This window comes from Sorex fumeus, unplaced genomic scaffold (genome assembly GCF_029834395.1).
Source record: "Sorex fumeus unplaced genomic scaffold, SorFum_2.1 ptg000109l, whole genome shotgun sequence".
In the NCBI taxonomy this organism is placed as follows: domain Eukaryota; kingdom Metazoa; phylum Chordata; class Mammalia; order Eulipotyphla; family Soricidae; genus Sorex; species Sorex fumeus.
The window spans coordinates 3696028-3840206 of record NW_026606166.1 but is presented as its reverse complement, the minus strand read 5'-3'; the positions used below and the strand labels follow the sequence as shown (position 1 = coordinate 3840206).

Sequence of the window (144179 nt, the reverse complement as noted above, 5' to 3'; positions counted from 1 at the left end):
CAAGGACATTTTTCTTTATCTTAGTTTGGGGGCTGCAGACAGCTGCTCTCAGGGATCACTCTGGCGGGGCTCATATGCAGTGCTGGGGATAGAACCCCAAATTGACTGTGTGCAAGGCAAATGTCCTACCCACTGTACTTTCGCTACAGCCCTCATCATGTTCATCATGGACATTTCTGGAGTGTCTAGCTTTCTCTTACAAACAAGGAAACAATGACTGTTGTTACAGTTGCCTCACACATTTCTCCAAACGAGTGGCTTAAAACTCTGTTAGATGGTCACTTTCACTCGGCATGGGCCAGCCAGAACTAGGGGGCTGGCTTAGCAGGGTCCCTCTGGCTCAGGTGTCTCACAAGCTTGTCTAGGGCTAAAGTCACTGAGGTTTGCCAAGCTCTGGAGAGTCGAGACATTCAGATGCTCTCCAAGTAGCTGCTGGTTGATGGAGAGGCCCCTCCTTCCTCCCCTGGGGGCCTCCCCTGGGCTGACAAGCATCTGGACATGGTGGTCGAGTCCTCCCTGCAGCAGCCACACCTTCCCCCACCCAGCCTCGGAAGCCACACACTGTTGCCTCTACATCCCAAGCGAGACTCAGCCGGGTACCAAAAATCCTTCAGGAGGGAGGAGTACCAACGAATGTGTGATTACGTCTATAAAATTGTGACATCCTACACATAATCTTTCTGTATTTGGTTTGGGGGCACACCCAGCAGTGCTCAAGGTTTACTCCTTCCTCTGTGCTCAGGATCACTCCTGGGAGGCTCAGGGGACCATAAGAGGTGCCAGGGATCAAACCCAGGTCAGTAGCATGCAATACCCACTGTGCTATCTCCAGCCCCCTCCTTTTGTACTTGCCTCAGTCTTTTCTTAGAATGGATAGAAACCATCAAGATGCCGCTCTGTCTAACGTTCATTGATTTAAAGAAGGCCTTTGATTCTTTTGAGACGGAAGCGGTCATTGAAACCCAAGTCAATCAGGGCATTCAAGTTCAATACATCAGGATCCTCCGTGAGCCGTATTGCGGATTCACTACCAGGATCTCACCATTCTACAAAGAAGTGATCGTTGATGTCAAGAGAGGGGTGCGGCAGGGTGATACCATTTCACCAAAACTCTTCAGTGCCACCCTCGAGAACATCATGCGACGACTGGAATGGGAAGGAATGGGAGTGAAGATAGATGGTCGGCAACTACACCACCTCCGCTTTGCTGATGACATTGTTTTAATAACACCAAACATCAGCCAAGTGGCACAAATGCTGGCCGACTTTGACCGTGAGTGTGGAAAGGTAGGACTACAGCTGAACCTTACGAAGACAATGTTTATGAGAAACAGCCTTGTTCCTGACGCCCCATTCGCTCTCAATGGAACGACCATCTCCGAATGCAACAGCTATGTGTACCTAGGTCGAGAGGTCAACATGACAAATGACCTGGCACCCGAGCTGCGCAGGAGGAAGAGAGCAGCTTGGAACGCCTTCAAGAGTGTCGAAGAAATAGCTAAGAGGACGAAGAACCTCCGACTCCGGGCACATCTCTTTGATTCCACTGTTCTTCCTCCATTAACATACACCTCAGAGACCTGGGCCCTACGCAAACAGAATGAGAATGCTATTTGGGTCTCCCAAAGAGGAATTGAAAGAGCTATGCTTGGAATATCACGTTTCACTCAAATAAGAGAAAGAATCCAGAGTTCCGACATCTGTCGACGATCAAGAATCAGGGACGCTGTCTCGTTTGCCAAGGTGTCAAAAATCAGATGAGCTGGTCACGTAATGAGATTTAAAGACGACCGCTGGACTAGAGCTGTTACTGACTGGATCCCACGGGATGTCAAAAGACCACGTGACCACCCACCTACCAGATGGTCAGACTTCTTCATCAAGATCATCGGTTTGAGGCTCTTCGTGTTCCTAGAGCGAACAGATGCCATTGGGCTACACTAGCACGCGACAGGGACGAATGGAGATGTTACTGGCGCCCGCTCGAGCAAATCGATGATTAACGCGAAGTCAAGTGATCAAGTGGATAGAAACCAGCCCCAAAGAAATGCAGCTTTGGATTCTAAAATTAAAAACCCAGTACAGTCTTTTGGACAAGGATGGTTGGGAATGAAAGCAGTATCTCCTTCCCTGGTCCTTCCCCAGCCTTGCCAAAACCTGTTATAAGAGAAATGACATGCAGGCTGACCCCTTCATGGGGAATCTTTGTCTCTATTTGCAGAAGCCTAAGAAGACCAGCTCACTGAGGGAAGTGTTGAGTGCCCTGGGGCACACTTGCTCTGCACTGTCCCTTTCTAAAACAGATTTTCCTGCTCTTTTCTGAGATAAATGCTTCTTGTGCTTGTACTGCAACACGTGAGTCCAGTGTTCACCCACCTGCAGCCTTGTTGCTGATAAAGCTCTTTCTTCCCCAGCTCCGGTCTCTGATGACTGCGTGCAGTGTCACTGGAACAGACCTCTGTGGCCACAGGGGCTCTAGAACTAGAATCGATCTATTCTAGATCCCAAGCGGGATCTGTGTCATGCTCACTGAGGCAGCACAGCTGCAACCCTCAGTACAGTACAGAGATGAGGATGGCCTCTGAAAAGAGGAGCCACAAAAGGTGTGCAGCATCCCATATATTAAAGGAAAGAGGTAGCTAGATTGGCATATTTCACTTGGTAATGGCACAGCGGGTAGGGCGTTCGCCTTACAAGCGGCCAACATGGCCGACCCGAGTTCGATTCCTCCGCCCCTCTCGGAGAGCCCGGCAAGCTACCGAGAGTATTCGATATGCCAGACACAGTAACAGCAAAGTCTCCAATGGAGACGTTACTGGGCCCGCTCGAGCAAATCGACGATCAACGGGAGGGCCTTTACTTTACTTTTAATGAAACGTTCAAGTCAACATTTCTACAGCGTCTCTTGTTCCTTCTAACACTGAATCTCCTTTCAGCTGTCAGTAGCTCCAGAAATGAGGATGTGCCTGCGTGGGTTGATGAGAAGCACTGCCTAAAACTACTGTGTGTCTGGGCAGGGAGGGTACTTGCCGTGCATGCAGCTGACTGGGTTCTATGCACAGCATCCCGTGTGGTACCCTGGGCACTTTCTGAGTGCAGAGTCAGGAGTAAGCCCTGAGCATCACCGGGCATGGACCAGAAACAACAAAGAATAGGGCCGGAGCGATAGAAAAGCGGGTAGGGTGTTTGCCTTGCACGCGGCCGGCCCGGGTTCGATCCCCGGCATCCCAGATGGTCCCCCAGGCACCGCCAGGAGTAATTCCTGAGTGCAGAACCAGGAGTCACCCCTGAGCATTGCTGGGTGTGACCCAAAAGGGCAAAAAAAAAAAAATAGACAAAACCTCTGATAACGAACTTGATCCTCTTCCTCTGAGGCCCTGATCAGTGGAGACAAAGCTCTCGAAGGGGGTGGGGTTGTTGTGCCGAGTTTCAGATCCCCAACTGTGGAGAGACCAAGCCCACACACGATAATGCAAAAGCAAAGGGACTTTATTTCTAGCCCGAGCCAGCACTAGCTCGAGCTAGGGTCCGAGTCTCATCTAACACAGTGGAGTCTTGACAAGGACCCCGACTCCAAATCACATGCAGTTTATATAGGGTTCAGAGATAAGAGGCAATTGTGTACTTATCTATTTTTAGCATTGGCCCTATTACAGTGGTGGTCAGCAATTAGGCAATGATTAGCAGCAGTTTCTAAGGAGGGGACAGTGAACCCTCATGAGCAGTCAGACCCAACTGCCCAATTCCTATCTTGGCAAATTACTCAACTGGGAGTTTACCAGAAACTGCAAGTCCTACTCTGGGGAAATGGAAACTGAAGCCTGCTTGAGACTTAATGTTAGCTGCAGCTTGTCATGGCATCAGTTTTGCCCTCACAGGGTGAAGCCTAGGAAAGACCTCGGTCCCCAGATACCCTTCAGGAGTTAAGTTGTCATGGTCCCATGTCATCCTCCCAGCTTAGAGTTTTGTGAGAGAGAAAAAAGTCAATATTATTCACGTTTCTTTGTTATTTTGTGAACCACACCTGGTGGTGCTCAGGGAGGACTCTGGGGACCATATGAGTTGCTGGGGGTCCAACCTGGGTTGGTCACAATCAAAGCAAACACCTTACCGGCTGGACTTTTGCGACAACCTGTTAATCACTTCTGATGTACGTTTTAAGAAAGTCCCTCCAACAATGTATGAATCTACATCCCCCCAAGCCCACCCTAGACACTGTTACTCTTTTTAATCCTACCAATTGACTCCCGGCACTGATAACTTTCTCATCTCCTCATGTACTATATCTCACACCAGCAGCAAGACACAGGTATTGAGATCCTGGGATGTGGCTCAGTGACAGACTTGACTTCACAGTTACAAGGCCTGGGGTCTGGTTTCTGGCATCACACACACACACACACACACACACACACACACACACAAACACATGTACGCACTATTGACAACAGATTCAAGGGAGGAAATGGCTACTGTCTGGGTTAATAGAAAACACCAAACTAAAATGCAGATGTTTTAGGAAAAGATGCTTCTCTAGCTCTGAAGATGACTAGTCCATGTCCAAAGAAGCCCTCGAAACAGGTACGGCAGTGCCCAGGGCAGCATCTTTTGTGCAGCCACCAGTGCAGTGAGGGACCCCTGCCTCCAACGATGTCCCACTCTCCAAAGGTTCTTGAAGACTCTGTGCTTCCCCCACCAGCTTGGTGGGGGGTGGGGTGGACACGCAGACAGCAGTGGCTAGTGATGCAGACAGAGTTGCTCTCTAGGGCTGTGCTGACACACCGTGTCCCTTCATGCCTTCTCTTTGTAGAATCTGGAGGGATGCCCAAATTTAGCTAGCTTCTGGCACCATTTTTTCCAGAAGAAAGGGGATAACTAAGAACCCCCTTGGGGAACCAGAATGATAGTACAGTAGGTAGGGCATTTGTCTTGCATGCGACTGACATGGGTTTGATCCCCGGCATCCCATCCTGAACACTGCCAGGGTAATTCCTGAGTGCAGAGTCAGGAATAACCCCTGAGCATAGTCAGTCCCCCAACAACAACAAAAAAAAAAACCCTTAGCTATCGACCTCCTTATAGCAAACAAATAGGAAGTGCTCCTCATTCTGCATTCAAGGCTATTTGTGCCCCCTGGGTCTTTCTGGCACCCCCATCTGGGACGAGTGTCACCCACTTTGGGAAAGTGACTCCTTAACACCAGACTCTGTTTGCAGTGCTGCGGCACTACTGGGAAACCCTCTGAGGGCGAGGGGACCCACCAGGCTGGGCTGCCATTTTCTGGCCTGGAAAAGTGGTGACAATCCCAGATGGGAAGACCCAGGGCTTCTGTGACAATTGCTGCTGGGCATGTCACACTGGACAGAGCAAGTCAAGGTTCAGGAGGCAGCTGTCACTATCGAGGCGGGCGGTGGGGGAGAGAGAGTATTATCCAGGCTCCCCAAGCTTCCTCTGTGTCCTCTGACCCCTCATCGATGATTTCCACACATTTTGCTTTGGTGTCCACACCCCAGAACCAAGTCTTGCTTGTAAATTCTTTCTCCCTGCAGGGAAGCTGACTGTTGTGGTTTTCTGAGCTATTTCTCCTGTTACATTTATACTTTGGCGTCGGGAATGAAAGTTCTAATGATGAAATTTCAGGCATCAGCAAAGTGAAATGAGGCCACTTTGGCACACTGAAGTGGCTTCACTGAAACAGTTGAAACATATTTGTAGGGAGCTGGGCCCACTTTCCTCCTCTTCTCCCCAACCTTCCTTCTCTCCATCTCTCCGCCTAAAAGGCCAGCTGAGTCCCTGATGAGTCAAAGTGAGGATGTTCCCATAGGCAGGTGTACGTCTTGTTTAGTCACATTAAAAATAAATCACTTGGCCACACACAGTCGATGCATCAATCTGTTACTTCCCCTGCTTTCCAGGAACAGATTGCTCAAAATCAAAAGACGTCTGGGTGAAATGCGAGTGGAGAGAGAGAGTGAGGCCAGGAATGAAGCTCTTCTGGGCTGGTCAGAGAAATCACTCAGACCAGCACTGCTCTAGCCTGGGTCAAGCTACTTACTCAGATCCATGCCAGCCCTGGGGAAGGGGACAGAGCTGTCTCTCTTCTGTCTCTTCTTCTCTCTAAGGGCATCAGATGCCTGCTAAAGCCCCTGACAATTCCACATTGCAGGTGACGCCTTATTTTAGACCTGAGTCACTATCTTATTCTCTCCTAGCTCCTTTTGGGGTGACAGGCAAGTCTTAGGGTAAGACTCACCTTAGGTCTACCATTGTGGGCAGATGACTTTATGTCTTTGTATCTCAGTTTCTTCATCTCTACGTTAGGCTGGAGATCAGGGTCAAGTGAGATCACCTATGCTAGACACTTTATGAAGGCAGAAAGCACTGATGGTATAGAATCTCTCCTTCAAAACATACACAGTGGACCAATAGCACAGTTTTCCTTGCTTGCAGCCATTCTGGGTTCTATCGCTGGTACCCCATAAGGTCCTCCAAGCCCACAAGGAGTGATTCCTGAGCACAAGACAGGAGGAAGCCCTGAGCACCACCAAGAATACCTTATTGGCCCCAAACCAAACCAAACCAAACCACAACAGCAACAACAAACATGCAATTTCAGCCTCTTAGAGATCTTAATAAAATAGCACAGTAGCACTGTCCTCCCATTGTTCATGGATTTGCTCGAGCAGGTACCATTAACGTCTCCATTGTGAGACTTGTTGTTACTGTTTTTGGCATCTTGAATACGCCACGAGGAACTTGCCAGGCTCTGCCATGTGGGCAGGATACTCTTGGTAGCTTGCTGGGATCTCCGAGAGGGACGGAGGAATCGAACCCAAGTCAATCGGGTACAAGGAAAACATCCTACCCACTTAAATAAATTGTGGGGGGGGGGGGGTGGGAAACTCCCCAGCAATGGTCAGACAGCAGGAGAAGGGGGAGGAGGGTTCTAGTGTCCCAAATGAGTCCAGGCTCTCAGCCCAAGAGAGCGAGTGACCTGTCCCTGCCTCTTCAGCCAGTCCAGCCCCATGATCAAGTTCCTGCTGCCCCAGTCATTTTCATGAATCCCAACCCACCTATGGATTCAACAGATAAACAACAGTTGCCCAATCTAAGCCATTAGCTTCAGAGCAGCCTGCCGCAGGTGAGTGAAACATGGCTCACTTTGAGTTTTGCAACCATGAGTCTACCAAACCATGAGTGCACACATGAGGGAACTGCCCTTGGGAGTTTAGTCTGCAACAGGAGCTGGAAGGTCACTGCTCTACAGATCTGAGACGTTGATTAACCTCCTCAAGTGTGAGCCATAAGAGGGAGCACAACACTGCTTAGTGACAGGATTGGGGGGGGGGGGGGGCGAGGCAGGAAATACTTTTGAGAGAAAAGGAGTCTGAAAGAAAGGGGAGAAGAATTTCAGAGAATAGGGTAGGGGGTGGGGACAGACATGAAATTTGGAGCATCGGGAGAAGGTGTTGAGAAACTTAAAAGTTTGTTTTAGTTGGGGTAGGAGAGATAGTACAGTGAGTGGCCAGCCTGGGTTTCCCCAGATCCCCATACGGTCCCCCAAATCTGCCAGGAGTGAGCACAGAGCCAAGAGTAAGCCCTGAGCACTGCTGGCTGTGGCCCAAAAACAAAACAAAAGTTTGATTTAGTGGGATATAAAAATTATGGAGCTCCCAGGGGTCTTCGCTCTGTAGAATCTAAACCTGCAGTTGGGGAGCTCGGAAGGTGAATTATTTCAAGATCTTAACTTTCTTTCTCCATATTCCTTGGTAGAAGTATGACTCACAGGTGCTAGATAGGTCAAGGAGGCAGAGAGGCAAGCCTTGTTTGAGCAGGGACCTGAATTTATCCTTAGCACTACCTGTTATCACCGCTGGCTCTGAGCAGCACTGCATCACCGGGCTGAGGATTAAACTGGGTTCAGCCAGTCCAGCCAGGCTGACCGAGTATCACTGAAAGTGACCGCCGACGCCCCCCGAACACTGCTTGGAAGCCCCCCCCCCCATACATATCCATGCATACACACATATGTAGCACTTGTCATGGGGCAACATTTCTATATGGAATTGTGGATGCTCCCGAGGACAGGAGGGGGTGCTGTTTGCAGCTTGGTCTCCCCTGAGAACAGCTTGTGTTGCTGGGGAAATGGAGTTGTGGGGTCCCTCTGCTGAGCTGAGGAGCAGAGACTTAGAAGAGGAAGCAGAGCCCGAGTAGAGCTAATTGGTTGGTAATTAGAAGGTCAATGGCCCCGGCACTGACAGGGTGAGGTGGGGCTGGAGCCATATGGCCTGACACGACTTTGAAGCCTCCCTGCTTGCCTCCCCTCCTGGCTAGGAGGGACTTTGAAACCTCCTCAGCTAGGGGAGGCCCTGGTGTGGTGCAATGAAATCTAAGTGCCCTCTGCTTCCCCGAGGAGCAGGGAGCGGGTCCCACTGCTGGAGGGAAAGAGGGGTGTTCATTCCCAGCGCAAGGGAGAGGCTCAGGACAGGACAGGGTGCTCTTCAGAGCGCCTCGTTGCAGATTTGAGGGTGACACCTGAGTTCGTGAGCCCACCTAGTTCGCTCTTTATAAAATTTTTTGTTTTGTTTTGTTTTGTTTTGGGAACACACTCAGCAGTGCTCAGAAATTACTTCTGGCAAGCTTGAAGGAACACACGGTATGCCGGGGATCAAAGCTGGGTCTCCACGTGAAAGGTAAGCACCCTGCCTACTGTGCTATCACTCCAGCCCCATCACTCTCTATAATCTTGGGTTTCACTGAGTAAATCAGTTGGGAATCATTGTAAGTGGGGCCTGAGAAATAGTACAGCGGGTGGGGTGATTGCCTTGCACATGGCTGACCCAGGTTCGATCGCTGATACAACATATGGTCCCCTGAGCCTGCCAGGAGTGATCTCTGAGTGCAGTAAGCCCTGAGTACTGCTGGGTGTGACAAGAAAGGAAGAAAGAAAGAAAGAAAGAAAGAAAGAAAGACAGGAGGGAGGGAGGGAGGGAGGGAGGGAGGGAGGGAGGAAGGAAGGAAGGAAAGAAAGAAAGAAAGAGAAAAGAAAGAAAGAGAGAGAGAAGAAAGAAAGAAAGAAAGAAAGAGGGAAGGAAGGAAGGAAGGAAGGAAGGAAGGAAGGAAGGAAGGAAGGAAGGAAGGAAGAAGGAGGAGGAGGAGGAGGAGGAGGGAGAGAGGGAGGGAGGGAGGGAGGAAATTGTAAGTAACCAACTCCCAACACAGTGGTCGAAGCAGAGACCCACTTCCTCCACAGACTGAGAAGGGGCCAGGGGCCAGGCCCAGTTCTAGGAGCTGGGACACAATTGAGAAAAGCAAACTGCCTGTCCTCCTAAACTTCCCAAATTCTAGTTCAGGTCTCACCGCCTTGTACAGAGTGTTTTCAGAAGCCAGTGGCCTGAGAGGACAGCAGCTCATGCACTCCCCAAGTCTCCCTCTCTGGCTGAGGGTAGGGGCTTGCTCTAGGCTGCCTGGGAAAGTGAGTGAGAGGGAAAGGAAGGTCTGGGCTGAGTACAGAGCTGCTGTCTGGTGCCACTGGGGCTGTGTCAGTGGTTATTGATCCTTGGAGGCTGCTGGTCGGGGCTATCCCTGGTGCGTGGTCCTTCTCCAGGCTTGGCACCACAAGCCTGAAGATCCTTCCAGGACAGCTGCAGATGACAGGCTGGAGATATAGTACAGAAGGCACTTGCCCTGCACGCAGCTGACCTGGGTTCAAACCCCGGCATCCAATATGGTCCCATGAGAGCCACCAGAAGGAATTCCTGAGTGCAGAACCCTGAGCGCCACTGGGTATGGCCCCGAAACAAACAGAACAGCTGTAGCAGAGCACTTGACTCTCCCCCAGGGGATCCAGGACCCTGACTGAGCCTCATAGACCCTCAGAGCTCTGGGTGCCCCAGACCCCACTGTCACTGGATCTGGCTCAACATCAAGCACACAGAGATGAGAACAATTTCTTAGGATGGAAGGAAAGAACAAAAAGACCAAAGAGGGGAGAGAAAGGATGAGAGTATGATGGCGTCTCTGGCAGTGTCAGGGCATTCTCCCGGCTCTACACTCTACTCTCCTGGCTCTACCCTGTAAAGGGTCACTCCTGCCTGGCCTTAGAGGGGCCACAGGTGGTGCCTGTGACCACGAGCCCTCCCGGCCGTGCTGTTGCTCCAGTCCCGAGATGGGGTCTCCAACACTCGCTTACCTACACTCCCAGAGCAGGAAGGTGGCCCACTCGAGGTACGGGCTTTCCACTGCTGGGGTAAAAGGAAGCTCCCTCCTTTCACCCCAAGGTTAGGCTTCTGCCTCACATTCACGGGATTGCTCTGAGTATGTGGGAATCTGGGGCAAGACAGGAAGAAGGAGAAGGGCGCCCCCAGACCTCCTATTTCCCTGTTCGGGAATCTTAAGCTTCCCAGAATCCCTGGCAAGTGCTCCCCCCCCACCTGGATCCCTGGGGAGAAGGGGCTTAGGCGACAACCAATCTCTTGTGAGCAGCCAACCTGGCCGCTGTTTCTCACTGCAGTGCCCAGAGCAAAGTGTGCAGACGGCAAAGACAAGCACCGGGATGCTGGGTCAGGTTGTCCGGCTCCTGCACTGTCCAGGGGTGAGGCCCAGGTGGGCAGGAGACTCTGTGGGCCCAGAGCATTAACAGTGGATTAGACAAGGACGTTAGGCGCACTCCAACATCAGTCAGGTGGGCCTGAGGGCCTGCTGCCCCTGAGCTCACTGTCAAGGGCTCTGTGGGAAGGGGCAGTGCCAGACTTGGGTGCCAGCTAACACAAGAAATAACCAAGAAAGGGAGCTGAGGGGCCGGGTCCAGCGATGGCTCAAGGGCTTTGGGAGTCCCAGGTGAGTCCCCAGCACTTTGGGGGCCCCCGAGCATTGTTGGATGTTGCTAAAAATCAGAAGAGAAGAGAGAAAAGGGAAGGAGGAAAGGAAAGAAGGGAAGAAAGGAGGGAAGGGATGAAGAAGAGAAGAGATGGAGAAGGGATGGTTCTTTTGAAGACCATCACGGCAGCTTACAGATGACTGGGTTGCAGCACTGACCTCTGCCACTGACACTGACCACTGTCCAACCACACCTCAGAGCAGTAGTGGGAGTGCACGGAGCCCTTTGACTCAGGGACCCCAGGTCATATGCTCCATTTGGCCCAGGGAGACATGCTGTGTGACCTGGACGGCCCCTCAGTCTTTGAGCACCTTGTAGCAACCTTGGCCATCCTCTCTCCTCTGCACGTTGTCCAGGTCTCCTAGGATGCAGATCCGGTGCAGAGGGAACCCACATTCCCTTCCTGCCCCGAGAAGACCCTAGTGCCATGAGCACAGCGCTTCATGCACCAAAACCAACCCATCAGCATGCACAAGGGAAGTCAACTACGGGACATCACTCCTGAGTGGGCTGTGAAGTGTGCTCCATGGCGCCCCCTTCTGGTGCGGTCTGAAGTGGCTTGGGAAGAGGGCTGAAGAAAGCAGGTCTGGCAACCCCCTCCATGCTCTGCCCCACTGTTTCTCTCCCTGGAGCCGGCCTTGCTCACGAGGAAACCTCCAGGGCTCAGCCTGTCAGAAAGGAGAGTCAGTGAGCCTTGTCCCGGGCCTTTACCTGTCCCCATCAAGGCCCCTGTGCCTCCCTCCAGGTGTCTGGCAGAGGCCCCACACAGTCACTTCTTGGCGCCTGTCGCCTACCCCCAAGCTCTGCAGGCTGATGGATGGTCTCGGGAGCGCTGATGAGTAATAACCTGACCAATTACTCTCCCCCCTTCACACACACCCAGTTCTGATTCATTTGCTCTTTCTCAGTCATTCATCTCTTTGGAGTGAGAGGAGTGAAGGGAACAGAACAGGAAGGAGGAGGAGAAGGTGTCACAGAGCCAAAGGGACCACATGGGGAGTGAACACAAGAGCACCCACTGCTCCATGAGGTGTGTGTGTGTGGAGGCAGGGGTGGGGCGGGGGAAGCAGAAGCAGATCTCCTTTTCAGGACCCCTGAATGCTCAGAGGCAGCTGCCTGCTCACCCTGTGTAAGTGGGTCCCTGTGCCTGCAGGTGCCTGGGGTTTTACCTGCCACCCCCTTCTCTCCCTCAGAAGACTCAGCAGTGGGTGTAAAAGGAGAGAGAGCTGTGGTCAAGTGAGCACATCATGCCTTCAATTGAACACCTACTATGTGCTGGACACGGGGGTGAAGACAAAGCTGAGCGGACAGTTTCTGCCTGGAGGAGTTGGGGTCAGGGAAGCTGGTAAGTTGGCCCCTAAGCAGCAGGGTGCTGCGGTCACTCAGAGGCAACCGTTCTGTGCAGAGAGGAAGGAAGTGGCCGATGGGGACCCAGTGCTCTGAACCTCAATCAGGGTGGGGACTGGTGCTCCAAAGCAGTGTGGAGAAAGTGTGGAGAAAGCAGAGAAAGCGTATCAGGGAAGCAGCTGCTGAAGGGGGGCGGCCTTGCGGAGTCCTGGGGGAACCCTGGGTATTTTTCACCAGATGGATTCTGGGGAGCAGCAGAGGGGATGGAACAGTGTGATGGCGGATATGGAGCCAGGTGGGGGAGGTGGTGAGCTTCCCAGCCATGAGGCTGGTTCCAGGACACTTACCCAGCAGGCAACAGGGGGGCAGGGGGACGGGAGAGGAAGGTGGGGGGAGGGGTGGCAGGCTCAGCTGAGGACCCTGCAGGATCAGAGTCCAGAGTCTGGGGAGAGGATGATTAGGCTGGAATTGCCTGAAGTTATTCCAGCCCACCTTGAGTTCAGGCGGAACCAGACTGGGCCAGAGCAGAAAGGCATGGACTGAGAACTGTGAGGAAAGTGGGCAGGGCGAGGGAGTGTGGGGGGAGCTGGCGGTCACCAGGACTGGACTGCCAGGAGGGAACCACCGAGCAGTGGAAACTCTGTGAGACATGGCGAGCACCTTGGGGGCGGCCGCTATTCCAGCCTACAAACACAGCAGCAGCGCACCGATACCCGCAGTCTCCAGGGCTGCGTTTCAGGCGAGACGGCTGAGGGTGGTAGCCTTGGTCCAGAGGTTTCTGGCAATTTGACTATAGGGGCCGCAGCGACAGGACAGTGAGTAGTAGCTTTGCATACAGCTGACTTGGGTTAGATCCCGAGCACCACATATCGTCCCCATGATGTCGGTGGGCCCCACGGGTGGCCCGTGTGAAGTGGGGAGGAGAAGATGGTCACTTTCTCCCAATCTACCTCTGCCACCCAGGACCCAGGGTTCTTGGGTTCTTCTAGTCACAGAAAGGAGTTTTGGAGTAGACAAGCAGTGAAGTAAATAAATTTTATTTGGAGGGTTTTTGAAGGTGTGGAGGGAGAGAGAAAGAGAGAGAGAGAGAGAGAGAGAGAGAGAGAGAGAGAGAGAGAGAGAGAGAGAGAAGCGCTCAAGAGAGAACGCGGGCTTCTCCAAGGGTGGAGAGAACCCCTACACACATCCCAGCGTTAGAAAGGAAAGCGTGAAAGTACACATCTCAAGAGGGGAGATGCAGGCGACACGTGTGCTCGGCCACCCACATGGGCGCAAGCAGCACATGGGCTCGGGCAGCATATACGCGCCATTTCTTTGTTCAAGGTGTCTTTTATAGGTTCTTCTGGGGTTGTCTTGGTCCAGAAGTTCTGGAGTCTTCTTGGGGCTGGATCACATTTTAATCAGATTAAGGGAGAGGTCCGAGGGTTTGAGGAACTTCATGGGGAGGGGTCTGATCTCCTCAGGGTCTGATGAAGGTCTTATCAGGCCTGTTTTCTGTATCCATAGAGTGGATCAGTCTTAGGATTTTCCTCCCAGAAGTTCTGTTAACCCTAGTTTTATTGCTGAGGACCTTTCCCTGTCTACCTGCCTACATCACCCACTGTACTGCCAGGAGTGGTCCCTGAGCACAGAACCAGAAGTTAGCCCTGAGCATCACTGGATGTGGTCTAACTCACCCCCATCTCCCCCCCAAAAGTCTAAAAATATTATGCAGGGGTGAAAAGATAGTGTGGAGGCTAAGGCACATGCTTCACACACGGCCCACTCAGCTGGGTCCCCAAGAAAATCATAGTGGTCAGGCGCAGCCCCCCTGAGCACAATGCCAGGAGGAAGTCCTAAGCACAACCGGGTGTGGCTGCAAAACTAAAACCAGCCAACAAACAAACTAAACCTATTCACGTGTATTAGAGCTTTGTAGAGGAATAGAAAACAAAAAAGCATAGCCACACCCAAACCCTTCCCCTTCTATCCTTATGTGCAAACAGACATATGTTTGCATATCGTCTTAGTGCTGAGTAAACACTCCTATGCTCAACCTTTGTTTCATGGCTAAGGACATGTGGGTCAGAGAGGTCCACAGGCACTGCAAGGTCACACCATCTAGGCACACAGAGGCACAGGGAGAGCCCAGTGGCCCGGAGTGCAAAGGCCTGTCAGCATAGAGCTCTGCCCCGTGCTGGCCCTGTGCTGGCCCCGTGCTGGCCCCATGCTGGCCCCGTGCTGGCCCCATGCTGGCCCCGTGCTGGCCCCATGCTGGCCCCGTGCCAGCCCTGCACATGCAGTGCTCTCTCAGTCCCCTGACACTTTGCAGCCAGTGGGCATCCCTCCTTCCAGGAGCACCGTCACCGTGCCCCAGACTGCCTGTGTGCTAGGCAACTCTGTCCATCTGTCTGTCTGCTGGGTTGTCTTACTGATGCTCACGTCTGCATCACTTCACTGCTGTGGGCAGAGGGTGGAACGGAGGAGTGTGGCAGAGTGAGCCACTGGGTGGGCCCCTTGTGTGAGCCTTTGTGTCCAGGTACCAAATGACAGTGACGTGCAGAGGGCTTTCCAGAGGGTCAGGCTACCGCAGTGACCTCATGCCTTGGTGTTCTGCCACCCACTGGGCCTTAGTGCCGTTCCATCTGCCTGATTCTGAGGCCACGGCTGGCTGTGAGGGACTCAGAGCTTGGAGGACAGTGCATGCCACATGGTCCACCCCAGTCTGCAGCTGGCCTGAGTGTCCACTCCGCACTCTCCAGCTGTGGTGGCTCTCACCATCGTGAGCCCAGCCGCGCCTACAGCAAAGCCAGCCTCTGGGTGAGCAGAGCCATCAGCTGCCATCCAGCTTTGCGTGCTCCTTGATGATGGCAGGGGAGCCCCATCTGGACATGTAGGGAGCACGCAGACACAGATTGAGGGGCCTGAGCACTCGCATGTCCTGCTCTGCCGCCTCCCGTGGTGTGAGGCACTGGAGCCTGGGCCCCTGGACACAGATGGTCTGGCCTGCTCTGACCTTGCCAAGAGAGACCCACAGCCTGAAGATGTATGTCGTGTGCATGAGTGCATATGTGTGCGCTTGTGTGCGACATGTGCATGTTCATGTGTATTTGTGTGCACACATCAAGTATGCCTGTGCATGTCTGTGTGTATGCATGTGTATGACCATGAATGTATGTGTGCATGTGTGTGCAGGCATGTGCATGTGTGTGAGCACGTGCGTGTGCACAAGTGCAAGTATGCCTGTGCATGTTTGTGTGTGTGCACGTTTGCATGTGTGTGCACAAGTGCAAGTGTGTGTGTGTATGTGTGTGTGTGTGTACACGTGCAAATGTGCCTGTGCTTGTGTGCTGGGGCAGGCAGCAGTGTGTGTGCTTGGGCTTGAGGAGAAGCACGAGTAGCTCCAGAGGCTCTGAGCTTGCAAATGGACGCGCTGGACCTCCCAGATCCAGCTTGAAGAACTTCGCAGCCTTTGCCTTGACAGGAAATGACCGGCGCTACCCAGCAAAGGACCCTCCGAGATCCTGGTACTGCAGCGCCCTCATGTGGCTAGACGGAGTGTGTGGGTCAGGAACGCCTTTCCATGCCAGGTCACCAGACAAACGCACCAGACTGAGTGGGACAAAGGGGAAATACGAGACGGCAAAGGACCCCGGCTGGGTCACCTCAGCTTTAGGGCGGCGTGGGCAGCTGGTGTGCGTGTGTGTATGCTATGTGTATGTGTACAACATACGTGCACAGCGTATGCACAGTGTGTACACGCCACCATGTGTGCATTTGTTTCATTTGTGCACGGCGTGCATGTGTGCGCTGTAAGCACATGTATGAAATCTGTGTGCATGTGAGTGTGATGTGTACACATGAGATATGTGTGCGCGTGCAACGTACATGCGTAGTTGTACACTGTGCTGCATGCATGTGTGTGCGTGTAGTGTGTGCGTTGTGCATGCCTGCATGTGTGTGCATGCAGTGTCCCTTTAGCTCCAGTGCTAACCAGACTGCTCTGTCTAATGGCCGTGGTGAGCCTCTCTATTTGGTAATCCAACCCCAAATTAGAACACCCTTTAGCTCCTCTGCTCCAGATCGGGATCCTGCTTCCCCAAGCCCCTCCCCAACTCTGATGTGGAGAGCAAGACACAGATCCCAGGGAAAGGCTGGGTTCAAGGCCGTGTGCCCTCAGTCCGGTTACTCCACATCACTGGGTTCAGGTCACTCTAGGCTGTGGTGCCAGCGCGGCTGGCCAGCAATGAAACACAGTCATGCCTGGGTCCCCCCACCCCCTAAGCCAAATCTTGTAAATGTGCTGCTTCCATCCCCAGAAGAGGCTGTGCAGGGCACCATCACCCTCTGTCCTCCCCACTGGCCTGCATGGGGCCAGCAAGACCACAGCTGGCCCCTTGGCCTCCTGCTCTTCCCGAATCTGGAAGCCAAGGCCCTGCCTCTGAGGGTGCTATGCAGTCCTGAGGTGAGATCTATATGTTGGGGTCAAGAGTCCCCTTACCCTGGGAGGCACGGAGAGACCAGACAGACAACGTTCCTGCAGGAATTCAAGCGGGGTTTTATTCAGACCAGCATGCTGGGGCTCTACAGCGTACCCAAGAACAGGCAGAGGCTGGGAGCCTCGAACTCAGAAACAGGTCATCTTTTATACAGTTTGAGAACAAAGACCACATATTTTGCACATATTTTGCCAGTACACGTTTTGCTGGGTTCTTTGCAGTTTTTCTTGGAGTATCTCGACCCAAACATCTTGACCTGGTAGTTTCAGTTTCCAGAATGGTCAAAACACTCTATCTATCTTTAAATAGTTATGTCTTATTCTAGCCCATACCTTACACATCTACTGGGTTCAATCCAATTTTGTAACCTCAAGGCTGCTGAACTGTTTACAGAAAGCAATTTCTGCCAGTTAATTAACTCCTTCCTAGCCTTCCTCGCTCCTTTCATTCCCCACTTCTTCTTTTGCCTGTCTCTAATCCTAGAGATATTCTTAGGTGGCACTTTCTTCCTCGTGGGGTAAAGTCTGACACTGCTGTCTCAGCACTAGCAATTGGATAGAATTCATTTGTTCCTTAACAAACGTAACTAATTTATTGAGGATACAGGGTCCCAAGGTAAACAGAGTTAGGAGTATCAAGAGTGGTCCAGCTAGGGTCGAAAGGAGAGTTGCTAACCAGGGTGACTGATTAAACCAGGATTCAAAGCACCCTTCTCGGGACTCCCTCTCTTTCCTTCGTTGTTCCAATCGTAACACTGCCCACCCAGCAGCCTTCTTCCCCAGGCAACTAAACAGAAAAAAGTTTGGTTTTGTTTACTGCGACACACACATGAAATCGAGTATACAGTCCATGCAGTAGCACAGCCATTGGAGAGGACATTCTGATGCTGGCGCCAGTGCAAAACAGACCCAGCAACGCCACCTGCTTGCCATTGCTGCCACTGCCACTGACACCTTCACTATAGAGTCTCTGACAACCTCAGGGTGGTCAGCGTAGAAACAGCATTCCTCCGCCAGAGCAGCGCAGAGCCCTTCGTTCTTGAGAACAACAGGTCTAAGGTCGAGTCCTCTCTGGTTTTGAAAGACTAGCTTGGACAGGGATGTTAATTAACTCCTTCCTAGCCTTCCTAGCTCCTTTCATATACTCTCGCGAGGGCACCTCAGCTTCCCCAGTCACCATCCCCTCTACTCACTGCTGGATTTGCAGGACAAGGCCCCATCAACTCTGGGCCCCAACACCCCAACTGCATGCTGGGCCTGGGGCTTGCCATGTACCTGCTTTAAAAATATCGCTTTCCTGACATCGGGTTCCCAGACCCCCAGAAGAACCTTTCCCACCCGGATCCTGCCCCTCGCCCCTCAGCAGCCCGCCCTGTTACGGAGCTTCTCGAGGGCATCAGTGCTTTGAGGGTGAGCAGCTCCAGGCCTGGACATGCGGCTTGACAGCCCAGCCCAGATTGGTGGGGAAGGAGAGATGTGTAAAGGTGGCCTCCAGCCGGACAGAGAGCAAACCGCCCCATCGGCACCTATAGCAGGGCGGGGAAGAACTTATTCTCCCCCAGAACCTCCAATTCACAGCGCTCTGGGCTGGGAAAGGCCTCGGGGCTTACGGAGCTAACTTCCTCCTTGAGCATGTGGGGAAACTGAGGCTGTGATACACAAAACCAGGCAGCAGCATGTCAGGTGCTTCAATGGTCACTGTACCCCCACATCCGGCATGGACTCAGGTGCTGCACTCCTGACCTCCCCGGCACCCTTTTAGGGCCCCAGGCTCATCCCCTGGCCGCTGCAGGCTGCAGGCTCCTGAGGACCTTATCCTGGTCCCTATCAGCTCCTGGGGCTGTGTGCGTGCCTGACCTCAGACAGACCTTCTCCTCCCTAGCCAGAGGGCAAGGGCCATCCTGCAGAAAGCATGTCCAGGTGCAGCTCAGGAAGTGGCCTGGGTGAGAGGTGCGGGGCTGGAGAGGGAGCAGGTGTGACAGGGCTGGTCTTGCACACAGCCAGCCTTGGCTCATCCCTGGTACCACATATGCCCCCTCCCCCAACCCCACCAGGAAAGAGCTCTGAGCACAGAGCGAGGAGTAGTCTGAGCACCTCTGGGTGTGACACAGACCCCTCCTCCCTCCAAAGGAGATTCAGACTAAACAAGGCTTAGTTTCAAACTATAAACCCCAAGTTGGAGCTGAGTTTGCGAGAACCCTGAGAGAGACTCGGGGCTCTGAGAATGCGAAGCACAGGCCTGGCTGTCACCCTTTCTTTACGAGGATTAACAAGAAGCAAATAGCAAACATCTCTGTCCTCGAAAATGTAAGTGAAATCTAAATTCTCCCCTCCTATATTTCTCATCATAAAACTGAATTTCTAAATGAATTCATAACACATAAAGTCACTCAACACAAAACCAATGTTCTATAAATAATTACTATTGTTGCTATTCACCAGAAAGGATGTGGGACCCTGCGGTAACATCCCCAGAGGTCAGGGCCTGAGAACGGGCAAAGCAACCCTCACTCCACGCTCTGCTTCCCCCAAAGAAAGCGAAATGAAAGTCTCAAAGAAATCGAAATGATTCCAGAGAATTTCACTGAACGCTCTAATGAAGTGCAGCATTCAAGGAAAGTCACTGAAATCCAGAACAGAAGAGCATGGATACGCCATGCCTAGCTTCCAGTAAGCAGTGACCAGGCAGGCCGAGAAGCCTGGCTCTGAGGGTCCTACCTGGGAGAAAGGCGTCACTAGATGCAGGTCCAGGAAGGCCAGAGAGGATGAACTTAGGTTTCAACAAGTGCCATAAATGTGCTTAGCAATGTGAAAACAAAAGGGGTATGATGAGAAGAAAAAGGGAAACCTAAACAACCAGAGGAGGAAAACACAGGCACAGTAATTCTACAATACACAGGACAAGGGTAACAACAATTCTGGGTCCTTCGATTTTCAATAGGTAAAGGTAAAGGTAAAGGCCCTCCCGTTGATCGTCGATTTGCTCGAGCGGGCCCAGTAACGTCTCCATTGGAGACTTTGTTGTTACTGTGTCTGGCATCGAATACTCTCGGCAGCCTGCCGGGCTCTCCGAGAGGGGCGGAGGAATCGAACTCGGGTCGGCCATGTTGGCCGCTTGTAAGGCGAACGCCCTACCGCTGTGCTATCGCTCCATTTCTTTTTTGCCGCTTGGACCACACCCAGTGGTACTGGGGGCTTACTCTTTGCTCTGCGTTTGGGCATCACTCCTGCGGGGCTCAGGGCCCTGGGGGGTGCTGAGGATGGAACCTTAGCTGCATGCAAGGCAAGTGCCCCACCTCTTTATCCACTTCGGTCCCACAATTTGAATTTTATGTTTTTTTCCCCTTTTTCTTACTTTTCTTTATTTCTCTTTTATTTTGTTTTGTTTTGTTTGTGGGCCACCCACATGCAGCAGTGCTCAGGGTTTGCTCAGGAATCAAACCAGGGTCAGCTGCATGCGAAGGAAGTACCTTAACCTCTGTCCTATCTCCCCAGTCCCTCAATATAAGTTTTAGAATCAGCTTCTCAATATTAAAACAACTGCTGGAATCTTGACTTAGATGATAATAATCCATCCCTACCACCCAAATCAGGAAACTTTAAAACACAGCAATTGAAGCTGTCAGCGTGGAAGCACAGATTCAGAGGGGAGAAAAAAGAACAAAGTCAGTGGCCTGTGAAATAATATCAAACCGCCATTTTCTGCGAAATTTAATTTCCAGGAAGAAAGAAAGAACTAGAAATAATGGCTGGGGCCAGAGCAAGAGTACAGTGGGTAGGGTGTTTGCTTTGCTCTCAGCTGACCCAGATTTGTTCCCCGGATATTCTATATGGTTCCCAGAGCACCACCAGGAGTGATCCCTGAACACAGAGTCAGGAGTAAGCCCCCAGCATCTCTGGGTGTGGCCCTGAACAAAACAGAGATGGTTGAAATTTGTCCATATTTGATTAAATCTTTAAGCCCATATACCCAAGAAATTCAATAAACTCCAAGTTAAAGAAACATAAGAGAACCATTTCTTAGAAATATTTCACAGTTTTCAGTGGCTAGAGCTTGTCTGAATTTCCCTAAACTTACTCTTAAGTACTTCAAGTTTCTTTAAATTTTGTTTAAATTCTTTACTCTTTATTTGTTGTTAGTCAATAGAATACAATTGATTTAAGCAGAGTGGTCTTATATCCTAAATACTGTTGAAGTCACAAAGAGCAGAATGAAGAACCAAAACCACGAAACTTAGAGATTACATAGGTGCATATGGACACAGAAAACCCCACAGAGGAAAAACCCCGTCCGAACTGAGCCAGACCCCTTCTCTAAGGGCCTGTGACAAGCCTTTCCAGATGACTGTCCCTCTAACTTTGGGCCTCTCGCTTCCTCTTCCATTCTGAGTGACAGCAGTGAGATCACAGGCTCTATGAGGGGAAAAGCTGGGTGCAGAGGGGCCAGTGAGTTAGTACAGGGGTAAGATGCTTGCTTTATAGGCAGAGAGAGAGAGAGAACAGAGGTCTGCTTGGGGCCCATCTGGGTTCTGTGCTTGCATGGCACATGATCCATTAAGCACTGCCAGGAATGATCCCTGAGCACTGCTGGCCATGGTCCAGAGTTTCTGTTTCGTGGCCCCCCCCACCCCAATGATAACAGTGAGTGGCAGCCTGGCCCCAGGTGTAGGGCAGAGGATACAGACTCACAGGGCTCCTCCAACCCCAGGGGCTAATAATAAGAGCTGCTGCGTTGATAGGAACGTTAGATACTGGAATATGTACCTGAGTATGCCAGGGTTTGTTATTGGGCGGAGCGGGGCAGGGCGAGAGGAACAGATAGGCTGCCAGGAAGTAACACAGGAACATCAGCAGAAGGTCTGACTGAGCACATGGGTGGTGCTAAGGAGGGAACAGTCTGCACCAAAATTATCAATCACCAGACAGCAGGGCAGGGGTGGGAGTGAAGGAGCATGGGCTGGAAGTGACACAGAGATGGCAGTTGGGGGCACTTCGGACAGGAGGAGGGGCAGTAACATGGTGCATCAATACCAGAAAGTTGAGCACTAATGCCACACATCACCTCAACTGAAAGAGGAAGAAAAAGTTAAACCATCAGAAAACAAAACAACTGCATTAGAGATGAAGCCTGGGGCTGGAGCCAAAATACAGTGGGTAAAGCTCTTACCTTGCCTGAGACAGACCCGGGTTTGATCCCTGGCACCCCATATGGTCCCCTAAGCAGTGTGAAGAGAAGCTGGCGCTGTTAGCATCAGGGTACAGGAGCCCAGAGCAAGAAGCCACAGAGAAATTAGCAGGAGGATCTCCAGGGCCAAACCCTGTCAGCTTTTCCTCTTGTCCTCAGTTTTTGTCTCAGCGCTGTCACAGTAAACACTTGTGACTCAGGGTCCTTGAGTGTTTTTGTTCATGGACTCATGCTGGGCAGATGCCTCCTGGGCTAGAGGTGCTGACCAGTTATCAGGAAAATCTCACAGGACGGGCTGGAGCGGGAGTTCAGCAGGGACGGCGCTTGCCTTGCATGCAGCTGACTCAGGTTCCATCCCTGCACCCCATATGGTCCCCGTAGCACTGCCAGGAGTGATTCCTGAGCAACGAACCAGGAGTAACCCCTGAACACTGCTGGGTGTGACCTGGGGAAGAAGGAAAGGAGGAGGGGAAGGAGGGAAGGAAGGAAGGAGGGAAGGAGGGAAGGAAGGAGGGAAAGAGGGAAGGAGGGAAGGAAGGGAGGGAAAGGAGGGAGGGAAGGGAAGGAAGGAAGGAAGGAAGGAAGGAAGGAAGGAAGGAAGGAAGGAAGGAAGGAAGGAAGGATACCCGGGTGTGGCCCCCAAACCAAACCAAAACAAAAAAAGAACGTGGATGTTAGGTATGCGGCTATCTTGAAATTTAGGGAAGTTGTTCTTTTGAGATCAGTCAAGGTCAAGATTAGAACATATCAGGGCTTGTAATTCGGAGTAGGGCTGAGTGATGGTTTGGAATTGCGTAGGTTTTAGGGTGCTGTGGTTAGGAGACAGACTCCACACCTAGCCCCTGTCCTAATCTGCCCTCGGCAGGAGCGGGCGACGCTGGGGAACGCCCGGACTGGGCCGGGGGCCAGACAGGGCCTTGGGTCTGGGCGGGACCGAGATTGCCTGGAGGGAGCCGAGCTGGGCAGAGTCGGGGGGGTGGGCACGGGGAGGCCCCGGACTGCGGTGACTGGGCGATTGGGCGGGGCCGGGTGGGGGCGGAGCCGACTCAGAGGCGGGGCCGGAGGAGACTGGGCGTGGCTACGTGTCGAGGGGCGGCGATAAGAGCGGCCCGAGGCCCAGACTCCGGGTGGCGCGGCTTCCAGGGCCGGGCTGAGATCGGGGGCGGGGCCAGTGGTCGGGGCGGGGCTAGCGCCCGGGGGCGGGGCTCTGGGGACTGGGCGGGGCTCTGGGGACTGGGCGGGGCCAGTGTCGGGGCGGGCTGGGGCGGGGCCATCCCGCGGGCTAGTCGCGAGCCTGCAGAGCTGAGACCTGGTGCCGAGCGCCGGGCTAGCGGTCCGGGACCCTGATGCTGTTGGTTCACATCCTGTCGGCGGGCCCCGAGGCCGCGGGGTCCAGGCAGAGTCCGGACAAAGGCCACCTGGTGAGCGGGGCGCGGGAGCCGCCGTGGGCCTGACCCCGGGTGCGGCGGGTCGGGGTCTCGGCTGGCCCCGCCTGCGATGCACTGAGGCGGGAGGGTCCGGGGGGAGGGGGGGCGCGGGCTGGGGGTCTCCGGACCGGCCTCACGCGCTCCCGCAGGTCTTCCGAGTGCAGGTGCGGTGCGGCGGGCGCAGACACACGCTGTCCAGGCGCTACAGCGATTTCCACGCGCTGCACCGGCGGGTGAGGTGCCCTGAGACCCCGACTGGCTCCAGTCCGAAGCCCGGGGACAGCCTGGCCCCCACCCTCCCGCGGTCCTGAGGCTTGGGGTGGGAGTGGGTGCGTCCCAGCCCGCCCTGTCCTTGGTCCCCGCTTCTGCCGCCTGTCCCCGCCCCACCCCCCTGCACCTGCAGGGGTGTCTGATGGGGACCTCCTGGCAGATCAAGAAACTGTACCAAGTGCCTGACTTTCCCTCCAAACGCCTGCCTGGCTGGAGAACCAGAGGGCTGGAGCAGCAGCGGCTGGGCCTGGAGGCCTATGTGCAGGTGCGGGGGTACCTGGGGGCCTACGTGCAAGAGTGGGGGTTACTTGGGGGACCTACGTGCAGGTGCGGGGGTACCTGGGGACCTACGTGCAGGTGTGGGGGGTACCTGGGGGCCTACATGAAGGTGCGGGGGTACCTGGGGGCCCACGTTCAGGTACTGTGGGGGATGTCACTGCAGGGGCGTGGGCAGGGTGTGGGGATGGGGGTGCAGCAAGTCACTCACTGCCCTCAGAGTCTTTGCTGGAGTGAAATGGGCCTGAAAATCCTGAGTTGCTGAGATTAAGGCACAGGGCAGGTGCGGGGGCAGGGGACGCTGCCCTTCTCTCCAGTCTGGGGGCTGCAGGCACTGCTTTGGCAGGACGGGATCGGCTAGTTGGCCTCATGTCAGTTAAGAGTCTCAGGGAGGAGGATGCGCAGAGTCCCTGAGCTGGATTCCGTGCTCTTGTCCTGGAGACCTCGGATCCTTGTAGGGTTTGGGGTCACAACCAGCTGTGCCCAGGGGCTACTCCTGGCCCTGTGCTGGGCACGGACCCGCCTCCTGCTTTGGCAGCATCTGCTCCCCCACCTGGCTTCTTTGCTGAGGAGCTCTGGAAGGCCCCTGGTGTGAAACGGCCCAGCTGACTGGTGACTCTGTCCTCCAGGGCATCCTGCACTTGAACCAGGAAGTACCCAAGGAGCTTCTGGAATTCCTGGGTCTTCTGCACTCCCCCGCAGACCTCAAGACCAGCAGCTGGGGGTGAGTGCCTTCTGGGACCATGACTTGGCAGAGGGGCCAAGTGTTGGGGGTGGCAGGCTAGGGTCTGTTACCTGCTTCCCAGACCTGGGCCTGTTCCTGATAAATCAGCAGCCCTTAGAGGTGGTTCCAGACCACTTAGTCTTGCCCCTTTCCTCACCGCCCACCCCCGGGAGCTTATTGCTTCTCTTTTTGGCTCTCTGGGGAAGTTTCTGCCTGGTGACAGCTGGCACTGTGACCTGCACCTGGCTGCTGCTGCTGCCCCCTGGTGGCCATCTAGGAAGGCTTGTCCTGCCGGTCACAATATTTTCCTGTCCCCCTTTCCTGGGTGGGTCCCTGGTCTGTTCATCCCAGAGTCCACCAAGAGGAGGCCTGACCCCACCCCCTGCTCCATGACTCATGGTCTCTTTCCTTCCTAGCGCACAGCCGTGCCGTCAGCCTGTACTAGGCTTTGGCCTGGATCCCTATGTCCGCACCCCCATTCCAGGTGAGTGGGTACCTGACCTAGGAGTCATATTTTAGGGCCCAGGTGCGTGGAGGAGGGGAGCCTTACACTTTGGAAGGGTTGGCACCACACTCAGCAGTGCCAGGAATCACTCCTGGCAGAGACTGGAGGGGCCATACATGGTGCAGGTCCACTGCATGCAAGGCGACTGCCCTCCCCACTGTCCTGTGGCTCTGGCTCGCCTTCCTGTCAGCTCCAGCTGCTCCCTTGGGTGTCAGGTCCCTGCTCCTGCTTCCCGAGCCCACTCAGGGTGCCCCAGAGAGCACGTGTGGGGAACAGGCACAGCTGCTCCGTCTCTGGGTTTCAGCAGCCCAGCAGATTGAGTCAAGCTGAGTGCCAGGCTTTGTCCCGGGTGGCCAGCTGCCCTCACCCCATGGGGCTCAGCCTCTGGGCCCCTCACGGTCATTCCCTCCACAGAGCCGCTGCCCAGCGTGGTGGTCCGAGGTGTTCTCCAGGGCCTCTACAGCAGCCTGCCCGACAGCCAGCCAGAGGCTTGCGGCCACTGACCCCCCGGAAACAGGCCACCTGTCAGCACCATCACATGCCCCTGTTCCAGCAGCCCAGACAAGGGGCATGGCCACTGTCCTCTAGGTCTGGGCCTGGGATTCAGCCCCCAAGCTCCAAGTTCAGCGGCAGCCCAGATCCCGGTACAGGACTGGGGACAGGGTGAGAGGACAAGGATGCTTTGAGGGGTCCGACTGCTTCGAGTGGGGGTTACTCCTTTACTCCTAGCAGCTGGGTGAGGTGCAGCTGGAGGCAGTTTAGACGTGAGGAGCCAACAGAGCTCCTGGTGGACATCCTGGGATGGTCGCTTGGGAGAGTGGAAGCTGAACCCCCAGTGGCAGGTAGGGTCGGAGTGCAGGGGCATGCAGGTCCAAGAACCCAGCCCCCAAACAGGCTTCCTTGTTTTTTTGGGGGGTGGGGGGTCACAGCCACGATGCACAGGGGTTACTCCTGGCTCTGCACTCCGGAATTACTCCTGGTGGTGCTCCGGGGACCATAAGGGATGCTAGGAATCAAACCCAGGTGGGCCGCGTGCAAGGCAGACGTCCTTCCCACTGGCTATCACTCCACCCCTCCCCCCCTTTTAACCCCCCCCCCCCTTTTATTTATATTGGACAGTGTTGCCCGGAGTTTGTTGTGAAACCGGGCCTGGTGGGTGGGTGGCTGGGAGAGTGGATGTGGGTGGGGTCCGCTTCCTGGACGCTAGCACCCCTGGTGAAACATGGCACTGAGGCAGTCTCTGCCTTCAGAAGACCCTGCTGGCTGCAGACACGTGCTCGCAGGAAGTGCTCCCTGCAGCTCTATTCCTTGGCGATGGCAAATGGGTTCTCCACCTCGATCTTGCCACAGTCTGCGATGGTCATGTCCTTCAGGGGCCGGTTCTGCCATCTGTCTTGGTGCTCTCCACCTTGCGCATGACCTCCTGGAAGGGAAGCAGAAGCTGAAGGAGAACTGGAGCACAGGGAGATGGAGGCCCCGGGGCCCAGCACCACCTCGGGCCTCAGCCTTCAGGGGGTCCCCTGAGGCACAGGCCAGGCTGGGCTGCGCAGGAATGGACACAGGCCCTGGGGGCACTCAGAAGTTAGGGTGCACCGGGACGCTAGCTCGTTCTTCCTGACCACTCAGGTTTGTGCCATGCGCTGGGTCTGAGTGCAGGGTTGCTTTGCGCGACCAACTCTGGTGTTGCCAGTGCCTGAGCGCGGCCACCTGAGCAGTCCCCTGCCAAGTGCCGCCCCCAGCCCAACTCACCATGCCCTCGATAACTTTCCGGTTATCGGAACACCACGTGCTTGCCATCGGGCCAGGTGTTCTTGACCGCCGTGATGAAGAACTGGGAGCTATTGGTGTCTGTGCCAGCGTTGGCCATGCTCACCCAACCCGGACCATAGTGCTTCAGCTTGAAGTTCTCATCAGGGGAGCGTTCGCCATAGATGCTCTTACCTGGGAGGAGAGATCGGGGGAGCTTCGTTCCCTGGACAGCAATAGCCGGGGCCTCTGTCTGCACTGGCCCTAGCAGCCAGGTGGGGTGTGAAGCCCACACACACCTCTGTCCCCTTCCCCTCTGGTCTGGACACCAGAGCACGGATGGACACGGCCTAGGGCAAGGGCTGCTTGAACTTCGCCTTGGCCACCCCTCTGCCCTGGAAGCTCTCACACAGCCCTGGTACGTAAGAACACAAAGCAAACACCTGCGGGACATGGGGACAATGGTGGAGGGAAGCGACACTCAGGGAGGGGGTGGTGTTGGGATGTTCATGAAGAATCCCCCAAGAGCTATACTGTAACTCATGGTGCCTAAAGTAACACTTAAAAAAAAAATGAAGTATCTCCTGACCGTAAACCACAAACTTATTTTTTATTTATTTATTTTTATGTAGGAGTATTGCTATCATAAACTTATTTTAGAAGCCAGAGTTTATGCACAGCTCCTCTGATGGCAGGACTGTGATGGCTTCTAAGGAAGGGTCACGTGGGTACTTGCACCTGCTGAGCCTGGTCTGCATCCTCAGCACCACATTCTGACCCTCCCCTGAGCAGAGAGAGAGCACTGATGGGGGGGGGCGGGGGGGTGGAAGGGGGCTATGATTTGGGTCCCAGACAGCCAAGCGTCTCTTACCTGAGAATGAATGAACAGAAAACGAAGGTGTAGGGCAGGAGACAGTCCAGCGGGGAAGGTGCTTGCCTTGCTGTTGGGGTCTCAGCAGTTGGCCTGAGACTTTGACCAAATCCCCTGGCTCCGGAAGCAAGAGCTGGCCCTGTTTACAAAGACCCAGGGGGCTTGCTCCAGCACTCCCCACACACAGACACTCTAGTTGAGAATGAGGGACATGACTGTGCCCACCTACCCATATTAATAACCTGACCCTAAGAACAGGATTTGTAAATCATTAACTGACATCGGTACAAGTCCTACAAGAGAAGCACGCTGTGCGGGAGAACTGTGCTGTACGTGGGATTGCCCCCCTCTCCCCTTCTGGGTAGGGGCCAGTAAACGAAGAACTGCTTGATCGCCAGACTCCCCCCCTCTATGGCTTTCTTTCTTGGTGCCAGGGCAGCTGCAGGAATCCCATGGTGCGCAGAGGGCCAGAACAGAGGCTTCTTTTCTACCCACTCCCTCCCCTTTAGGGAGTAAGTCCAGCAACTTCGGGGGTGGGGGGATCATACTCCAGTTTGCCGGGGTCGACTGGACCCCCACACCTTGCATGCAGCTGACCAGAGTTCGATCCCCAACACCCCATATGGTCCCCCAAACCCACCAGGAGTGATTCCTGAGTGCAGCGCCAGGAGTATGTCCTGAGTACTCACCGGTGAGCATGTCAGGAGGGCCTGGAGCACAGCACCTGTGCTATTCCCACTTTCCTCCCCACACCCTGGGGTGCGCATAGCGGGTGTCAGACAGACCAGAGAGTCTCAACCACACACTCACATTTCCAAGAGATGCTCTTTCTACAGAGGGGAAGCTGAGGCAGACGCAGGCCAGGCCCGCCCAGAGTACTGACTGGAAGCCCCCACTCAGAATGGTCATAACCAAGGAGGACTCCACTCTCAAGTTTCCTGAGTCAGCCCCCAACCTATGCCTGTGAGCAAGCCTTCCCCAGAGACAGGGTAAACACCTAAACAGGCTCAATCTTTGCTGGGCTCGGGGCTGCACACAGCTGCATGTCCTGTCCAGGGACACTCCCCAGCCGCTCATTCTTATTTTATTTTTATCTTTTGCTTTTTTGGGTCACACCCGGCGATGCTCAGGGGTTACTCCTGGCTCTGCACTCAGGAATAACTAATGGCGGTGCTCGGGGGACCATATGGGATACTGGGACTCGAACCGGGTCAGCCGCGTGCAAGGCAAACGCCCTACCTGCTGTCACTCTCTCTTTAGGAGGTTTCTGGAGTCATACCTCAGTGCTCAGAAGCTGCTGGAGAACAACACAGTCCCAGGACTCAAACTGGGGTTGGCTCCATGCAAGGAAAGAGCCTGCATACCCCACTAACTCTTGGGTCCGTGACTCCTCACCGTGACCTGCACGCACTCTGGTCTCTCTGTTGGGGCTGAGGCACTGCTCTTACTGGCACAGACAATAGGCTGAGGTCTGCAGCAAGTGTCACACACCCAACCCTGTGAGGCAGGAGTTTAACACCAGATTCCAAGCTGAGGCAGAGGCATCGAGCTGGGAAACGGCACAGCGGGGACTCCACACCCAGGAGCCCAGCTCTGGGATCTCTGATTCTCCCCCCACGAGACCCTCTCTGGGCTCCTCACAAACCTGTCCAGCCCTGCCATCACCCTGGACATCCCCAGGATTAGTAGAATGTTGCTCAGGAGGACAAGCCCCTGGTCCGGTTCCAGGGGCTCCATTTCCAGGCCCCCCTGAACCCCGCTCTTTCCTTAGGGGGTGGTGGGAACTCAGGGGATCAGGTGGTGGCGGGGTCAATCCCAGGGCCTCCCATGGGTGCCAGTTGGCTGTGCTCAGGGCTGACTGCCAGTGGGGCTTGGAAAACCATATGGGTTGCTGGGAATTGAACCAGGGTTGGCCACATACAAGGCAAGCATTCTGCCTGCTGTAATAACGAGCTACCCATCCACAGGCTCCAGCTCCTGTATTTTCATTTTGGTTTTGGGGCCATACCTGGCAGTTATCAGGGCTTACTCCTGGTTCTGTGCTCAGGGGTCACTCCTGATGGACTCTGAGGACCATATGGGATGCCAGAGATTGAGTCTGGGTTGGCTGCATGGAAGGCAAATGCCTCTCCACTCTGCTATAGCTCCAGCCCCAAGTGTTTTCTTTAAGGGAATGTTTATGGGGGACAGAGGACCTACATCTTTCAGTGCTCGAGGAACCCTGCAGTGATGTAATGTCCAGCACGGCTGCATGCCAGGCGAGCGAAGGAGCCCTGCACCATCTCTCAAGCCCTCCACAGATATGTTTCCTTTGGTCAGTAAATTCTCATAAAGGTAGAAGGTGGGAGCTGAAGAGATAGCACAGTGGTAGGAGCGTGACTTGCACTTGGCTCACCAGGGTTTCATGCTGGCATCCCATATGGTACACTGAGCACCAGCAGGAGTAATTTCAGAGCCAGGAGTAACCCCTGAGCACCACCAAGTGTGGCCCCAAACAGTGAGAGAGAGAGAGAGGGGAAGGAAGAAAGAAAAAGAGAGAGGACAGAAGGAAGGAAGGAAGGAAGGAAGGAAGGAAGGAAGGAAGGAAGGAAGGAAGGGAGAGAAAAGAAAGGAAAGAAAAGGCGTCCAGGGAAATTGCTCTGTGGGCTCCTCACACAGATGGTCCAGGCCTTGGTTCAATAGATTCCCTCGCTTGAGCTGATCGCCACTCATCTCTGATGGCCACTTACCTCTCCTGTGGCTAAAGCCAGGAAATTATCCACTATCTTGGGCACAGTCTTCCCGAGGAGACCGATGACCACCCGGCGGCCAATATCTTCATCGCCCACGTGCAGGTTGAAGTCCACCTGGGGGACAGGAGTGCCTGGTACTGAGGAGGGGTCTTGCTAGAAGGGACCTGAGAAAGGGGAGGGGCCAGGGATAAAATTGGCAGGTTTGGGCAGGGAGGGCTGGAGCGGTTGTGGGGAGGTCACACCAGCTCAGCCCTCCTGAACGGAAAAGTGGTGACACTCCTTACGGGCAGAGTGCACGACTTGCTCTAAAAACAAACCCAAAAACTAAACAAAAAAGCTAGCATTTTGTGTTGAACTAGCTAGTATTGAGCGACTCAAGGACAAATTACCACTGAAGTGGGCTTTGGGCGTTGCAGCTTCCAAAACGGGACATGTGTGTGTTATCCAAAACAGGACATTAGACAACTCCCGCAGGTCGTGCGAACTTACTGGAACCCACATCCTGACTCGGTCCCGGTCCCCACCCTGTGAGGCCAGTTCCTTAGACTTATTTTCCGCGGACCTTACTGTGATGTCTGCAGCTCGCTGCCATGTGTATGATGTATATAGGTGTTTGCAGGTTAAGTACATGCATTTTATAATATGTGCACCGAGAGTGGCTTGGGCCGTGTCCTGCAGTTTTCAGGGGCTGCCCTACCCTGCGTTGGGGTCGCTCCTACAGAAGCAGGGCTTGGGGTGCAGGATGGGCCAGCCCCAATTGCAGGCAGCTTTAGAGCTCACCCTGTTACCTCGTTTTTACAGAAACCCTCAGGAAGGTAGGGACTAGTTTTCTTATGTCACAGCACGATTTCACATGTTCACACCCTCAGCTGGTGGTGCTTTGTTGTAGGAGGCTACCCATGTCTTCCTACACTACAGAGCTATGGTATTATTAAACGACTTTACAACTTTCCCCCCCCTGGTTTTGGGCCACACCCATCAGTGCTCAGGGCTTACTCCTGACTCTGCATTCAGGGATCACTCCTGGCAGGGCTCAGGGGACAATATGGAATAGCTGGGATCCAAAGTGGGGTCAGCCACAGGTGAGTTATGTATTGTACACCGTGTCCTATTGCTCCAGTCCTACTTACTTATGATATTTTTGGCCAACTATATAAAAGTTTATAATAAATCTTGTAGATCAGACACAAATGACTGGGTGGGTACCCAAGCAGTCTGGAATTAAATCTGGACTCTGATAGACACAAACACTTGAAGTAATTATTTCCTCCCTGGTCTTTACAACAGACTGATGTCTCTCAATGTGTGGTGAAAACCGAGATGATGATTGAGGACAAGGGAACTTGAAATATGCTCTGAAGGAACATATTTTCCATATGAAAAAGATTCTGCACTTAGAAACCATGCCGCCATCACCCACTCCCACACCCCACCAACTCAGTGTAAGAAAATATTTGCTCTCTTATTGTATGAATCGCTGGAGCGATAGCACAGCGGGTAGGGCGTTCGCCTTACACGCGGCCAACATGGCCGACCCGAGTTCGATTCCTCCGCCCCTCTCGGAGAGCCCGGCAAGCTACCGAGAGTATTCGATATGCCAGACACAGTAACAACAAAGTCTCCAATGGAGACGTTACTGGGCCCGCTCGAGCAAATCGACGATCAACGGGAGGGCCTTTACCTTTACCTTTTATTGTATGAATCAATAATATTGGAGTTTTTAAAGAATTTGCAAAATATAGAGGCCAGAGTGATAGTACAGTGGGTAAGGCATTTGCTTGCATGTGGCCGACCCCAGTTTGGTTCCCTGCATCCCACGTGATCCCCGAGCCCACCAGGATTAATTCTTGAGAGCAGAGACAGGACTAAATCTTGAGCATGTTGTGTATTTCCCCCTCCCCCCAAAATTCCAAGGAATAAAAAAATTTAAAACAAAAAGAATTAGAAAGGAAAAGAATTTGCAAAAGTGAAAAAAAAAAACCCCAACTTGTAGAGCTAAATAGACACTTCCTCAAATGACATACAGGCGTTAGATGAGCGTTATATGCTCATTTCAGGCCAAGAGATGTCACCAAGGGTAAGGTGATAGTACCCTTGATTTGATCCCCTGAGCACAGAGCCAGGAGTAGACCCTGAGCATTGCCAAGTTTAGACAACTCCACACCCCCTCAAAGAGTTCTTCATGGGCTGGAGAGATAGCACAAGGATTGAGGCACTTACCTGGCATATGGCTAACCTTAATTTGCATCCTCAGGAAAACTTATGGTCCCCCAAGCACTGCCAGAAGTGGATCCTGACCACAGAGCCAGGAGTAGCACCCAAATCTTCTTTTTTAAAAAATTTTATTGAATCACTGTGAGATAGTTACAAGCTTTTTTGTTTGGGTTACTATCACACAATGATCAAACACCTATCCCTTCACGAGTTCACATTCCCTACCACCAATATCCCCAGTATACACTCCCTTTCCCATCCTCCCCCTGCCTCCATGGCAGACAATATTTCCCATACTCTCTCTCTCTCTCTCTCCCTCCTCTTGGGCATTATGGTTTGCAGTACAGATACTGAGAGGTTGTCACGTTTGGTCCATTATCTACTTTCAGCACACATCTCCCATCCAGACTGATTCTTCTGACCATCATTTTCTTAGTGAGCCCTTCTCTATTCCAGCTGCTTTCTCTCTTCTGCTAATGAGGCAGGTTTCCAGCTAAGGAGCAATTCTCCTGGCCATTTTATCTACTGTCTTTGGGTGTCAGTCTTATGTTATTTTATACTCCACAAATAAGTGCATTCCTTCTATGTCCATACCTCTCTTTCTGACTCATTTCACTTAGCATGATACTCTCCATGTCTATCCATTTGTAAGCAAATTTCATGACTTCACCTTTCCTAACAGCTGCATAGTATTACATTGTGTAGATGTACCAAAGTTTCTTCAACCAGACATCTGTTCTAGGGCACTTGGATTGTTTCCAGGTTTTGGCTATTGTGAATAGTGCTGCAAGGAACATATAGGTTCAACAGATGTCATTCCTAAGGTGCTTTTTTTTACATAGTCGGGATATATTCTCAGAAGTGATACTGCAGGGTCATATGGAAGCTCAATTTCTAGTTTTTGAAGGAATGTCCACAATGTTTTCCAGAAAGGCTGGACCAGTCGGCATTCTCATCAACAGTGAGAGTGTCCCTTTGTCCCCATATCCACGCCAGCACTGATAATGCTAATCCTCCCTATCCATGAGCAGGGGATGTGTTTCCATTTCCTAGTGACCTCTTTTATTTCTTGAAGTAGTGTTTCGAAATTTTCCTTGTATAGGTCCTTCACCCCTTTAGTTGAGCTGATTCCGAGGTACTTGATTTTCTGAGGTGCTATTGTGAACGAGATTGTTTATTTTTAATGTCTAATTTTTCTATTTTATTATTTGTGTACAGGAAAACCATGGACTTTTGGGTGATTTTGTAGGCTTCCACTTTACTATACAAATCTATTTCTTCTAGGGCTTTTCTGTAGAGTCTCTAGAGTTTTCTAAGTATAGTATCATATCGTCTGCAAATAGTGTTTGACCTCTTTCTTTCCTATCTGTGTGCCCTACATATATTTTTCCTGCCTAACTGCTATGGCCAGTACTTCCAGTACTATACTGAATAGTAGTGGTGAGAGCAGGCAACCATGTTTTGTGCCTGATCTTAGAGGGAAGGCTTTTAGTTTTTCCCCCATTGAGAATGATACTTGCCGTGGGTTTGTGGTAGATGGCTTTGACTATATTGAAGAAAGTTTCTTTGATGCCCATTTTACTGAGAGTTTTTATCATAAACAGGTACTAGATCTTGTTAAATGCTTTCTCTGTGTCTATTGATATGATCATATGGTTTTTATTATTTCTTTTATTGATATGATGAATTATGTTGATTGACTTGCAAATGTTAAACTATCCCTGAATCTCTGGAACTAATCCTACTTGGACATGGTGTATGATCTTTTTGATGAGTCGTTGGATTCTGTTTGCTAGGATTTTGTTGAGGATCTTTGCGTCTCTGTTCATCAGGGATATCGGCCTTCAATTCTTTTTCTTTGTGGCATCTCTGTCTGCTTTTGGTATCAGGGTGATATTTGCTTCATAGAAGTGTTTCTGATACTTCAATTTCCTGGAACGCTTAAAGAGGATTAGGAATAAGTCCTTCTTAAAGATTTGGAAGAATTCACTAGTGAATCCATCTGGGCCAGGACTTTTGTGCTTGTGGGGACTTTTTTTTTACCGTTTTAATTTCCTTGATGGTTATGGGTCTGTTCAGGTAATCCAGGTCTTCTTGGCTTAGCGTTGGAAAGCTATAGGAATCTAGGAATTTATCTATTTCCTCGATGTTTTTCTTGTTTCGTGGCATAAAGCTTCTCAAAGTAATCTCTGAGGATCCTTTGAATTTCTGTAGGTTCTATTGTAATGTCCCCCTTTTCATTTCTGACTTGGTTTATTAGGGTTTTCTCTCTCCCTTTCTTTGTGAGCCTTATTAGAAGTTTATCTCTCTTGTTTATTTTCTCAAAGAACCAGTTCTTGCTTTCATTTATCTTTTGGATTATTTTTTGGGTTTCCACCTCATTTATTTCTGCTCTGAGTTTTATTATTTCCTTCGTTCTGCCTGAGCCCCAATCTTAAAATGCAAATCCAAAGGAGAGCTGGTACCTCACACCAGTGAGAATGGGCACATCCAAGGTGGTGAGACAGGAACCCCCAGTCACTGTTGGTGGGGGCATCATCTGACTCAGCTCCCATGGAAACACTACAGCGGAGCCTCGCTCAAAAATTAAGAATTAGACTTTCAGGGCTAGACACATACCAAATTCCGCAGGATGGATATGTCATTCCCAATGTTCTCCCTTTTGAAATCTGACACGCCATTTCATCGGTAAAGAAGCGAACAGCACCTGGCCCAGATAAGGTCAGACCTGAACACCTGAAGAACCTGACGTTTGTACTCATCAATACACTGGCTTGGCTCTTCACATGCTACCTGTCTGAATGCAAAGTTCCGTCCCAATGGAAAACCAGCAGGACTGTACTACTGTACAAGAAGGGAGACATCCACGACATTGGCAACTATTGCCCAATCTGCCTGTTGTCTGTCATGTATAAGCTGTTCACTTGAGTCATCCTGAATAGGATTGACAGAACATGAGATGAAGGACAACCATGCGAGCAAGACGGTTTCCAAAAAGGATTCAGCACAATTGACCATATCCACATGATAACCAAGCTCGTTGAGGTTTCTCGGGTGTTCAAGATGCCGCTCTGTCTAACATTCATTGATTTAAAGAAGGTCTTTGATTCTGTTGAGACTGAAGCAATCATGAAGGTCCTAGCCAAACAGGGCATTCAAACTCAATACATCAGGATCCTCCATGAGCTGTATTGCGGATTCACTGCCAGGATATCACCATTCTACAGGGAGGTGATCATTTACGTCAAGAGAGGGGTTTGGCAGGGTGATACTATTTCACCGAAACTCTTCAGTGCCACCCTCAAGAATGTCATGCAACGACAGGAATGGGAAGGAATGGTAGTGAAGATAGACGGTTGGCAACTACACACCTCCACTTTGCTGATGACATCGTTCTAATAACACCAAACATTAGCCAAATGACACAAATGCTGGCCGACTTTGACCATGAGTGTGGAAAGGTCAGACTACAGCTAAATCTTACAAGGACAATGTTTATGAGAAACGGTCTCGTTCCTGACATTTCATTTGCTCTCAACGGGATGACGTCTCCGAATGCAGCAGTTATGTGTACCTAGGTCGAGAAGTCAACATGATGAATGACCTGGCACCTGAGTTACGCAGGAGGAAGAGAGTGGCTTGGAACACCTTCAAGAGCGTTGAAGAAATAGCTAAGAGGATGAAGAACCTCCGGCTCCGGGCACATCTCTTCGATTCCACTGTTCTTCCTGCATTAACATATGCATCAGAGACCTGAGCCCTACAAAAACAGGATGAGAATACTATTCAGGTCCCTCAAAGAGGTATCAAAAGAGCTATGCTTGGAGTATCACACTTCACTCAAATGAGAGAAAGAATCCAGTTATGACCTCCGTCGACAATCAAGAATCAGCGATGCTGTCTCGTTTGCCAAGGTGTCAAAAATCAGATGGGCTGGACAGGTAATGAGATTTGGAGATGACCACTGGACTAGAGCTATTACCGACTGGATTCCACAGGACATCAGAAGATTGTGTGGCCACCCACCTATGACATGGTCAGACTTCTTCATCAAGACCCTGAACAATCGGTTTGAGGCTGTTCATGTTCCTAGAACGAGCAGATGCCATTGGGTTACACTGGCGCACGACAGGGACGAATGGAGATGTTACTGGTGCCTGCTCGAGAAATCGATGAGTAACTTGATGTCAAGTGATCAAGTAATCAAGTGATATATATACACATAATGGAATTCTATTTGTTTATCTATAGAGCAAGATGAAATCTTGCACTTCACGGCAACTTGGATGGAATGGAGGTTATCATGGTAAGCAAAGTTACTCAAAGAAAGGACTAAGATGAATGATCTCTTCTGTGTGGAGAATAGGGCAACCAACCATAAGACTACTTACAGGACAGAGCAGTCTCACAGAACTGAGTTGACAAAGGGCAGTGGGAGGCAGGCAGGTGTGAGAGGGGAGCTGGAGACCTGGGTGGAGGGAGGCTGATACTCGGTAGTGGGTATGGGGTAGCAACTATATATCCCTGAAATAGTGATATCATAAGATTGTAAATCATGTTGCCAAGTTAAGAAAAAGGCCCCCCCTCCAATTTAAATCATTTTCTGTTTCAGCGTCTCCCCTGGCTCTGCCATCAGGGATCACTCCTGGCAGGGCTTTGGGGACTGATTTCAGGACTGAGCCTGGGTTGGCCATAAGCAAGGCAAGTGCTGCAACCTGTCTACATTTCTCTGGTCTCGCTTTCTAGTTGTTTATTAATTTTTGTGCCACTAGAAAAATAATAGAGTGATAGGCACAGAAGATGCCTAGGGTCCACTTAGGGGCTTAGAGGGGATGCCAGGATCTGGAGTAAATGCCCTTAGGATGGTTATTCTGTTTGTTTAGGGGTCACAACTGGCAATGCTCAGGGATTATTCCAGGCTCTGGACTCAGGAATCACTCCTGGCAATGCTCAGAATCATAAAGGATGCAAGGATCAAACCCAGGTGAGGCTGGTGCAAGGCAAGTGCGCTGCCTACTGTTCTGCCATCAGGACCTTTGTCACATTTTCTGAAGCAGGCCCTCATGCTCCAGGGTCTTGCTAAGGGTCCTTGCAGATGCAGGCAGATCTGGTATGGCAGCGTTTGGAGCTATGCCATTGTTAGAATCCATTGCTGAACTGTTTTTGGGTTCCTGGAAAATGGCAGGCAAAAACAGTCACATTTCTGGAGGAAAACATGCCAGAAGGAAATCTTACTGGCATGGTAACCAGGGAGGCTGTCTCCTTAAGACATCGCCCTAACAACGATATTCGTTTTGAGCCCTGGGGCTCTCCCATGTTATAAATAGCTGGACTGGGACAAAGTCTGCTCCAGGTCCACCTCAGCACCTCAGTGGGAACTATACTTGGGGACTCTAGGAATTAAGATCAATCTTAGGGCAACTGAAGCTGAAGTTTAGCCAACAAGAGGTATGTTCAGGGTCCAGAGCCATATTACAGTGGGTAAGTCACTTGCCTGCATGTATCCAACCCAGGTTCCATCCCTGCGTTCCATCCCTGAGCACTGCCATAGTCATTCCTGAGTGCAGGGCCAGGAGTGACCCCTGAGCATGTCAGGGTCTGCTCTCAAAACAAAAACAAAAACAAAAAAGATATGTCCATGGTTCCATAAGACTCACCAGGAGCATTTATATTTGGGGGGTTAGCACAGTCTAATTGAGGCTTCAAAAAATGAAAAATAAAAAACAACTGGCTACTTTGTTACCCTGTTTATAGAATAAAATGTTTTGCAAAGCTTTAGAAACATCTGCCATTTCTCTATGTATATTCAAGCCCCCCCCCCCCAAAAGTATTAAGCAAGTCAAAATGTTGTTGATTCAGAGTGCTAGTACAGAGGATTTAGTGCTTCACAATTCTGGCATCACACATTGACCCAAAGCTCTTCCAGGACGGATTTCTGGTTCAGAAGTAAGCCCTGAGCACTTCTGGGTGTAACCCCAAAACCAAAAGCTTTCAAGAAAGGCTAGCACTTCACTCACTATAAGATGCAGCTTACTCATTGGTTATGGGCCATAGATCAGGGGGATAATTATTAAAATCTGCAAAACATAACTGCAGTTCTAGCATTATAAACCTAATGCTTTATTAAATTTCACATAGGAAATGTCTTATTTTGTTTTGTTTTTGTGGGTGGGTGGCACATTCAGAAGTACTCAGGGTTACTATTGACTTTGTGTTCAGGAATAACTCCTGGAAAGTTGGGGATGCATATAGGATGCTAGGCCCTGTACAAGGGAAGCACTTCACCAGCTGTTTTATCTATCTGGCTCTGTCTATTCATATTGTGACCAATTTTTCTAAGAGAATGGCAATATGATTCCATGATGAGTTTATATGCTGAACTATCTAACAGCCTTTTTTCTTTTTTTTCCTTTTCTTTTTATTTTAGTATATGTGCTCCTGAAGCGAACACAGTAACAAAAAGTCTCAAAAAAAATGGAGACGTTACTGGGCCTGCTCGAGCAAATCAATGAACAACAGGAGGACAGTGTCTTTTTTTAAAATTTTAATTAGTGAGACACCATGAGGTACAGTTGTAGACTTACCAATTTTTGTGTTTGGGTTTCAATTATACGATGATCGAGGACCCATCCCTCCACCAGTGCCCAGTTTCCACCACCACAGATCCCAGTATTCCTCCCACTCCCCATCCCCCCCATCCCACCCTGCCTCTGTGGCAGGGCATTCTCTTTTGTTCTCTCTCTCCTTTTGGGTACTGTGGTTTTCAAAAGAGGCATTGAGTGGCAATCATGTTCAGTCTATAGTCTACTTTCAGCATGCATCTCCCATCCTGGGAGGATCTCCCAACACCCTTTATTTGGTGTTCCCTTCTAAGAGCCTTTTTTCATAGACTTATCGAAAAATTGTTAGAACAATTGCAGATGCAATTTAAAGATCTCCTTATAACAATCCTGTCTAACCATACAGTTTCTTTCCAAAAATACAATCCTCAAATCTTCTACACATTTCTTTACATGCACTGTGTCTTCAGTTTTCCTTCATTCTATGTCCATAGTTATTCTGAGAGTGTACAGATAAGAAAGTTTTATGAAATAGTAAGATAAATTTCTCTACTGATTTTCACTGATGTTACTGGATATACGGAAAATTTCTGAATACTATTCCTGAGTTATAATTAAAAAAGAAAAGGAAAATGACCTGTTACCTCTACAATGGAAATAAACTTAATTATATTTATGTTATATGTCCATGGGCTGGAGCGATAGCACAGCGGGTAGGGCCTTGCACGCGGCTAACCCGGGTTCGATTGTTCCTATCCTCTTGGAGAGCCGGGCAAGCTACCAAGAGTACCCCGCTTCAGAGCAGAGCCTGGCAAGCTCCCCATGGCATATTTGGTATGCCAAAAACAGTAACAACAATTCTCACAATGAAGGTGTTACTGGTGCCCGCTCAAGCAAATTGATGAGGGAGGACAGTGCTACAGTGCTATATGTCCATGATTAAATGCTTAGACATGACATACTTTAATTTATTTCCTAATGAGAATAGATCTTTTGTTGTTGTTGTCGCTCACACCTGGTGGTACTGAGGGGTTTTGCCTGGTTCTGTATTCAGGAATCAATCTTGGGTGGCTTGGGCACCACACGTGGTGCTACAGATCGAAACCAGGTCAGCCCCGTGGAAGGGCTGCATTGTACCCACTCTAACATCCCTGGCCCTATTTCCCTTTAAAGAGTCAGTGAGAGGATAGTTCTCATTCATAGGGTTTTTCTTTTGTGTGATTTCTCTCATGTTCATGAGGCCTGATTTCCATGAGAATATTTTCCTACATTCTTTACAGTCATAGGCTTTTCTATGTGAATTCTCATGTTGATTGAGGTTTGATTTCCATGCGAAAGTTTCCTTACATTCTTTACATTTATAGGGCTTCTCTCCTTGTGGATTCTCCTGGGCTGGGAGGCTTAGCTTCTCTGAGAATGTTTTGCTACAGTCCTAGGGCTTCTCTCTATGCATTCTCTCATGTTGGAAGAGAAGGGACTTCCAGGAGAAAGTTTTCTGCCATTTTTTACATTTATAGGGCTTCTCTCCAGTAGTCAAAAACAAGTTCTTACAAACACCATACTTACCAAACATGATAAGAGAACAGTTTTCTTCAATATGAAACTTCATTTCTGAAACCTGGATAGAGTTCACACATTTCTTTTCTTTTCTTTTTTATTAGTGAAACACCATGAGGTACAGTTATAGACTTACAAATTTTTGTGCTTGGGTTTCAGTTATACAATGATCAACTACCCATCCCTCCACAGGTGCCCATTTTCCACCACCACAGGTCCTAGTATCCCTCCCACCCCCCAACCCCCCGCCCCAACCCCCCCATTCCATTCTGCCTCTGTGGCAGGGCATTCCCTTTTGTTCTCTCTCTCTCCTTTTCGGTGCTGGAGTTTACACATTTAAAGTAATTTTGAAACATGTCTCTCTTTGTTGCTCTCAACTTCTTGAAATCGTCTTTAGGGATTTCTCTCTTTTTTCTTGTCTTTTCCCTTTTGGGGCCATACCCAGCAGTATTCAGGGCTTACTTCTGGCTCTGTACTCAGGAGTCACCCCTGGTGTGCAGGGAACCATATGGGATGCTGGGGATTGGACCTGGGTCAGCCATGTGCAAGAGAAGCACATTACCTGCTGTACTATATCACTCCGTTTCCTGTCTACAGGGATATCTCCGGATATGTTTAATCAAGTTATACTAAGGCTGAATATGTAAAATTAGAAAAAATACGTAAAGATAAAAAGTAAAATGAGATAGATCTATTCGCAATGAGAAGCCTATCTAAGCATGTTTGTGGGATTATATATTATAAAGAAGGTCCTTTCAAACAGAAAGGGACCATGAATTTCATTAAAGATGTATATACTTAGTTTTGCTTTTTGTACCACACTAGGTGGTGCTCAGGATTACATCTGACTTTGTACTTGGGGATCATTCCTGGAAGTGCTTGAGGGACAATGTAGGGTACTGGGGATTGAATGTAGGTTGGCCGCATTCATGACAAATGCTTTACTCGCAGCACTATCTCTCTGATCCTAAAGGTGTCCTCATTTTCAAAACATTCTTCTTATCACTTGTGAATTAAAGTAATGAATAATATTAAGAGCCTAGTGTCAAACTGTTCTTATTTTCTTTCTCAATAATGAGAAAATTCATGGTAATTTGTTAATTTTATCTGAGATTTAGAGCAGAGAGATTTTAACCTACTATTTTATTTTGTATGTTTTTTTTCTAAACTTTATCTAAGAACATCTTTTTATTAAGAGACTCTGCACTGTTCTCTTCTTGGAGCTGGGTTTTATAGTCTCTCTCTGGTCTTGGCCGTTGATGGGATTACCTGGCGCTGGGGGCAGTGGGTGGGTGTGATGCCTGCCTACTGGAAGATGGGGGATCTGGGTGGAGGATGCTCAGCCCTGATCTGAGCAGGCTTGGAGATCTCAGCCCCGGGACCTGCATGCCTGGGTTCCTCTGCTGGTTCCTTCATGAATGAGGCTTGTCCGGATGTGTGGAGACTGGTCTCAGCATGGCTGAGGCTGGTTCTGGAGGTCTTTGGCTGCTGGGGCTCTGCTCAGGGTGGAGAGGGAAACTCAACCCGTCCCTCCAAGGGGCCCCGGTGAGGACAGCCAGGTGTGGGGGCAGGAGACATCTTATTATCTCATTCTTACCTTGGGCAACCTGGCAGGCTACCGAATGTATCCTGCCTGCACGGCAGAGTCTAGCAAACTCCCCGTGACATACTCAATATGCCAAATACCAGTAACAATGATGGGTCTCATTCTACTAATCCTGTAAGAGCATTTCTCAGGGCTAGGACGAAGGAGACGTTACTGGTGCCTGGTCGAGGCCATCTACGAACAACAGGATGATCGTGATAGTGATCTAAGTATATCTAAGAAGATCTTATTCTTACCATTTATGTTTGAAAATGGCAGTATTTTCTGGATCACTATATAATGGGTGCAGAGGATCCCTATCTACTAGTCACTAGAGAGGTGCTAACATAAAGGCACAGGCATTTAAAATCTATTTTTATTTTATTATGTTACTTCCTTATAGTGCTTGGCTGGAGGCATCTAGGGTTTATTCAATGGGACAGTATCTTCCTTCATGTTTAGCAAAGTCATCTTTCTTCAGATCCCTTATTAAATTGACTTTGACTTTATTTTAGGAGACTGGAGAAAGTACGGTGGATAAGGCTCTTTCCTGACACGTATTAAAACAGCCTGCTTCTTTTGTTTGGTTTGGTTTTGGTTTTGGTCACACTCGGAGATACTCAGGTTTATTCCTGGCTATGCACTGAGGAATTACTCCTGCAGATCCTCAGGGACCATAGAAAATGCCATGCACTAAACTTGGGTTGTCTGCATGCAAGGCAAGCACTCTACCCACTGTACTATCTCCCTACCCTGAACATAGCTGTCAAATGGCAAATAAGAACTACTAGAGGTATGTATGGTCTCCTGATCCCTGCCAGAAGGGATCCCTGAACACAGAGCCAGGAATAAGTCTTGACCACTGCTGGGTATGCACCCCCAAACCAAACCAAAGCAAAGTGATAAAGCAGGTGCTGTAGAAACTATTGCTGGGAGCATGAAAAGTAAACTTGGAAACGCTCTTAGAGCTTGGGCTGGTATTTGGAGGCTGAAGGGGTTTGAAGGAGCCTCAGTTAGAGACTTAGACCGGGTAACTGAAAGCCACACTGACCTGGGAATGGCTCTTGAGCTTTCAAGTTTATTTCCTTGGAGCAGCGCCCTAGAGAAGGGAAGAGTCTGTTTGAGTCCTCACCTTCTTGTCCTCCTAAATCCTAAGGTGAGTTAAGGAGTCACAGGAAAGTGCTCAGAAGAAAACGGCTTTGTCTGGAAAAGCGCCAATTGGCAGAATGCAAGTCAAGGATTCCAAGGCCTCTTTCCAGTCATGAGCCAACAGACTTGTTCCTGAAAGGCTCAGACCTGAACCTTGTCCTAACTCTGGAGACCCATGCTTGCTTGAGCAGGCCCTTGATCCCAGATGCCCCAGAGTAGCTCTTTTCAATAAAGTAGGGGCCAATCCCGTCGTGGACCCCACTCCTTTCTCATGTTCCTCCTCCTCCTTACAGGGACCGACTGAGAAGCCTCCACAGGGAGGACTCTGGGGTTACGGGAGCTCCCTGCTGTGCTCTCTGAGCACCAACACCTGGTGGTGAGAGGAAGTTCCAGCGACAGTTAGAGGGGGTGGGACTCCTCTGATCACCACCCTTGGGAACCAAGACTTCAGCTAGTTGTTCCCAGGCCCTCTCCCCACACATGTTCCCAGGGCAACCCCCAGCACAGGGCCTTAACTCCTGATTTCTCCTCTCTGAGGAATCTGCCAAGGCTATTAGGGGTGGTGGCAACAACCAACGGGAGAACAGTGCTGAGTGCAGACAAGATACTGGGGAATAGTCTATGAGAGATGAACAGTGCTGAGTGCAGATAATTGCAACATCGTCAATGAGAGAAGAGTGGTACTGAATGCAGCCAATAGAGAGTGGCAATAGCCAATGAGAGAAGAGTGGTGGTGAATGCAGCCAATAGACAGTGGCATTCGCCAATGAGAGAAGAGCGGTGCTGAATGCAGACACTAGACAGTGGCATTCGCCAACGAGAGAATAGCAGTGCTGAATGCAGACACTAGACAGTAGCATTAGCCAATGAGAGAAGAGCGGTGCTGAATGCAGCTCACAGACAGTGTCAATAGCCAATGAGAGAAGAGCGGTGCGGAAGGTAGACGATAGACAGTGGCAATAGCCAATGAGAGAAGAGTGGTTTTGAACGTAGGTTACAGACAGCAGCAGTAGCTTGGTCACTTTGCAGCCCATGCAAGGGATTTGGAGTTCGCGGTCCTTGAGAAAGTCTGGGGAGTTTTTCTTATGATACACCTTACCCTCTGTTGGCCCTGCACCCCAAGTCCCAGTAGTACCATCACTGAAGTCCGTTAAGTCTTCCTGGGGACGTTGAAGCAGAAGGTTGGGCATGGTGCTTCTTGATTTGTTCTAAATGCAGTTGCTTTGGGCAGTTAAGTACTGGATTCTTAAGAGAGTTCAAAGGTCGACTGCCTGTTGCCCCAGCCTCTCCTCCTTGCTTCTAGTAATTATCTCCATTAGATTCGACTTGTTTACAATGTGTGGTACCCCCAGCTTGTTGCCCTCTTTTGGCCATATCCACCCCAACCCGGTTTTTGGTTGTTGTTTTTCCCTTCTGGTAACAGTGGGAGAAATTGAGTAATAAAAAGAGGACGGAAATCTCTTTGTCAGTTTCTTGTTAAAATTGCTTTAAAATGTTGTCCTGTTTTGGGGCTGGAGCAGTAGCAGAGCGGCTAGGGCGGTTGCCTTGCATGTGGCAACACCTGGTTTGATTCCCAGCATCCCATATGGTCCCCTGAGCACCGCCAGATGTGATTCCTGAGTGCAGAGCAAGGAGTAACCCCTGTGCATAGTCAGGTGTGAACCCCCCCCCCCAAAAGCAAAAAAAAAAAAAAAAACCCAAAAAACAAAAAAATCCAAAAATAAAATGTCGCCCCTTTTTAGAATTTCAATTTGGCTATTTCAAGTTAAAATTTCACTTGGGGGCCTGTGGGGAGATAGTGTTTGGGCACTGCTTTGCTCTTGACCTACCTGGGTTTGGTCCTAGTACTCCCAATGGTCGTTGTAGCCTGCCAGAGTGATCCCTATGCACAGGGACAGGAGTAGGCACTGAGCACTACCGGATGTCCCCAAAGTAAACAAAACATTAACTTGGGAGTGGTCCTTGACCAGAGAACCAGCCTGGACACAGTTCGGGATGCCCGTTCCATATACAATTTAAGTTCTTGCATCGGGACTGGGCCTCCTCCACCCAGATCTCCCATCTTCCAGTAGCTAGACAGTTACACCACCTACTGCTGTGTAATCCCACCGAAGGCCAAGATCCAGAGACTATAAAACCAAGCTCCCAGAAGCTTGTACTTTCAATTAAATATTTAAATTGTGCTGTCTCAACTTGAGGGAAAGGTGTACATCTCAGTTTATCTCAAATTAAGAGTATGGGGCTGGAGCAACAATGCAGCAGGTAGGGTGCTTACCTGCTCAGTGCCCAGCTGGGTTCAATTCCCGGCATCCCATATGGTCCCCTGAGCACCACCAGGAGTGATTCCTGATTGCACAGCCAGGAGTAACCCCTTAGCACTGCTTTGTAGGGCTCAAAAAGATAAAGAAAAAGATTTGGATGGGAAACTTCAATCTTCGACACTTCAACTGCCACAAATCAGTACTAAGCAGCTAAGATTTATGTGGATACTTAGTTTCTGTTTGAATTTTAAATCATTTATGAACTTTGTCACATAACAGGGAGACAGCTGCAAGGGCAGGCAAGAGACCCCAAGTCTGATTCCAGGTTCAGCTTGACCTGCCTATCCTTTCGGCATTGCTGGGCGAGGCCCTCATTCTCAGCAGTGCCACACATGGTCCTGTGGCCCCCAGCACTAAAGGGAGAGCTCCAGGGCCTTTCTGGGCGAGAAGAAAACCTTTGGGTCTATAGCTTGTGTGAAGGTGGGGGAGAGTGGACCCCTGCAGGGGCCCCAATTGGAGCTCCTCCCCCTAGCAAATTGATAAGAACAAAATCTTGTTACAAAAGAGGTGGAGTGGAGACTACTTATTTCTTCTTTCATCAGGTTTTACTTATGTGGGAACTGTGCTCCATGAAAGTAGTTCACTGTCCATATTTCCCTCTCAACAGAGCGTAATCTGCACTGACAGATACACACATTTTTTTACTCTACTTTTATTTATTTTTAAATTTATTTATTTTTTAATTTAATTTTTATTAGTGAAACACCATAAGGTACAGTTGTAGACTTACAAATTTTTGTGCTTGGGTTTCAATTATACAATGTTCGAATACCCATCCCTCCACCAGCACCCATTTTCCACCACCACGGGTCCCAGTATCCCTCCCACCCCCCATTCTCCCACCCCACCCTGCCCATTCCCTTTTGTTCTCTCTCTCCTTTTGGGTGTTGTGGTCTGAAAAAGAGGCACCGAGTTTAGTTTTCTTCATCAGCAGTGTTTGAGAACTCTTCAGTTTCAGGGAAAAATCCCGCACTCACTCCTTTGATAAACTCCACAGTTTATTTGTAGCTGCTTGAATTTACTGACCTTTCATTATTTTATAATTAGTAGACTTGGATGTAAATGTGGTCATAAACTTTAATTAATGCTGGTGCCATTAAATATTAACTAATTTGAAAATAGCTATTATCTTTAACATAGGAATTTCAAATGTAACTTTTTGGGTCACACCCAGTTATGCACTGGGATTACTCCTGGCTCATGCACTCAGGAATTACTCCTTGGCAGTGCTCCCAGGAACCATATGGGATGCTCAGAATATAACCTGGTTCGGCCACATGCAAGGCAAATGTTCCATCTGCTGTGCTATCACTCCATCCCCTTTAATACAGATTTAATTAGTGTTTTTGTATGTGCCTAGCACTATGGAAACATCATGCACTAGCTTGTTTCAATATTCTGGAGTCATATGGGATCACAATCATGATCATCCTGTTGTTCGTCGATTGCCTCGAACAGGCACCAGTAATGTCTCCTCGTCCTAGCCCTGAGATTCTAAAAAGTGCCACATTCAAGGCTCTTTCATATGGGATAAGTCTACTATTATCTGCATTTGTGCCTGAGGTAGGCAGAGGTCTAGTCATTTGTCGAAGTTACTATGTAAAGGTAGTAGCACAGAGTCTGCATCCTGGTCTACACCTGGATTTTTTTTTTGCTTTTTGGTTCACACCCCGTGTTCCACAGGGGTTACTCCTGGCTCTGCACTCAGGAATTACTCCTGGCGGTGCTCGGGGGAACCATATGGGATGCTGGGAATCAAACCCGGGTCGGTCGTGTGCAAGGCAAATGCCCTACCAGCTGTGCTATCTCTCCAGCCCCTACACTTGGAGTTTTTACTCTAACATTGACTTCCATTGCTACTTATTTTTTCAATGTAAAGACAATACAAAATATACTCTTTTGATTGTATTTAGGACAGGGCTTGGGGCTTAGGATACAAACATCCCAAATTTGCTGGTGGAAAGGTATAATGGTGGTGGGATTCGTATTTGAATATTAAATGTAATCACATATTGTGAACTAACTTATAAAAATATTGTATGATCCAAAAATAAAAGAAAAAAAGTTGTTTGTAATACAGTTGTTTCAGGAACTCAATTTTCCAACATCAATCCCACCACCAGTATGACCTTCCTCCATCAATCCCCTTTTTCCACCCAGCATCAGGCCCTAGTAGGCATAAATAATCTTACTTGATACTGCTAGTTGCAGAAAAATTGGCAAGTGGAATAATCAGGAAATAGATCGATAAAAGTCGAGTTATGATCATTGTTTCTTCCCCCTGCCCCAACAGCTGAGGACCTCCGGAGCCAGCCACGGCCTTGTTGGAACCACTCTCCACAAGTCTGGATGGGCCTTATGCATGAAAGAACTGGCAGAGGAACCCAGACATGCAGGTCCGGGGCTGAGTCTCCAAGCCTACTTGGATTGGGACTGGGCCTTCTCCACCCAGACCCCTCTATCTTCGAGTAGGTAGGCGTCACACCCACCAGCTGCCGCCAGCGCCAGGTTGGTCCCATCAACAGCCAAGACGCAGAGACTATAAAACCCAGCTCCCGGAGGAGAACAGCACAGAGTCTCCTGCTGTCCTCACCAGGGCCCCTTGGAGGGGGAGGGTTGAGTTTCTCTCCCCCCCACCTGCCCCGAGCAGAGCCCCAACTGCTGAGGACCTCCGGAGCCAGCCACGGCCTTTCTGGTACCACTCTCCACACGTCCAGACGGCCTCATGCATGAAAGAGCTGGCAGAGGAACCCAGGCACGCGGGTCCTGGGGCTGAGGTCTCCAAGCCTACTCATATTGGGACTGGGCCTTCTCCACCCAGATCCCCCATCTTCCAGTAGGTAGGCATCACACCCACCAGCTGCCGCCAATGCCAGGTTGGTCCCATCAACGGCCAAGATGCAGAGACTATAAAACCCAGCTCCCGGACATATTATTATCTTATTTTTCCTTTGGAGAACCTGGAAGGCTACCAAAAGTATCCTGCCCGCACGGCAGTCTGGCAAACTTCCCGTGTTGTACTCAATATGCCAAATACCAGTAACAATGATGGATCTCATTCTCCTAATCCTGAAAGAGCATTGAAATGGCTCTTTTAAAATCTCAGGGCTAGGAAGAAGGAGACGTTACTGCTGCCTGCTTGAGGAAATTGACCATTCATGGTTGTGAGAACCATCTCAGTGATGCAGAGGACGGAGCGGGAGGGGAGGGAGGGCATTGGCCATGCACCATGAGCAAATGATTATCAAGATAGACAGGAGCGGGAGAGTCCTTCAAATTGATCAAATAATCTCACTTGCATAACGCTGCAAAGTTTGGAGTAACATGAAAATATGAATTCCTATAGGAACTGGAACTACTCTAATTGATAATCTGTCACAGCATCCAGATCCCGTATAGGTCTGGAGATGGCAACATCACCCCCAACCAGATGGAAGCACTTTCACTCCCAACGTCATCTGAAACCAGTGAAAATCTCACCCAGAGAGGTAGAGCACCCATGCTAATGCTCCCTATTTTAAAGTTTAAAAGCTGGGGGTGGGAGAATAGGTGGAGATGTGGGAGATCAGTCTCCCTGGGTCTTAGAATATACTGGGCTACAGACGTGCATACAGGTAGGATTCAAAAAGCTGGAAAGTACAGATGATGAACACATGAGGGCTGTAAATGTGCACCCAGGAAAAAGAGATTAAAATAGTTTAGGGTCTTTTAGATGTAGAGGACAACACAGGAAAGACAGAACAGGAAATTGTCATGTGACTCTCCTGTATGAGTGACTGGTTGTGAAATATCCCAGCCTCTGGTCTTCTCTACACCTCTTTAATGTTTATGTCCTTACTCCATGTCCTTAGTGTCTCCGCCAATTTACACAATGGCTCACATGTTGGAGCAATATTGTACTGAATAAACAATAAACAAGTGCCCCTGAGTCTACTGAGGGTTGCTCAGGAACTACGATAGCATGGACAGTGTTTGTGTGTGAATCTGTTTATCTCATTCTCTGCAACCAGCCCTGTGAGACTAGGTGGGCAAGATTCACCACAATCCATAGCCTGAGTTTGTGCTTCCAGAGTGAGTAAGCCAGTTCCTTTCCAGTTACATTCAGCCGTCCTGCCCCACCTCCCAAATGGGCCCACTCCAGTTTTGTAAGCCAGACCTCCAACTCTAATGATGGAAGTTTTGTTGAAGAATTTTTATAGATTTATATGTGTACACTATTTTTAGCTAGCTGCTTCTGTCCAGAAGTTATTCTATATACATTTGTATTTTTTCTTGTATAATTTTTCTACATCAATATTTGAAATGAGAAGTCTATACCAAACTGAACAAATGGTCTGACAACAATGGAATGGTAGTGCTTTTGGTAGATCATCCGTGGAACAGCTCAGTAATAATGAACTTTCTCTGAATAATGCTGAGGTGAAATTTTAAAAAAATTAACTCCGATCAATCACACCAGTCTAAATGCATATTATCATCTTATGAATTACAGGGCAGATCTGGGGCTCTAAACTCTCTAGGACCACCACAAAAATAAATTAGGGGAGGAGCAAAACAGCACCTTTATTTCAGTGGGCATTTAAGAAAGTAACAGCCGTTCTTTTTAAAAAAATTTTTTATTTCAATGAATCACTGTGAGGTAGTTACAGAAATACAAACTTGCATGATTACGTTTTGGGCATACAAAGTTCGAGTACCCATTCCTCCAACAGGGTCCATTCTCCACCACCAATGTTCCCCTTATCCCTCCCACCACCCCACACCTTCCCACCCCCTGCTTCTGCGGCAGGGACATTCCCTCTTACTCTCTCTGCCCTTTTCAATGTTAATGTTTGCAATACAGGTACTATGTGGTCATCGTGTTTGGTCCACGGTCTACTTTCAGCATGCATCTATCACCCCAAGTGAAGCCTCCAACCATCATGCACTCAGTGGTCCCTTCTCTATCCCATCTGCCTTTCCTCCCAACACATGAGAAATCCTTCCAAAACGTGGAGAAATCGTCTGGGCCCTTATCTCAACTACTCTTGGGTGTTTGACTCCCATTCTGTTACTTTATATTTCACAAATGAGTGCAGTCATTTTATCTATCACTCTCTTTCTGACTCATTTCACTTAGCATACTCTCCATGTTCATCCACTTGCATGCAAATTTTATGATTTCACCATTTCTAACAGCTGCATAGTATTCCATTGTGTAGATGTACCAATGTTCCTGTAACCAGTCATCTGTTCTCAGGCACTCGGGTTTTTGTCCAGATTCTGGCTATTTTAAATAGTAGTAACAGCCATTGTTATATTGCTATTTTCCATTGTAACAGCTCAACAGGTCATACATACAGTCAACAGAGAAGGAAAGGTGCAGAATACCTGTTTTTCAAAAGAAAAATTGGTTTTAGTAAAAGCAGTCTGTTTCTGCAATCTTGATTTAAATTAATGTGTGATTAAATACTTTGAGAGTTCATTCTAGACAACTTTTGTATGTTCTTTATATTCATAAAGTTTCTTTTCTGTGTGAATTCTATAAGGTTAATAAGACTTCTAAAATATTTTTTTCGACATTCTTACATTCAGAGGGGTTTCTCCTGAGTGAATTATCTCATGCTCATTGAGGTTTGTCTTTGAGGAAGTTTTCTTATATTCTTTGCATTCATAGGGTTTCACTCCTGTGTGAATTCTGTCAAATGCTGTGATGATTTTATTCTTTGAAATTTTTCCTACATTCTCAACATTCATAGGGTTTCACTACTGTGTGAATTCTCTCATGTCTAGTGAGGTTTGACTTCACAGAGAAAGTTCTTTTACATTCTTTACATTCATAGGGTTTCACTCCTGTGTGAATTCTCTCATGTGCTATGAGATGTGCCTTTGTTGAGAATTTTTTCCTACATTCTTTACATTCATATGGGCTGACTCCTGTGTGAATTCGCTCATGGTTACGGAGGCTTTTCTTCCTTGAGAAAGTTTTCATACATTGTTTACATTCAAAGGGTTTCACTCCTGTGTGAATTCTCTCATGTTCAGTGAGTTGTGACTTTGTTGGGAAACTTTTTGTACATTCTTTACATTCATGAGGTTTGACTCCTGTGTGACGTATCTCATGTGCTATGAGTTGTGACTTTCTTAAGAAATTTTTCCTACATTCTATACATTCATAGGGTTTCACTCCTGTGTGAATTTTTTCATGTTTAGTGAGGCTTGCCTTCATTGAGAAAGTTTTCCTACATTCTTTACATTCATAGGGTTTCAATCCTGTGTGAATTCTCGCATGTGCTCTGAGTTGTGACATTGTTGAGAAACCTTTCCTACATTCTTTACATTCATAGGGTTTGACTCCTGTGTGAATTCTCTCATGTTCTATGAGATATGCCTTTGTTGTAAAACTTTTCATACATTCTTTACATTCATAGGGTTTGATTCCTGTGTGAAATCTCTCATGTCTAGTGAGGTATGCCTTCATCAAGAAAGTTTTCCTACACTCTTTACATTCATAGGGTTTCAGTCCTATGTGAATTCTCTCATGTGCTTTGAGCTGGAACTTTGTTGAGAAACGTTTCGTACATTCTTTACATTCATAGGGATTCACTCCTGTGTGAATTCTCTCATGTGCTATGAGCTGGAACTTTGTTGAGAAACTTTTCGTACATTCTCTACATTCATACGGTTTGACTCCTGTGTGAATTCTCTCATGCGTAGTGAGATTTGTCTTTGTTAAGAAAGTTTTCCTACATTCTTTACATTCATAGGGTTTCACTCCTGTGTGAATTCTCTCATGTGTACTGAGGTATGTCTTTGTTGAGAAAGTTTTCTTACATTCTTTACATTCATAGCGTTTCAGTCCCGTGTGAATTCTCTCATGTGTAGTGAGGTATGCCTTCATTGCGAAAGTTTTCCTACATTCTTTACATTCATAGGGTTTCAGTCCTGTGTGAATTCTCTCGTGGGTAGTGAGGTATGCCTTTGTGGAGAAAGTTTTTCTACATTCTTTACACTCGTAGGGTTTCACACCTGTGTGAATTTTCTCATGTCTGGTTAGGCTTTTCTTCCTTGAAAAAGTTTTACTACATTCCTTACATTCAAAGGCTTCCTTCCCTGTATGAATTGTCTTATGGTGAGTGAAGTGTGACTCCTGTGACAAAGTTGTCCTATACTCTTTACAGTCATAGGATTTTTCTCCTTTGCAAAGTCTCTGGTGCTGAATGAAGCCTAGTTTTCCAGAAAAAGTTTTTTGACATTCTTGACATTCATAGGATTCCCCTCCTGTGGGAACTCTTTGATGTTCAATGAGTCTTTTTTGTTTGAATAAAGTTTTGCCATAGTCTTTACAGGCATACTTTTTCTCTAAAACATTTGTTCTTTCATATTTATTGAACTTTGAAAGCTGCCTGTCTGTTTCAAATTCATGATGTTTTCCACCTGCATGCATTTCTGGATGTTTAGTAATATTAGATATTTTAAAGAGATTTTTGTAGTCCTCAAGTTTCTGTACAGGGGACACCTCAGCATGTTCAACAGGCAGAGATATGTTCTTATTACCACGAGACTTCTCAGGCGCCAGGGTAGAATGGATTCCCTTACTCATCACTGCCGTTGACATGGAGGTATTGCTGACATTAGAAGTGTTTTTGACGTCCATCCTCTGCTTTGCCGTGTCTTTCTTCTTGGTCTTTACCCCTTGCCAGTAATATCGACTCTGATGTTTCCAATTATGTTCAATCAAGTCATCCTCTGGCTGAATATCTAAAAGTAGAGATATGTTCTTATATAAACACTATCTGAGCATATGTTGTGGATTGATAGAGTAGTTATAAAGAAGTTACTCCCAATATCAAGGCATGTTTAGAAGAGCATTCATTTTTAAACCATTGTTTTTATTTCTCAGGAATTAAAATGTTTAATAGTCTAATGAGGGAGGGGGCACTATACCCCACCAATGACAGGGGTTATTCCTGGCTCTGTACTCAGGAATTACACCAGGTGGTGCTTGGGATACTGGGAATTGAACCGAAGTCAGCCATGTGCAAGGCAAGAGCCCTAACTGCTGTTGCTCTGCCCCAAAGTACTTCATAGTCTAATGTAAAATCATGAGCTTTCCCTATTCATGTTATCTTTCTCAATCATGAGAAGATATTTGGCCATGTTATTTATGTAATCTTGGTATATTTAGCAGGGATTTTAACTTACCATTTGATTTATTTTTCTGTATTCTATCTGACAATAACTAGGAACATTTGGTTTAATTCTTTTTCAGACTAATTCCTTTTGTTTAAAAGTTGTGGGATTTTCTGGTTTGGTACAAATGGATGCACTGGAATGCAGTCATTAAAGAGATACTAAAGGGATAGGAATTTTGTGTCTGTATTTATTTGGATTTCCTCAAAATGTCTAACTAGAATCATCTTTGGTTTATTCAAGAACCAATATCTTATTTTCCATGTTAGACAAGTCACCTGTAGATGTTTCACTCTGACTTGATGACTGGTTTTTCCTTAACTTTTGTAACAATGACTTATACAATTTAAGATGAAGATTATAACTTCAAAATACACTCTGGAAAGCAGAGCCTTCACTCTCAGAAACCCTTTGTTCTATGACTCATGACACTCAAAAGCTCATAGTCTCCTGAGATGTCCCAGACAGCACAGTTCAGTGAGAAACAATTAACAATATTCTCTGCGTATGAAAATTGTCTGATGCTTTTTGACTAGACAAGTCCCTGAGCCTTCTTTCCGATAATTAACAAGGCATCCAGGTCTCCCCTAAGACACAATACTTAACAATTTGATAATTACCATCAGTAATTTACACCCCCTTGTACACAAAGTGTATTTGGACCTAAAAATTATACCTGTAGGTTAAACAATCATCTTCATATTGGATTCTACCCAGGGAACCTCCAAAAGTTCCTTCTGAATTCTTTCTTTCTTTCTTTCTTTCTTTCTTTCTTTCTTTCTTTCTTTCTTTCTTTCTTTCTTTCTTTCTTGGAGCTACTTCTGAGAACTTTTCTATTTACCTAAATAACACCTTGCATTTTTCTCTTTTTCCAGGTGAAAAACCGTCTCTGTGGATCTTACTTTACTATTTAACATACATATTCGTGTAAATCATTCCCCTTCACATAAGTTCTGTTATAATTCCTAGTGGCAGCCTCTGAACCCAACTGGACTGATTGAAATGCAAGAAGGCTCCAGGGCCTGGACAGAGGCTGATGCAGTGATGCCTGGAGAATGACATTTCCTGGGGATTCATATATATTAATGGTTGGTAAGTACAGGTGGCCGTGTTTGGAATGTGGGACACTGACACGATGGAATATAGAGAAATATTTTTTTTCTGGCTTATACCAGTCTTCCCATGTAACCATTAATTTGACTTTTCTCCTTCCACTTGGCACCTGCCCTTATGTCGCACGTACTGCACTCCACTGTTCACAGTGCCATCAGCCAGAGGCCCGTATCTATCGGCCCTCAGTCACAGACTGCATTGGAATCGGCTCTATGTACCCAGGTCACTGGATACTGCCAGACAGTATCAAAGGAAAGTAGCTAAGAGGCACCTGAGTCAGGGACCTGAAGGAAGTTGGAAATTGCTACAGTGGAGACCCTCCATGCTGTGGTAAGCGGGAATATGGGACAAACTCAGTGCAGAGCTAAGCCCTTTGTTAACAAGGTTCGATGGAATAGAGCAAGGGATATTACATTTAAGGCTCTGAAGCAGAGCAAGAAAATCAGAGACCTTGCAAAGAGTCTTCCTTAGCTGCTAGATGGCAACATAGAATTCAAATCCCAGTCTGTAGATGCGGGAGAGCTACAAATGGGCCTTGGAAGGAATAGCTTTGGGAGAAGAAATAAAGAATAAAACTGAGGTCTCTCTATGTGAGTCTGACCTAGACCAGGAGAGCCTGGAGAGGACTAAATATGTGTATGTGTATATGTGTTTTTGCTTCAGTGTGAAATTGTTAGAATAACTGATCTAGAAAATTTATGATTTGAAATAGTCGTGGTTAAATAAAAGACTGGTTCAAAGGGTAATAATTTAGTTTAAGATATAGATTTCTAAGGTTATGAAATCGGATGTAAAACTTTAATCCTACCAAAGCTTTATGATCAGAATTACCCCCAGCCATCTAAACAAGATATTGATTTATTCTTTCAAGATTCTTTTTTTCACTCTTTCAAGATTCTTGAATAGTGCAAAGATAAAAGAAAGCTATTTGTATGAACTACTTGTAAATCTGGTTAAATTTTGTGGTAGGCAATCACGAATAAATCATAAAGTAACATCTCTAGAATTATTTGATCACTTAAACTTTGGTTAAAGTGATCACTTAAATTTTAATGGCTTTTTTTTTCTTTTTGGATAACCCTTGGCAATGCACAGGGGTTACTTCTTGGCTCATGCACTCAGGAATTACTCTTGGCAGTGCTCAGGGGACCATATGGGATGCTGATGCTGGGAATCAAACCTGAGTTGGCCACTTGCAAGACAAATGTCCTACCCACTGTGCTATCGCTCCAGCCCCGGTAATTTAAAATTTTTAAGTGACTTAGAAAAAGGTATATTTAAGCAAATTGGCCGTTTCAAAGGCCAGAGCTCCATTTGTTACTCCTCCTGATACAAGCTCCCAGACTTGGGGGATTGGGGAGAAGCTTTTAAAAATTGGTCCTTGCTACAAAGAGCTGTTTCTTCTGAGAATGGAAAACGGGTTTTTACAAATGTGGTAAATGAAATTACACGCTTTAGAGTCTCTGAACAGCTAGAGTAATGCACATATAAATTACTACAGAAGTACACATATAAATTTCTTTCTCTGAATGGAAATCATGTGTATTTTTTGTTGTGGTTATTCAAAAGAAATTAGGAAAATGATTGATTTACGCAAAGCTGAAGGCAGCATGATGCCCATGGGGACACAGCAACCAGGAATTCTGTCCCAAGTTGCTAGTCCCAAAGATTGGCCCCATATAGTTACTGATTTAAAAAGTTTTTATACTAGCCCTATTCACCCTGCTGATCATAAATGCTCTGCTTTCTCTTTCCCTACCTTAACAATCATGCTCCAGTGCATTGGTACCAATGGTCTGTAATGACCCAGGGGGTGACTAATTCCCCAACCATATGCTGCGTCTTTTTATTTGATCTAGCATCCAATTTGCCAAGTCTTTCCTAAGGCCTATATATTATATTACATGTTATACATTACTGTAGCACTGTCCTCCTGTTGTTCATCGATTTGCTTGAGCAGGTGCAGTAACATCTCCACTGTGAGACTTGTTACTGTGTTTGATGATTCGAATATGTCACAGGTAGCTTGCCAGGTTATACATTGCATGGATGATATAATATTGGCTTCCTGATCTCCAGAAACCTTATAAAGAGGTTGTGACTTGTTTTACTGCAGCCTGATTACAAGTGGCTTTAGAAAAAGTTCAGATTTTATCTCTTTATAAAATTTTAGAATAGATATTGGATTGCAGTGCTGTTAGGATACTAAACCAAAAGTTTAGTGTCCTAATGGATAAGCTGCTTCTTTAAATGATTTTCAAAAGCTGATGGGAGATATAAATTGGGCCTTCCTGCCTTAGGAATTCCTAACAATTCTTTACAAAATCTCTTTAACTTACAGGAGGGAGACCAGGCTCCCAGGAGTCCTCAATCTCTCAGCCCAAGGCATCTGAAGAGTTAAGAGTTCTTTATAGACCAGCTCCAAAAGTCTTGGAACAGCTTGCAAACAGACAGTTGCAAACACACACACACACACACACACACACAACCACACACATAATTTTCCCACAATGCCACTCTGGCATAACTTTCTGGCCAGTGAAAGTGGATTTATCTCCATAATAAGCAACCCCTCCTTTCAGTCCTCGATTTAGAACTTGCTGCCTCTCTAATTATTAAAGGGGGGTTGGGGGCGAGGACTTGGCTTGAAGCTACCAAAGTAAACCTTCCTCAACACCAACACTCAACTGGGGATGGTGAAAGTACTACAGCCAAACGGGAAGCAATTTCTAAATCAACCCATACCCATATTATGGCTGAAAATATTTTTGTGACTAGGTTTGCAGTTCTATCCTACAGCCCAGATATAAAAATATAAGCTTGCCTTAAGTGTGTGCGTGTCCGTGTGTGTGTTTGTGTGTGTGTCTGTGTGTGTGTGTGTGTGTGTGTGTGTGTGTGTGTGTAGGAGGGCATGGGGGGGCGGTGTGAGGAAGTTCAATTAGGATCCAGAAGGGAACACTATGACAATAGTTGTAAATGACCACTCAGGACAAGCACTGAGTGCTTAAAGGTGGGAAGGGGAAGAGGAGGGGGAGAGGGGGAGAAACTGTCCACCATACTGGCAGGCTGGAGAGTGGAAACTGGAAACAGAGATGGTGGGGAAATGTCGACAGATGAAAGGATGTATGACACAGTGTACCGATATTCCTCACCCACCTTTATTACAGGTTGTTGACTGGACCATGGCAGGACTCAAATCTGGATCGATGACCCAACTCATCTATATTCAATGGGATTGTAAATCACCTCAGTTTCCTGATGAAGGTACCTCTTTTAACTTCACGCTGGGATATTCTCTTGGTCCTATCTGCATAGGTCCACTGCCTTGTCTGAGCCTCTTTGATCAAGGATGGCTTTACGTTCCTCTCCCAATCTGGACTCCCTCTTTCTTCCAACACAATGTCTTTGCTTTGCTTAAAATGTGTTCCACTGACAATTCTTGTTCTAGTGTTACAGCGTTCCTGTTTGTGATAACATCTCCACTAAGCATTGGATACCCACCTCTTCCCATTGAAAGGAATGTTATTTCCCTCCTAGGAAAGCTTTTGCCTGGATCTGATTTTGGTACATGGGAGAGTTGTACTCGGTTGCTCTGATGATACTTTCACTCTGTCATTCTATTCCAGATCCTTGATGAAATTTCACCTCTCTGAGTCATTTGTTTTTAGTAGGCAGATGGAATTATGGAGTGGCATGATGGAAGATGGAGGATCCACCACAGCTCAGGGCTGTTAAAAATAAAACCCTACACACTGAGTACAGGGATTTATGGAAGATAGATGCAGCTCTGCACCCTGGGTACTTTTGGCTAGGAAATTTTTCTGGAAACAAATATGGTCCATCCCTCTAGGAAATTTATCTTAATGAAAAATTTTCAATGAGCGCTCCTATGAAAATTTCCTGTTTTTTTTTTTTGCTCGTGAAACTACTACTTCTAATGAGAAATTGAATATCATTAAATGATTGTGTCTTATATACATATAGACCTTATATATGTACATACAGAGCATACATATATATATATACATATATGCATACATTCCTCTCTGTATTCTGTTTTCAGTGCTCATACCATTGTACTGTTACTAGCCCAATCCCATGTGGGCAGGCTGCCTGTGAAACGGAAACGAATGCCAATGTTCCCCTAAGGAGGACTCCTTGTAGCTGTCTTCTACAAACTTTGAGATGCCCTTGAATATTTATGGATTTCTGATTACTGCCATTATTGGAATTATTCCTAGAACAACCACAGCAGCAGTTTCTGGAACTGCCCTGCAGACATCCATCCAGATGGATGATTTTGCTGAGTTCTTGCAGAATGATTCCCACCACCTTTGGACCCTCCAATTTGCCATCAACCAAGATATAGTACAGCGGCTTGACACCCTGAAAGTGTTACTTTAGGTACAGGGAGGGATTAATGTATTAGAATAAAGCCAGCCTTTCCTGTGACTAGAATAGCTTCGTTATATATGTCACACGAGTAATACAATGCATCACTCGTGTTGCAGAAAGCACTGGAGTGTTACTGGTAATAGTATTTGTGTTATTATCCTTAGGATTCTGCCTCTTGCAACCACGTATAGAACACGATAGCACAGGACTCCCACTTGAAAACCTCTATAGGCCTGCTTCAGCCACAAAACAAAAAAGGGGAGATGGAGTTCCTGTTGGCAAAGTTCTGAAACCAACTGGACTGGCTGATCTGTGGGAATGTTCCCAGGACCCGAACTAAGCTAATGGAGTGGCACCTATGAAATGACATTGTCTGGAGATTAGTATATATTAATGCTTGGAAATTCCTGGTATCCAGGTTTGGAATGTGGGACATTCACAACGAATGAATCTAGACAAATAACTGATGGACAAGAGTGGAATATGGAATGTTGACCCCTATGGTATCCAAATGAATGACTTCATTTCCGCTAATACTAATCCTCCCCACACAAACATTAATTTAACCTTTCACCTCCCACTTACCACCTGCCCTTGTCCCGCCTATATTGCATTCCATCTGCTCCTATATAATCACTGTTCGCCCTGAACAAAATTGTCTTCAGGGTTATCAGTCTGTAGTCTATGTCTATTGACCATCAGTTACAGACTGCACTGCAACCAACATTGTCTACACAGGTCATCGGATACTGTCAGACAATATCCACCAAAGGATATTTATTTATCTTGCTGTTAAACACACATCATCAAAGTTTTCTCCTGAAAAACATCAATGAGTTTTTAAAAAGAATAAATCCCAAAAGAACATTCAATGAGAATGTCCAAAGTACAGTAACTGAGACTCTCTATAGACAGTAAGTCCATAAAAACATTTCACAGAACCATAGATTCTGATTTCATTTGAAATTAACTACTGACTTGGAAAAAAGGACTTATAACTACTAGTAAGTTTTGGAGACTAATAACATAGGAAAACTAACTGCTATAGGGTTTGAACGGGGTGTGTGTGTGGGGGGAATTCATGGCAAACTGCTCAATACAACAAACACTGTCGTTTCCCCTTTTTCTAGCTTCCCTGCCCAATATGGACTGACTGACCTGAGAGGCTCTGCACTGGAGGACTGACCATCCATGGCTCTGCTCTTTCCTCCAACCTGATGATCAGTTCAGGTTTGATGACTGAATGTCCTGTTGAAGAAAAATTAAGGAGGAATGTTGTGAAACTACATAATGTTCATATTGTCAAGCTAATTAAAGTCTTTGAAGAATTATATTGGTAAAATCTGTAAGGGTTGTACAATAATGAGTGAACAATAGATGAAAAACAATATATGAAAAAGTATCTGAATTTGCTTCTTTGGTCTGTGTCTACCTGAGATGTGTACTTTCTAACTTGAGCTTATGGTTCCCCATCCTGGGGAATTGACGCACACATCCATACTTGGATATGCACTTGTGCTTTTATCCACTCTGGAGAAGTCTGTGTTCTCTCTTGAGCACTTATCTCTTGTTGGAGTTCTTGCTGCCACAGCTCCCAAATCATTTTATCTCTGACCCTCTGGCAATGTTCCAGATCCCAGCTTATGGGGACAGACTGACACCAGGGATCTGGCATTCCCTGGAGATTAATACAGATTGATGATGCCACAATTACTGATGTCTGGGGCTTGTAATGTGGGACACTGACACCTATATGATGTATAAGACACACAGCTTTGTCTCAGGTTTAGGTCACAGAGACTCTGTACCATTCTTTCCCACTTACCCACAAATTGACCTCTCTTATCCCCTTATCACCTGCCCTCTTGTCCAACAAGTTCTGCACATACTGCATTCCTTCTGCTCAATAAGATCACTGGTCATCCTGAATAAACTCTGACCATGGAAGGCTACATTCTCTTTCTCTCTCCTCTCCCTTTGGTTTCCAAATAACTTGCTTCACTTCCAAGAAAAGAAAAATAAAGTTTTCAATGTCAAGTATATGTACTATTTTGGAAATGCATGCAAAACAACCATGAGATAACAACTCACACCAGTGAGACTGGCATGGATTTTTTTTTTAAAGTCCTGATACAACTCTGATAATGGAGTAGATCATGCAAAAATGGAACCAACATTCACTGCTGGTGTGAATGTCATCTGGTCGGTCTCTATGGAAAACAGTACAGTGATTCCTCAAACAAGTAATAATAGAACTCCCCCTCTGAACCAGTGATGCCACTACTTGGTATACACTCACACACAAAAAAAAACACAAAAAATTACTTTGAAAAAATTACTTATGCACAACTCTTAATTGCATAAGCCAAAGGAAAAGACCAAAAAAAAAGCCACTGTATGATCTCACTCTGCAATACAGAGATAAAACAACAGAATCATCTGTGCTGAACAATTACAACCCTTTGGCCTTAGATTATACAATTTATTAAGAAAGAGTGGGATCTGGGGATTGGGAATGTACATCAGACCAGAGGTGACAGAATACAGCTTGTGATCTCTCTCATCTCTGGGACCTAAAGATACACAGCAAGCAGGAACAAAGGTCCAAAGGCAACAACTAGGAGAACTGATCCACATCTGAGATGGGGGGGGGGGGTCCCTGTTTGAGAGGGAGAGGTGTTGGGGTCCTCGGGAGAGGGAGGTGAGTACACCTGTGATGGGTATGGTGTTGGAATTGTGTGCATGAGAAACCATTATTATTAGTATTGTAAACCAAAGTATCTCAATGATTAAAACACTTTTTTAAAGGACAGGTTACTGTGTAAGCCTGACTAAATTTAAATATTTTGAGAAAGAGGATGTGGAATGTATGGGAGTGGGATATAAAGATTTATGAGGTGGTCGGGCTTACTTCAACAGGAACTTTGTGTGCATCATTAGGTTACAAGATAATACGTACTTTGATGTGTTTTGATCTTCTGTACTTTGATATATGCTAGATGTTTTGATCATTAACCCAAAAAAAGGAGGTTGCAGTTATAGATCAGTGCCAAATGGCCTGAGCGAGCTTCGGCCCTCTGTGCTTAAACATTCCACATGCATTGCTTATCTCTGAGCCCCTGACTACTCAATCGATCGAACTAACATCTCGTGCCCAAACATGGGGCTCAACGGTTACGTTTCAGGGAAATGGGTGGAACTGGGAAGGTTTGGACTGCATGGGTTCGCAGAATTTTCCAACAGCCAGAGTCAGAGGAAATGGGGAACTGTCCTTCTACTGTAGATAAACATGTTACCATCTTGAACTCATTTGCTCCAGCTGCTGCATGCCTTTGAAAGAACAGGTTGTTAGGTGTCTGTCAGAATGCATTATAAAGCATTATTACTGGTGTATGCCTGAATCTAAGAATCAGTTTAACTTGACACTGTGGAAGCAGGGAGGGAAGGCTTTGCACCCTGCATACAAACAGATTTTATAACAGCGGAAGTTGGGGAGCCTTTGGCATAATCGCTACCGCTCTCCAACCATTTCAGTCTGATTCTGAAATGTCCCCCAAAGAGGGTGGTGAGTGAGCTGACACCACCGCCTCAAAATGCCCGGCTACTGCCGTCCCTTGTGTTGTCACAGATGAGGAGGAATGATCAGATGAAAACCAGAAACAATAGCTTTTCCAGTGAGACCGAGGCAGACACGTTGCAGGGCCGCTGCTCAGGGAGCATGGGAGACGCCCGCACTGCCCCTGGGACACCCCGGAACGGGACAGTTTGGTAAGACAAGTAATGATGCCACTGATAGGAATAAGGGGGTGTGGAGCCGACCCTGAAGGGCAATATTGTTGGCTAACTAACCAACGGCCTCCTTCTGTGTCTGAAAACATGTTTGCATTGTGAAATTGTTAAAGTGTCTGGTGTAAAAATCTTTGATTTGAGATCATTAATAACTTTTAAAATTAAGACAAAGGACTGGGGGCTGGAGAGATAGCACAGCAGGTAGGCCATTTGCCTTGCAAGTGGCTGACCTGGGTTCAATTCCTAGCATCCCATATGATCCCCTGAGCACCGCCAGGAGTAACTCCTGAGTGCAGAGCCAGGAGTAAACCCCTGTGCATCACCAGGTGTGACCCAAAAAGAAAAAAAAAAGAAAGAAAAAAAAAGACAAAAAACTGTAAGTCTAAAACCCACAAGGATGGTCCCCTCTGAAATTCTAACTCTCTACCTCAGAATGAGGAAAGTAAAAAATGGTGACATCTGACCACCTTAGGTTTACAACATCTTTGACATAATTACTCTTCCTGGCTTTATATTATCAAAAGCGCTTTCTTGACCCATTTTTAACAAGCAGGAAACAGACGTGGGAAGCAGGAGGACAAGGTTCCCAATTGGCTTGGGACTGCCCCCTCCTTTCTCAGTCAGTCAGTTTTCTCCCTGACATTCTTGAAGGGTCAGATCGATTGATCAACTATAAATATGTGCACATATGCATGTGGTGTTTGTAGTCAGTCTGTTGTCTCTGTCTGTCTGTGTGGAACACTTGAGTGTTAGAGTCAGGTTGAAATCAGAAGTAGAAATCCTTAGACCTGGACAAGCAGCATCTTCACCAGAGGTCTAAGTGATATGCAACCCAGATATTTAAAAGGTTTAGGTGGTTTTAGAAACTGTTAACCCCAGTTTAAACAAAGACTTGTCATCAGAATGTTAAGCCTACACAGAAATTGAAATTATCAATCTAAAATCTCTTACTGAAAAAACATTAATGTTTATTATCACGGTCCATGGTCCTCCCTTTGTTCATTGATTTGCTCGAGCGGGCCCAGTAACGTCTCCATCATGAGACTTGTTGTTACTGTGTTTGGCATATCGAATATGTCACAGGTAGCTTGCCAGGCTCTGCCGTGCGGGCGAGATACTCTCAGTAGCTTGCCGGGCTCTCCGAGAGGGGCCCTCCCGTTGTTCATCGATTTGCTCGAGTGGACCCAGTAACGTCTCCATCATGAGACTTGTTGTTACTGTGTTTGGCATATCGAATACGTCACGGGGAGCTTGCCAGGCTCTGCCGTGCGGGCGAGATACTCTCGGTAGCTTTCCGGGCTCTCCGAGAGGGGCGGAGGAATCGATCTCGGGTAGGCCATGTTGGCTGCGTTCAAGGCAAACGCCCTACCACTGTGCTATCGCTCCAGCCCAATGTTTATTAGCAGTTGAAAAAATTTTTTCTTAGCTTCAGAATCTGTACCATCCAAAAAGGAGCTGCAGAATTAGAGACTGAAACTAAAGTGAAATAAAAGCTCAGATTATGCAAGGTTTTATCCTACAAGCCTCAACCAAATTTAATGAAAAATCAGTCTGCTTTCCAGAGTTATAAAATTGGCTACAAAACTTTTATCCCATCAGAGTTTAAAGATATCAGGCTTTTTTTTTTTTGCTGAAATTTTAGACCAGATCAGGTCTTCTTGCTTAAGGGGAAAAAAATAAGTCACTTTAACATCTGCACTTGTTTGTTCATTGCAGCACTCTTCACAATAGCCAGAATCTGGAAAAAATCTGAGTGCGCGAGGACAGATGACTGGTTAAAGAAACTTTGGTACATCTACACAATGGAGTACTATGTAGCTGTTAGAAAAGATGAAGTCATGAAATTTACATACAAGTGGTACTACATGGAAAGTATCATGTTAAGCAAAATGAGTCAGAAAGAGAGGGATAGACATAGAAAGATTGCATTCATCTGGGGAACATAAAGTAACAAAATAGGAGACTAACACCCAAGAGTGGCCGAGATTAGTATCAGAAGTTTTGCTCCATGGCTTGGAGGCCAGCCACACATTCTAGGTGTAAAGGGAGCTCAGATAGAGAAAGGAGCACCAAATAAAGGGTGTTGGGAGGATCCTCCCAGGATGGGAGAAGCGTACTGAGAGTAGACTATAGACCAAACATGATTGCCACTCAATGCCTCTTTTTCAAACCACAGCACCCAAAAGGAGAGAGAGAACAAAAGGGAATGCCCTGCCACAGAGGCAGGGTGGGATGGGGGGAATGGGGGGTGGGAGGGATACTGGGATCCTTGGTGGTGGGAAATGGGCACTGGTGGAGGGATGGGTGTTTGATCATTGTATAATTGAAACCCAAGCACAAAAATTTGTAAATCTACAACTGTACCTCATGGTGTTTCACTAATAAAAATTAAAAAATAAAATGAGTCACTTTGGAAAATCCAAGCAGCTGAAAACTGCTCCTTTAGTTTTTGTGACCTTGCAACTGAAGAGAGGTAGCTGCCTCCTCCCACCCCCCCCCCCCCCATGCCCCTCTGCCTTTTCTCAGCTGAGGTCAATTAGAGATGAGAATAGTGATAAATCACAGCCTTATGTTGATTCCAGTTTTGAAGTTAAGAAGCTGATATCCAAGTGTTAAAATTTTTGAATACCTTTCAAATTGAGTATATCCAGAAAATAAAACATGTATTTGTGGAAAAAGGGAATTCAAAGTTTGAAGTATTCTGGCAATAGAATTTTATCTCAAGAAAAATGAAAGGAAAAGAGAGATAAAACAGAAAACTAGAATGAATATTTGACCTTAATACTAAGGTACACTTAGAGCATCTGAAACTTTGTTCTCTTTCTCTATATTATGTGATTTCCAAGGATTGTTTAAAATACAAGCTGAAACTGACCATGTGACTATTTGAGTTGTGTACTGGAAAGAAAATAAAAATTGAGGTTAGAGTCATTTTAAAAAAAAATTCAAAATGCAGTCCACTGGAAGTTATGAAGTGGACAAAGATTGAAGCGAAGTTGAAAACAGAAAGCATGGTGGATTCTGGAGCAGATGTGTCAATTATTGCCTCACAAGTTATCGGCCAAAGGGATGGAAAAAAATGCTCTGTAAATGCTACCTTTACAGGTTTAGTCACGGTAACTGATGTACAACAAAGTGTTAATGTTTTGACCTGTACTGGCCCGGATGAAGCCATAGCTAATTTATAACCATATATTGCATGCATTGTTATCACCTTATGGGGGAGAGATTTAGAACATCGTGAAATTAAAATGTCCAGAGAAAGACCGTTTTGGTAGGGGCCACTGCATGTAAAAAATCTTCATCCTGAGCTGCTCTTCCCATTACATGGAAGAAAGGAGACCCTGTCTGAGTTGAGCAGTGGCCCTTAAAACAGGAAACCTGGTTGCCCTGCATGAACTGGGTAAAGGTAAAGGTAAAGGCCCTCCCGTTGATCGTCGATTTGCTCGAGCGGGCCCAGTAACGTCTCCATTGGAGACTTTGTTGTTACTGTGTCTGGCATATCGAATACTCTCGGTAGCTTGCCGGGCTCTCCGAGAGGGGCGGAGGAATCGAACTTGGGTCGGCCATGTTGGCCGCTTGTAAGGCGAACGCCCTACCCACTGTGCTATCGCTCGAGGAACTGGGTAAGGAGCAACTAACACAGGGACACATCATACCTAGTCATAGCCTGTGGAATTCCCCTGTTTTCGTAATTTAAAAATCGGGAAATGGAGAACAGTTGACCCATTTACAAAAAGTTAATGAATGTATGGAACCAGTGGGCCCATTACAAACATCCTTCCTAATCTGGCTTCAATTTCTCAACAGTGGAGGATAATGATTATTGATCTTAAGGAGGGTTTTTACACCATCCCCTTACAACCTGATGATATGCCAATGTTTGCTTTTACTATTCCCTCTCGAAATAATGAAAGTTCCGGCCTCTCCTCCCCCTATCCATGTACCATCCCAATAGGGGTAATGCCTGAGCCGTGGGACCAACCAGACCTGTGTAGAGCCGGTTTTTAAGCCAGAACTGCAGGAGACAGGAACCCAGATGGACCACACCAATAGCAGCCAACCTTCTGGGAGCCCCCTGTCCTCCCCCTATCCAGGTACCTGTCTGGTTGGGGTGCTTTCCAGAGCCGCAGCTCCCCCTCCATATCCTCCATATCCTATAAGAACCATCAGGTAGCCTTTTAGGTGGAACTTTCACTAGGACAGCATGATCACTGGAACACACATTAGGTCTATAAGTCATTAGCCCTACCTCAATTAATATTGCACCAAAAACACAATAGTAACAGTGAGCATGAAGGTCTAAACTTCACAGGTCACAATAGTAAAGCAACATACAAGCCCACCAAGTATAGTTAGTGCAGAGACTAGCCCAGATGATCCCAACAGTAATGAAGCACTAGACAACCTCTCTGACAAGGAATTTAGAAGGGTACTACTGAGGATGCATAGGGAGCTAAAAGAAACAATGGAACACACCAATAATAAAATACAAGAGGATGTGAGAGTAAAAAATGTGAAAAATTCAAACAAAATTACAAACGGGAATGACAGAATTGAAAAACCTGGTAGGTGAATTGAAAAACTCAGTGGAAGCCTCAGCAGCAGCCTAACAGTTGCTGAGGACAGAATCACTGAGCTTCAAGATGAAGTGCAGAGACTCTCCAGGAAAGAGTAGAAAATGGAAAAGAGACTCACAATCAACAAACAGATGTCAAGTGAAGATCAGAATGAAGCTATAAGGAATACCATAAGAATCACTGGAGTCCCAGGGGGACAGGAAGAAAACTCTGACGAAGAAGAAACTGCCAAAGACATCACTGCTAAGACATTCCCAGAGCTGAAGAACACATGCAACCAGATTCAGGAGGCCTGAAGGGTACCAGGTAGAAGTCAAAATAAAAATACCCCAAGACATATTCTGATCAAAATGATGAAAACCTTAGACAGAGATAAAATTCTGAAAACAGCAAGATCAAAGAAAGAAATTGCCTAAAAAGGAGCATCCTTAAGATTCACAGCCGACTTAGCTGATGAAACCCTCAGGGCCTGAAGACAGTAGTGGGATATAGTGAAAAAAATCAATGAAATTAATGCCTCACCAAAAATACTTTATCCAGCTAGACTCTCATTTATATCAGAAGGAACAACACACAACTTGACAAACAAACAAAAATTCAGGAACTTCAGAGACTCAAAACTATGGTTACAAGAACAATTAAACGGGCTACTTTAAGACAAGACAATCCTCTCAAATACACCAAACTTTGGCAGAAAGATGGGATGGGATAGAGCCCCACAAAAATAAAAGGTAAAGGCCCTCCCATTGATCGTCGATTTGCTCGAGCGGGCCCAGTAACGTCTCCATTGGAGACTTTGTTGTTAGTGTGTTTGGCATATCGAATACTCTCGGTAGCTTGTCGGGCTCTCCGAGAGGGGCAGAGGAATTGAACTCGGGTCGGCCGTGTTGGCCGCGTGTAAGGCGAACGCCCTACCGCTGTGCTATCACTCCAGCTAGACAATCCTCTCAAATACACCAAACTTTGGCAGAAAGATGGGATGGAATAGAACCCCACAAAAAGAATCTCTCTCATTGTCAATGGACTAAACATACCATTTGAAAGACAGAGTGGCAGGATGGATCAGAAAACTGAACCCAACATTCTGCTCCCTGTAAGGAACACATTGAACAGTCAGAGCAAACACAGACTCAAAATCAAAGGCTAGAAAACAATCTTACAGGCAAACAACTCCCTTAAAAAAGCTAGGGTGGCCATTCTGGTATCAAATCACATTGTTTCAGACTGAAGAAAGTCATAAGAGACAGTGAAGTTCATTTCTTACTGATCAAGGTATCTGTAAAGCAGGATAACTTACATACTAAATGTATATGCACCTAATGAGGGACAAGCGAAGTACTTAAAACAACTACTAATAGACTTGAAGAAAGACATTGATAGCAACACAATATTAGTGGGAGATTTCAACACCACTTTATCACCTCTTGGTAGATCAATCAGACTCAAGCTTAGCAAGGACATACTTTATCTGAGGGAAGAAATGGAACAAAGGGGCTTAGTAGATATATACAGGACACTTCATCCTCAAAAAACTGAATACTTATTCTTCTACATTGTGCATGGAACATTCTTCAATATAGACCACATGCTGAGCCACAAAACATACCGTCATAAAATTAAGAAGATAGAGATTGTATCAACGATATTCTCAGATCATAATGCACTGAAAATAGAAGTAAATCACACACACAAACAGAAAATCAAATCAAACATTTAGAAATTAAACAGCTGACTACAGAACGAGTGGCTTAGAAAGGAAATCAAAGATTCCTGGAAACGAATAAAAATGAGGACATGAGTTACCAGAACTTACAGGACACAGCAAAATCTGTGGGAAAAAAAGCTGTGTGGAAAGTTTATAGCTCTACAAGCATTCTTTAGGAAGGAAGAGCGAACCCGCATAAGTAACGTAACCTCACAGCTTAAGACCTTGGAGACGGACCGAAAAAAAGGAGCCCAGCCCAGGCAGGAGGAAGAAAATAATAAAAGTCAGAGTAGAAATAAATGAGATGGAAACCCAAAAATCAATCCGAAAGATCAATGAAACGTGTTGTTTGAGAAAATAAACAAGATCTATAAATCTCTAGCAAGACTCACAAAGAAAGGGAGAGAGAAAATCCTAATAAACTGAATCAGAAGTTAAAAGGAGAACATCACAACAGAAACTACAGAAATTCAAAGGATCCTCAGAGATTACTTTGAGAATTTTTATGCCATGAAAGAAGACCTCGAGGAAATGGATAAATTCCTGGATTCCTACCCTCCTGAGGCTGAACCAAGAAGACTTGGAATACCTGAACAGACCTATCACCATCAAGGAAATTGAAACAGTAATAAAAAGTCTCCACAAACACAAAAGTCCTGCCCCAGATGGACTCACTAGTGAATTCTTCCAAATCTTTAAAGAGTACTTACTCCCAGTCCTCTTTAAGCTTTTCCAGGAAATTGAAGAACGAGAAACATTTCCAAACAGTTTCTATGAAGCAAATATCACCCTGATACCAAAAGCAGAGATACCACAAAGAAAGAAAATTACAGGCCGATATCCCTGATGACCAGAGACACAAAGATCCTCAACAAAATCCTAGCAAACAGAATCCAATGACTCATCAAAAATATCACACACCATGACTAAGTAGGATTCAATCCAGGGATATATGGATGGTTTAACATTCGCAAGTCAATCAACATAATCCACCATATCAATAAGAGAAATTTAAAAAACCATATGATCATATCGGACCATCCTCCACCCATCTTCTAGTAGGCAGGGGTCACACCCACCAACTGCCCCAGGCTCCAGGTAATCCCATCAATGGCCAAGATCCAGAGACTATAAAACCTAGCTCCCAGAAGCGTGTGGCTGCATTTGCGGCTGTGCAACATCTTATTATCCCATTCTTACTTTGGACAACCTGGCAGGCTACCGAATGTAACCTGCCCACACGGCAGAGTCTGGCAAACTCCCTGTGCTGTACCCAATATGCCAGATACCAGTAACAATGATGGGTCTCATTCTCTTAAACCTGAAAGAGCCTTGAATATGGCACTTTTTAAAATCTCAGGGCTAGGACGAAGGAGACGTTACTGGTGCCTGCTCGAGGCAATCGACGAACAACAGGATGATTGTGATCGTGATGATCATATCAACAGATGAAGAGAAAGCATTTGACAAGATCCAGCACCCATTTCTGATGAAAACTCTCAGTAAAATGGGCATCAAAAGAACTTTCCTCAATATAGTCAAAGCTGTTTACCACAAGCCCATGGCAAGCATCATTCTCAATGGGGAGAAACTAAAAGCCTTCCCTCTAAGATCAAGCACAAAACAAGGTTGCCCGCTCCACCACTTCTATTCAATATAGTGCTGAAAGTACTGGCTATAGCAGTTAGACAAGAAAAAGATATTAAGGGTATACAGATAGGAAAGAAGAGGTCAAGCTATCACTATTTGCAGACAATATGATACTATACTTAGAAAACCCTAGAGACTCTACGGAAGAGCCCTAGAAGTAATAGGTTTGCATAGTAAAGTGGCAGGCTACAAAATCAACACCCAAAAGTCCATCCTATATACAAATAATGAAAAAGAAGAAAGAGACATTACAAAACAACCCCGTTCACAATAGTACCTCAGAAAATCAAGTACCTCAGAATCAGCTTAACTAAAGGGGTGAAGGATCTATGCAAGGAAAATTACAAAACACTACATCAAGAAACAAAAGACAACATTAGGAAATGGAAACACATTCCCTGCTCATGGATAGGGAGGATTAACATTATCAAAATGGCAATACTCTCCAAAGCACTATAGAGATTTAATGCAGTCCCTATCAGGTTACCCATGACATTTTTCAAAGAAATAGACAAAACACTCCTGAAATTCATATGGAACAATAAACCTCCATAAATAGCTAAAGCAACCCTTGAGAAAAAGAAGATGGATGGCATCACCTTTCCCAACTTCAAACTGTACTACAAAGGAGTAGTGATTAAAACAGCATGGTACTGGGCTAGAAACAGACCCAAAGGCCACTGGAACAGAGACAAATATCCTGTCACAGATTCTAAAATATATGACCACTTAATCTTTGACAAAGGAGCAAGAAATGTGAAGTGGAACAAGGAAAGCCTCTTCAACAAGTAGTGCTGGGAAAACTAGATAGCTACCTGAAAAAAAATGAACTCTGACCTCTGTCTAATGCCAAGCACAAAAGTCAGATCAAAGTGGATTAAAGACCTCAATATCAGACATGAATCCGTAAGGTACATGGAGGAAAATGTAGGCAGAACCCTCCATGACACTGAAGCTAAAAGCATCTCTAAGGATGAAACACCACTGACTAAGCAAGTAGAAACAAATGTAAACAGATGGGACTATATCAAACTAAGAAGCTTCTGCACTTCAAAAGAAACACTGACCAAATACAGAAACAGCCCACAGAATGTGAAAGAATATTTACCCAATTCCCATCTGATAAGGGATTAATATCCAGGATATACAAGACACTAGTAGAATTGTACAAGGAAAAAACCTCCAACACCATCAAAAAATGGGGAGAAGAAATAAACAAAAGCTACATCAAAAAAGAAATACAAATGGCCAAAAGGCACATGAAAAAATGCTCTACATCGCTAATCATGGAGATGCAAATCCAAACAACAATGAGATATCATCTTACACCACAGAGACTGGCACACATTCAAAAGAACAAAAGCATCCAATGCTGGCATAGATATGGGGAAAAAGGGACGCTCTTTCACCGTTGGTGAAAATGCCGACTGGCCCAGTCTTTCTGGAAAACAATATGAACAGTCCTTCAAAAACTAGAAATTGAGCTTCCATTTGACCCCGCAATACCACTGTTGAGAATATCTCTGTGCAAAAAAAGCACAGTAGAAATGACATCTGCATCGGTATGTTCATTGCAGCACTGTTCACAATAACCAGAATCTAGAAACAACCCAAGTGCCCGTGAACAGACGACTGGTTAAAGAAACTTTGGTAAATCTACACAATGGAATATTATGCAGCTGTTAGCAAAATTTGCTTGTAAGTGGATAGACATGGAGATTATCATGCTAAGTGAAATGAGTCAGAAAGAGAGAGACAGACATAGAAGAACTGCACTAATTTTTGGAATATAAAATGATATAATATGAGATGGATACCCATGCACTCTCAGAGAGCTTGGCAAGCTACCAAGAGTATTCAATATGCCAAACACAGTAACAAGAAGTCTCACACTGGAGACATTACTGGGCCCGCTCGAGCAAATCGATGAACCCATGCACTGTAGACACAAGAACCAGGAATACTGCCCCATAGCCGGAAACCTGTATCATGAGCTGGAGGAGAAGGCAGCTGGAATAAAGAAGGGATCACTAAGTAAATGATGGTTGAAATAAATGTTCAGGATGGGAGATGTGTGCTGAAAGTAGATAAAGAACCAAACATGAAAATCTCTCAGTATCTGTATTGCAGACCATAATGCCCAAAAGTAGAGAGAGTATGGAGGAAATTGTCTGTTATGGAGGCAGGGCGAGGGGTGGAAAGAGGGGGTATCCTGGAGACATAGATGGCAGCGAATGTGCACTGGTGGAGGAATGGGTGTTTGATCATTGTATGATTGAAACTCAAACATGAAAGCTTGTAACTGCATCTCACAGTGATTCAATAATAAATAATAAAAAAATTAAAAACAAATAAAATATGAAAGTCCCAGTAAAAGATACCACTGGACTGTATTGTCTCAAGGAATGATGAATAGCCCTATAGTGTGTCAATATTCTGTAAACCAGTCTTTATAAACACTAAGGAAAAAATTTACAGATGCCTAATTCATTCATTATATGGATGACATATTGCTGGCTGCCCCACCAGAACAGGATCTAGAAAATATGTGTCAACAGACCTTGAATGAATTGGAATCTTGGGGCTCTAAAAAGGTCCAGAAAATGCCTCTTGGGAATACGTAGGACCAAGTGTTTGGGAAACTAAAATTATTCCACAAAAGATACAAATCAGGAGAGAATCTAAAGACGTTAAATGATTTTCGAAACCTATTAGGGGATATTAATTGGCTTCAACGTTCTCTTGGAATGCCAACTTAGGCCTTACAAAATTTAAGTTGCACTTTGGAAGGCAATCCTGCCTTGACAAGTGCAGGGGAGCTTACAAAGGAGGCAGAGCAGGAGCTTGGCCTAATAGAACAAAATGTGCAACAAGCCCAATTAAACAGAGTTGAGCCTTGTTCTAAAATTAGCCGACAGTATTACATACCTCACACTCCCCTGCCCGAGTCCTGATACAGGACAATATAGCAGAATGGAGTTCTCTCCCAAACAAGGCAAATCGAACTCTCTTAACATATATTGCAAAAATCTCTAAAATCATATCTAAAGGCAGATCAATGCTGCAGGCGATTGGTGGGGCAGGACCCTGCAGAAATACTAGTCCCATTAACTAATGATCAAACGAAAACGCTCTGGGAATTAGATGAGGACTGGCAAATAGCCTGTACAGATTACAAGGGAAGAATTCATAATACCTTCCCTAAGAAAAAAATCTTCAATTTTTAAAATTTACAAACTGGATATTGCCAAACATAGTTAAAAACGAGCCGCTTCCTTCTGCTCCTACTTTCTTTACTGATACTAACAATCAAGGTAAAGCTGTTTATACTACTCTTTCTTTAACACATAAAATTGACACTCCATATCAATCTGTACAGAAAAATGAATTATATGCCATGCTCCTACTTTCTTTACTGATACTAACAATCAAGGTAAAGCTGTTTATACTACTCTTTCTTTAACACATAAAATTGACACTCCATATCAATCTGTACAGAAAAATGAATTATATGCCGTGACTTGCCTATTATAAGACTTTGAGGAAGCTTTACTGACTCACAGAATGCAGCTGGGACTGTGAAACATGTGACTTCAGCTGCCCTCCCTCTCATGCAGAGTGAGTGAATGGGACTATTCAAAACATTACAGGATCTTTATGTCCTAGAATTCATTTGTTATATATTACCCAGATACGGGCACATTCCAACTTGCTGGGGCTTATGGCCCATGGGAATGATGTAGCTGATAAATTAATAATAGCCAGTTATCAAAGTTAAACATTCTCATAAGATACATCATCAGAATGCTAAAGCCTTAAAAACAAAGGAAATTGTGCAACAAATGCCCTACATGCCAGGTCATCAATACCCTTCATATGCCGCCTGGGACTAGCCCACGCAGATTAAAGCCCAATCAACTATGGCAGAAATGAATACTGAAAACAAAGAAAAAGTAGAGGGTCACATGAATCTTTGATTAGAGGGTGAATAGTCTTATTACATTTGTTTTGTTTTGTTTCTCCACAAATAGCAATTTTTTATTCACTTATGTGAGTGCCACAAAAAAACCTTGTATACAACCTACATGTTTAAATTCCTAAGTAGTAGTATATTCATTTACTAAAAGCTGAGCAGGCTGTGACTGGGATCTTCACTCACCCACTGACTCCAGGTGACTGTAGGTTTCCAGCATCACATCCCTGTACAGGCTCCTCTGCTCCCCGTCCAGGTGCTGCCATTCTTCCCAGGTGAAGTCCACTGCCACTTCTTCAAAAAGCATCATGCCCTGTAATGGTATAGTTCTCTCAGTCAGGGGCTCACTATTCTAGCCGTGGGGCCGGAGCAATAGCAGAATGTGCTGGTCATTTGCCTTGTATGTAGCCAACCCGGGTTTAATCCCACATCCCATATAGTCTCCCAAGCCCAAAGGGAGCGATCCCTTGCTGGGTTACAGTTCCAGAATTTTAGGTTTAACATTGGGTTTTCCCTTCTCCTCCAGCAGAGACCTTAGGTTGACTGAATCACACCCACCAAGGTGCTCCTGAGGCACACCCTATCTCATCAGGGCACTCCCAATCCTCTGTGTTTATCTTTACTCTCTCCTTTGTGCTCTGCTTCCCCTATCTGCTAGTCACAAATGTCTCCATCAGAAGGATAACTTATAAAGTCAAACCTTCTAAAGACTCTGGATTTTGTATATGGAAGCGAAATACTACTTTCCTCTTTCCTTTATGTCCTCTGCATACTTTAATTCTAGAGCAATGTCCTTCTGGTATCGACACAGAAAAACAGTTAGTTATGCTTTTGGGATAATATGGGAATTAATTGACTCTGAATAATTACTCCTGGGCATTCATCCTGTTTACTTGACTTAAGCCTCAGTTGCCCTGAGATTGACCGTAGTTGCTTACACCCAAAAGGTGGGTCCCTTGAGGCAAGCTGTAAGCTACCCTAGTTCAATGTGGGACACCTCAATGCCATAAGAAGTATCGTAAGAGCACATGCATGGGACAAACTCTGACATGACCCCCAGAGCAGTAACTGAATAAGACCCTGTTGGGGTGAGGAAAAACTCACCTGGCCTGAAGACTGTAGTCTGGAAATATTGGGAGAGGTCCGCAGAAAAAGACACCCTTTACCATGAGTTAAAGAGACGATTCTAAGCTTAATCTAGGGTACAAAAAAAAGTCCATGTTTCTTAATGTGTTTAATAGAAGTGACTAGAAATATTAGGAAGAAGTACATTGAATAGGGTTGTTTATGGAGATTACCAGAAAGTAAAGGAGAAAGTACCATGGCCTTGGAATTCTGTACTTGGGCGGGTCTCCCAGAAGGAATCTTGAGTGCTGGAGCCCCAGGATGAAACTCAGTCCTTAGGCGGATCCCACAAAAGCACTTCCCCTGAAGAAGCGGCTTTAATGTTCATGTTCAACCACACCTGTGTGCAGGGCTGCCCCAACCCTCATGGTTTCTCTATGACACTGCTTTAAATAAAGTGCCATTAATTACTGGCCATGCCCCCCCCCCATTCCTTCATTCATCGGTTGGGGGGATGGTCATCAGCCCCAAAGGCACCAGTGGACCCAGGTTATCGAGGAATGGTGACAACAACAATCCCTGAGCACAAAGTCAGGGGCAAGCCCTGGGCACTGCCAGGTATGGCCCCAAAGAACCTCTTTATTATACTTCATAAAAATAGTGCCACAGTATCCCATATTAAAAACACACATATTGTCATGAATAAAACTGTGAATAAAATTCTTCTCCATAGCGCAGCAGTAGGGCGTTTGCCTTGCGTGCACCCAGCCCAGCCAAGCCAGGTTCGATTCCCCTGCCCCTCTCTGAGAGCCCGGCAAGCTTCGGAGAGTATCTCGCCCACACGGCAAAGCCTGGCAAGCTACCCGTGACATATTCAATATGCCAAACAGAGTAACAACAAGTCTCACAATGGAGACGTTACTGGGCCCGGCTTGAGCAAATCGATGAACAATGGGAGGACAGTGACAGTTATATAAAGAATCTTCTTGTTGGGAAACCTAAGTATAAATACAGAACTGAAAGAATCTCCTAGAATTCCAATGCTCAAAATAGGATAACTATGATCTGGAGCAAAAATGCAAAAGCAGTCATTTGTCCTGACATACTGCATGTGCCTCACGACCCAGAGATGCGGACCCAAATCCATTAGTTCTTTCATGTAAACCACATATTTTTATGAATTCAAAGCAATAACAGGACGACACTTGGTGCCTGGGACTCCTGCATTCAGACTACGCAGTCCAGCCCACTTAGCGATCTTGCCATCACAGCAGGCAATTTTCAAGAAGCCTGAAGTCTGGTATCTCTCATATAACTGGCTATGACCATGTAAAAGGACAAAGATAGGTCTTCCTTGCTCTTGCCACATATGGACTCAGAAGGAAGAATTCAGCTGTAAATCAGGAACACATCTCAGCTGGATGGCAACTTGATACTGACTTTCCAGTTTCTAGAATTTTAAGAATAGAAATTTTGTTTAATCCCCAGAGTTCAGTCGAAGGCATACAGAAATGCTATCTAACACGCAGGAATGGACACAGTTAGCAAAGGCCATGGAGATGGCTCATGGGCCTGAGTGCAAGCTTTGTAGGAATGAACCCTGGGTCTGATCACCTGTACTGAGTAGTCGTTAGCAATGTGAGACCAAAGCCTAGTAACATACCCTGAAGAGCACCTAGCAGCACCGTCTGTGGCCCCAATACTAAAATACGGACTTCAATTATGGGAAGCTACTGAACAGAGTAGAGCTGGGGATGGGGAGAAATGCCGCAGGGACCGCACTTGCCTTTCACACACCCGACAAACGTTCGATCCCTGCCAACCCATATGGTCCCTGAGCACTGCCAGGAGGGATTCCGAAGTGCAAAGCCAGGAGTAAGCCCTCAGCATCTCTGGGTGTAACTTGAAAGCTGGAAAATGTAGCACGTGGAAATACATTCAGCTTTTCCAACCGTTATGGAAATGAAGAGCAAATCCACAAGGACATACTACTACCTGGTAATGGGAGGAGTGAGAAAAGCCCCCTTGTCTCTGGGACTGATTCTAGTCCACCTTGTCCAATTCTTTGGTTTTTGCGACATACAGCTCAGCAGTCCCAGACCTCCACACAGGGGAGGAAAAAAATAGAGAAAACAAAATAAGAAATAATGATTATACAAGGCTGTGAACCACTAGGCTTCGATAAAAAATAAAACAGAACCAGAGTGACATACATCAGGTAGGGTACTTGCCTTGCCTGCAACAGACCTGGGTTCAATTCCCCAGCCCTGCCAGGATTGATCCCTGAGCACAGAGCCAGAGTAAGCCTGAGCACTGCCAGGAATGGCCCCCAAACAAGAAATTACAAAGTTTTTTTTTAAAAAATAAAACAATCCTCCAAAATGGAGATAGTTAAAATCTTAGCGTCCAGATATCCCCACCCATTGGGGAGAAGAATGGGAAGGGGGTGGGGAAATAAAAAGCGTCAAGTATGAAGAGAGAAACAGCAAAGGCAGCCAGCGGGTTCCCCTTTGGACTCTCATTCCCCTTCTTGCAGGAGTGCCTTTGCTACTTTCTCCTTTGCTACAGTAAACGCTCCCCTTTGATCCTAAGGAAAAGAAAGAAAAAAGAACTTTAGAGAACAGTGTGCCAGACTTACACTTAGAGTTCCAGAAAGAAAGGGAAAGCACTGAAACAATGTGAACTTTTTCTTTGTTTTGAGTGGGACACAGATGGCTGTGCTCATGGCTTACTACTCCTGGTTCTGTGCTCACAGACAGCACCTGAACCAGTGCAATAGTTTAGCGGGTAGGTTTTTGCCTTGCAAAAGGCCGACTCATATTCTATCCCCAGCACTGCATATAGCCAGGAGTAATTCATGAAGGGGAGTAGGGGAAGAGAGAGAGAGAGAGAGAGAGAGAGAGAGAGAGAGAGAGAGAGAGAGAGAGGGAGGGAGGGAGAGAGAGAGATATGACTCCTAGCAGGTCCTGAGGGACCATATGGAGTGCTGGGGATCAAACCCTGGTGGGCTGAAGCCAGGCAAGTGCCTTATTTACTGCACTCTCTAGCCCCACTATTTGAAATGATTAATGATTACGGAACCACCATCTCCGAATGCAACAGCTATGTGTACCTAGGTCGAGAAGTCGACATGACAAATGACCTGGCACCCGAGCTGTGCAGGAGGAAGAGAGCGGCTTGGAATGCCTTCAAGAGCGCTGAAGAAATAACTAAAAGGACAAAGAACCTCCAGCTACGAGCACATCTCTTTGATTCCACTGTTCTTCCTGCATTAACATATGCCTCAGAGACCTGGACCCCACGAAAACAGGATGAGAACGCTATTCGGGTCTCTCAAAGAGGAATCGATAGAGCTATGCTTGGAATATCATGATTCACTCAAATGAGAGATAGAATACAGAGTTCTGATCTTCGTCAACGCTCAAGAATCAGGGACACTGTCTCATTTGCCAAGACATCAAAAATCAGATGGGCTGGACACGTAATGAGGTTTATAGACAACCGCTGGACTAGAGCCATTACTGATTGGATTCCACGGGACATCAAAAGATCACGTGGACGCCCACCTACAAGATGGTCAGACTTCTTTGTCAAGACTCTGAATGATCAGTTTGAGGCTCTGCATGTTCCTAGAACGAACAGATACCATTGGGCTACACTAGCACGCAACTGGGATGAATGGAGACGTTACTGGCACCCGCTCGAGTAAATCGATGAATAACGGGGATTAAGTGATTAAGTGATTAATGATTACAGAGAGAGTACAGTAGGTGGGGTGCCTACCTTACAAGTACCAGACCCCTAGGGTTGAACCGCAGCACCACATAAAGTCCTCTGGGTACCACAAGGATTGATCCCTGAGCACAGAGTCAGAGTTAGCTCAGAGTGCTGCCAGCTGTGACTGTGACCCAAAGTAAAAAATAAATGAATAAATAAAGAATAGCTTTTTATTTTGTTTATCTTAAGAGGGCACACCTGAGGGTACTCAGGGTTTACTCCTAGCAGTGCTCAGGGATCATTCCTGGCAGGACTCGGGGACCACACAGGGTGACAGGTACTGAATGGGGATCACAGTGTGCAGGGAAATAAATACGCTACCCCTTGAACCATTGCTCCAGGCCCCTAAAAATAATTTTAAAAATTAAAACAAGAAACAACGACATTTCTGAGCACAGTGCCAACAGTAAGCCCTGAGCATGGCTGAATGTTTTCAAAAAACAAAAATGAGCCTGAGAGTCAGTGCAGAGATTGGTGCTGTTCCCCTGCACACAGTCAACTCAGGCTTAGTCCCTGACAGTACATATGACGCCTGGCATCATCTGGAGTAATCTCTGAGAAAACAATCATTGAGCAGAGCTGGATATGCCCAAACACAAAAGGAAAGAAAGAAGGAAGGAAGAGAGGAAGAGAGGAAGGGAGAGAGGGAGGGAGGGAGGCAGGGATGGAGGAAGGAAGGAATTACATAAAATCAATGAGCGAAACCATGGATTTGATGAAAGGTATGAACTGTGAGAATATTACTCTAGGTACCTCATCAACCACAAGATGCAAAGAAAGAGATCTTTAAAGCAGCAGAAAAAGGAGAGAACACGGGCACAAGTACGTAAGAATGAAGAACAGTTTCTCATCAGAACAATGGAAAAACTTCATTAAGGCAAGGAAAGGACAGCTCTCATGTCACTGCACATACACTCAGGGAAAGCCACGATTGCATGTGCAGTGAAAAGCAGACACTTGTCATCAGAAGGCAAATAGGCCATGTTCAGAGATATCCTTCAGGAGTCAGAGCGATAGCACAGCAGGTAGGGCTTTTGCCTTGGACGCGCAGCTCACCCAGATTCCACCCACAGCACCCCATGTGGTCCCCTGAGACCCAGGAGTGAACCCTGAGTGCTGAGCCAGGGGAAAGCTCCGAGCCCCTTCAGGCGTGGCCCCCAAAACAAACAAGAACCAATATTCCATACTTAAATGGGATTTCACCGGGGATACACCAAACGTTTGCTAACTGAAAGCCCACCTGGAAGGCGACCAAACCGATGACTCCAGCTGTGGAACAGCCCATAAATGGCAAAAACCCAGAGAGTGAAACTGTCAGTGGTCGCTACTGATAATGGTGAAGGATGAAAAAAAAAAAGAACAGAGAAGTTGATGTCAGTGAAGTAACTGGGCAAATAAATGATCACAAAGTGGAGATACTGGAAGTCACTGCGGGGTCGTGAGCTCTAACGCACCGTCCACCCCCGACACACACCGCACCAAGAGTCGCACCGCTGCACGGAGGCAGCCTGTGCGGAGGAAAGTGAACTGGGACTCAGCGCGGTCCTGCTCAGCTGCCGGGACCTGAAACAGGGCTGGGGCTCGGGGTCCCCGGGGGCATCCAAGCCTGTCCCCGAGAAGGCAGGTGCCCCGGGCGGGACGGGGCAGCGGGCAGAGCTCCGGCCGCGGCCCGGAATCCAATGTCCAGGGCCCGCTCTGTCCCCGGACCCTGCAGGAAGGACCCCGAGCAGGGCAGGGGGCCCGGCCTCCCCCTCCCTCCTTCCCTCCCAGCCCCCACAGACCTTCTGCTGCGACCCCACCGCCCGTCCACCCCGCATTCTGACTGCGAGACGAGACCCCGAACCGGGTCCGGGGGCCGCGGCGGGCCGCGAGGGGGGATCGAGTCCCGCCCCGCCCACCTCGGGCACCCGGGATCCAGCCTGCCCAGGCCCTTCCCTGTCCCCCGGCGCCCGCGGGCTGCGGAGACACAGCGGCCAGGCAGGGGGGACCGCGCTCTCCCCAAGGGGGTCTCCCTCCCGCCCCTCCCCTCCCCCTGCTCACCCACTTCTCGGCTCCTGCCTCTGTCCGCACCGGCGTCCCCCAGCCTCACAGCGGCACTCGGGCCACCACTCCCCTCTCGGCCTCTTGCAGAAGAGACCCCACTTGGGGAAATCCTCCTCGGGTCCCCCGGGAGTTTCGGTCCAGGCTGACCCAGAGGCGGAGGACACCAGCCAAGGGGCGGGTTCCTTCCAGCGGAAGTCGGCGGGGGGCGTCCCAAAGCCCCGTGGGAACTGTAGTCCGGGAGGACTACATTTCCCACACGCCTCTGCGCCCACCCAGCGCGACCTTTCTAGGTTGGCGGGTCCCTGTCCTTTGCTAATCTGGGACCAGTGGAAAAAGAGAGTGGGGTATAAATAAGGGCGTGCATTTATTGGGCGACGGTCAACTGAAAATCTGGTCTTTGAGAAAATTGTATTTGACCCACTGAAAACTACGTGAATCAGCTGAGAAACTTCAAATGTGAGGGGAAAATTTATGATATCAAAGGTCAGACTGGAGCAATGATACAGCAGTGAGGGGCTTGCCTGGCTCGCAGTTGACCCGGTTTGGTTCCAGAGCCCCATATGGTCCCCTGAGCACAAGAGGGGGCCCACCAAATGTTTGCTAACTGAAACGTGCTCAGCAACGTGCCTCCCATCAAATTAATCATAAAATATTATGCTGGATGTCCCCCTTGCCTTTTCTGCACCAATTGAGATGTTCGAATAGTTTTGAATTTTTATTGCATTTATGTAGTGTCTGGACATTAATGTGACTTTACCCATCTGAGATTATTCCTCCTGCTCATGGTTTATAATTCTCTTTCATGTTCTTCAGTATCTACTTGCTAGTATTTTGTTCAATTCTGTGTCCCTGTCCCTATCAATATGTATCTTATTTGTAGGTGTCATACAATTTTATGAGTATATTAATGGAAAATTTTAATTTGATCCTGCCCTTCAGACCTTTCTAATGAAATGTATGTGTGTATGTGTGTGTGTGTGTGTGTGTGTGTGTGTGTGTGTGTGTGTAGAATTCCAGAATGTCCTAGGTAGGCTCTGCTCTTCTCTCAGCTCTCCGATCTTCAGACAGGTAGACTCTGTCTGTACCTTACCAAGTTCTCAGTGCCCACCAATCACAGCTTATTCAGGCACCCTGGCTCTTAAACATAAACAGCTCAAGAGTGGTCATTTCCTTTCTCTCCCTCGGGAATTATTTTTCTCAAATGTACAACTATGTCCATTTATCTTCATTTTATTAGGTCCTAGAAACATGTGCCTGTCTGTCTGTACATGTGTGCACGCGCTTAAGGTGGTGACTTTAGTTTCCTTTATAATGACCCCAGGTTGTCTTCTTCGGGAAGTAAGGATTCCAGAGACTCCAAGCTGGTTCGTGATGCTTTTGAGGAAGGTGAAACCAGTGAGATGCTATGAAGATGCAGGCAGTGATGCAATGAGTCTGGAAGGCCTCCCCCCCGCCCCGGAAAAGTCCCTGTACACCACATCCACAGCCCCCACTCTCTGGACTGGGTTTTACCACTTCTTTCCCAGGTGATACTCAGGCCCTGTTGGAGGTTTCCCATAAGGTGACCTCAGGACCCCTGCTCCATAAGCAGTGTCAGAGCCAAGCAGCTGTAAAGAGAGTGCATGGAGCCAGTCTCCTGCCTGCTGTCCCTCCTCCAAGGCCATATTCGTACTCTCATATGGGGGAGCTCCTCTGGGAGAAGGTCAGTGTGTCCACACAGGTAAAGTTCCTCAGTGGCTCCAGCAGTGCCCACACAACAGCATCAGAAGTTTCCACAAAACACATACAGTGGTCTGATTGTCATGGGAAGACCCGAATATCAGACCTGAGCTGGGGATCTGTGCACAGCCCAACCAGGCTTCAGGATTCTCCAGCCATAATTCCAGAATGAGATCTACAAGTATCATAGACATAGTATTTGTACCAATTCTTCTGCTTTATGATTGTACAGACAATGTTTTAGTCCCTAATTGTTACAGAACCACAGCGTTGTTCAAACCATTGAACTCTAGTGAATACTAGATACTCTATACTCTATGTTCCTTTATCTATCAATATGGTAGCAGGTTTTAGTTAAAATACTCTATAATTTCGGGATGGGGCAACTGCAGCCTCATGGGATGGAGTGGTGAAACCGGCACGTCTTTCACACCTTACTGAGGCCACGAGTTGCCCCCACAAGCGACTCTTTGGCACGACCATGGCCCCAGAGGCACAAAAACCAACCTCGTAATTATCCAGCCTTTGGCAGAAATTCCTCCAGACTCAACTGGTAAAATATCAGAAATCCAAAAGCTATCATGGCTGCGTGACATCATATGGTCTTCGTAACCAGCAATAGAAAAGAAATTATTTCACAATGCCCTTTTAGCAGTTCTGATTGTTGGGGAGAAATTCCAAGTAATAATGGTGTATCTTTTGTCTAAATGATGAATGTAATCAAAGTAGAGAGAGAGTTAAGTAGAAATCATCTGCCTCACAGGCATTGGGAGGGGTGGGAAGGGTGGTATATTTGGGTTCTTTGTGGTGAAAAGTGTGCACTGGTGAAGGATGGGTGTTTGAACATTGTATGATGAGACTTAGACCTGAAAGCTTTGTAACTTTTCTCATGGTGAATCAATAAATAAATTTAAAAGAAAAAAAGAAAGCCCAAGCCTAGCAGGTGGCCAGACCCGATCAACAAAGCTCCCTACCCAATATGCAGCCATAGCCATATAGGAAAAGCCTGTCAGTTCTTGGAAAAACTGTAATGTTTATGTAACCAAAACATATATAACCACCTGAGTGTTAAGTTGGGGTCCTTGTCAAGACTTCACTGCGTTGGATGAGACTTGGACCTAGCTCAAGCTAGCAATAAAGTTTCCTTTTCTTTTGCATTAAAAAACCTCTATAATTTGGTTAGTTATATTACTTGTAATAATATACTGAACTGGGATATTTTTAAATGTTTTTCAGTACTCCTGTTTCCTACAGTAGTTATACCATTATATGTAAGCTTATGCCCTATGTAAGAGATGTTGTTCATCTCTTCATGTGTTTTCCATTCATGTATGTATTCATTTTAGAAATTCCTTTCTAGGGCCCCCTTTGTAAGGGTCACACAGAGATGCTCTTGCGTTATTCCCAGCTCTGCATCTTCTTGATCATTCTTGGTAAGACTCAGTGTACCATGTGAGTTATTGGGGATCAAGCTGGGGGAATCCATGTGCAAGCAAAACCCCTACCCACTGTACTCTCTCTCCAGCGTCCTGAATTACTTTTTATACTTGGCTTATTTGTTGTTGTTATTGAGTTTGGGCCCAGAACAATGGTATAGGGGTTGACGTATTTGCCTTTAAAAAATTTATTAGTGAAACACCATGAGGTACAGTTGTAGACTTACAAATTTTTGTGCTTGGGTTTCAGTTATACAATGATCGAGTACTCATCCCTCCACCAGTGCCCATTCTCCACCACCACTAATTCCAGTATCCCTCCCACCCCTCAACCCCCCATCCCACCCTGCCTCTGTGGCAGGGCACTCCCTTTTGTTCTTTCTCTCCTTTTGGGTGCTGTGGTTTGCAAAAGAGGAATTGAGTTGGAATCATGTTTGGTCTATAGACTACTTTCAGCATGCATCTCCCATCCTAGGAGGATCCTCCCAACACCCTTTATTTGGTGCTCCCTTCTCTATCTGAGCTGCCTTTCCCCCTAGAGTGTGCATGTACTTGCCTTGCTTGTGGTCCACACTGGTTCTGTTCACAACACTACATTATGTTCTCCCATGCACTGCTAGGAGATCCCTGAGCAGAGAGTCAAGAGTAAACCCTCAGCACTATCAAACATGACCCCAAACTGCAGCAAACATAAAAATCTTTCAACTTTCTCTTCTAGCCTGTGCTCTGCCTTGACTATGTATCTAGCTTGCTGGTCCCTATGTTTTTTTACTGGCTTACTACAAGTCTGGAGAAGCCTGTGTACTTTCTTTTTTTATTTCCAAACTGTATCCTGCTTTTTTATAAACAATCAGGGTATTTCAGGCAGGACATGGGCAGATAATCTTTAACAGTTTACAATAACTTTCAAACTCCCTTTTTCAATGGATTACCAAAGTCAGAAAGCCACCATAAACCCAATGACCTCTTTATTTGATGCTCTGAACAGCAAAAGTTTTGAGTGAGGGTTGACACTTCACATTTAGTATGCTGTTTAACAACTTTTCACAAGCTGACCCTGACTTTCAAAAAATGAAAGAAAAATGACAGGATGATAGAATGATCAATCTGAAGATTCACAGCCTTAAAAAAAGGAACTGTTCTTTTGAGGGCTGCCATCTCAAGTGGGGCACTGCAAAGTCCAGATGGCCTGACATCCTGGTAACTACTTTTTGGGAGTCCAGGCTCAACAGGTGTCTCTGGAGTTAAGGGAGTCAAGTCTATGTGAAGATGGAGAGCGAGACAGGACATAGAAACACATTTTAGTTTTTCCCTACCACAAGGTTGAGTGCCAGGGTGGTTACTGTGTCAAGTCAAGGAATCCTCCCTCTTGGAAATCAAGAGAAAAAGTCTCTCAAAACTAGCGGGGGGGGGGGGGGGGGGGGGGGGGGGGGAGGAAGTTGTTTTTCCCCATGGAGATCCAGTTTTGGAGACCATTTATTAGTGACTTATGCCCTTCCCCCAAAGCAACAATGAAGAGTTCTGTGTGTTAACAACATAAATTTAAAAAAAAAAGTAAGACAAAGTATCATGTTAAGCAAAATGACCTCAGAAAGAAAGGGATAGACATAGAAAGATTGCATTCATCTGGGGAACATAAAGTAACAAAATAGGAGACTAACACCCAAGAATGTCTGAGATTAGTACCAGGAATTTTACTTCATGGCTTGGAGGCCAACCACACATGCTAGGGGAAAAGGGAGCTCAGATAAAGAAGGGAACACCAAATAAAGGTGTTGGGAGGGTCCTCCCAGGATAGGAAAAGCATGCGGAAAGTAGACTATAGACTAAACATGATTGTCACCCATTGCCTCTTTTGCAAACCACAACACCCAATAAGAGAAAGAGAACAAAAGGGAATGCCCTGCCACAGAGACAGGGTGGGATGGGGGGGGAGGGGGGTGGGAGGGATACTGGGATCTGTGGTGGTGGGAAATGGGCACTGGTGGAGGGATGGGTATTTGATCACTGTATAATTGAAGTAAAGTAAGTAAAGTAAAGGCCCTCCCGTTGATCGTCGATTTGCTCGAGCGGGCCCAGTAATGTCTCCATTGGAGACTTTGTTGTTACTGTATCTGGCATATCGAATACTCTCGGTAGCTTGCCGGGCTCTCCGAGAGGGGCGGAGGAATCGAACTCGGGTCGGCCATGTTGGCTGCGTGCAAGGCAGACGCCCTACCTGCTGTGAAACCCAAGCACAAAAATGTGTAAGTCTACAACTGTACCTCATGATGTCTCACTAATAAAAATTTAAAAAAATAAATAAAATTTTAAAAAAGTAGGACAAAATTCTGCATTTTAATAAAACTTGATAAAAATAGCATTTCAAACTGTACAGTCACCAGAAGTACACAGTTATCAAAAAGGCACACACTGCACTTGGCATGTCTAGCACCTTCAGCTTTCTGTGCCTGGTCTGTTTTGGCATCCCCATTTTCTGCAGGGTTCTTTCCATCCTTGCCAGCATCAGCCTTCCCCTTTTCCCCTCTGCGAACCTCCTTTCCCTTCTTTGCAGGGGCCTTTTTAGGCTTGGGCTCTGGCTTTGGGGAAGAAGGTTTCGTTGATAACCTTGCAGATCTTCTCTGTGCTTCATCCTTCACCTTGGCTTTATCTCCTTTAGCATCCCCTTCAGCCTTTCTCTTGGGCATGGTGGCGACAGCGGTGAGACGTGGGCGCTGGACACGGGGTGCAGCGGTGCCTGGGCTTTGGTTGATCCAGGAGTCGTTCTTGCCTCTTCTTCTTCACACTGTTCTGCCTGTGTACTTTCACGAATATATTTCCCCTCTTTCTCTCTTCTCACATCTTTCAAAGTATATTTCATTCAATAAAAAACTATCTTGTTGTTAAAATTTATCATTGAGTTTAGGAATGCTTTATAAAGGCCCAGAGAGATAGTGTAGGGTAGGGTGTTTGCCTTGCACGTGGCTGATCTAGATTCAATCACTGGCACCCAATATGGTGCCTAGAGCTCCACCAGGAAAGATCCCTTAGCGCAGAGCCAGGAGTAAGCCCTGACCACTTCTTCTGTGGCCCAAAGACCAAAAAAGAAAAGAAAAGAATGTTTTATATGGGCAGGAAAGATATTATAGTGGTAAGAGATTTGCCTTGCATGCAGTCAATCTGGGCTCAATCCCAGCATCACACTGTTGAGAAGAATCCTTTATCTATCCTTCTTCGTAGTATATAACTCATTTATCCTGATATTATATCTCTCTTTCTATAAAAATTTTAGTTTTTTCTCTTTTCTTTTTTTTGTTTTTTTTTTTTAATTTATTTTTTATTTTTAGTGAAACACCATGAGGTACAGTTGTAGATTTACAATTTTTTGTGCTTGGGTTTCGATTATACAATGATCAAATACCCATCCCTCCACCAGTGCCCATTTTCCACCACCATGGATAATATCCCTCCCACCCTGCCTCTGTGGCAGGGAGTTCCCTTTCATTCTCTCTCTCCTTTTGGGTGTTGTGGTCTGCAAAAGAGGCATTGAGTGGCAAACATGTTCAGTCCATAGTCTACTTTCAACATGCATCTCCCCTCCTGGGAGGATCCTCCAAACACCCTTTATTTGGTGCTCCCTTCTCTAACTGAGCTGCCCTTTCCCCTAGAATGCCTGGCTGGCCTCTAAGATATGGAGTAATCCTCCTGGTGTTGATCTCAGCTATTCTTGGGTATTAATCTCATATTTTGTTTCTTTATATTCCCCAGATGAATGCAATCTTTCTATGTCTATCCCTCTCTTTCTAACTCATTTCGCTTAGCATGATACTTTCCATGTTGTACCACTTGTATATAAATTTCATGACTTCATCTTTTTCTCTTTTCTTTAAGGTATAAGTTTTAGTTCTAAATTTGAGATAACATATTCCTAGATGTAATTATCCATCACCATGAAATTTCTTTTACTATTTATGTTATATGCTATAGCTTTTAGATGTTTTATGCTGGTTGGTGAACAGGTGTGTGGTTTTCTGAAAGAATTCGCTAAGAACATTAAAGGTATAAGAAAAATTTAAAGGAGGAGGCAGGTGGGGTGGGGGGATGGAGTGTGGGAAAGATACTGGGACCCGTGGTGGTGGAAAATGGGCACTGGTGGAGGGATGGGTGTTTGATCATTGTATAATTGAAACCCAGCACAAAAATTTGTTAATCTACAACTGTACTTCATGGTGTTTCACTAATAAAAATAAAAAAAATTTCTGAAACCAATGGGAAAAAAGGAAAAATTTAGAAGAAAAAGGGGATTCTTGACAAGAAGAGGCAAGCAGACATTTACTCAATTACTCATTAAAAAAGATTTTTATTTAATCACCGAGAGCTATAGTTACAAAATTTTCTTATCTTAAAAAATTTTTTATTAGTGAATCACCGTGAGATACAGTTACAGACTTACAAAACTTCGTGCTTGCATTTCAGTCAATGATCAAGTACCCATCTCTCCACCAGTGCCCATTTTCCACAACCAATGGTCCCAGTATCCCTCCCACCACCCCCACCCCATCCCCTCCACCCCACCCCACCTCTGTGGCAGGGCATTTCCTTTTGCTCTCTCTCTCCTTTTGGGTGTTGTGGCTTGCAATAGAGGTTTAAGTGGCCATCATAAACCTTTCATATTTGAGTTTCAGTCATACAATTATTGAACACCATCCCTCCACCAGTGTACATTTTCCACCACTAATATCCCCAGTAACCCTCCCTACACCAACACATCCCTCTGCCTATATGACAGACAATTTCGCTCTTATTCTCTCTCTCTACTTATGGGTATTATGGTTTGCAATATCAATAATGAGAGGCCATCATGTTTGGTTCATAGGCTACTTTAAGCACACATCTCTCATCTTGATTGATCCCTCCAACCATCATCAACTTAATTACCCCTTCTGTATCCCAGCTGCCTTCTCTCCCAACTCATAAGGCAGGTTTCCAAATGTGGAGCAGTCTTCCTGGCCCTTGTCACTGTTGTCATTGGGTTTTAGTCTCAAATTATGATATTTTATGTTCCACAAATGAGTGATCATTCTATGTCTGTCCCTCTCTTTCTGACGCATTTCACTTAATATGATACTCTTCAGGACCATTCACTTACAAACAAATTCCATGACTTTATCTTTCCTAAAAGCTGCACAGTATTCCATTGTGTAGATATACCAAAGTTTCTTTAACCAGTCATCTGTATTCGGCCACTCAGGTTGTATCCAGATTCTGGCTATTGTGAACAGTGTTGCAATGAACATATAGATGCAGATGTCATTTCTACTGTGCTTTTTTTTTTTTGCACCCTCGGGATATATTCCCAGAAGTTACGGTATTGCTGGGTCAAATGGGAGCTCAACTTCTAGTTTTTTGAGAAATATCCATATTGTTTTCCGAAAAGGCTGGACCAGTTGGCATTCCCCTAACAATGAAGGAGAGTCCCTTTCTCCCTACATCCACGCCAAAACCGGTTGCTTTTGTTCTTTATGATGTGTGCCAGTCTCTGGAGTAAGAGGATATCTCACTGACCCAGAGAAAAGTATTTGACAAGATCCAGCACACGTTTATGATGAAAACTCTCACCAAAATGGGAACTGAAGGAACTTTCCTCAGTATAGTTAAAACCATCCACCACAAGCCCACAGAAAGCATTATTCTCAATGGGGAAAATCTAAAAGCCTTCTCTCTAAGATCAGGGACAAGACAAAGATGTGCAATCTTGCCTCTTCTACTTTCCAGTAGACAAGAAAAAAGTAATAAGGACATCCAGATAGGAAAGGAAGAAATCAAGTTCTCCCTATTTGTAGATGACATGATACTATACTTAGAGCACCCTATAGCCTCTACCAAGAAGCTTCTAGACACAGTATACTTGTATTGAAAAGCCTCAAGCTATAAAATTAATACCCAAAGTCCAAGACTTTCCTATATCCAAATAATGAGAGAAGAAAGTAACATGTAAAAAGCAATACCATTAACAATCATGCCTCAGAAAATCAAGTACCTAGGCGTCAGTTTAAATAAGGAGGTAAAGTATCTATACAAAGAAAACTCAAAACACTACTTCAAGAAATAAAACAGGACACAAGGAAATGGAAACATATCCCCTGCTTATAGATTGGGGGAATTATCATAGTCAAAATGGCAATAACCCCCAAGCATTCTACAGATTCAGTCCAATTCATATAAGGATACCCATGACATTCTTCAAAGAAATTGATCAAACACTGCTGAAATTCATACAGAAAAATAAGCCCCCACTAATAGCTAAAGCAATTCTTGGTGAAAAACAGATGGACGGCATCACTCTCCCCAACCTCAACTAGCACTATAAAGCGGTAATAATTAAAGCATGGTATTGGAACAAAGACAGGTCCACAGACCAATAGAATAGGGGTGAATATCCTTACACACACCCTCAAATATATGATCATCTAATCTTTGATAAGGGAGCAAGAATTATAAAGTGGAGCAAGGAAAGCCTCTTTAACAAATGGTGTCAAAAGTGGACAATTGCATGCAAAAGAAATGGGCTCAGACCTCTACCTAACACCATGCACAAAAGACATCTCAAAATGTTTTAAGGAGCTCAACATCAGACCAGAATTCATAAGTTACATTGAATAAAAGGTCAGCAAAACTCTTCATGATATTGAAGCTAAAGGTATCTTAAAAAGATGAAATGCCACTGACCAAGCAAGTGGAAGCAGAGATAAACAAATGGCACTAAAACTAAGAAACTTCTGCACCTCAAAAGAAACAGTGACCAGGTTATAAGACAGCCTATAGAATGGGAAATGATATTCAACCAATACCTTTCTGATAAGGGGTTAATATCAAGGATATGCAAGGCACTGGTTGAACTCTACAAGAAGAAAACATCCAACTCCATCCAAAAATGGGGCGATGAAATGAACAGAAACTTTTTCAAAGAAGAAATTTGAATGGCCAAAAGGCACATGAAAAAATGACCTTCTTCACTAATCATCAGGGAGATGCAGAAAAAGACATCTACTCTTGATGAAAATGCTCCTGATTTGTGTTTTGTCCAGGCTTTGGCTCTTGTGTCTAGGTCCCTGCCTCTGAGCTCAGAGATCACTCCTGGTGATGATTGAAGACCGTATCGAATACCAGGGACAGAACCTGAATTGGCTGCGGCAAAGCAAGGGCCCTGCATTCTGTGCTCTCTCTCTGGCCCTGAATTTCACTTCTTAATCTCAGTCCCTGTCCTGTATTAGCTTACTGACTGGATTCCTTCTGATGTCACAGTTATGAACCAGCATCTAGGGGCCATCAGTTGTATTCCTTGAGGGCAGGAAGAGTCTTTTTTTTTTCTGTTCTCACTGTCCATTTTCCGAGTGCTGGTTGTCTGTGTTCACTCTGTAACTGTGTCTACTGTGTCTGGAACTTGTGTTGGACACAGGAATCTGTCCATCAGTGTTCATGTGTTCATGCATGTCTCATTTTCCTGCATTCTTGCTTTGGGATGGTTTTCAAATGTCTTGAGCACATTTTTGTGGTCATCTTTTTTTTAAATTTCATTCTCCTGTTCCTCTTACTATTCAATACTCATTTTACTTTTTGATTCATCTGTCTCAGGGTTTATGTGAGAGGCCAGAGGAGAGCCCTTCGGCTGGAACATGCTTTCCATGGAGGAAGCCTATACTGATCCCTGGCACTGCAGGGTCCCTACCAAAACTGACCATCAATATTGAGGAGCCTAGAATAGGTCCAGAACAACAATCCCACAAAATCAATTTTCCTTTTTCCTATTGTTATGCAGAATTTTGCTAGCTGGTTGTATTCTAACTCATCTTTCTTCTGGTTTAAGGTAGTTTTTTAATTTTTAAAAATGTTTTACGTTTTGGACTGGAGAGATAACACAGTGGGTAGGGCATTTGCCTTGCACGCGGCTGACCCGGGTTCGATTCCCAGCATCCCATATGGTCACTTGAGCACCGCCAGGAGTTAACTCCTGAGTGCAAAGCCAGCAGTAACCCCTGTGCATCACCGGGTGTGACCCAAAAGCAAAAAACAAAAACAAAAGAAAAGTTTTATGTTTTGGGTCACATGCAGCAATGCTCAGGGATAACTCCTAGATCTGCACTCAGGAATCACTCCTAGTGGGGCTAGATAGGCCTTATGGAGTTCCAGGGATCAGACCCAGGTCAGCTTCATGCAACGCAAATATAAAAAATTTGGGAATATAGCACCCTCTGTGCTACCTCTCCAGCCCCATCTTCTATTTGGTTTTCCTGTTTTTCAACCTGAAACAGCTTATGCAAACAATTGCACATATTTGTAATTAAGAAATCTTTATAGCTATTGTTTTGATATGCCCAGGTTCATTAAAACCCAATGAAATAGCTGAGACACACACGAGAGTAGGATAAAAGTTTATTTTATCAGGATGTGCCCAGGGATTGCGATGAATCCTGAGACTCTAACCCAGTTGACAAAGGATTCGAAAACCAAGGCTGCATTTACATTCCAAAACTACATTCAAAAGCGTCAATTAAAATCTTGCAAGGTTAACTACAATTTATAGTGATGTCTATATCAAAAACAAAGCAACTTTCCACCATCCTAATGAAATATGAGAAGAACAAGGTAAGGTAAGGTAAGGTAAAGGCCCTCCCGTTGATCATCGATTTGCTCGAGCGGGCCCAGTAACGTCTCCATTGGAGACCTTGTTGTTACTGTGTCTGGCATATCGAATACTCTCGGTAGCTTGCCGGGCTCTCCGAGAGGGGCGGAGGAATCGAACTCGGGTCGGCCATGTTGGCCGCTTGTAAGGCGGACGCCCTACCGCTGTGCTATCGCTCCAAGGTAAGTTACAAAAATACATCTAAAGGGAGAGCAAGAGACCAGAGTGATAGTACAGTGGGTAGGTTGTTTGCATGCACACAACCAATCCAGGTTTAATCCTCTGTACCCCAAATGGTTCCCCACGCCCTGCCAGGAATAATTCCTGAGAGCAGAGCCAGGAGTAACCCTAAGTACTGCCGGTGTAGCCCCAAAACAAAAAAAAGGGAGAGAGAGGAAGAGAGAGGGTTGGACAGAGAGAGAGAGAGAGAGAGAGAGAGAGAGAGAGAGGTTAGAGAGAACATGGGCTGGGTTTCTTCAGAGATGCAAAAAGATTAGAGGTTAGCATGGTGACTTGAAGTGGAGAATGTGTCCCACAGCCCTTTGCAAAATGATTTTTTTATTGTTTTGTTATTGTTCTTAGAGAGATAAAATTGCTCTATGTAAAGATATTGATGGTGAAACAGGCAGACAGGAGAGGGCCATGGCAGTGGAATAAATCCAATAGTCAATTAAAGTCTAGACCTGATGAGATCTTCCCAGCACCAGTGACAGATTCTGAGGTGGATCCCACAGAGACACAAATGTCAGAAGGAACAAAGACTACAACCAAGGACCTGAAGGGGATGAATGACACCTGAACGACACTCACTTCTGCCAGAGACTCTAGACCAAGGCAAGCCCCCCCCCCCCGCCCCGCCCGGCTTAACAATCAACCTAGGAGGTATGGTGCTGCCAGCAGGTCAATCTCTACTTGTGAGGCGAGTACATCAGCAGCCTGATGGCGCCCTCAGACTTATAGATACCCCAAAATTGCTGCTGTGCCTTTGGCCAGACCCCAAAAAGTTGTGGCAAAGTTTACCAAGAAAGTAAACGGCCAAAAGTTAGGTATGTGGGAGACACACCCACAAAACACCTCCGGCTCAGCTATATAATTGGAGGCATGGCCTCTCTGGTTCCTTGATCGAACTGCTTATTGGCCATGACCCCAGAGACTCAGAAACAAATCTCGAAACCCAACAGTTTTTGGCAGAAATGCGTCCGGTCCCTGCAGTAGGTTACCCGTGCTGGGCCACCCCAGGTAGGAATAGGTTTTGTGCTTGGCCTGTTCCCCCTAGCGGCCCGGTGGCCATCATCCTCCAGAGGCCACTGGACAGTCAGGTTTAGGCCCACAGTGATGAGACACGTGGGGTCTCACTGGATGGGGGTGGATCCGGCCCTTTCCTCCCCAACTCCAACGACGCCCTGAGTTGCCACCCACGAATGGCCTCTCTGGCTCCTGATCAAGTTGCTTAACGGCCATGATCCCAGAGACTCGGAAACAATTCTCGTAACCCAGTGGCTTCTGGCAGAAATGCATCCGGACCACGCAGTAGGTTACTGTTGCCGGGCCATCCCAGGGGGAAAAGGTGTTGTCCCTCCGCCTGCTTCCCCCTGGCGGCTGGGTGGCCGTCATCCTCCAGAGGCCATTGGGCATTCAGGTTTGGGCCTGTAGTGACGAGACATTTTGGGCCTCACGGGATGGAGGTGGAGCCGGTCCTGTCCTCCTCACCCCAACGAGACCCCAAGTAATCACCCATGAATGGCCTCTCTGGCTCCTGATCAAGCTGCTTAATGGCCATGATCCCAGAGACTCAGGAACAAATCTCGGAACCCAGCAGGTTTTGGCAGAAATTCCTCCAGATTTAAGTGTTAAAATTTCGGAATTTCAAAATTGCCAGGCCACAACTGCAGCCACATGATGTCATATGTTATTCATAACCAGCAACAGAAAACAAATTGTCTGCTGTTGCCTTTTCAGCAGATCTGAGTGTTGGGGTAAAATCCCAAATAATAATGGTGGTCCTGGTGTCAAAATATTGAATGTAACCAAAATAGAGAGAGAGTAAATATGGAAATCATCTGCCCCACAGGTAGGGGGAGGGTGTGGGGTGGGGATATACTAGGGTTTATGGTGGTGGAGAATGGGCACTGCTGAAGGTACGGGTATGATCGAGACTTAAGCCCGAAAGCTTTGTAACTGCTCTCAAGGTGATTCAATAAATAAACTTATAAAAAATGAAAAAAAAAACACCCTAGCACCTAGTCCTAGTTAGGGACTCTCACCTAACCAGAAAGTCTCACATTGGACAACTTGGGAAAAACCCTATAAAAGCCACTTTGAGCAAAGGAAGGATGTGCATATGCTGTCCGTGCCCATGTGCTGCTTGTGCCCATGTGGCCGAGCACTGGTGCCTGCATCTATCCTCTTGAGAAGTGGACTTTTTGTGCTTTCCTTTTGAATGCTGGATGTGTGGAGGGGCTCTCTTCGGCTTTGGAGAAGCCCGTGTTCTCTTGAGAGTGTTACTCTCTCTCACTTTCTCTCCCTCCTTCCCAATCCTACAAATCTCCAAATAAAATCTGTTTTGCTTCACTGCTTGTCTACTCCCTTGAAGTTCCTCTCTGAGAGAAAGACAAACAACCTATAAACCGTGGGTGAGGCCAAGGTATGACTTCAAAACTTTCTCAGTCCTAACCTTCCAGCCGGTTCCAGGGTGACAGAGGCAGACGGGAGAAAGTGACCATCTCTCTCCCCTCTGGCTCACATAAGCCACCCTTGGGAGCCCATCTTATTCACTGGGGCTGGACTGATCATACACAATGGGTTGACTGTTTGCCTTACACGTGACCACACCTGGTTTGATCCTGGCATTCCATATAATCCCCCGAGCACCACCAGGAGTGAATCCTGGGAGCAGACTCAGGAGTAATGCTGAGCATCACTGGGTGTGACCCAAAAAGCAAATAATAATAATAATTATATATATATATATTGAGAAGGGGAAGTGGATAGAGAGAGGGGGGCAGACAGAGAGAGATGAAAAGGAGTATGGCTCTGACATGCTGTATCCACAGAAAGAGCTGGCCATGGCTGTCCGCCCAACCCCCCCAGCTGGGCACCCATCAGGGAAGGAGACAGTCCCTAGAGGGAGAGAAAGCATGCGGCGCCTTTAGACTCTGGGGTTTCTGCAAGAAGATTTACTTTATTGCAATCAGGCTTAGGTTTATAAACGTTAGGAGAAAGGGGGAGACAGCGGATGAACAATGGCTGACCACCTGGGGGTACTCAAGCCCATAGACAGTAGAATAGGGACTTCTGGTTCCTCTCTCCCACTGGCTGGCCTGCAGTGAGCTTGCTCCATGGTTTCTGATGTTAGACACTTGAGGCTGGTGCTGAATCTGGCTGTCTGAAGGGGGAGGGAGGAGTCAGTGCGGGAAGCTGAGGGGGCCCTGGCAGGGGAGGGGCTGTCGAACACTCATCTGCTCAAGCCAAGACTCAGGGGGCTCACTGTTCCCCCAGTCACTCCCTGCAGCGCCCCATAACGGGAAAAACAGAGAGAGAAAGACTTCTGTGGAGAAACATGCGGGAGGAGAGCATGGGAGGAAGACAGAGGGAGAAATACTCAGTGAGAACAGGGGTTCTCCAGAGGGGAAAGTAAAGCCAGTTCCAGGGAATGTCTTTGTCAGTGTGGTAGCTATCCAGCAACATAACCCTGGAATCTCTGCAAGGGGTCCTCTGGGGTGTTAAGTGACTACCTCTGTGTTTGTCTTTATACTTCCTTGACCTGGAGGCCGGCTGTGGTCGCTGAAGGGTGATTTTCTCCTCCCAAATGTTACCAACAGCAGCCTTAAGTGCTTCTGCTTCAGAAGTGAATGAGCTGCTTTTCTCTGGTCTCCCATGTTTCTGGGTAGTGGATGATGTGGGCTTGCATTGGGGCAGTAGGTCTTCGGGTCTTTTGTCCTCAGTGGGGAAACACCACTGCAGAAATTCTCTGAATTTATTTTTAAAGGTATTTTCTGGAGGTGCTTGTTCCTCCTGCAGATCAAGGGACTCAGTCACGGAGGCCTCCACTTTTTGATCTGGATCATGCCTGTTCATACATGACAAATCCGCTTTCCTGAACACTGTTTTCCTACTTCTACAATCTGGGGATGCTTAGAATCCTTTTTCTCATGAGAGATGGTGGTATTGTCCTGGCTGAGTTTGGGGGACTCCTGGTACCCCTGGCTGTTGCTCCGCCTTGAGGTGATGTCATGCAGTGCCTGGGAGACTGGTGAGTCCTATCTGGAGGCACCGTGGAGGTCAGCCTCTGTTTCTTCATACGCCAAAACTTCTGCCACGAGATACACATTAGCCTGGCACTCTTGGAGAAGTGCTTCTGTAGCACTGTCATGCAGGAGGGCACCACTCTCACAGTCCTGCAGTAGGATGTCCTTGGCAGGCTCTGGAGCCTTCCTCTGAGTCTCGGGCCATTCTGGAAGTGCCAACACACGATGACAGGTTTTTTTCTGATGGTGCAGCCATGGAGTTTGTATGTTTTATGAGGCTTTGAAGAAATGTGTAAGAGCAAGTTGGAAAATTAACCTGAATATCTCGAACACAGTCCCATTCCAGAGACTTCTTGAGACGAGAAATCCTGAGTGTTGGCCATTTTTATGTCTTGTCACACCCCCACTACCTAGGAGCCTAAAGTGGCTTCCAGCAGTCCTGCTCTCTGGTAAAGAGTCTTGTGACGGTCAAGCCCTGCTGGTCTGCTTTTGACCAGGAATCGCTGTTATTGAGTGAAGTTCTTCCCTGCAGTGCCCATCATTCAGGGTTCATGGTACCATATTTGGCTCACCAAGCTATAAGTGATGGTCTGAGGCGGAGACTTGCTCTTCTGTCCAGGCAGAGTGGCTGCTGAGGGCCTATGGACTTTGTACTGTGGGCTCTGTCCCAGGTGGTGTGTCCTCACATTCCATGGGTCCTTAATCACAGAGAGAACTCTTGTCAGGACTGGGAGAGGACTCACTGGAGTAGACACGGATTATTTTCTGATTTCTCTGTCTTCCAGGCCGGCTAGAGGAGGTTTCTCAGAGACTGACTGACTTCACTTAACAATCAGGCTCCACTGAATGGCTGGGTAGGCTGGAATGAACAGTCTGTCTATTGAGGAGAAGGTCAAACTGTTTTCTCTTTAAAATATTTATGGACCTGAGGATTTTGAGGGGTAAGAGCCACAATGGTCTCACCTGAAGCTTTACAACCTGACCCTCAAGCACCTTCATAAAGTGTGGGGTAAACTCTGATAGTCTCTGGTTGTTGTCTATGTTGAGCACCCGGCCCTCAAAGATGAGATTTACTGTTTTTTACAGCGTTTGGTTGACCACGTTAGGTAACAAGTTTGAAGCTATGAGCATCTTTAGAGATCTCACGTGCCTTTATTTCCTCCCATTTCCTGCCTGAACTTGCTTTCAAAATTTTTCTAGATCCCTCTTGTGTTGGTCCATTGTGGGGAGATTCAGAAACTCCCTTCTCGGTATTATAGGTTTTGAGTCCACAATCTCTATTGGGAAATTGGCTGAGCCTGTAAAGACATCCCTTAGGATGTCCTTATTCATTGGTTGCTTTGATCCACGAGAGTAGGTGTTTTTGAGAGCCTGTGGGTGTCCTGTGCCTTATACACCACGGGAGTCTCCGAAGAGTTTGTCTCGGTTTTAGGGCTACTTGGCCATTCTGTCTTCTTGCTTATTCAATACAGTTTTCTGAAACTGTCCTTGCAATTTTCCTTCCAATTTCTCCTGTACCTCAGGACTGTCCAGATCCTTAGAAAGGACAGACATTGGCGACTGTGTCTGGGAGTCTTCAGAGTGCTGGTGGGGGTCAGGAAGGTCTTTATTAAGGATCTGTTGAGATGTAACCTAAGGTAGTAAGATCCCTCCACTTTCTAGTTGTTTCTTTGACAGGTGAAATTCCCTATTTTGTAGTACACTTGATCCCTCCACTTTCTAGTTGTTTCTTTGACAGGTGAAATTCCCTATTTTGTAGTACACTTGTAATAAAGAAAATCCTTTATTACGCTGTGCTGTAAAGAAAGTTTTGTTTAACTCTCCTGGTGGTGAGGAAGGTGGTATGAATATGCGATGGACCTCAGTGTCCATCTGAATCTGACTCTGGCACAGGGGCCTGATTGCAATATTAGGCTGAGGTAAGGCTGCAGCATCAGGCAAAGGCTGATGTAGTGCTACCACATGAGAAGGCTCTGCTTTCCAAATCCGTTTTTCTGCAACATGGACGCATGGGTTAGCGACAATGGGTGCACTTCTTACTATAGGGTCGGCAAACCTGACAGAAGCCACTCAGGGATTCACTGTGCAGAAAGGGGAGACCCCAGTAGAGCTGCCTGAATGTCTGAGATAAGCATGCTCTCCAGTTGTCAGGGTGTGTGGACTTTTCAGGATCCAACAGTTGGAATGATCTGCATCTCGCGTTCCAGGATACTGCAGCTTGCAACCCAGTGATGCAAACATCATTCCCAAAGAATTCAAGGGGCCATCAGAACTCTTCCCTTCTTCCCCTCTTCCAGACCCTCAGCTCCACTCTCTTTCTGATGAGCATCTCCAGCACCTGTTGGAAGTCAGGGCTGATGAAAGACAGGCGGGCAGCCTCAGCCTATTGATTCGTGGGCCCTCTGCAGATCAGGTATACTGCTGAGACACAGGAAATCTGCTTCTCCTGAGACTCGGAAGGTGATGAAGACCAGAGGCTCAGGGTCTTGGTCCTCATCTCACCCCAGGACAGAGTCAGCTCAGGACTCTCTGAATGGCCCAGGCCTGAGATGGTGTTAATGGAAGAAGCTGGCCAGAGGGCAGGCGAGCCCTTTGGGATGCTGGCCAGTGGTGGGGCCTGAGATTCCCACTGTAGATTGGTGAAGACAGAGGTGCAGTGGACAGAGGAGGCTGTGGGAGAGGGAGGGAAGCTGTCTGGCTCCCAGGGTGCTGAGAATGGAGAGGAGAGAGGTGGTGGTGGTGGTGGCGAGAGGCATTTCTGGGGAAAGGTTGACCTAGAGTTGCTCTGGAGCAAATGGATGAAAGTAGAGAAGGATACAGAGCTGGGGTTGGGAGTGAAGATCTGAGCTGCTGGGAACTGGGCTGGGGGAGGAGGGGAAGAATGGGAGGTGGTGGCGAGTCCATAGTTGCAGTATCTTTGTCCGAGTCTGGGTTTGACCAGGGCGGGTCATGATCTGAGAGGTTTTCCATTTTTTGCGTGCTTCCTTAAGTGCCTGTGGGAGATTGAAGGCACCAGTGTCAGACAGGGCCTCATAGGCCCCGGAGTGTGGGCAGGCTATGTGGGTGCCTGCAGCCCATGGCCCTCCAGAGCCCCACACTGACATTACAACTTCACAATGTGACTGATGTCCTCACCCCAGTCTGAGCCACCCTGTCCCCAGGACTCTCCCTCCAGATTAGCTGCAGGCTACCTTTGTCCCTGGGATCCTGTGACCCTCACCCCCTCCCCATAAACTGAGAGCACACAGGGGTGCAGAGAAAGATTCTTTACCTTTGCACAATTAAAGCCATGTTCTGAACCTCTTCTAGTTCCCCCAGATGCTCCCTGCAAGGTGCAAATAAGGAGACCTGATCACAGGGTGAAGGGAGACCCTGGCCCCTCCGAGGAGGCCCCCTAACACGTCTCTCCAGGGGAGAACTTTGGGCGATCTGATTGTGGAGACCAAGAGTCAGTGTCCAAGGCAACAGGGTCCTGTCGGTGTTGGGAATTTTTTTCATGATGTGAATTGTCACTTAAAACTGCTTCCACATTCATCTTCCTTGAGGAAATTATCCCCCGGGGGACAAAGGTTGGCAAAGTATGGGACAAAGGGCAAGAGTCACCCCCACCTCCCCCTCCCCGGAGAGGAGTGTGAGGTAAGCTAAGCAACTTATTCCCGCTGGAACTGGGTCCCAGCTCCTTGGCCAGGACTGCAGGTCCAGTGCAACCAAACAGCCTTCTGGGCAGTGCCATTCCCGCACTGCTCTGGGCCTGAGCCTAGAAACCAGCAAAGTGGGGAGGTTCCTTGTTCTGTGCTGGAGTGCTCCTAGGGTTGTGTTTTCTAGGGATGACCCCACCATTTACCACCTTTCGGGATCAGGAGCCAAACCCTAGGGGAAGGAGGGGAGGGGTGACCTCAGGAGCTGGCTGTGGCAGCAGCTTACCTTTGATCACTCCGAGGGTCCTTCTCTTGTTTCTCTTACAGGATTTTCTTGGATGCTGCGAAGGCAAAAAAGACAGACTCGGATTCATTTCTCAATGTTCCCTCTCTAGTCTAGCTGTGAACCCTCCGTGTTCATGAACCACTTGGATCATCACTAATTCAGGAGCTCTGCGGTGTTCTTTCCCTTCACTTATTTCTAGAGTGAAAAACCAGGGGAGGCTGTCTATGAAACCCCCATGGATTCCTTCCCTCCCTGCTCAGCCCTCATAAAGCACGTATGTTCTCAGGCCTCTGGGTGCTCAGAATAAACAGGATCCTTCTGGGAAGAAGCCAGACTAGGCAGAGTGGGAAAAATATAATTCAGTGATTTAGCTATTTCTATCCAAAAAAATCATGGTGGGTATCCCGAGGGGCTCCTGGGAGTGGTCCCAAATCTAGTGACAAGCAGCCAAAGACAAGAGAACTTAGATTTGGGATGTGTGTGGGAGGCCAGGCCCCCAAACACTTGACAGGTGTCTGACCCCAGCATTTCCCCATTGGTGGCTGACAGAGGTCACTGATAACAGTCCCTTAGCACTGGTCCCATGAAGCAGGTCTTTGCTGGCAGATCTGAACGCCCAAGGGTTTTGGTTTGCTCCTTTGGTTTGGTTTCTAATCAACAGCCAGATGTGCTCTGGGAACACCCCTGACAAGGTTTAAGGGTTCAGTGTTGGCCACGTGCTAGTCATGAGCATTACAAACCCCTGTACTATCACTCTGCTTTCTGCTTCCCTGATAATCCAGCCATCTTGGTGATCTTCTCATATTTTTTTCTTTTGGGTTTTGGGCCACACCTTGCAGTGCTCAAGGGCAATGTGCAAGGCAAATGCCCTACCTGCTGAACTATCGTACTATTGTGCTCCAGTCCCTCTTTTCATAGATATAGGCTTTTTGGCTTTTTTGGGTAATACCAGGGGATGTTCAGGGGTTAATTTTGGCTCTATACTCAAGAATTGCTCCTGGCGGTGCTTGGGGAACCAGATGGGATGTTGGGGATCGAGCCTGCTATATTGCTCCATCCCCTCTTCCTATAATCTTATTACAAGTCTTTTAGATTCCCTTGAATCTTCCTTCCTTAGAGAATCCAGCTTACTCTAGGGAGAGCCTCAGCTTCCATATCTGGCTTGAGCCTCCTGTTCTTCATCTCCAAAGTTTTTACCTCTCAAAGAAATGTTAAATCAGGTCCTGGGCTTATTTAGGGTTGGTGATTAGGCAATTTCTGAGTTGTTTGCAGAAAAACTCACTGCCAAGAGCCACCCCACCCCCAGTTTCCTGCCTGCAGCAGTTTATTTTGTCTTCTGGCATTGACGATTTGATTTCTTCTATGAGGTCACTTGATTATAATCTTTGTGCAGCTGTAGATTGGTATACACCAAGAACAACAGCCCAGCCAGGGTCTCCCTCAGACAGCATACCACAGAGTACACCACAGCACACCCCACCCTTCCAAACTTGCGGAAGTATTTTTCTGTTCGTTGGGCCTACATGTGATGTCTTACTTTTTTTTCCAGTTTAATTATCAATTCCTGTGTGAAAGATTGGTGGGCAGAGAAAGAATAAACGTCCCGCCGTTAGCTTTTTCCGCAATAACACTTTCCTCTGTAAATACCTCGTCTCTTGTTTATCCTTGTGTAATTGTTATGGCATGCACTTTCAAAAATTGAAATAATATCTATAAAGAGAGTGTCCTAAGTACAAATATGTACAATTTTGTACATAACCTGTCTCAGGTAAAAAAAAAACACAGAAGATAGAAGAGTTAACAAGATTCTGCATATCAATAAATAAAAGGAAAAATAAATTTTGTGATGGGAAAGTTGGGGCCACACACTTAGTATTCTACCATATATTCCAGGCTCAATACTGGTGATCAGTCCCTTTTCCCCTGCATCTTAGCCTGTTCTCATTCATTGTTGGTGGGAATGCTGACTGGTCCAGCCATTTTGGAAAACAACATGAGCATTCCTCAAAAATCTAGATATTGAGAGCTTTCCAGATGACCCAGCTGGGAGTATATCCTGGGAGCCAAAACACGCTGCAGAAAAACCATCTGTATGTCTATGTTCATTGCAGCACTATTCTCAACAGCCAGAATTTGGAAACAACCTGAGTGCCCAAGAACAGACAACTGAATAAAGAAACTATGGTACATCTACACAATTGAATACTGTGCAGCCATCAGGAAAAATTAAGTCATTAAATTTGTTTATAAATGAGTAAACATGGAGAGAATCATGCTGGGTGAAATGAACCAGAAGAGGGACAGATATAGAATGATTACACTCCTATGTGAGCTATTGTAAAACATAGTATGAGACTTATTCCCAATGGCATTAGAAACAAGGGCCAGGAGGATTACTCCACGGTTGGAAGCTTTCCATAAGTGTTGGAGTCGGGGGGAGGGCAGTTAGGACAGAGAAGGGACCACTATGACAATGATAGCTGCAAATGAAAACACTGGATAAGAACTGAGTGCTGAACAGAGGTAAAGGGACAAACACGATAACCTTTCAGTGCCTATATTGCAAGCCATAATGCCCCAAAGGAAAGAGAGCAAGAGAAAGAAGAAAAGTGCTATAGTGGGAGTCTGGGGATAAGAGTTTGGTGGGAGGGAAGCTAGGGACCTTGGTGGTGGGAAATGTACACTGGTCAAGGGAATGGTGTTGGAACGCTGTATGATGAAACCCAACCAAGAACAATTTTGTGATTGTGTATCTCATAGTGATTCGGTTAAAAATATAATACTGGGGGTCAGTCGTGGCAGTGCTTTGGGGACTCTGCCATGCTAGGGATCCGTCCAGGCCGTCTGCATGGAAAGTGTGTTCCAACTCATGCACACTCTCTATGACCTCTCAAACAAAATCTGAGACAGATGAATCTAAAATAAAAAAGAGAAATAGAAAAATCTCTATTTGGAGCAAAAGGAGTATGAAATCAAAAGGATGAGTACAAACATGTACTGGAAATATTTTATTTTTATTACAAAAATTAAAAAAAAAATTTGAGCAGCACTCAGTGGTGCCCAGGGCTTACTCCTGACAGGTTTAGGGACCGTAAGTGGTACTAAAGGTCTGAGATAAGTGAGTGATCAATTGCAGCTTATGCTCTGCTCTCCCTGAACCCTTTGAATTAAAGATGACCTAACCTGATGCGTTATTGTTATGATGGGAAAGTTATAAACCTAAGCTAGTAGCTGAGAACCAGAAACCAGAGTCAGGGGCTTTGCGTGGCCTGTTATGGGAGCTGCACAGAGATGAATAGGTCATAAATCAAAATGCTGACCAGAACAGAGCAGGAGGACCCAATCCACCTGCTACCTAGTGGGAAGAGAGCAGGGCCATGAAACTAGTAGATGAATAAACAGCTATAGGGTACCTAAAGCAGAATACCTACCCCAAAGATTCTCAACAACAAGCCCCCACCCTCCGTGTTCCACCCCTCCTGCTTCAGTGTACCCACTGCATTGCCACCAAGGAAGAAACACTGTTCTTTGGATCTTTCCCCCTTTGTCTTATAACACGTGTGCCATGTTGCCAAAAGCCTCCCTAATTTACTTGCTCTGTACCTCTCCTTGGGGCTTCAGTTTCAGGAGGTTGCCTAATTTCCATCAGTCCAGCATTAAATAATTAAATCTTCTTGCATTCACGCCTAAAGATACAATGTGATGCATTTGGTGAATTCTGTTACAACAGATCAAGCATAAGTTGGCTGCCTGCAAGGCAAGTACCCAACCCACTGTACTATTGCTCCAGCCTCTTGGCACATTTAAAAATCATTACCAAACAAGAATGCAGGAAAACCAGACATACGCCCTCATGGACTGTCGGTTTCCTGAGTGCAACACAAGTTCCAGACAGAAGATGCAGAATGAACAGAGACAAACAAGCACTCAGAAACTGGACAATCATACAAGGAAAAGACTCTTCCTTTTCTCATGGGAGGCAAAAAGTGTGCTTACTCAAAAGGAGAGAGATAACAAAAGGGAATGCCCTGCCACAGTGGTAGGGTGGGATGGGGGATGGGGGAAGGGGTGTGGGAGGGATACTGGGACTGGTGGTGGTGGTGAATGGGCACTGGTGGAGGGATGGGTATTTGATCATTGTATAACTGAAACCCAAGCACAAAAAATTGTAAGTCTACAACTGAACCTCATGGTGTTTCACTAATAAAAATTTAAGGAAAAAAAGAAGAAAAAAAGTGTGCTTAGATTCTGGTTTCTAACTGTGATACCAGAAGTAAAAACTACATGACATGGACTGGAACTCAGAAGAGAAATCCATGGCAGCAGTATGTCTAACCACGATGACTATCAGGCTTTGACACCAGACTAGCTCATTCAATAGAAGAGCCTGGAAAAACACAGGATAAATGTACTATAGGCTACAAATAAGAATATATGAAGTACTTTTATTTGAGGTAGGAGGAGGAGATTTGGTCTACACCCGGCAGTTCTCAAGGCTTTGTTTTGTGGAGGTTGGACCCCTTCCCATAAAGTTCCTCAAACCCTCGGACCTCTCCCTTAATGTGATTAACATAACCCTTTTACTATCATTCTTGGGCAAAGTCAATAATAATACAACTGTAGCACTGTAGTGCTGTAGTACTGTCCTCCCATTGTTCATTGATTTGCTTGGGCGGGCATCAGTAACGTTTCCATTGTGAGACTTGTTGTTACTGTTTTTGGCATATCGAATATGCCATGGGGAGCTCGCCAGGCTCTGCCATGAGGGCAGGATACTCTCCGTAGCTTGCCAGGCTCTCCGAGAGGGATGGAGATTCAAACCCAGGTTGGCTGCGTGCAAGGCAAGTGACCTACCCACTGTAAACTGATTAATGAAACAACAAATAATCCAATTATAAAAAGCACTTGACAGGACAAGTAGGTACTACTTGGTGTGACTCAGCAACTCCCCTCCCATAAAATTAATCATAAATTATTATATTGGATGTTCCCCTTGCCTTTTCTGCATGAAGTGAGATGATCAGGTAGCTTTGAATTTTTATTGTATTTAATTTAAACCCTACCTACATGAAAGACATTTATAAATCCTGAGCAGGAGGAATAATCTCCGAAAGGTAAAGTTACATTAATGTCCAAACACTAAATCTGTCACTGTTGTCCCGTTGTTCATCGATTTGCTCTAGCGGGCCCAGTAACGTCTCCGTTGGAGACTTTGTTGTTACTGTGTTTGGCATATCGATTACGTCACGGGGAGCTTGCCAGGCTCTGCCGTGCGGGCGAGATACTCTGGGTAGCTTTCCGGGCTCTCCGAGAGGGGCGGAGGAATCGAACTCGGGTCGGCCATGTTGGCTGTGTGCAAGGCAAACGCCCTACCGCTGTGCTATCGCTCCAGCCCCCGAGACACTAAATAAATGTGATAAAAATGCAAAGAACCTGATCATCTCACTTCATGCAGAAAAGGCAAGCAGAACATCCAACATAATATTTTATGATTAATTTGATGGGAGGGGGGGGGTTGCTGAGCCACACCCAGTAGTGCTCAGGGATCACTCCTGGCTCTGCACTCAGGGATTACACCTGCTAGTACTCAGGTGACCTTATGGGTTTCCGGGACGAGGCAAGCGCCCTCCCCACTTTATTATTGCTCCAGCTTGACTCTTGATATCATACAATTTCCTAAGGCACATGCTTCACACACGGCCCACTCAGCTGGGTCCCCAAGAAAATCATAGTGGTCAGGCGCAGCCCCCCTGAGCACAATGCCAAGAGGAAGTCCTAAGCACAGCCAGGTGTGGCTCCAAAATTAAAACAAGCCAACAGACAAACTAAACCTATCCACGTGTATTAGAGCTTTATAGAAGAATAGAAAACAAAAAGCATAACCACACCCAAACCCTTCCCCTTGTGCAAATAGATATATGTTTGCCTATCGTCTTAGTGCTGTGTAAACACTCCTATGCTCAGTCTTTGTTTCATGGCTAAGGACATGTGGGTCAGAGAGGTCCAAGGGCATTGCAAGGTCACACTGCCTAGGCACACAGAGGCACAGGGAGAGCCCAGTGGCCCGGAGTGGAAAGGTCTGTCAGCACAGAGCCCTGCCCCATGCTGGCCCCATGCTGGCCCTGTGCGGGCCCTGAACGTGCAGTGCTCCCACTGTCCTCTGACACTTTGCAGCCAGTGAGCCTCCCTCCCTCCAGGAGCACCATCACTGGGCCCCAGACTGCCTGTCTGTCCATCTGTCTGTCTGTCTGCTGGGTTGTCTCACTGATGCCCGTGTCTGCATCACATCAGTGCTGTGGGCAGAGGGTGATACGAAGAAGTGTAACAGAGCGAGTCACTGGATGGGTCTGTGCGTGAGCCTTTGTGTCCAGGTTCCAAATGACAGTGACATGGACAGGGCTTTCCAGAGAGTCAGGCCACCACAGTGACCACTTGCCTTGGTGTTCTGACACTCACCGGGCCTTAGCGCTCCTCCAACTGCCTGGTTCTGAGACCACGGCTGGCTGTGCGGGACGCAGAGCTTGAATGACAGTGTATACCACACCATTCATCCCAGTCTGAAGCTGGCCTGAGTGTCCACTCTGCACTCTCCAGCTGTGGCTCTCACCGTTGTGGGTCCAGCTGTGCCTACAGCAAAGCCAGCCTCTGGGTGAGTGGAGCCATCAGATGCCATCCAGCTGTGCGTTCTCCTTGCTGATGGCAGGGAAGCCCCACCTGGACATGTAGAGAGCACGCAGACACAGACTGAGGGGCCCGAGCATGGTCTGCTCTGCCGCCTCCTGTGGTGTTGATGTAGGCAGGTCGACAGGGAAAGGCCCTCAGCAATAAAACTTAGGGCAACAGAACTTCTGGGAGAAAAATCCTAAGACTGATCCACCCTGTGGATACAGAAAACAGATCTGCTAAGACCTTCAGCGGACCCTGTGAAGGTTGGACCCCTTCCCATGAAGTTCCTCAAACCCTCAGACCTCTCCGTTTATCTGATTAAAATGTGATCCAGCCCTGAGAAGACTCCAGAACTTCCGGATCAAGACAACCCCAGAGGAGCCTATAAAAGACACCTTCAACAAAGGAAGGGCATGCATATGCTTCCCCCAAGCCTGTGTGCTGCTTGCACCCATGTGGTTGAGCACATGTGGTCCCTGAGCACATGTGTCACCCACATCTCCCCTCTTGAGTTGTGTACATTTATGCTTTCCTATCTAACGCTGGGATGTGTGTAGGAGTTCACTCCGCCCATGGAGATGCCCGTGTTCTCTCTTGAGTGCATTACTCTCTCTTTCTCTCTCACTCTCTTTCCCTCCACACTTTCAAAAACCCTCCAAATAAAATCTGTTTTACGTCACTGCTTGTTTACTCCTGAAATTCTTTTCTGTGAGCGAGACAAGAACCCAGTAACCCTGGGTCTTGGGTAGCAGAAGCAGATCGGGAGAAAGTGACTGTCTTTTCCTCCCGACTCATGTGAGCCACCTGTGGGGACCACCTGCATCGGTGTGAGGCACTGGAGCTCACACCGATGTCGGTGGCTGTGGTGAGCCTCTGGACACAGATGACCCGGCCTGCTCTGACCTTGCCAAATAAAAGTGAGAAACCCAGAGCCCGAACATGTGTGTCATGTGCATGTGTGCATGTGTTTGCTTGTGTGTGTCACATGTGTGCATGCATGTGCATACATCGAGTATGCCTGTGCATATCTGTTGTACACATATGTATGACCATGAATGTGTGTATGTGTGTGCATGTGTGTGCATGCATGTGTATATTGTGTGTGCATAAGTGTTTCTGTGCGTGCATGTGCTTGTGTGTGCACAAGTACAAGTATGTGTGTGTATACGTGTGTGTGTGTGTGTGTGTGTGTGCGCCCACGTAAGTGCACCTATGCGTGTGTGCTGGGGCAGGCAGCAGTGTGTGTGCTTGGGCTTGAGGAGAAGCACGAGTAGCTCCAGAGGCTCTGAGCTTGCAAATGGACGCGCTGGACCTCCCAGATCCAGCTTGAAGAACTTCGCAGCCTTTGCCTTGACAGGAAATGACTGGCGCTACCCAGCAAAGGACCCTCCGAGATCCTGGTACTGCAGCGCCCTCGTGTGGCTAGACGGAGTGTGTGGGTCAGGAACGCCTTTCCATGCCAGGTCACCAGACAAACTCCCAGGACTGAGTGGGACAAAGGAGGAATACGAGACAGCAAAGGACCCCGGCTGGATCACCTAAGCTTTAGGGCAGCGTGGGCAGCTGGTGTGCGTGTGAGTATGCTATGTGTATGTGTACAACATACGTGTACAGCTTATGCACAGTGTATTCGTCAACGTGTGTGCATTTGTTTCATTTGTGCACAGTGTGCACTGTATGCACATGTGTAAAATCTGTGTGCATGTGAGCGTGACATGTACACATGCATGAGATGTGTGTGCTTGCAGTGTACATGCATATTTGTGCATTGTGCATGCATGCATGTGTGTGTGTTCTCCGGTGCTAAACAGACTGCTCCGTCTCATGGCTGTGGTGAACCTCTCTATTTGGTAATCCAACCCCAAATTAGAACACCCCTTTACTCCTCTAATCCGGATCGGGACCCTGCTTCCCCAAGCCCCTCCCCAAATCTGATGTGGAGAGCAAGCACAGATCCTGGGGAAAGGCTGGGTTCGAGGCCATGTGCTTCAGTCTGGTTACCCCACATCACTGGGGTCAGCTCTCTCCAGGCCGTGGTGCCAGCACGGCTGACCAGCAATGAAACACAGTCATGCCTGTGTCCCCCCCACCCCCTAAGCCAAATCTCCCAAATGTGTTGCGTCCACCCCCCGAAGAGGCTTTGCAAAGCACCATCACCCTCTGTCCTGCCCACTAGTCTTCATGCACTGGCCTGCATTTTCTGTTTCAGGGTCTCTCGTGGCTCTGCCATCAGGGATCACTCCTGGCAGGGCTTGGGGGGCTGATTCCAGGACTGAGCCTGGGTTGGCCATAAGCAAGGCAAGTGCTGCAACCTGTCTACATTTCTCTGGTCTCGCTTTCTAATTGTTTATTAATTTTTGTGCCACTAGAAGGATAACAGAGTGATTGGCACAGAAGATGCCTAGGGTCCACTTAGGGGCTTAGAGGGGATGCCAGGACCTGGAGTAAATGCCCTTAGGATGGTTATTCTGTTTGTTTAGGGGTCACAACTGGCAATGCTCAGGGATTATTCCAGGCTCTGGACTCAGGAATCACTCCTGGCAATGCTCTCAGAACCATACAGGATGCAAGGATCAGACCCAGGTGAGGCTGGTGCAAGGCAAGTGCGCTGTCCACTGTTCTTCCATCAGGACCTTTGTCACATTTTCTGAAGCAGGCCCTCATGCTCCAGGGTCTTGCTAGGGGTCCCTGCAGGTGCAGGCAGATCTGGTATGGCAGCGTTTGGAGCTATGCCATTGTTAGAATCCATTGCTGAACTGTTTTTGGGTTCCTGGAAAATGGCAGGCAAAAACAGTCACATTTCTGGAGGAAAACATAAAGGTAAAGGTAAAGGCCCTCCCATTGATCGTCGATTTGCTCGAGTGGGCCCAGTAACGTCTCCATTGGAGACTGTGTTGTTACTGTGTCTGGCATATCGAATACTCTCGGTAGCTTGCCAGGCTCTCCAAGAGGGGTGGAGGAATCGAACTCGGGTCGGCCATGTTGGCCGCTTGTAAGGCGAACGCCCTACCGCTGTGCTATCACTCCAGTCGCTGGAGGAAAACATGCCAGAAGGAAATCTTACTGGCATGGTAACCAGGGAGGCTGTCTCCTTAAGACATCGCCCTAACATCGATATTCGTTTTGAGCCCTGGGGCTCTCCCATGTTATAAATAGCTGGACTGGGACAAAGTCTGCTCCAGGTCCACCTCAGCACCTCAGTGGGAACTATACTTGGGGACTCTAGGAATTAAGATCAATCTTAGGGCAACTGAAGCTGAAGTTTAGCCAACAAGAGGTATGTTCAGGGTCCAGAGCCATATTACAGTGGGTAAGTCACTTGCCTGCATGTATCCAACCCAGGTTCCATCCCTGAATCCCATCCCTGAGCACTGTCAGAGTCGTTCCTGAGTGCAGGGCTGAGTGACCCCTGAGCATCTCTGAGAAATATGCCCAGGGATATAGAAGGCTCACCAGCAGCTTTTATATTTAGGGGTTATCACAGTCTAATTGAGATTTCAAAAAAAAAATAAACAACTGGCTGCTTTTTTACCCTGTTCATAGAATGGAGCATTTTTAAAAGCTTTGGAAACATCTGCCTTTTTCTCTGTATATCAAAGCAAAAAGAATAAAGCAGTAGGCAAGTTAAAAAGTTGTTGGGCCAGAGTGCTAGCACAGAGGATTTAGTGCTTCCCAATCCTGGCACCACACATTGACCCAAAGCTCTTCCAGGAGGGATTTCTGGGTGTAGAGTCAGAAGTAAGCCCTGAGCACTTCTGGGTGTAACCCCCAAATCAAAAGCTTTCAAGAAAAGCTAGCACTTCATTCTCACTATGAGATGCGGTTTATTCATTGGTTATGGACCACAGATCAGAGGGATAATTATTAAAACCTGTAAAACATAACTGCAGTTCTAACATTAGAAACCTAATTCTTTATTTAATTTCACATAGGAAATGTCTTATTTTGTTTGTTTTTTTTTGTGAGGGGAGCACACCCAGCAGTGCTCAGGGCTACTATTGACTTTGTATTCAGGAATAACTCCTGGGAATTTGGGGATACATACAGGATGCTAGACCCTGTGCAAAGCAAGTCTTCCCCCCGATGTATTATCTCTCTGGTCCTGTCTATGCATATTGTGCCCAATTTTTCTAAGAGCATGACAATATGATTCCATAATGAGTTTATACGCTGGACTATCTAAGAACCTTTCTTCATAGACTTATTAAAAATCGTTAGGACAATTACAGATACAATTTAAAGATCTCCTTATAATAATCCTGTCTGACCATACAGTTTCTTTCCAAAAATACAATCCTCAAATCTTCTACAAATTTCTTTATATGCATTGTGTCTTCAGTTTTCCTTCATTCTATGTCCATAGTTATTCTGAGAGTGTACAGAGAAGATAGGTTATCATATAGTAAGATAAATCTCTACTGAATTCCACTGGTATGACTGGATATAATTAAAATACTGGATACTGTTCTTGAATTATAATTAAAAAAGAAAAAGAAAACCACCTGTTATCTCTATGATGAAAATTAACTTAATTGTTTTTATGTTATATATCCATGTTTAAATGCTTAGACTTGATATGTTTGGATTTATTTCCTAACGGGAATAGATCTTTTGTTGTTGCTCACACCTGGTGGTACTGAGGGGTTTTGCCTGGTTCTGTATTCAGGAATCAATCTTGGGTGGTTTGGGCACCCAAGTTTGGGCATGTGGTGCTACAGATCGAAACCAGGTTTAGCCCCATGGAAGGGAAGTATTCTACTCACTCTAACATCTCTGGCCCTATTTCCTCTTAGAGTGAGCCAGAGGATAGTTCTCATTCATAGGATTTTTCTCCTGTGTGATTTCTCTCATGTTTATGAGGCTTGACTTCCACGAGACTATTTTCCTACATTCTTCAGAGTCATAGGATTTTCCATGTGAATTCTCATATTGATTGAGGTTTGATTTCCATGAGAAAGTTTCCTTACATTCTTTGCACTTATAGGGCTTCTCTCCTTGTGGATTATCTTGTGCTGAGAGGCTTAGCTTCTCTGAGAATGTTTTGTTACATCCCTAGGGCTTCTCTCTATGAATTCACTCATGTTGAAAGAGAAGGGACTTCCAGGAGAAAATTTTCCACCATTTTTTTTACATCCATAGGGCTTCTCTCCAATAGTCATAAACCAGTTCAAACATTTCTTGCAGAAAAAAGGCAAATGGAATTATCAGGAAATAGATTAATTAAAGTCAACTTATGATCATTGTTGCATCTCACAATGGTGTTTCTGATGTCCTAGTCTGAGAATTTACTGAGCTGATTGGTTTTGCTTGAGGTTTGTGTTTTTTGCTTTTACCTGCCGAGCTTAGTGTGCTCTGTGCAAATTTCCCATCAAATTGCTCTGTTCCTACCAGACTGTCAGTACTATGAAATACGTTTTGCATGACTCCATTGGTGATCTCTAATTCAAGGAACTGTGGAGATGGGATGGAGGATACTGGGGGTTGGTGGAGGCTGCTGGCCCCAGCCTCCAGGTAGGGGCACTCAGGCCGTTCCCATTCCCAGAAAGACAGAGTTTAGAGCCTAAAGTTTGATCTACCAGAGGTGAGTTGAAGCTTGGGGACTTCCTTAAAAATCATTTTTCTTTTTAAAAGAGAGTCTTGTTTTTTTCTGTGGACCAAATGGATCATCTCACATTTTGCTTAGACCCCACTCTGAACTCATCAAGTAAATTTTAAAAATAAGAAAACCAAGCATGGGGGTGCAGTGGTAACACAGCAGGTAAGGCATTTGCCCTGCACACGGCTGACCCAGGTTCAATCCCCGGCATCCCATATGGTTCCCTGGGCACTGCCAGGAGTCATTCCTGATTTTGCAGAGCCAAGAGTAACCCGTGAGCATCGCCAGGTGTGACCCAAAAAGAAAAAGAAAAACAAAAAAACAAGTATTTAAAAGATAATAAAAATGTAATAAAAATTGTCTATCTTCCAAACATAAATTTATAATAAATTATACTTATATTTGGGCTGGAGCGAGAGCACAGTGGTAGGCATTTGTCTTGCACATGGTTGGCCCGGCCAACATGGGTTCAATTCCTCCGCCCCTCTCGGAGAGCCCGGCAAGCTATTGAGAGTATCTTGACCACATGCAAAGCCTGGCAAGCTACCTGTGATGTATTCGATATGCCAAACACAGTAACAAGTTTCGCAATGGAGACGTTACTGGGCCCGCTCAAGCAAATCGATGAACAACGGGAGGACAGCACTACAGTGCTATACTTATATTTATATAAATATAACTCTGTATTTTTAAACCTGCACTTTTTAATATTTTTATTTGTTTACATTTTTATTGTATTGAATTTATAATTCTGTAAACACATTATTGAATTTATATTATAATATAAATTTATATTCATGTATAACAGATCTATCACAAATATGATATATAATAAAGACAGGAACCAAAAAATACTGGTTTGATGTGAGAGAAATGATGGAGACATACAAAGTCAGCACACTCAAATAGAATTAGATGTAAAGAAAATGAAATAAAGTGTGTTTCTTAACTCTGTGCACTTTACAGAGCCTCTGATATTGGCTGTTAGAAAAAACCTGGAGATGGCACGAACCTCTTACATGAAAGACACATGGAAGAGGCCCCAGAGCAACAGTATGATGGTAGAGTATTTGTCTTGTATGTGGCTGGTTGATCTGGGTTGTATCCTCAGCATCTCATATGGTCCCCAGAGCACAGCCAAGAGTGAATTTTGAGTGCAGAGCCAGGAGTAACCCCTGAGCATTGAGAGCTGTGACCCAAAATGCAAAAGAGGAAAAAAAAAGCACAGCAAATAAATAAATAAATAAAAAGACACGTAAGTGAAGACAAAGGGGAAAAAAGACAATGAGTCTCTGGGGCACTAGGGAGTTCATTCCAGACTCGTGCTCTGACCACTCAGGACTGATGGAGCCTGGATCTGAAGGCGGCCAGGCCAGCATGTGAGAGAGAGCCAGATCCAGAGATATGGTTGATTCATTTCACAGCTAATAAAATTCATGTACAATAAATTTATTGTATGTTTACATCTATGATTAGCTTCATATTTACATCTATAATTGCATTTAACTACTTTGGACAAACTGGCAGGCTACCAAATGTAACCTGCCCACATGGCAGAGTCTGGCAAACTCCCCGTGGCGTACCTAATATGCCAAATACCAGTAACAATGATGGGTCTCATTCTCCTAACCCTGAAAGAGCCTTGAATATGGCACTTTTTAAAAAAAATCTCAGGGCTAGGACAAAGGAGACGTTACTGGGGCCTGCTCGAGGCAATCGACAAACAACAGGATGGTCGTGATTGTGATCGTGAATTGCATTTAATTTAGCATAAATTTACAGTTATAGAAATATAATATTAATAAATTAATATACATTAAAAATTATTGTTCGATTTATATTATATGTGGAGCGATAGCACAGCGGTAGGGCATTTGCCTTGCACGCAGCCAACATGGCCAACCCGAGTTCGATTCCTCCGCCCCTCTCGGAGAGTCCGGCAAGCTACCAAGAGTATTTGATATGCCAGACACAGTAACAACAAAGTGTCCAATGGAGACATTACTGGGCCCACTCGAGCAAATCCACGAACAACGGGAGGGCCTTTTACTTATATTATAATTTATATTGATTCCTCCACCCCTCTCGGAGAGCCCAGCAAGTTACTGAGTGTCTCACCCGCACAGCAAAGCCTGGCAAGCTACCCATGACGTATTCGATATGCCAAACACAGTAAAAACGAGTCTCACAATGGAGACATTACTGGGACCACTCGAGCAAATCGATGAACAATCAGAGGACAGTGCTACAGTGCTACAGTTGTCAAACTACCTAATGTTCATTTTGTCAAACTACTTAAATTCTTTGAAGAATGATATTGGTAAAGTCTTTAGTGTTGTACAATAATGCATCAATAATAATTTTTAAAAAGTGTCTGGCCTTTGCCTCTTTGACCTGCATCTGCCTGAGATGTGTACCTTCTAACTTTAGAATATGGTTCCTCATACTGGGAAAATGACCCACACCTCCATACCTGAGATATACACTTGTGCTTTTATTCACTCTGGTAAAGTCTGTGTTCTCTCTTGAGCACCTATTTCTTGTTTGATTCCTTGATGCCACAGCTCCCAAACCATTTGGGATGCAAGGCCTCTGAGAATGTTCCATATCCCAGCCTATGGGGGAAGACTGGTGCCAGGGATCTGACATTTCCTGGAGATTAGTATAGATCGATGACTTCACAATTACTGGTGTCTGGGGCTTATAGCATGGTAAGCTGACGCCTCTGTTAATCTATAAGACATACAGCTTTGTCTCAGCTTTAGATTAGAGAGGTTTTGTACCACACTGTCCCATGTAACCATAAATCGGACCTCTCTTCCCCCCATGCACATGACCTCTTCTATCACACGTTCCACACATACTGCATTCCTTCTACTCAATTTGACCATTGTTTGTCCTGAATAAACTTTGTCAGTAGAAGACTACATTCTCTCTTTCTCCCTCTCCTCCCCATTTATTTTTCAAATAAACTTGTTTCACTTTCAAGAAAAGAAAAACAAAATGTTCAATGTCAATGATATGTATTAATTGGGAAATGCACACAAAACAACCATGAGATATCAACTCACTCCAGTGATACTGGCATAGATTTTTTTAAAGTCCTGATACAACTCTGATACTGCAGTAGATCATGTAAAAATGGAACCATCACTCACTACTGGTGTGAAAGTCATCGGGTCAGTCTCTGTGGAAAACAAATAGTAATTCATCAAAAGGTAATAATAGAACTCCCCCTCTGAACCAGTGATGCCACTTCTTGGTATACACTCACACAAAAAACCCAAAAAAAATACTTTGAAAAAATTACTTATGCACAACTCTTAATTGCATAAGCCAAAGGAAAAGACCAAAAAAAAAAGCCACCATATGATCTCACTCTGCAATACAGAGATGAAACAACGGAATCATCTGTGCTGAACAATTACAACCCTTTGGCCTTAGATTATACAATTTATTAAGAAAGAGTGGGACCTGGGAGAGGGAATGTACATCAGACCAGAGGTGACAGAAAACAGCTTGTGATCTCTCTCATCTTTGGGACCTAAAGATACACAGCAAGTAGGAACAAAGGCAACAGATGGGAAAACTGATCCACAGCTGACTTGGGGGTGGCTGTTTGAGAGGGAGAGGTGTTGGGGTCCTCAAGAAGGAGGTGAGTACACCCGCAATGGGTATGGTGCTGGAATTGTGTGCATGAGAAGTCATTATTAGTAGTATTGCAAACCACACTAGCTCAATGATTAAAAAAATTTTTTTGTAAAGACAGTGTTGCACATCAAAAGAATAACCAGTGCTGTCACAGATATAAGAGAAAGGGACTCTCATTGTTGGTGGGTCAGCCTCATGCTGATTGGCCCAACCTTTTTGAAAAACAGTATGAACATTCCTCAAACAACTAGAAATGGAGCTTCCTTATGACCTAGCAACACTGCTCCTGGGAATATACCCCAGAGGCCCAAAAACATAATGCAGAAAAGCCATCTGCACCTCCATGTTCTTTGTAGCGTTATTCACAATAGCCAGAGTCTGAAACAATTCAAGTGCCCAAGAACAGATGAGTGGATAAAGAAATTGTGGTATATCTACACTGCATGAAATACAATGATGCCACCAGGAAAAATGAACTATGAAATTTGCTTGTAGCTTGATGGAAATGAGAATATAATGATGGGTTAAATGTCAGAGGCAGAAAGAGAGACATAGATTGATTACACACATTTGCAGGATATAAAAATACATATATATGACAATAATACCCAGACAGGGGCTGGAGCAATAGCACAGCGGTAGGGCGTTTGCCTTGAACACAGCTAACATGGCCGACCGGAGTTCGATTCCTCCGCCCCTCTCGGAGAGCCCGGCAAGCTATCGAGAGTATTCGATATGCCAAACACAGTAACAACAAAGTCTCCAATGGAGACGTTACTGGGCCCGCTCGAGCAAATCGATGATCAACGGGAGGGCCTTTACCTTACCTTTACCTTACCCAGACAGAAATTTGGACCAGGAGGACTGGACCACAGTAGGAAGCTTGGCATAAGTGGGGTTGGGGAGTACAGTTAGGGGAGAAGGGACCACTACAAGAATAATTGGAAATGATAACTCTGGAGAAGGGAGGAGGGAGGGAGGTAGAGAGGGAGAGTGGAAGGATGGGGGTAAGGGGGACTATTTGCTATAGAGGTAGGCTGGGGAGGGGGAAGGAAGAAACTGTGGACACAGTGGTGGGAAATGTACACTTGTGAAGGGAGGATGTCGGAACATTGTATGACTGAAACCCAATTAAGAAGAACTTTGGAACTAATGTGTATCTCGTGGTGATTCAATATTTTAAAAAGGGCAGCGGTGGAGATTTATGTCCATGTTAGTGACGAGGAAACGTTATAAATTTGTAGTAAAACCTCAACACTATAAACTAATCAACACTGTAACTTTGTGACCCCGAGTAATTTTGTTTCTTTTTCTTGTTTGGGGGCCACACACAGCTGAGTTCAGGACTTATTCCTGGCTCTGCACTCAGAAATTAATCCTCCTGGTGCTCCGGGGACCATATGGAATGCTGGGGATAGACCCAGGTAGTGCAACCCTACTGGCTGTACTATAACTCCAGGACACAGGTTAATTATTTTAATGCAATAAAAAATGAATACTGAAAACAAAGGAAAAAGTAGAGGAATCTTTGAGTAGAGGGTGAATGCCCTATTACTTTTCTTTTGTTTTGATTTTCTACAAATAGTATTTTTAAATTTACTCATGAGGGCCTTAGAAAACTTTGTACAAAATCTTCAAAATTAAATTCCAAAGAAGTAGTATATCCATTTACTAAGAAAAGCTGAGCAGGCCATGACTGGGAACTTCACTCACCCAGTGACTCCAGGTGGCTGTAGGCTTCCAGCATCACATCCCTGTACAGGCTCCTCTGCTCCCCGTCCAGGTGCTGCCACTCTTCCCAGGTGAAGTCCACAGCCACTTCCTCAAACAGCACCATGCCCTGTAACGATATAGTTCTCTCAGTCAGGGGCTCACTATTCTAACCGTGGGTCTGAAGCAATAGCAGAGTGCGTTGGTCATTTGCCTTGCATGTGGCCAACCCGGGTTTAACCCCACATCCCATATAGTCTCCCAAGCCCAAAAGGAGCGATCCCCTGCTGGGTTACAGTTCCAGCATTTTAGGTTTAACTTTGGGTTTTCCCTTCTCCTCCAACAGAGACCTTAGGTTGACTGAATTATACCCACCAAGGTGCTCCTGAGGCATACCCTATCTCATCAGGGCACTCCCAATCCTCTGTGTTTATTTTTACTCTCTCCTTTGTGCTCTGCTTCCCCTATCTGCTTGTCACAAATGTCTCCATCAGAAGGATAACTTGTAAAGTCAAACCTTCTGAAGGCTCTGGATTTTGTATATGTAAGTGAAATACTGCTTTCCTCTTTCCTTTATGTCCTCTGCATACTTTAATTCTAGAGCAATGTCCTTCTGGTATCAACACAGAAAGTTAGTTATGCTTTTGGGATAGTATGGGAGTTAATTGACTGAGAATAATATTTATTCCTGAGCATTTATCCTATTTACTTGACTTAAGCCTCAGTTGCCTTTAGATTGACTGTGGTTTCTTACACCCCAAAAGGTGGATTCTGACAGGGAGTTGGATGGATGCAGGGCAAGCTAGAAGCTACCCACCTTCAGTGTGGGATAGCCTAGGTGCCATGAGAAATACCACAAATTAAAGGTCACAGTCATGAAACAAACTCTAACATGACCCAAAAATAAGTAACCAAATAAGACCCCGTTGGAGTGAGGAAAAACTAACCTGGTCTGAGGACTGTAGTCTGGAAATTTCGGGAGATGTTTGCAGGAAAAGACACCCTTTACCATGAGTTCGAGAGACAAAATTGAAGCTTAATCTAGGGTACAAATAAAAGTCTGTATCTCTTATTGTATTTATTAGAAATGACTAGAAATATTATTAAGAAGTAAATTTAACAGAGTTATTTAAATGGATTACCAGGACAGGAAAGGAGAAAGCAACAGGAAAGTTTGGGCAAAATTCAAAAACAAGTTTCCTTTACCTGCAAAGACCAGTTCCTCGCCACTAACTTTTCATGGTTCCCTGGGAAGTTAGGTGAGGGAGCTCAAGTCCCACATTATGATCAACTTGATGCCAGTTGACTTATGGGAAGTGGGGATCAACCTCTGCCAGCCAGAGGTGTCTGAGGAAATTCAGGACTGTGAGCCCTGCTCTGAGAGAGTAGAGAGATCAGAGATAAAAGAGAGAGAAGAGAGAGAGAGAGAAGACAGAAAAGAGAGAGACAGACAGATGCACTTGAGAGAGAACATGTGGGCTTCTCCAGATGGAGCGGCAGCCCCAGTACACACCCCAGTATGAAAGGCCACATTTCAAGCGGGGAAAGGTGGGTGACATATGTGCTCAGGCACCACAGCAGTCGGCAGCAGCACATGGTCTTGGGCATAGGCCTATGTTCACACTTCCTTTGTTCAAGTTGGCTTTTATAGGGTTCCTCCCAAAGTGCCCACATGGGACTTTCCATCTGTTGCTAGGGTGGTTGCCATGGGGGTAGAGTTGAGAGCAGTTGATGGTTTTCTATGAAATTCCCTTCAGGGCCTTAGTTCCTGCTGTAGCTTTTCTCAGACAGAGGTCCAGTCTTTGCTGGGTCTGTGCTGGTGCTGGTAAAGGTCTTTTCAGGCCTTGGTTCCTGTGTCTTTAGCTGGGTCCTATCGGCCTTTGAACTAGTTGGTTTTATTGTTTTCCAGGGATTCATTGCCATGATGGTGGGGGGGGGGACTTTCCTGTCTATCTTCCTTCCTGCTTCAAACTGGACTCAGTACCATCCGCTCACAGCCCTGTGGGGTAGGGTTACTCCAGGGTCCATGTCTGCAAGCGCCCCTGACACCTTTCGTGTCCGGATTCACCGCTCTCGCGGGCTGCGAAGGAGCGGCCAGGCAGAAGGGGCCCCACTCTCCCCAAGGGAGGGGTCTCCCTCCAGCCCCTCCCCTTCCCCCAGCTCACCCACTTCTCAGCTCCTGCCTCTGTCCGCACTGGCATCCCCCAGCCTCACAGGGGCACTCGGGCCATCACTCAGCTCTCGGTCTCTGCAGAAGAGGTCCCAGCTCTGTAAATAATCTTCGGGTCCCCCAGAGTTTCGATCCACGCGGACCCAGAGCCGGAGGACAACAGCCAAGTCACTGGATAACGGTCCAACGACCCGTGGGAACGGTAGTTTGGAAGGACTACGTTTCCCACAAGCCTCTGCGCCCACCAATAAGCACATTTAGGAGGCTTGGGTTTGCTGCGCTTTGCTAACCTGAGAATAGGGAGAGGGAGGGAGAGGGAGAGGGAGAGGGAGAGGGAGAGGGAGAGGGGGAGGGAGAGGGGGAGGGGGAGGGGAGGGGAGGGAGAGGGAGGAGAGGGAGAGGGAGAGGGAGAGGGAGGAGAGGGAGAGGGAGAGGGAGGAGAGGGAGAGGGAGAGGGAGAGGGAGAGGGAGGAGAGGGAGAGGGAAAGGGGGAGGGGAAGGGGAGGGGGAGGGGGAGAGGGAGGAGAGGGAGGAGGAGAGGGAGAGGGGGAGGGGGAGGGGGAGGGGGAGGGGGAGAGAGAGAGAATAAATAAGAGCATGCATTTAATGCATTTATTTGGCGACGGTGACCTGAAAATCTGGTCATTGAGAAATTCTTATTTGATCAACTGAAAAGGAATGTGAACCAGCTGAGACACTTCAAATATGAGAGGAAATTTTGTGATTTAAAAACTCAGGCTGGAGCAATAATACAGCGGGGAGGGCGCTTGCCTGGGGGGGTTAGTTCATCCCCGAAAACCCATAAAGTCTCCTGAGTACTACCAGGAGTGATCCCTGAGTGCAGAGCCAGGAATGATTCCTGAGCACTGCTGGGTGTGACTCAACAATTCCCCCCCAATCAAATTATCGTAAAATATTATATTGGACGTTCCCCTTGCCTTTTTTGTACCAGTTGAGGTGACTGGGTAGTTTGAATTTTTATTGTATTTATTTAGTGTCTGGACGTTAATGTGACTTTGCCTGTCTGAGATTATTCCTCCTGCTCATAGTTCATAGTTGTCTTTCATGTTCTTCAGGATTCCAGTTGCTAGTACTTGGTTCGATTCTGTGTCCCTATAAATATGCATTCTTTTTTTGTAGGTGTCATACAATTTTATAAATATATTAATGCAATGTTTTAATTTAATCCTGCCCATCCTATTTAATGAAATGCAGGTGTGTGTGTGTGTGTGTGTGTTTGTGTGTGTAGAATTCCAGAATGCCCTAGGTGGGCTCTGCTCTTCTCTCAGCTCTCAGATGTTCCACAGGTGGACTATGTCTGTATCTTACTGAGTTCTAAGTGCCCACAAATAACAGCTTGTTCAGGCTCCCTGGCTCTTTAACACAATTCAAGTGTGGTCATTTCCTTTCTTTTTCCCCCTCTAGAATTATTTTTCTCAGATGTACAACTATGTACATTTATCTTCATTTTATTAGGTCCTAGTATATTTGTTATACTAGGACCTAGTATCCTTGTATATTTGTGTGTATGTCTGCCTGCCTGCCTGTGCATATGTGTGTGTGTTTGCAAAAGGTGGTGGCTTTAGTTTCCTTTTTGATGACCCCAATTGTCTTCTTTCAGAAGTAAGGATTCCAGAGACTCCAAGCTGATTAATGATGCCCTTGAGGAAAGTGAAAACCAGTGAGATGCTATGAAGATGCTGGAAGTGATGCAATGAGCCTGGAAGGCCTCCCACGCCCAGTAAGGCCCTGTACACCATATCTAGAGTCCCCGCACTCTGGACCGGATTTTACTACTTCTTTCCCAGCAGATACTCAGGCTCTGTTGAAGGTTCCCCAGAAAGTGACCGCAGGACCCCTGTTCCATAAGCAGTGTCAGAGCCAAGCAGCTGGAAAGAGGGTGCATGGAGCTAGACTCATGCCTTCTGTCCCTCCTCTGAGGTCACATTCGTACTCTCATATGGGGGAGCTCTTCTGGGAGAAGGTCAGTGTGTCCATGCAGGTGAAGTTCTCAGCAGCACCAGCAGTGCCCACATAGCTGCATCAGAAGAGGTTTCCACACTTTAGACTGGACACTAGCCACTCAATACCTCTATTGCAAACCACAACACCCAAAAGGGGGGAGAGAGAGAGAGAGAGAGAGAGAGAGAGAGAGAGAGAGAGAGAGAGAGAGAGAGAGAAAGGGAATGCCCTGCCACAGAGGCAGGGTGGGGTGGGGGGGTAGGGTGGGGGTGGGGAGGGATACTGGGACCATTGTGGTGGAGAATGGACACTAGTGGAGAGATGGATACACGACCATTGTATGACTGAAACGTAAGGACAAAAGTCTAAGTCTGTAACTGCACCTCATGGTAATTCATTAAAAATAATAAATAAATGAATAAATAAATAAATGAAGAAGTTTCCACAAAGCACATGCAGTGCATCTAATTGTCATGGGAAGATCAGGCCTGGGCTGGGGATCTGAGCACAGCTCAAACCAGGCTTCAGGATTTTCCAACCATGATACCACAATGAGGTCTACAGGTATCATCGACATAGTTTCTGGACTAATTTCTTTGGTACAATTGTGTAAAGCACTTTTCTGTTTTTTATTTGTTAAAAAAACATATAGTTGTTCTTATCTTTTGACTCTAGTGAACAGAGTTGTTATGAATATGACCTACAGTTTGTTAGAATATTCTACAATTTGGTGTGGAGAGGGGGGCGTTATGTTCTTTATAATCTTCCTTCCTTCTTAAATGGGAAATACATGTTTAAATGTTTCAGTACCACCAAACTTTTCCACAGTTGTGGACCATTACAGCTTAGACAAGTTTTATAAGTCGCTATACAAATCTGTTAAGCACTGTAGTCTTGTAAGTTCTTTATAAGAATTGCAATTTTCCTTTTTTCTTTTCCTCTCTCTAATGTTCAAATAATTATAATTTGAATTACCCTAATCTCTGACATATAATGTTGATCATCTCTTCGTGTTTTGTTTATTTATATATCTTTTCAGAATTTCTTCCTAGTGTCTTTTTTGGGGGAGGAGCTTTGGGGACCTGGGTTTACTCCTGGCTCTGCACTCATGAGTTAATTTTGGCAGGGATTAGGGGACCATATGTGGTGCTGGAGATGAAACCCAGGTCAGCCACATGTGAGGTGATCACCTTACCTGCTGTACTGATCCCGTCAAGTGCTTTTTATAATTGGATTATTTGTTGTCTTATTATTGACCTTGCCAAAGAATGATAGAAAAACAATAGCAAAAACCATTATTGATATTTAGGATGCTCTGCATGGGGAGGAGAGATAATACAGTGGGTAAGGCAATTCTCTCGCATTTAGTCATCCTGGGTTTCATCCCCAGCACCATATATGGTCCTCCAAGCACTGATAGGAGTGTCCCCTGGGCACAGAGCCAAAACAAAGCCTTGAACACAGCCAGGTATAGACCAAATCTCCCCCTTCTACCCCAAATAAAAATACTTTACATATCTTCATTTGTAGCCTATAGCAATTTATCATGTTTTTATATTTTTATGGACATTTGCTTTTAATCTGAACAGGAATATTATACCATTCTATAAACATATGAGTTTTTTCTATTTTCTGATTTATGTTAGGTACAAATTTAATTGAAATTTGGGATACTTTTTTTCTAAATGTTACTATTTATCACCATGGCATCCTTTGTATTAGTTTTTCTATATGTCATAATTTTTATATTTTTGGTGCTGGGATGATGAACAAATTTATGGGCTTGTGAAAGAATCTGCTAAGAGGGGCTGGGGTGATGGAACAGTGGATAGGGTGCTTGCCTTGCACACAGCTAGCCATGTTCAATACCCAGTACTCAATATGGTACCCCAGTACCTCAAACACAGCCAGGAGTGAACCCTGAGTGCAGAGGCAGGAGTAACCCCTGAGCACAAAAGAAGAAAAGGATAGAAGGAAGGAAGGAAGGAAGGAAGGAAGGAAGGAAGGAAGGAAGGAATCTGCTAAGAATATAGGTGTAAGAAATGCTTAGTAAAGAAATAGGATGTTTGCCAAGAAGAGGCAAGTTGGCAATTTATCTTGCTGAGAACATCTCTGAACATGAAACTGAACCTTGTATTGAATGAGCTAGTCTGGTGTCAAAGCTTGATAGTCATCATGGTTAGACATACTGCTGCCATGGATTTCTCTTCTGAATTTCAGTCCCTGTCATGTAGTTTTTACTTCTGGTATCACAGTTGGAAACCAGCATCTAAGGACACAGGAAGACAACAGGAAGAGTCTTTTCCTTATATGACTGTCCAGTTTCTGGGTGCTTGTTTGCCTGTGTTCATTCTGCATCTTCTATCTGGAACTTGGGTAGAACACAGGAAACTGCCCATCCATGAGGGTGTATGTCTGGTTTTCCTGCTTTCTTGTTTGGTAATGATTTTAAATGTGCTGAGAGGCTGGAGCAATAGTACAGTGGGTAGGGTGTTTGCCCTGCAGGTGGCCAATTGTGCCTTATCTGTTGTAACAGAATTCACCAAATGCGTCACATTGTATCTTTAGGCGCGAATGCAAGAAGACTTAATTATTTAATGTCTAGATTGACCAAAATTAGGCAACCTCCTGAAACTGCAGCCCCAAGCAGAGGTACAGAACAAGTAAGATAGGAAGACTTTTGGCAACATGGCACACATGTTGTAAGACAAAGAGGAGAATTGGTGGCAATACAGTAGGTACACTGAAGCAGGAGTAGTGCAACATGGGGGTGGGGGGCTTGTTGCTGGGAATCTTTGGGGTAGATTCATTCTTTTTTAGGTCCACATAGCTATTTATTCATCTACTAGTTGTTTCATAGCCCTGCTCCCCTTCCCACTAAGTAGCAGGTGGATTTGGGTCCTTCTGCTCTGTTCTGGTCAGCATTATGATTTATGTCCTATTCATCTCTGTGCAGCCCCAGAACAGGCCACGCGGAGTCCCTGCCTCTGGTTCCCGGTTCTTAGCTACTAGCTTAGGTTTCTAACTTTTCCATCATAACAACAATGCATCAGGTTAGGTCATCTTTAATTCAAAGGGTTCAGGGAGAGCAGAGCACAAGCTGCAATTGAACACTCATATATCTCAGACCTCCAGTACCACTTACGGTCCCTGAACCGGTCAGAAGTAAGCCCCGAGCAACACCAAGTGTGGCTCAATTTTTTTGAAAAAAATTTTAATTAAAAAAATGTCTTTTGGTATATTTTTTTTGTGCTCGTCCTTTTCCTTTTATGCTCCTTTTGCTCCAAATGAAATTTTGCTATTTAATATTTACCATTTTAATTTTAGATTCATCTGTCTCAGATTTTGTTTGAGAGGTCATAGAGAGCACGCATGGGCTGGAACACACTTTCCATGCAGAGGGACTGGACAGATCCCTGGCATGGCAGCGTCCCTAAAAACTTATATTTTTAACTGAATCACCCAGTATTATTCTATTTTAACTGAACCACCAAAAGATACACAATCACAAAATTGTTCTTCGTTGGGTTCTGGTCATACAATGTTCCAACACCAGTCCCTTGACCAGTGTACATTTCCTTCCACCAAGCTTCCCTCCCAGCGCCCCTTCCCCCCAGACTGCCTGCCGCTATGGCACTTTTCTTCTTTCTATTTCTCTCTTTCCTTTGGAGCATTAAGTTTTGCAATACAGGCACTGAAAGGCTATCATGTTTATCCCTTTCCCTCCGTTTAGCACTCAGTTCTTATCCAGGGTGATCATTTGCAGCTATCATTGTCATAATGGTCCCTTCTCTGCCCTGACTGCCCTCCCCCAGACTCCCAACACTTATGGCAGCCTTCCAGCCGTGAAGTAATCTTCCCAGCTGAAGTTTCTAATGCCATTGGGTATAAGTCTCAATCTATGTTTTTTTATCATAGCCCACAAATAAGTGTAATTATTCTATATCTGTCCCATTCCTGACTCATTTCATCCAGCATGATACTCTCCATGTTTACTCATTTCTTTTTTTTTCTTTTTGGGTCACACCCGGTGGTGCACAGGGGTTACTTCTGGCTCATGCACTCAGGAATCACTCCTGGCGGTGCTCTGGGGATCATATGGGATGCTGGGAATCCAACCCGGGTCGGCTGCGTGCAAGGCAAAGGCCCTACCCACTGTGCTATTGCTCCAGCCCCATTTACTCATTTAAAAAAGAATTTAATGACTTCATTTTTCCTGATGGCTGCACAGTATTCTGTTGTGTAGGTGTGTCATAGTTTTTTTTATTCAGTTGTCTGTTCTCGGGCACTCAGGTTGTTTCCAAATTCTGGCTGTTGGGAATAGTACTGCAACGAACATAGAAGTGCAGATAGTTTTTCTGCTGTGTGTTTTGGGCTCCCAGGGTATATTCCCAGGTGGGTCATATGGAAGCTCTCAATCTCTAGGTTTTTAGGAATGCTCATATTGTTTTCCAAAAATGCTAGACCAGTCAGCATTCCCACTAACAATGAATGAGAACAGGCTCAGATGCAGGGAGAAAGGGACTGATCACCAGTATTGAGCCTGTAATAGATCCATCATACCAAGTGTGGCCCCAACTTCCCCCATCACAAAATTGATTTTTCCTTTTATTTATTGGTATGCAGAATCTTTCTGTTTGTGTTCTAACTCTTCTCTCTTCTGTTTTTTTAACCTGAAACAATTTATTCAATCAATTGCACATATTCGTACTTAATACACTTTCTTTATATTGTTTCAATCTTTGCAAGTTTATGCCATAACAATTACACCATATTTGGAGATGGATAAACAAGAGACCAGGTATTTACAGAGGAAAGTATTATTGTGGAAAAAGCGAATGGCGGAACGTTTATTCTTTCTTCCCCGACCAATATTTCATACAGTAATTGGCTATTTAAACTGGTAAAGAAACTAAAACATCACATGTAAGCCCAGCAGACAGAAAAATACTTCCACAAGTTTGGAAGGGTGGGGTGCGCTGTGGTGTATGCTGTGGTATGCTGTCTGAGATAGACTCTGGGATAGCTGAGCTGTTGTTCTTGGTGTATTCCAATCTACAGCTGCACAAAGTTTACAATCAAGTGACCTCATAGGAGAAATCAAACCATCAATGCCAGCAGACAAAATAAACTGCTGCAGACAGGAAACTGGGGGTGTGGTGGCTCTTTGCAGTGAGTTTTTCTGCAAACAACACAGAAATTGCCTAATCACCAACCCTAAATAAGCCCAGGACCTGATAAAACATTTCTTTGAGAGGTAAATACTTTGGAGATGGAGAACAGGAGACCCAAGCCAGATGTGGAAACTGAGGCTCTCCCTAGAGTAAGCAGGATTAGCTAAGGAAGGAAGATTCAAGGGAATCTAAAAGACTTGTAACAAGAATATGGAAAGAGGGGATGGAGCAATAGCGCAGCTGGCTCGATCCCCAACATCCCATCTGGTTCCCCAAGCACCGCCAGGAGCAATTCTTGAGTGTAGAGCAAGAAGTAAGCCCTGAACATCCCCAGGTGTTACCCAAAAAGCCAAAAAGCCTATATCTATGAAGAGAGGGACTGGAGCACAATAGTACGATAGTTCAGCGGGTAGGATGTTTGCCCTTGTATGTTTGTATGTTGCCCTTGAGCATTGCAAGGTGGGGCCCAAAATCCCAAAGTAAAAAATATGAAAAGACCACCAAAAAGTCTGGGTTAAGCAGTAAGCAGAAAGCAGAGTGATAGTATAGGGGTTTGTAATTCACTTGCCTAGCACATGGCCAGCACAGGACCCCTAAACCTTGCTAGGGGTGATCCCTGAGCACAGCTAGCAGTTGACCAGAAACCAAACCAAATGAACAAACCAAAACTCCTGGGGGCCAGATCCATAATACAGCATGTAGGGCATTTGCCAAGCACATTGCCGCGCTGAGTTTGCTCCCTGGTCCCCTGAACCCACCAGGAGGGACCCCTGAATTCAGAGCCAGGTGTAATCCCTGAGCACCACCAAGAGTGGTACAAAACCAACCAACCAACCAACCAACCAACCAACCAACCCAACCCCCTCTGCCCACAAACCTGGGACTCTTTCCCTTGACAATAAGGTAAAGGTAAAGGTCCTCCCGTTGATCGTCGATTTGCTCGAGTGGGCCCAGTAATGTCTCCATTGGAGACTTTGTTGTTACTGTGTTTGGCATATCCCTTGACAATAGGCTACATAAAAAGTTTTCAGCTAGGGGAAGTTGGGGAAAGCCTCCACCAAGGACCATGTTTATTAGGCCAAAGAAGAGTTTTTCCAAAAACACTGTTTGTCTCCCTATGAGCTGGGGACAGTGGCCAAACCCAGTCAGCACAAGTCAAGGAAGACAGGAGCCTCAGACCACCATCTACATTGTAGAAGATACTCTCACCACAAAAATAATGATGCAGCCCCTAATCCAATAGATCAGCAGACTGCTGTCGTGCTTGGAAAAGTCCATTCTAAGGACAGACACACCTACTCCCGCTCAAGATCCTCCCTTGTTTACTAGAGTCAGCCTTATGTACTGTGCTCATCAATAATAGAATAAATCTCATGTTGTCATCAGAGACTGTGGCCTTTGCCTATGCCTTCCTGAGTAAGAGTGCAGGGTGGGGTCCACTTTTCCTGAGTGCCCGAAATTCCTTTGAAGGGATGGGGTCACAGAGAAATGCTCTTAATCCTTTGAGCCTCTTAACTGCTTACACCTCTGAATAGGAGAGGTGGAGGAGAGGTCCCTGAATCAGGCAGGTGTACTGGGGGAGGAGAGAATGTGAGTTGATGAGAAGGGCATCCCAGTGGAAGGACAGGTGGTGGCTGGGAATCCCTCTGGGATGGATCCGAAGTATGAGAGACTGCTTCTCTTTGGGGGCCTGATGCAAATGGAGAGAGCTGACGTAGAGTGTGCTGTCAGAGGAGCTGTGGGTGTCGCTGGAGAACTAGCAGGAGCATGCTGTCCTAACAGAGTCTGAGTTCCTGCAGACACTGCTTTGAACTCCTCATCAGGCTGGTTTTCAACAGGGAGTGGGCAAAGACTGCCCTTGTCCTGGCATGTCTACTCCATGCTGCAGGAGACAAGAGGCAAAGGGTGTGGTGCCAGTGAGGGTGGAGAAGGGTGAGCAGCAGTGAGAACCTGCAGCCCAGGGCCCCTCCACTGACCCCATATTTCCATGACATCTTCACTCCAAAGGCTTCTTCCTGCTTGGTATATGACTCGGTCCCCTCCTAGATCTGCCCCAGGCAGTCAGTAGTCATGGGGTTATACCACAGGCCCTGGTACGAAAAACAACACAAGAAGGGAAGGGGAGATGCTTTACATTTGTGGATGTACACTCAGGTTCCAGGTCCTCTCCAATTCTTTCAGGTCAACTGGAAATGGGGGGATGGGGTCATGTGATGAAGGAAAGAGGTGAGAGCTCTTACAGGATGTTACCACCATGTCTCTCTGGGGGGAAACCCTGGGGATTAGATCAACCTTATGGTCAACTGAGCCCTACTAGAAGTGATCTCTGAGTACAGAGCCATGACTAAGACCTGAGAACAGTTGGATATGCAACCCCTTCAAGTAACACCATCCCCACCATCTTTTATGTTAAGGGTCTTGATTAAAGGAATTTGAAGTGAGTGTGCTATTATTGTTAACATGGCATTGTAGCTAAGGGCATTGGTGCCATGTATGCTATTGCTAAGAGAGGCTTTGCTATGAGAGTTGTATCTCGAAACACTTATTCTGTCATTTTTGTTTAATGTCTTATTGCTAAAAGACATTAAAAGACATTAAAGACAGTATCAGTATCACTGATACTGAGTGGACACTGGCTAAGTGATATTTTTGTTATAGACAATTTAAGAAAGTGATTTATTTATTTACTGCCTATAACCAGACTTCAGTTCCATGAAGATGACCTTAAGTCCCTGATAAGATGATATCTGAAGTATTCTACCTCTCAATTCAATCTATATATCCAATGCCTTTTCACTTAAAATATTCATTTTATCTACTCAATATACTGACATCTAGATTTTTATACTTGCAAAACATCTGAAGAGGGAAGGATGGTGGTATGTACATTGGAGTATGTACCTTCTTCCCAATCAAGACTTGGAAAAGTTGAATCATCAAAGCAGCATCATGTAGGAACTATAAGACAAAATAGCAAATATGAAAACATTCACTGTCACTGTCCTCCCGTTGTTCGTAGATTTGCTCGAGCAGGCCCAGTAACATTGTGAGACAGTAATAAGTGATGTATTCAATATGCCAATATGTTTGACATATTGAATACATCACGGGTAGCTTGCCAGGCTTGTCGTATAGGTAAGATACTCTAGATAGCTTGTCAGGCTCTCCGAGAGAGGCAGAGGAATCGAACTCGGGTCGGACGAGTAGGCTGCGTGCAAGGCAAATGCCCTACCCACTGTGCTATCTCTCCAGCCTATGAAAACATTAAAGACCTGGAAATCATACTTTGCACTTATGGACATATTGCTTTTGTTGACTTGGTTTGATTTTTCAGTTTATTCCTGCAGAGTTCAGGGTTACTCATGGTTCTGTACTCAGGATCCACTGGGAAGCAACTTGGGGATCAGGTAGGAGGCTGGGGATCAAAACAGGGTCAGGGACAGGGCAAAACAAACACCCCATCTCTGTACTCCCTCTTCTTGCCCCAGTTTCACTCACGGTCACGGTCCTCCTGTTGTTCACCGATTTGCTCGAGCAGGCCCAGTAACATCTCCATCATGAGACTTGTTGTTACTGTGTTTGGTATATCAAATACGTCACGGGTAGCTTGCCAGGCTCTGCCGTGGGGGTGAGATACTCTTGGTAGCTTGCTGGGCTCTCCGAGAGGGGTGGAGAAATCAAACTTGGGTTCGGCCATGTTGGCTGCTTGTAAGGCAAACGCCCTACTGCTGTGCTATCGCTCCAGCCACACTACTGGGTCTGCCCCAGTTTCACTATCATACAAAATTTTACTTAACCCGGTTGATGCCTGCCACAACCCTCCATGTTATAGCTGAAGCTGTCCGTAATGTGACCGCAGTTTTAGGCCAATTCTGAGTTAGGGCAGATGCCTGTGGTTTGTCCTTTTGACCCTGGAGCTCTTCAGTGTTACAGCTCCTAGTCGAGAGCTCAAATTGGTCAGAATGCCCGTGGAAACAAGAAAAGCTGTCCTTTTGGATAGCACCTCACACACACACACACACACACACACACACACACACACACATACACACACACACTCCACCACCATGACCACCAGCCTCTGGCCTTGAATACTCCCTCATTTCTCCTTACCCTCGCTTCTTTCTGCTATCTGGTTGCTGCCCACAAATCTAGCCATCTACTCTCAATTAGAACCTAAGCACTAACAGAAACTCCCAGCTGCCACAACTGTCACTCCTTCCTTGCAGTGCCCTCTTTATTCTGCCATTTGATTGGTTCCTGGGATTGACCAATGAGATGCATGAGAGGAACTAACAAAAGATGGGCTCTATCCAGCCCCTCCCCTCTCATTTCTTCCCAACTTGGATCCACCCTTTATACTTCCTCTTACCTGCTCCCTGCTTCATGGTATCTTCCTCATTTTGTTCCACCCTCCATATATATATATTTTTCAGGCCTTTTTTGTTTTCATATTTGCTATTTTGTCTTATAGCCCCTACATGATGCTGCTTTGATGATTCAACTTTTCTAAGCCTTGATTGTGAATATATATGTTCCTCCTTAAAGGAATGTAATAACAAGAGTGGGGTAAATGAAAGATATTTATATTACAGATTATTAATCAGAAGCTCAACATTGTAAATGTCAGTAGAGTCAATTCGTGTAATTAAAGCCAAGGTTGTAATGAGAATGCAATACTACCTTCATAATTCTTAATGGTATGACTGGAAATACATAAGGAGGAGTGTGAAAAGTTTGAGACCCAGAGAATAAGCGCCACAGTTAGTTCAGATCTCATAGAACATTGTCTGACCATATAACTGAAAGTTCATATTCAAATTTGGCCTGAAGCACATTCAGTGAAGATGCTTAATCTCCTTAAAAGAATGGGGTGTGGGGTGGGAATTGGCATTAAATTTCACAGAAAGTGTACAGCATTTATAAAAGTATAAAGTATGTATAAATCCATGAAACATCTTACTGTTTACTGGACCTTAAATAGAACCATTCTACTCCTGCCCAATTTTTAACATATTTTTGAATTTAAACCTTACTAATGATGCAAACCTAATAAAGTTAGCATTAATCATCTAAACTTGCTATTATTCTAATAACTGTATTTTCAAACATTGACCAAATTATTTTTTTACTGAATCACCGTGGAATACAGTTGCAAACTTACAAACTTTCATGATTACGTTTCAGTCATACAAAAATTAAGCACCCATCCCTACACCAGTGCCCATTCTCCACCACCAATGTTCCTAGTATCCCTCCCCCACCCCCACCCCTTCCCACCCCCTGCCTCTGTGGCAGACACATTTTCTCTTATTCTCTCTCCTTTTGGACATTATGGTTTGCAATACAGGTGCTAAGAGGGCATCGTGTTTGGTTCATAGTCTACTTTCAGCACACATCTTCCATCCCAAGCTGTCCCTTCAACTATCCTTTATTTAGTGGTCCCTTCTCTATTCCAGCTGCTTTTTCTCCCAGCAGATTAGGCCGGTTTCCAAGCCATGGTGCAATCCTCCTGGCACTTATCTCTACTATCCTTAGGTATTAATCTCCTATTATGTTACTTTATATTCCACAACATAAAGTGCAGACATTGACCAAAAATGTGCAGACTTTTCCCTAGTGTTTCTGTCAACTTTGGTCCAAAGCAGTACTTGCATAAATGAAAGAGATTAATCCTTTCCCTAACTACTATGCATTTCCATCTTTTAAAACTGAGCTCTTTGGTTTCTCAAATAGCTGCATATAAATATTACTCCAAAGTTTAAGGATCAATTATTATTTTTATTAATTTATAGAAATATTAGTTTTATTATAGATAATACCCACTATGGTAATCTTTATACTTGAAAACTCCTGTCACTGAACACTTTTAATTCTCATTATTTTGATACTTTAATAATAATGTGTTCCTTCTAATAAAGTTCTTGAACAAAAAAACCTGTGAGTGATGTAATATAATGTAAAAAAACATAAAATATAAAAAATATACCAAATCATTATCTTGGAAGACACAAGTTTTCTCAGTAAGCCATGTCACCACTGATAAACCATTAGCAATCCCAAACTTTGCAATTTGGATCTGAAAAAATTTCCAGAGGAAATATATTGGAAATATTTATATATTGTGGCAGTAATGTTATTTTAATACATATTTTCATGAACAGTTAGAAATTATATCAGAGACTTGTTGTAAGGTCGGATAGATTGTTTTAGACTTTTAAGATAGTCATCTTCGTGTTTCAAATGTGACTTACACATAAAATACTCCTTGAATTTTTCAGAGAAAGTGCACTTTAAAAATACTTCCTGAGACCAGAGCAATAGTACAATGATTAGGACATTTACCTTGCGTGTGGACAAATTCTTTCTCTGCATTTAGTGATATGAGCATTTGAGTTTTATATTTTCTTTTATTGATATAAGGTATTAAATTTATTGTCCTGCAAATGTTAAATCATCCTTGCATCCCCGGGATGAATCCCACTTGGTCAGGGTGCATGATTTTTTCCCATGAGTTGTTGTAGTCTATTTGATAGTATTTTGTTGAGAACCTTTGCATCTATTAATTGAGGATCTTTGCATCTGTGTTCATCCGGAATATAGACCTGTAACTTTCTTTTTTGTGGTGTTTCATTTTGACTTTGGGTGTCAGGGTGATATCTGCCTCATAGAAACTGTCTGGGAGTGTTTCTATTTCTTCAATTTTTAGGAAATGCTTGAAAAGGATTGGCAGTAGGTCCTCTTTAAGGGTTTGAAAGAATTCACTAGTGAATCCATCTGGACCAGGGCTTTTGTTTGGGTGAAGACTTTTGATTACCATTTCAATTTCATCAATTGTGATAGGTCAGTTCAGATTCCACATCTTGGTTCAGCCTTAGGAGGTTATAGGGATCCAGGAATTTATCCATTTATTCAAGGTTCTTTTGTTTCATGGCATAAAGACTCTTAAAGTAATCTCTGGTGATCCTATAGATATCTGTAGTTTCTGTTGTGATGTCTCTCTTTTCAATTCTGATTCAGTTTATTAGAGTTTCTCTCTCTGTTTCTTTTTGAGTCTTGATAGGGCATTATTGATCTTGTTTATTTTCTCAAAGAATCAGCTCTTGGTTTCATTGATCTTTCAGACTTTGGGAGGGGGTTTCCAAATAGTTTCTTACTCTATTCCACCACTGTCTTTGGGCCTGGAGGGTTTAATCTGATAATCCTGTGGTAAATTTTAAGGATGCTCCTTGTAAATAATTTTTTTCGATGTTTGAGTTTTCTGCTTAAAGTATTGTTTGTATATTTATCTGTGGTTTTCATCATTCTGATTAGGATGTGTCTTGGAGTATTTTTATTTGAGTTTCTTTTAGCTAATATACTTAGGACCTCCGGGATACTACCTTCCTGGATTTGCTCTGGAGCCTCCTGCCATACCTGGACACTCCTACACATGGTCTGAAATCTTTGGGCAGAAAACTGAGGATACCTTCTAACCTTTTCCTGGTTCAACTTAAACCTACGAGAATAATGTTTCTTTATTTTATTTCCTGAGGCTTTCTGTCTGAGGAATATTTCCAGGTCATTTCTTCAAAAAGTAAAAGTAAATAAAAATAAAAGATTATGAATTGCTGTTGACCAAGCTTCCTCACTTAACTTCCTAATATGTCTGTGCTTTCTACATTGTGGTATATTGGTTTACTAGAGAGGCAAGGGAGTAAGAGAAGAAAGATCCCCAGTCCACACAGGATGGCAAGGATGCCATCCTTTTGAAGTAGAATACAATAATGAGAAACTGTCCTCAAATTAGATAGATGAGCAATTGTGTTTTTCTTCCTAGACTGTTGTTGGCTCCCTGAATGAGGCTCCCCATCTCTTAGTTGTGTCCTATGCTGTCACACCCAACCTTGGCAACACTGTTCTCTTCAACCCCTTTCTAGGCAGAAGCAGTTTTTTTCTTCCTTCTACCAGACCTGTTCTCTCAGATATGACCTTTCTTGTTCATAGTTAAATTTATCATCTTTCTAGGAGACACCACAGGTTTTGTCTCAGTTCCTAAAACCTGGTTTTAAAGACAAGTCATAAAACCAAAGCAGGCCTAGTTGTAGGAAGAAGGTGGTATAGCCCCTCCTAGTCATAAAGCTAAGAAAGAACACCCTCATGAACTAGAGTGTAGGCAGAGAAACAGGTTGAGTTTTTAAGAGTCTTTCATTTATGAATAGTTTGTGTTTGTCAAGTCCTAAGTTCATGTATAAGATATTCATGAACAAAAAAATGGGAACAATCAAAGGATTTTAGAACTGAACAATGGTGAATCCTGTCCAAGTCATGTCTATAAGTTCTATGGGTAGGTAGAACTTATAATCACGATCACGATCACGACCACCCTGTTGTTCGTCGATTGCCTCGAGCAGGTGCCAGTAATGTCTTCTTCGTCCTAGAGAACAAGACAGAGTCTCCTACCCTATGCCTGACTGTCTCCACCAGGGCCCAACAGCTGAAGACCACCGAGGCCCAGCCAAGGCCTTGCTGGGAGCACTCTCCACACACTTGGATGAGCCTCACGCATAAAAGAACTGACAGAGGAACCCAGGTGTGTGGGACCCGGGGCTGAGATCTCCAAGCCTGTACAGTTTGGGACTGGACCTGCCAGTAACTAGACAGTTACACCCACCAACTGCCGTGTAACTCCAACAACGGCCAGGATCCAGAGATTATCACACTCAGCTCCCGGAAGCTGAGCAAATGCGGCCGCGCGACATCTTATCATCTCATTCCTAATTCGGTCAAACTGGCAGGCTACCAAATGTAACATGCCCACACGGCAGAGTCTGGCAAACTCCCCGTGGCGTACCCAATATGCCAAATACCAGTAACAATGATGGGTCTCATTCTCCTAACCCTGAAAAAGCCTTGAATATGGCACTTTATCGCTGGAGCGATAGCACAGCGGGTAGGGCGTTCGCCTTACAAGCGGCCAACATGGCCGACCCGAGTTCGATTCCTCCGCCCCTCTCGGAGAGCCCAGCAAGCTACCGAGAGTATTCGATATGCCAGACACAGTAACAACAAAGTCTCCAATGGAGACGTTACTGGGCCCGCTCGAGCAAATCGACGATCAACGGGAGGGCCTTTACCTTTTACCTTATGGCACTTTAAAAAAAAAAAATCTCAGGGCTAGGACGAAGAAGAACTTATAATAGTTTACAATATAATAGTTCTACAAATATTTTAGACACCAAGCTAATAGGATTCAAAGCCTGCAACAGCATGTGGAGTTTCCTACACCACATTAGCTTTTCAAAGTCACAAAATATTGTTGTCAATTGCACTGCTGCTCTGACCACTATTGTAAAGCAGCTATTGCTTGGGATGTGTGGTTAAGGATATTGTTGCTAAGCACAATTCTATTAAGAAAACTTTTGGATTAATTTGTTAAAGGTGCAAGTTGCTGGTGGGAAAGTACAGTGAATAAAGCACTTGCCATGCAGGCAGCTGACCTGAGTTTCATCCCTGGACCCCCATAAAGATCCCTGAGCCCTGTCAGGAGTGATTCCTGAGTGCAGAGCCAGGAGTAAGCCCTGAGCACAGCCATGTATGTTGTTCCCCTCCCCACATTCCTCTCCTCAAAGGAAAAAAGGTGATATGCAAGAAAATTTTACTAAGGGTCTTTTTTGTTAAAGGTTTTAATTTAATGAATTTTAAGTAAGTGTGATATTACTATAACAGGACATTGTTGCTAAGGGCATCTTTGTCAATGAATGCTGTAGCTAAGGGCATCTTTGCTATGACAATTGTGTCCAGCATCATTGTTTCTAAGAAACATTTTTGTTTAGTGTCTTGTTGCTAAAAGCTCTGCTACTGAGTGGATATTAGCTAAAGAATAGTTGTGATAAGGTCACTTTTTTTTAAAATTTCTTTATTTATTGAATCACTGTGGGAAAAGTTACAGAGCTTTCGGGTTTAGGTCTCAATCATGTAAATATCAAACACATTTCCCTTTACCAATACTTATTTTTAACCCCGAACCCCAATAGACCCCCACCTCCCACCCCTCCCAATTCTTGTGAGGCAGATGAGTTCTAGTTAATACTCTATCTACTTTGACTAGATAGATTGTTTCGATAGAAGATGCACAATTATTGTTTAGAGTTTACGACCCACCCCCCACAATCAGATATGCTGAAACAGCGTTGTGAACTGATTTGCTTTCTACAACTTGGTTTAAGAATAAAATGATGTTGCGCGGCCGCAATAGCGGCTGCGCGGTTTTGAATTTCTGCTATTTTACTTATTGACCCTGGAAGAATTTCTATTAAAAGTTAGATAGTTAAGAGACTGGCTTCTGTGCCCTGGAGTCGTGGCCGTGCCGGAGAGCCACTCGTGGGGGGCAGCTGGCGACCTCGGTGGGGCGTGGGGGACGGCCCACAAAGCCCCCCTTCCCATGAGGTCCCCGCCGCTCCCGCCGAGCCCGGCTCAAACCGGCTGTCCACAAGGCTCCCGTGCGGCCGCCATCTTTCTTTCCAGAGAGGAGCAGGCGGGCCGGTCAACGCCCTTTCCCCTCCGGGCAGGCTTGGTGGCGCGGTTTAACACATAGTCCATTTGCTTTTCTGCTCCAAGCTGCTGGTTCTCTGTGCTAAGTCCTTGTGCCTCCGGGGCCATGGCCGTGCCGGAGAGCCGCTCGTGGGGGGCAGCTGGCGACCTCGGTGGGGCGTGGGGGACGGCCCACAAAGGGGCCCCCTTCCCATGAGGTCCCCGCCACTCCCGCCGAGCCCGGCTCAAACCTGCTGTCCCATGATAAGGTCACTTTTAATGAATGTAATTAAAATGTGCCATCTGTTTATGTCGAGCGGGCCCAGTAACGTCTCCATTGGAGACTTTGTTGGTACTGTGTTTGGCATATCGAATACGTCACGGGGAGCTTGCCAGGCCCTGCCGTGTGGGCGAGATACTCTCGGTAGCTTGCCGGGCTCTCCAAGAGGGGCGGAGGAATCGAACTCGGGTCGGCCATGTTGGCTGCAGGCTAGAGCGATAGCACAGCGGGTAGGGCGTTCGCCTTACAAGCGGCCAACATGGCCAACCCGAGTTCGATCCCGCTGCCCCTCTCGGAGAGCCCGGCAAGCTACCGAGAGTATTCGATATGCCAAACACAGTAACAACAAAGTCTCCAATGGAGACGTTACTGGGCCCGCTCGAGCAAATCGACGATCAACGGGAGGGCCTTTACCTTTACCTTTATCTGTTTATGTCATTTTTGTTAATTTTTAGTTATAGACAAGATTATTAAGAGGGCTTTATCAATAACGTTTCTCTAAGATCAATGTTGTTACCGTTACTGTTACTGTGTTTGGCATATCGAATACTCTCGGTAGCTTGCAGGGCTCTCCGAGAGGGGCGGAGGGATCGAACTCGGGTCGACCATGTTGGCCGCTTGTAAGGCGAACGCCCTACGGCTGTGCTATCGCTCCAGATCAATGTTAAGTGTATTTATGCTGAAAACGTTGTTGCTAAAGACATTACCTAAGGGAAATAATATGATTTATATTATAGGGACATCAGCTGTTCAAATTTATGAATAAACAAAGAAGAGATTACATTATATTTGAATGCCACATCAAATTTACCTTAAAACTATAATTAGGTTTGGGACCCAAATCTAAATTTGTATGTCACACATTTTTTATCCAAGGTATTTTTTTTATCTCCATATATTTTCCCATAAATTTGCTTCATTTGAGAAAATAAGGACATCTTTTGGGAGATAGAGTAATAATCCAGCACATAGGACTTTGCCTTATATGTGGCCAATCTGTCTTAGATCCTGGCATTCTGGATGGTGCCAGGTGTGATCACTGAGTGCAGAACTAGGAGAAAGCCCTGAGTGCCACAAGGTCCTTCTCCCACCAAAGAACATCTTTTTGTTTTCTTAATATCCTAAAGGTCCTTTTTTTCTTGTTGAATCACCGTGAGATAGTTACAAAGTTTTCATGATTGAGATTAAGTTATATGATGACCGAATGCCCACTCCTCCACCAGTTGAAATTTTCCACCACCAATGTTCCCAGTATCCCTCCTACCACTCCCACCCCACTCCACCCCCTGACCCTATGGTAGACAGTTTTCTTCTTACTCTCTCTCTCTCTCTCTCTCCTTTTGGTCATTATGGTTCATTATAAAGATATTGAGAAGTCATCATGCTTGGTTCTTTATCTACTTTCAGCATACATCTCCTATCACTCCTGATCCCTCCAGCTATCATTGACTTAATGATCCCTTCTCTATCCCAACTACCTTCTCCCTCAGCTCAAGAGTCAGGCTTCCAACCATGAAGTAATCTTTCTCTCTCTTGTTTCTACTGTTCTTGGGTGTTAGTCTGATATTACGTTATTTTATATTCCATAAATGAGTGCAGTCATTCTATGCCAGTCCCTGTCTTTCTGACTCATTTCCTTAGCATGATACACTCCATGTCCATTGGCTTAGAAGCAAACTTCATGACTTCATATTTTCTAACAGCTGCATGGTAGCTTCTTTAACCAGTCCTCTGTTCTTGAGAACTCAGGTTGTTTCTAGATTCTGGCTATTGTGAACAGTGCTGCAGTGAACATACAGGTGAAGATGTCATTTCTACTGTGCTTTTTTGCACCCCCAAGATACATTCCCAGTAGTGGTATTATTGGGCGACATGGACGTTCAGTTTATAGTTTTTTGAGGAATGCCCATATTGTTTTACAAAAAGGCTGGACCAGTCAGCATTCCCACCAAAAAATGAAAGAGAGTCCCTTTCTCCCCACATCCGTGCCAGCACCGGTTATTGCTGTGCTTTCTGATGTGTGCCAGTCTCTGTTGTGTGAGATAATTTCTCATTTTTTTGATGAATAGTGATGTAGAGCATTTTTTCATGTACCTTTTAGCCATGTGTATTTCTTTTTTGAGAGAGTTTCTGTGCATTTCTTTTCCCAATTTTTTGATGTGGTTGGAGGTTTTTTCTTACACAGTTCTACCAATTTCTTGTATATCCTGGATATTAACCCCTTATCTGATGGGTATTTGGTAAATAATTTTTACCATTCAGTGGGCTCTCTCTGGATTTTGCTCACTATTTTTTTTTGTGGTGAGTAGCTTCTTAGTTTAATGTAGTCCTTTTTGTTTATGTTTGTTTCACAAATGCTTGGTCAGTGATGTTTCATCCTTAAGGATGCCTCCGAAAGGTCTTTATTACTTGTCACTGTACATCACTAAACTTCAGCTCCATGGACATTACCTGAACTCCATGGTAAGATTAACATATATAGTGTTCCACATCTCAACTTAATCTATATATCCAATGCCATTTTGCTCAAAGTAATAGCACAGCGGGTAGGGCGTTCGCCTTACAAGCGGCCAACATGGCCGACCCGAGTTCGATTCCTCCGCCCCTCTCGGAGAGCCCGGCAAGCTACCGAGAGTATTGGATATGCCAGACACAGTAACAACAAAGTCTCCAATGGAGACGTTACTGGGCCCGCTCGAGCAAATCGACGATCAACGGGAGGGCCTAGTGTTAATATTGACAACTAAATCCTTATAGTAAAAAGAAATAGAGTGCTTTTTAACTAAAAGAAGATTCACAAAACATCTGAAATAAATAAATACATTGGAGTGCATTTTCTTCCCAAACAAGGTTTTAAAAATATCAATTCTTTGAGGCAGTGTGGTGTAGGTAGCATTGTAGTACTGTCGATTTGCTCAAGCAGGCACCAGTAATGTCTCCATTGTGAGACTTGTGTTACTGGTTTTTGGCATATTGAATACGCCACAGGGAGCTTTCCAAGCTCTGCCGTGCAGGCAGGATTTTTGTTGGGCTCTCTGGGAAGGATGGAGGAATCGAACTCAGGTCGGCCACGTGCAAGGCAAAAGGCCCTACCCGCTGTGCTATCACTCCAGCCCCTGTGCTATCGCTCCAGCCCTGTAGGTAGAGAGACAAAATAGTGAACATAAAGAGAATGAAAAACATACTTTGCATTTATAGACATATTTTGCATTTGAGGGTTTTTTTTGGGTGGGGGGGGACACTGTAGACCATATTCAGAGCTTACTCCTGGCTGCACTCAGAGATCATACCTAGAAAGGCTCAGGGAATCATATGTGGTGCCAGGGATCCTATCCAGGTTGGTTGCCTGGCAAGGTAAGCATTATACCCAGTGTTGTCTTCAGTTTGAGTTTTCATTTAGAATTGAAACAAATTTTACTCATCCAGGAGATGGCAGCCACAATCCTGTCACGTTATAGGAGAAGTTGTCTGTAGTGTTACTGGAAGCTGAGACCAGTTCTGAGTTTGGGCTGGATGTATGTTAAAAGTATCAGGTGGATCCTAGAACTCTTCAGTGTTACAGATTTTTGTTATTAGCTCAAGTTGGTGGCATGACTGAAGAAAACCGGAACAGGTGTCTATTTGGATAGTGCATCTTCTTCCAAACACAGGTACCACCAGCCTCTGGCCTCTGACACTCCCCATATTATACAGTGTCTGGGTTTATAAATATTCTGTCTCCTCACCCTCACTTGTTTCAGCTGATCGCTGCCCACTTACCTAGCCACCTACACCCATTCAAAGCATAAGGAATAACAGAAACTCAACTGCCGTAACTGTCACTCTTCCCCTACAGTGCAGCCTGCTGTTCCTGTCATTCTATTTGTTCATGGGACTGGATAATGAGATGTGTGTGAGGAACTAGCAGAAGGTAGACACTATCTAGTTCCTTCCTTCTCATTTCCTATGAACTTGGATCTTCCATTTATGTTTCCTCCCTGTCTGGTCCCTGATTCATGGTTTCTTCCTGATGTAGCTCCTCCCTCTTTATTTCCTCTGTAGCAACTCAAGTAGGAAAAAAATATTTAAATTACAAGTGATCAGTAGGAAGGTCAACATTGTGAATGTCAGTTTATCCTAATTCTCAGTGTAATTCAAGCCAAAATCATAACCTCTATTAGCTCTGCCATTTTTTTATGGTATTACTGGAATGCATAAGAAGGAGTTGGGATGTTTTAAGACCCAGAGAAAAAGACCCAGAGGTTTGTTTAGACCTCACGAACAATATCTGACCACAAAACTCAAATTTCATGTTCAGATTCAATGTATAGAAAATTTTTGAGATCAAAAGACAAAAGATTTCAATCACTATATAATCAAGAAGTTAAAAAGAGAAATACCTCT

At 46.0% G+C, this 144179-nt stretch overlaps 2 protein-coding genes and 1 pseudogene across 3 annotated transcripts; 1 reads left to right on the top strand and 2 right to left on the bottom strand.

Annotated features, from left to right (window-relative positions):
• Positions 1 to 23187: 23187 nt before the first annotated feature.
• On the top strand, positions 23188 to 25885 carry LOC130042768 (sorting nexin-22-like). 2 transcript variants are annotated; one of them, XM_056134962.1, is made up of 6 exons: positions 23188 to 23309; positions 23465 to 23548; positions 23746 to 23850; positions 24491 to 24585; positions 25002 to 25069; positions 25505 to 25711. In XM_056134962.1, exons 1-6 carry the CDS (start codon positions 23235 to 23237, stop codon positions 25591 to 25593), a joined length of 516 nt encoding a protein of 171 aa, XP_055990937.1. In that variant the 5' UTR covers positions 23188 to 23234; the 3' UTR covers positions 25594 to 25711. The 2 variants fall into 2 exon arrangements, with proteins under 2 accessions (XP_055990937.1, XP_055990936.1); XM_056134961.1 differs by lacking the exon at positions 25002 to 25069 and having other exon boundaries at positions 25505 to 25885.
• Positions 25886 to 26311: 426 nt separating this feature from the next.
• On the bottom strand, positions 26312 to 44694 carry LOC130042760 (peptidyl-prolyl cis-trans isomerase B-like; annotated as a pseudogene).
• Positions 44695 to 51550: 6856 nt separating this feature from the next.
• On the bottom strand, positions 51551 to 87929 carry LOC130042759 (zinc finger protein 345-like). The gene is made up of 5 exons (XM_056134952.1): positions 87633 to 87929; positions 76307 to 76399; positions 75389 to 75554; positions 60664 to 60753; positions 51551 to 53565 (listed from the first exon to the last, which is right to left on the bottom strand). The coding sequence occupies exons 1-5, from the start codon at positions 87927 to 87929 to the stop codon at positions 51551 to 51553; spliced, it is 2661 nt and encodes an 886-aa protein (XP_055990927.1).
• Positions 87930 to 144179: the final 56250 nt, after the last annotated feature.

Bases quoted from the DNA above. Each gene is read 5' to 3' on its own strand.
- LOC130042768 (XM_056134961.1), top strand. From the start codon at position 23,235: ATGCTGTTGGTTCACATCCTGTCGGCGGGCCCCGAGGCCGCGGGGTCC. The intron at 23,549-23,745 runs GTGAGGTGCCCT...ACCTCCTGGCAG, and splicing joins TCCACGCGCTGCACCGGCGG to ATCAAGAAACTGTACCAAGT. The intron at 23,851-24,490 runs GTGCGGGGGTAC...TCTGTCCTCCAG, and splicing joins GCCTGGAGGCCTATGTGCAG to GGCATCCTGCACTTGAACCA.
- LOC130042759 (XM_056134952.1), bottom strand. From the start codon at position 87,929: ATGCCCAAGAGAAAGGCTGAAGGGGATGCTAAAGGAGATAAAGCCAAG. The intron at 75,555-76,306 runs GTGAGTTTTTCC...CCCCACGGCTAG, and splicing joins GACTACAGTCTTCAGGCCAG to AATAGTGAGCCCCTGACTGA. The intron at 60,754-75,388 runs GTGAGTGAAGAT...TTTCTTCAACAG, and splicing joins CAGTCACCTGGAGTCAGTGG to GACATTCAGTCATCAAACCT.